The sequence below is a fragment of the Oryza brachyantha genome, chromosome 5, assembly GCF_000231095.2.
Source record: "Oryza brachyantha chromosome 5, ObraRS2, whole genome shotgun sequence".
NCBI lineage: Eukaryota > Viridiplantae > Streptophyta > Magnoliopsida > Poales > Poaceae > Oryza > Oryza brachyantha.
In genome coordinates this window covers 12660587-12804088 of record NC_023167.2, presented here as the reverse complement: position 1 = coordinate 12804088, position 143502 = coordinate 12660587, and the positions used below count along the sequence as shown (strand labels likewise).

At 40.3% G+C, this 143502-nt stretch overlaps 10 protein-coding genes and 1 long non-coding RNA gene across 14 annotated transcripts in view; 5 read left to right on the top strand and 6 right to left on the bottom strand.

The window, feature by feature from the left end:
• The window catches only part of LOC102702561 (lipase-like), a 3522-nt gene extending 3274 nt beyond the window's left edge, over positions 1–248 (top strand). Inside the window, exon 8 of the mRNA XM_040524183.1 lies at positions 1–248. This exon is cut by the window's left edge and continues 138 nt beyond it. Within this exon, the coding sequence (XP_040380117.1) occupies positions 1–22 (22 nt within the window). The 3' untranslated portion in view covers positions 23–248.
• A 3828-nt stretch (positions 249–4076) lies between these two features.
• Positions 4077–12834, bottom strand: LOC102702285 (squamosa promoter-binding-like protein 9). Its single transcript, XM_015837735.2, has 10 exons — positions 12002–12834; positions 10810–10982; positions 9048–9301; positions 8871–8945; positions 8672–8779; positions 8225–8342; positions 7782–7917; positions 6650–6824; positions 5392–5922; positions 4077–4638 (listed from the first exon to the last, which is right to left on the bottom strand). The coding sequence occupies exons 1-10, from the start codon at positions 12625–12627 to the stop codon at positions 4327–4329; spliced, it is 2508 nt and encodes an 835-aa protein (XP_015693221.2). The 5' UTR covers positions 12628–12834; the 3' UTR covers positions 4077–4326.
• Positions 12835–20203: 7369 nt separating this feature from the next.
• On the top strand, positions 20204–26455 carry LOC102702007 (pentatricopeptide repeat-containing protein At2g30780-like). 3 transcript variants are annotated; one of them, XR_005811956.1, is made up of 3 exons: positions 20204–21791; positions 22101–22190; positions 25348–26455. XR_005811956.1 is itself a non-coding variant. In XM_006654329.3 (2 exons), the coding sequence occupies exon 1, from the start codon at positions 20271–20273 to the stop codon at positions 21786–21788; it is 1518 nt and encodes a 505-aa protein (XP_006654392.1). In that variant the 5' UTR covers positions 20204–20270; the 3' UTR covers positions 21789–21791; positions 25348–26455. The 3 variants fall into 3 exon arrangements, 1 of the variants encoding a protein (XP_006654392.1); XR_005811955.1 differs by having other exon boundaries at positions 22094–22190; XM_006654329.3 differs by lacking the exon at positions 22101–22190.
• A 14813-nt stretch (positions 26456–41268) lies between these two features.
• LOC102713088 (gibberellin receptor GID1) lies at positions 41269–44032 on the bottom strand. Its single transcript, XM_040524178.1, has 2 exons — positions 43410–44032; positions 41269–42813 (listed from the first exon to the last, which is right to left on the bottom strand). Exons 1-2 carry the CDS (start codon positions 43446–43448, stop codon positions 41800–41802), a joined length of 1053 nt encoding a protein of 350 aa, XP_040380112.1. The 5' UTR covers positions 43449–44032; the 3' UTR covers positions 41269–41799.
• Positions 44033–54819: 10787 nt separating this feature from the next.
• On the top strand, positions 54820–63278 carry LOC102701356 (LEC14B protein-like). Its single transcript, XM_006654326.3, has 10 exons — positions 54820–54945; positions 55900–56324; positions 56420–56539; positions 58272–58349; positions 58701–58877; positions 59002–59079; positions 60372–60544; positions 60615–60770; positions 60881–60941; positions 62154–63278. The coding sequence occupies exons 2-10, from the start codon at positions 55950–55952 to the stop codon at positions 62316–62318; spliced, it is 1383 nt and encodes a 460-aa protein (XP_006654389.1). The 5' UTR covers positions 54820–54945; positions 55900–55949; the 3' UTR covers positions 62319–63278.
• A 3451-nt stretch (positions 63279–66729) lies between these two features.
• Positions 66730–69100, bottom strand: LOC102701080 (LRR receptor-like serine/threonine-protein kinase ERL2). The gene is made up of 2 exons (XM_006654325.3): positions 68864–69100; positions 66730–68340 (listed from the first exon to the last, which is right to left on the bottom strand). Exon 2 carries the CDS (start codon positions 68280–68282, stop codon positions 67089–67091), a length of 1194 nt encoding a protein of 397 aa, XP_006654388.2. The 5' UTR covers positions 68283–68340; positions 68864–69100; the 3' UTR covers positions 66730–67088.
• A 14570-nt stretch (positions 69101–83670) lies between these two features.
• Positions 83671–96819, top strand: LOC102700802. Of its 2 annotated transcripts, none has more exons than XM_040523888.1 (12): positions 83671–83976; positions 90768–90947; positions 91065–91175; positions 92026–92361; positions 92757–92933; positions 93045–93332; positions 93622–93744; positions 94533–94730; positions 94864–95099; positions 95184–95388; positions 95471–95773; positions 96170–96819. In XM_040523888.1, the coding sequence occupies exons 1-12, from the start codon at positions 83791–83793 to the stop codon at positions 96467–96469; spliced, it is 2643 nt and encodes an 880-aa protein (XP_040379822.1). In that variant the 5' UTR covers positions 83671–83790; the 3' UTR covers positions 96470–96819. The 2 variants fall into 2 exon arrangements, with proteins under 2 accessions (XP_040379822.1, XP_006654387.1); XM_006654324.3 differs by lacking the exon at positions 83671–83976 and adding an exon at positions 90113–90482.
• LOC107304303 lies at positions 92077–104216 on the bottom strand. Its single transcript, XR_005811821.1, has 3 exons — positions 104140–104216; positions 93013–93295; positions 92077–92163 (listed from the first exon to the last, which is right to left on the bottom strand). It is a non-coding gene; the product is annotated as an uncharacterized LOC107304303 (long non-coding RNA).
• A 13860-nt stretch (positions 104217–118076) lies between these two features.
• LOC102712817 lies at positions 118077–124504 on the top strand. The gene is made up of 11 exons (XM_040524638.1): positions 118077–118328; positions 119151–119330; positions 119426–119809; positions 121256–121432; positions 121574–121858; positions 122135–122257; positions 122396–122593; positions 122750–122985; positions 123134–123311; positions 123405–123710; positions 123817–124504. Exons 1-11 carry the CDS (start codon positions 118077–118079, stop codon positions 124138–124140), a joined length of 2643 nt encoding a protein of 880 aa, XP_040380572.1. The 3' UTR covers positions 124141–124504.
• Positions 124505–124660: 156 nt separating this feature from the next.
• On the bottom strand, positions 124661–132410 carry LOC102712540 (uncharacterized protein At4g15545). The gene is made up of 10 exons (XM_015837110.2): positions 132407–132410; positions 128237–128532; positions 127842–127910; positions 127678–127734; positions 127466–127529; positions 127264–127356; positions 126952–127170; positions 125883–125925; positions 125070–125148; positions 124661–124969 (listed from the first exon to the last, which is right to left on the bottom strand). The coding sequence occupies exons 1-10, from the start codon at positions 132408–132410 to the stop codon at positions 124877–124879; spliced, it is 1017 nt and encodes a 338-aa protein (XP_015692596.2). The 3' UTR covers positions 124661–124876.
• Positions 132411–134547: 2137 nt separating this feature from the next.
• On the bottom strand, positions 134548–140651 carry LOC102700525 (autophagy-related protein 18h-like). Its single transcript, XM_006654323.3, has 9 exons — positions 140116–140651; positions 138685–139152; positions 138156–138590; positions 137797–138042; positions 136897–137712; positions 136647–136819; positions 135851–135954; positions 135153–135776; positions 134548–135068 (listed from the first exon to the last, which is right to left on the bottom strand). Exons 1-9 carry the CDS (start codon positions 140287–140289, stop codon positions 135064–135066), a joined length of 3045 nt encoding a protein of 1014 aa, XP_006654386.1. The 5' UTR covers positions 140290–140651; the 3' UTR covers positions 134548–135063.
• Positions 140652–143502: the final 2851 nt, after the last annotated feature.

Below are 143502 nucleotides of genomic sequence, written 5' to 3'. Positions count from 1 at the left end.
ACCAAATGAAACGAGTCAATAGCAGACTTCACTCAAATGGAAATCTATCTAGGTAGTAGAAAGGAAGGAAAAAAGGAATCGCTATGTTTTTTTTTGCTTCTCTTTCGCCCCCGACCACCATGTAGATGTAACGACATTGTAAATGTAAATTACATTTTTCACGTGAGGAAGAATTCATACTTATAACTCCCTGGTTCTTGGAACTGAAGTTCAAGGTGACGGTTGGTAAAATCTTTCACACTTATCTGTTTACTATTACCTGATGGGTAACAGGCCCATCATTGTGACGTCTTTGGCAACCATGACGATCACTTTGGCAACAATGACACGATCGCTGTGGAGCCAAATCTACCGTGTTGCTAGAAGGTAAGCTTGGCAATGATGACATGAGTTTTTGCAAAGTTAACCATGGCGATGCTTTTATGACAAGCTCAACAATAAGGGCATGTTTAATGGTAAAGTCTATTATGAACTCTATCATAAGCAATGTCAGCAACAAGAGTCTATTTTATAATTATACATAAAGATAGAATCAGATGTGGTTTCTTCATTAATATAATAAAATATTTTTTATTACGCTAATTTTTTTATACATCCTCATGCAAGAAAGTTTCATGTGATAAATCCTAAGAGTCGACTTTAAGTCGTTGCCATGATAAATCCTAAGAGTCGACTTCAAGTCGTTGCCATGCATAACAATGTTTTTTCTCTCTCCTTCCCTCTTTCCTGTACGTCACCAAATTTGCTTACGTGGTGATTGAGAGAATCAGCTAATAAATACCTTTGTACGTACCCTAATACCTTGTGTTGGACTCTTATGGTTCTTAGTAGTTAGTTGGAGTTGCTCCAGGCCATGTTTTTTCTTTCCCTATAACCCTAACATATCTAGGGTTTTCACTCTTGCTTATATTATTGAAAGGTCTATTACCAATTTAGTTTGGAAAATATGGTACATATCGGTTTTCAAAAAAAAAATGGTACATATGTTTAGGTTTGTATGTCCAGTACAAGGGAAATTGCACAAATTTAGCCTGCCAACGTTGATTCTCCACAGGATTAGAGAGATTGTAGGTCAACCACTTGTCTGTGGCTTAATTGTTAGATATTCGTATTAATTCTGAGTCATCAGCAGCAGTAGTCTAAATATAACAGGTTGCGTTAATGAGATGTTTTGTCCCTTTTTAATTTCTTTTGGTGAAAAGAAGCGATTGATGGTTGCATCTCTTAGGGTATTCTCAACCCATAATATTAGATATGGGCATTCCCAACTCAATGACTAGGATGGTGCCTATAACATTAAATAAGTTGCCATCTAGGATAAAAGATGATGTGGCAAGTGAATAAATGAGAAAAGAGAATAAAACCATATCTTGCATAAGACATGGTTTCTACCCAACATTCAAGATATCATGTGAGATAAGTAGCATTAAATTGAAGTATGGAATAGTGATGTTTGCATTGGAAGAGTAGTGTCTAGTACTAGTTTCTTGATGATGTGGAGTTTATGGAAACTACATCTAGTGGAGTTTATGGAAACTTCTCATCATCAAGAAACTAGTACTAGACACTACTCTTCCAATACAAACATCACTATTCCACATTTAAATTTAATGCTACTTATCTCACATGATATCTTGGATGTTACGTAGAAATCATGTCTCATGCAAAACATAGTTTTATTCTTTTTTTCTCATTTATTCACTTGCCACATCATTTTTCATCCTATGTGACAACTTATTTAATGCTATAGATATCATCCTAGTCATTGGTTTGGGAATGTCCTTATTGCTGTCAAAATCAGGTTTTGGATGTGTTTGTTTATTTGGCCCGGAATCTCCTCGCTTGCCTAGGAAAGAACGTGGGTCGGTCGGTGTGTAATTCAAAGTTAAACATTTCTAAGTTGTTTAGCAGTAATTAAGATTGGGAAGAAAAAATATATAATGGCATCTAATAGTGAGGAATAAATGAGGGTATGAGAGGGATAAAATTGAATCTTGAAATAATTGATGTGAAATGTAGGGTTAGAAATGCTTATATTTAGAAATAATATGCAAGTGCTAGATATGCTTATATTTTGGCATAGATGGAGTAAATGAATTAGATTGTATTTTGAAGTGGAACTTACTTGCTCCGTTTCACTACGTTAGATTTTTTACTTTTACATAATTTATATATATATATATATATATATATATTGATGCATCTAGACATATATAATAACATATGTACTGATCAATAAAAAAATTTAAAAAATCTTATAATATAAAAATAAATGTTTGTTTTATTAAAGTAGAGTCGATCATAAATTACCCAGGTCGACCCAAGTCTATCCCCTGTCAGCTAGATCTAATATCATATCATAGCCGGGTGTTATCCTATTATAACAATCAAGTATGATTACACCAGTACACCACCAATTACACCGGTACACCACCATGCCTTTATTGTCGTTGTGTTCCAGCAATGTTAATCAACACTTCTGAGTCCATCTTTTTTTAATATACTTATAAACTAAAATTTAAATTTTAACCTTAAATTTAGAATAGATTTTAGGAGGCTTTTCATCGTACTTTATTTTTTAGCCTTGGCTTTTAAATCGTTAAGAACAGTTTTATTCGCAAAATATTTTTTATTTGCTCATTTGTCTTTTTCTTAGAAAAAAGTAAACAACCACTCCCTTCATTGAGTTCAAAGTTGCTGTGATTGTCTACTACGAGCAGTGTGTATCATCGGTTTCTCTCACCCCTGTAGGTGTTTCAAGTGCATATCCACACTTCCATAGTGTGTCATGCATAATCGCTGTCTCAAGCAATCAGCCTGCAGCGGGGTTTCAAGCAAAGGGAGTTAGATGCAAGTGTAACTTGGATGAGGTGTTTCGTTATTTCATCAGGGTGAGGAAAAGCAGAAATGGAATTGGCATTCAGGTGTCTTTTATGATAATCTCAATTTGAGAACTTACATTTAAGTGTATTGGCAAACTGTTTTTTCTTCTCATCTGATTTGCAAACTATATTTAAAGATGGAACCACTGTGACAACATGAAAGTCAGATTTTTTTTTTTGGTACAACAAACAACGATAACAAAATTTTCCTCATAATATAACATATTTACATTTCTACATTAACTTTAAATTAAGAAGCATACTATGCAAAGAATACAGCAACCACAAACGAACCTTTATGCCTACCCTAATTGTTTGGGTTTGGGTCAGCTGCATCCAGGCATCGACAATTTATTAGCACCTTTCTTCGTGAAAAATGCATCAATTTGCAAGCAAGGGAGTTATGACCAGTGCTCGCTGGAGCAGCATGGCATCATGACATTGTTACAAAATACTCCCTCCGTTCCATATTATATAGGATTTTGATTTTTTGTTTGTAATGTTGGACCACTCGTCTTATTCAAAAAAATTGAAAATATTATTTATTTTGTTTATTATTAAAAGTAGTTTAAGTATTACTTATAAATTTTTATATTTACACTAAATTTTTGAATAAGACGAATGGTTAAAAACTATAAGAGAATAGTCAAAATCCTATATAATCTGGGACTGAGAGAGTATGAGATATTAGCGCGCTCAGCTGCAATAGAAGGAAGCAATAGCATATCCGATATGCCTTAGGTGGTGTTTAGATTAAGAAAATTTTTAGAAGAAATGTCACGTCAAATGTTTAACCGGATGTCAGAAGGGGTTTTCGGACACGAATGAAAAAACGAATTTCACAGATAGCCTAGAAACCACGAGACGAATCTTTTAAGCCTAATTAATCCATCGTTAGCACATGTTGGTTACTGTAACACTTATGACTAATCATGGGTTAATTAGGCTCAAAAGATTCGTCTCAAGATTTCTTTCATAACTGTGCAATTAGTTTTTTTGGTTCATTTATGTTTAATGCTTTATTTAGGTGTCCAAAAATTCGATGTGAAGTTTTTGAAAAAGAATTTTGGGAACTAAACAAGGCCTTAGCTTGACTGCTGCAGAACTTAAGGTGGTCAATGTTTGTCAGGTACTGATAATGAATATTACTACATATTCGGTCCCAGTTCAGTCGTATGGAGTGACATTGGATAATTCTATGCAAATCATGACTTCAATCCCTGTCTCAAGCACTAAACAGCTTTTACATTTTCGGTATGCACCTGGTAGTGTCTTCAGGCAACAATGCTCTCACTTTTTTGCCAAAAAAGATGCAAAATTTGCATTTATGCCTGTGAATCCTCTTCCAAACATCAGATGCACAACAAGCTAAGCCTCAAATTAGGAGATACATATGATACAGAGGAAAGCAGCAGGAAGAAGGTTAATCTAATCTACCTTCGAACTATGATGAGTAGTTCCTAGATATGTACCTCTTTACTGGCGCAGCAAGCACCCCTACTCTGTGTGGGTGGAAAAGGACAACACAAGCCGTAAAACACAGCACCGCAGTAATTACCACAGTGGTGACAAGACGCATTCTCATGGCACCACCTGGAAGAATACCAATGGAGGCAGGGCTAAGCCATCTAGCATTGATATCAGGGTGGCAGCATTGTCTGTGTGGGAGAGATTTAGGCATTAGAGGCATATTTTCTTCCTCTCCAGAAGCTACATTAGTTGAGCGCAAATCATGTTCTCCACTGGATCCAGTACCCTGCAAAAAGGTTCCAAACACTTCAGTCTGCCAGATGTAAAAAACCAACAAAAAACATGCGATTAAAAAAGGAAAATAAATATAAATATAACACCAATGTTGTTATGTTGTTTCAACACTTGATAAGGTCAGGGTTCTCCCATGCATTTCCCATGATTCAATCAAAAGTTAAAAAAAAAAAAAGATGACCCAAACTCAATAGGTAATCAGGACCAAGATCTTGGATCCAATGGGAGATGCAACAATATGGTTGAATTGTGGATTTATCTAACTACATATGATTATAACAAAGAGCAGTGCCATCCATACTAATAAATCTTACTAACAACGTTCTGAAGAGTTTAATTTAATTAGTTGGAAACTAGAGAAAATCAAGATTCAATAATAATGTGCCACAAGTGTTTGTAAAAACCATTTGTACTATAACTTTTTTAAGGTAACCAAATTTTTTTTGTGAGATCCTCTATCAAATATGAACCAGTAAAAGGAGAAACTTCACAATGGAAACTGCATATAATAACTATTTACTCTAGCAAACTAAACTCTGACATGCATATTTTGTTACACAGACCTGCACGTGTGGGATGCCAATTTCAAGCCAAATACCAGTCTGATAAAATCTTTTGGCCTACAGCATGAAACTATGTTTTCTAGTTTTATTAATTTTTGTATGTCGATTAGAAAATGCTCAGTGTTATGAAGAATGGTGTCACTTCATTGTCATTGATATTAGCTTGTAAAACGATCACTTACTACTTCAGCAAGTGGCACAGAAGTGCCCAACATTGGCGGGTTCGGAGCATTATCACTTGCCCATCTTGTATCATTCTGTGTCTGCTTGTCATATTTAGGTCTGTTATCAACAATATTTCGAGCTTCGCTTACATATCCAAGAAATTCTGTTACATGATTTTCCAGTCTACCCTTTTCCAAGTTGGAAAGAACCTCTGACCCTATGATGTTATCCAAAGAGTTCACTATTATTTCCAGAACATTGATAAAATCGTTCTGTATAAGGAATTTCATCATGCATATCCATCTCTGAATATTTGCTAAACTCAGTAGGTTTTGAAATTCATCTGGAGATGGTTTCCTTATTAGCCATCCAATGTCGATGAGGAATCCCGACATTGCAGTCTGTCGAAGTCCTCGAAGCTCACAAGGATCAGAACTTTTGTCCAGAGAACCACACAGAGCATCATGTATCCGCTCTAGTTCAGAACATAAATGCTTGCTACCAACAAGAATAGGAACAAAATTTGATAGTCCAAAAACATTTTCCACCTGCAAAAGAAAATCATAGAACTGCGGTCATCACATAGAACCACAGAAGTGTCAAAAGGTGATAGCTTAATCTGGAACACCATGATGAAAACAAGCAAACTGTCAATTAATTGGTCATATTAGAAATAAGTTTGTTGTGGTTGTCTATTTACTTTTTTGCAAATTGCATATCAATCATACGTTCACAGAACAGTTGCCAAAAAAAACGTTTATGCAAACTAGCTGAATGCATGTGCTTTGCAAAGGATAAAAACATATTATGTTATTTCTAGAATAAATAGAAAAATATTTTTCATGAAATATGTGACCATCTTTTTTATATAGGAAATATCCATATCAATTTGATTTGGATATTCATCTATATTTGATTGATTTTAATATTACGAGGTTAAGGGGATAAATTGTAAAAATGCAATGGGAGTAGGTGGTGGTGGCACTGTCACCACCACTAGAGGCTTTTAGTAGTAAAGAAAAAGGACAACCAGAATAAACTTTAAGCCCCCTAAACAAGATTTCAACAATTTCATGCAGTGCCCAAGAATCAAGAAAGTACAAAGCATACACAAACTTGAGAACACCAATCAGTATGCATCATAGCCAATACGAAGCCAAATGTGTAAAGCATATACTGGTGTGGTGCCAATAAAGAAAAAGGGTGTAGATTAATATGCACAAGACCATGAAGGAGAAAATTTTGCCATTTTAATCATAGGCAGCAGATACTTACTTCTACAAATGCGGGTCCATGGTTATCCAGCTTTGAAGGGGTAATATTTATCCGGAATATTTCATGTTGAGAATCAAGTACAGTTTCTCCACCTTCAACATAATCAAAGGTCTCATGCGACAATATACGGCAACAATCATGCTTCAGGTATAGTCCATCAAATGACACAAGCGACCTGCATGATTACACAAATTCAATGGAACTAAAAAAACACCTGTGGATCATTGAAAACACCTAGCAAGAGCATAGACAGCTGTTGGCTAAGAACATGTCCATAATAATTTGTTACTGTATGGATTCGATTTATGCATACTTACACAACCCATAGACCATCAATGACATGATGCAAAACAATTAAGGTTATAAATGGGGAAAAAATCCATTAAATAGAAGCTAACACATAAAGTATGACCATAATAAAATATTGCCGATCCACTGACTAATGCAATTTCATGTTATCATTGGCTAGCAACTTCTGCCATTTCATGCAGGAATTACTGATGCCTAGAAAGTTCGTGCATGAACATGATCAAATAAATAAGCTGCATACTGGAATACTTTGCACTCATATTGATTTTGTTGCTTCTCCAAGCTGAGGGAATAGATCACAAAAAGAGCGATGGTAGCCCATCGCTCAAAAATTTAGGAAACTAGGTAACTGAGAACTCTCACACACACAGAGTGACAGAGGTTACAGTGCAACCAAGGAATCTAGAGAATGCTTTTAATCATCCTTTCTCCACCCGCTAGCTTATTGTTGAAAACATTAAATACAAACATGCACAGATAAACATATAATTATAAAAGAACGCCACCTCCTGAATCAATGTCTTTCCGAAATGTCACCACTTCCCTCTATAGTAAGAAAATAGTGTCACCATGGGCAACCTTTACATATATAGTAGCTTCTATAAATTAACAGTCATTTAACATTTTAGCTTTACAATAGCTAAATTAAAATTTAATAGTTAAACTTTATTTCATGGACTATGGAAAGTCGACATCAAGAAAGATTATAGTATTTCTCAGGTAGTGGATATATCAACATAGTTAAGCTAACATAATGCATCCTAACAGAAAAATAACCAGCAGGAATGGACAGAAGGTACAACTGCAAGGGAACTTGTCTTACCTGAATTTAGGCTGATCTAGAGAACTTCCACAAAGAATAAGATCAATGGGTTTTCCTGCTTCAAACCATGATGGATGAACGTAGTGGATTCTAGGGGACTGTACTTCTAATCTGGTACTCGTCAATGTTGCTCCATCTGAGATACATCAGTTACTATTCTCAATCAAGGTAATTTTCTTACAAAAACAAAAGATACAATAAGCTAGAAATTAAATGGTGTGAACTAAAAATTATGCATCATGTTGTAACATATGCAACTAATGTTTTTTTTTCAAACACAGTTGTAAATGCAGATAGTAATTGTTGTTGTCAGTATAATATAAATATACTGCATAGATCTATTATGTCAGAACAACATAGTTTAAATATGAATATTTGATGTATAAACAAGAAAGCTTGTGTTGTTATCGTATCATGGAAAAACAGGGTCATGTGGTACATACCTTTCAATACTTGAAATATCATATTATTGACATGGATAAAGAAGGCCCCTTTACCCAGCAGGAGACTATTTGGAGCATTTACCAAGCTTTTGACAAGATTCACTGTGTCTTCTGATAACTGCCCAAAAAATGCAGATATAAATTCAGTGCACTCCAATGTTATCTTGGCAAAGGAAAGAAAGTTAGCATTGTTGATTATTATACAACAAGTCCATCCACTTCACTTTCAAGTAAGCATTCTAACTACACTCATCTATGCAAATGACCATAAGTTGTAAAAGTATGTATACATACCATGGAAATCTATTTTTAACTGGAGGTGGTATAATAATTAGCAGCTCAAAATTTTTGAATTGTAAAACATGGACATGGTATTCAAAGACCAATATTTGGTAGAAAGCCTTCACGTGGATCAATATAAAAAGCTTTTAGTACAAACACACATACCTTGTCCCACATATGTTGCGGCATTGCAACATATACAGTTAAGATTGTACAACCAGGACGAATGTAACCCTCCAGTTCAACAGGCATGCTAGAAAGCCATTCAAATATCTGCATATTTTAGGTACGGCATTGACTTTAGAACAATCTTTTGGATATGAAAACAGCATGCTATTCAGAAACTTAGAGCCTGGTTATATACTTGGTGACGTAAGCGTCGTGGAAATTCAGCAGGATTCCAGTCATACAGCTTGAACGATACACGTCCTGTGGGACACTAGAATGGATGACACAGCATTACTAACAGTCATTCAAGAGAGCAAGAAACTGAAAATAGTATTTATAAAAGAATAACATGTATGCAGGGGAAAGAGCTTACCGAGGATGCGTAAGTACTCTTTGTGTCATGCACTGGAGAATTGGTAAGTTTGGTGTTTTCCTGTTTAGCACCAAGGCAGGCTTCAATGGAAGCCGCGAAAGTCACTAAGCTTTTACTTTGGTCAATTTGCAAACTGGGTTGTGCACATGTCGGAGAACTAAGCACATCTTCTGAACCCACAGGTGTTTCTCTGTCCAAAACCTTATTGCTCAGAACAGTCTCAAGCATCTCACTGGTAGTGGCATCTATGTTCTCTGTTAAAGAAATATTAAGTTAACAAATCTATTCCAGATTAGAAAACAGAAAACTTCCAGTGTGTCTGAAGAAAAGGAATACAGAATTACAGAAACAGAAGCACTGGATCACATAAAGGGTTTGTTCAGTTGCGTAGGTATCACAATTCACAAATAGATAAGACAAATATTAACATTTTCTCAGAACGTCATGCTCAACGATTTCTCAACATATGGCAACAAATAGTATATATATTTTTGGATTGTCTGGCACAACAATGGGGGATTTCGTAGCACTGGAAGGTCCCAGGTTTAGATTTGTGCCACCAAAATTTACACGCTACCAGAGGATCTAATAATATGAAAAAAAAGATATGATAATCAACTATCTGATCACATATATGATGCTTGAATCCTCTTGACCATGTTTACTTCTTGAGGGGGTGAAAGAATAGTGTGCTTGGAGTGGGGATGGATGAGCAATTTGTTTGGAAGAATGGTCCAGTCCTTCTGTTTTGGCTTTGAAGGGACAGATGTGTGGAGCGACCCAGCGCTGGATGGAATGATCTCATGGCGCAAAACAAATACCAGAATAGGGATCGGATGGTCCGACAACAGCCCCACAACACCTACCAAGCACACTGGAAGTTGGTCTGCTGGTTTTTTTTCTAGTGATGGGCTTTATCAAGAGCTAAACTCTATAGTTTATGAACTTTCATGCTTTAGTTATCTGTAGTTTCCTTTAACATGTGTTTGCTTCCTCATTCGTGTTCAGAAAACTAATATCCCAGCTGTATATTTCAGAACACTATAATTTTAATGAAAATGGGTTGGACCTTTGGAGTGAGGTGGATAACAGGTATTTGTAACATTGGATGATAATGATATACTATAGCGACAAAAGTAAGCAATACTTGGAATCCTGCACAACCCTATGTTCTGAACATATTTCAATATTATTCTAGAACAATGATATTAATATCTTTAAAAGAATTGCTTTAAACAAAACAAACTATGAAAGAATGCATGTTATCCATCACATGCATCCTAAATAAGTTTGCTTTTACTGAGTTAGACTGGATTTAGGAAGAGCTCACGATCCCAAATTTCATGATCCCTTGCCAATGAAGTTATATCTACACATTGACTGCCATATTTGCTAGGCAAATAATATGTTGAGCACCTCTATCCTAAAATGCTTTTGAAACAGCTAATCAAATTTATCACTCATATTTGGTCTAGATACATCACAAACCTTTTGTGTTCAACTTCAAATATAAAAGATTCTATCAGAGCAACCCGATAAAAAATAGTTTGGATTCATGTGTTATCTTGAAGGAATATTACATGCTCCTTTTTTCCCACAGACAAGCGTTGTCGCATTAACAATATTGAGTTGTGAGTTACATCATATCCATTATGATTAACATAACAAATAAAAGAAGATTCAAGTAGGCTAGAAAACAGGAGGAAAATAAGCAATATTGCCTGACCAAGATCAAATAGGCTGATTGTTTTGAAATATCTACCTTCTCTTAATTCACCATCACCACTACCATCTGCTGACAAATCCAACTGGTCATCTGCATCTTTCTCCAATATGCCTTTGGAATCAGGTTTTCTTCGTCTTCTTTTGTTGTGTCGCTCCAATTTTCTTCTACAACTCCTCTTATCTTCATCAAAATCTAGTAATATATGAAACCTGAAGCACAAATATAATGAGAGAGGGAATGGAAAAATTTAGCACACCAAAGTAAACTACTAGTAGAAAAACAATATATACAACCAGGACAATTCTTAGGTCACCACAGCTATAGTCAACACCAAAAAGCTTAGGTTAGAACTTCAAGTTTGGCAAATTTAACAATTTCTACCAACAAGTCATAGGCAAAGATTTTTGAACAATTACTAGAGTTATGCTCCAAAAATTTCTCGAGTGGTCAACAGTTTGTGGAGAGATGCATAGGGGCAGCGGTACTTCCATGCTTGCAGTTCTTTTGACAGGTGACCAACATAATTACATCATGTCAAAACCATATACAGGAAACATTTATTAATCAAAGCATGATGTGCCTTTATTTATGAGATTAGTTAAACTTTAAAATTTTAATTTAGAAATGAAACTGGACTTGAATTAGCCTTCTTGAAAATGAGATTGGCATGCGATTTTTTAATGAAGTTCTGTGACCATGCATCAGTGACATAACGATTCAGCGGTTCTGCCTGGAAATGGAACTATTAAAAATTACTTTAATTATATGTTAGCTCCAGTCAATCGTCGCTAGGTTCCACGCCTCCCCCCCCCCCCCCCCCGAAGGTGCCCTCTCAACCCGAACACACAAAAAAAAAATTAAACATCCCATAATTGGCACCTCAGGCAGCGAACTCATTTTCTGACTTTGATAAAATCATATCAATACAGGCATGCAGCAAATTATATGCACCACAGGAAAAGTATGCCTACCAGCTTTAAGCAAACAATCCACTAACACTCATGAGTGTGTAAATGTCTTTGAGACTTTGATGAAATGCCCAAGCCCAGATATCATATCCAGCAACCACGATATTCTAACAGAAGTATATTGCATTAAACACCAAAACATATGGCAACAATTATTCTATAAGCGTTAAAGCATTTAATTATCTCTCCTACTGCTACCGATCTCCATGGGCCTTCCACAAGTTCATAAGACAGCTAGGAGTGAGGAAACTAAGCCTTACTTGCCGCACTGCTGGCAATAGCGCTTCTGGACGCCATCGAGCATAACAGCTGCAGCGTGCGCGCAGCGCAGACACACCCTGTGCCGGCGGTGGTACCCCTTCAGCTCACGTATGTCCGCCTCACAACCAGGCACCTGGCACCTCATCTCGGCAGGAGTCCCACGGCTAGTCCCTCCACCACTTCCTCCGGCCGCCGCACCACTACCACGGCCTGCAGTCTTCGTCTTCTTCCGCGAGCCGGCCAGCAACTCTGTAGCCACGTCCTCGACCTCCAGGGCGGCAGCCATCTCGTCTATCTCGGGGCACGCGCACGGTACCCTCCCCGCGAGGTAGTTCGGGCACACCAGCCGCGGGTCGCGCTTCCTCACGCGACGCTTGCTTCCCTCCGGCTGCATAGACGGCAGCGGCGCTGGCTCCGGGGCCTCCGTCTCCTCCGCCGGCTGCGGCGGCGGGGCAGGGGGCAGCGTCGCCTCGGTGGGATCGGCCTCGATCCCAATCGAACCGTCCCATGGAAGCACCAGCGAGTCGTCTTCGTGGACGGCGAAGTCGAGAAGGTTTCCCCAGTCCCAGACGGGCTCCCCACCCGCCCCCGCCGCGCCACCGCCGTCGGCACCGGGGGCATCCATTCCCACTGGGCCCCTCCCAAAACCCTAACCCTAAACCTGATCCCGGCGGCGGCGCCGATCGGGCGCTCCGGCGATGCGGGATTTCCTCACGAATTCTCGGAGCTCAGCTCGACTTGGCGAGCGGGTAGGCAGCGAGCGAATGAATCGGTCGTCTCGTGTGGTGGGGGGAGGGGAGCTCGGGTAGGTGGGCGGCGTCCGATGACTAGGTGCTGGTGTAGTGGCCGCGGTGGTTATCCTACCCAACCTCACTGACGGAGGGGCCCGCGGCAGGTGCGAACGGTTGGTGGTGCGGGCGTCGGGTGAAAATGCGCAAACGCGAAGGCTGGCGGAGCCGGGGGTGGGGGACAGGGTTCACCTTACCGAAAATCTCTCCCGCCGCGGTAATCTTAGATATCATAAAAACTGAGATGAATTTAAAAATTAAAAAATTGAATTCAAACCTTGCCGGTAAATTCGGTAACCGCGCGGTTTCTCGTGGTAACCGCGGTTTTCGCAGCCAAAACCGCGCGGTTTCACACGGTAACCGTGGCTAATGCGTGCCAAAACAATTCATGAGAACGGCGGAAACCGTGCAAAACCGCGTGGTTTCGGCTGCGAAAATCACGGTTACCGCGAGAAACCGCGAAGTGAAGAATATTTAAAACCAAGAAAATTTGTGAGATATCAAAATGCAAAAAAACTTTAAAAAATCTGAAAAAGTATAGAAAAATAAGAAAAATATTTTGTGACTATATTTGTTACATTTAGGATATGTTATAGTAAAACAAGAAAATTTTAAAATGATATTTTCTAAATTTTTGACATTGCGCCACAAATTTATTTTAACGAGTAACAACAAATTCATTTTAATTATTGTGTCACAAATATACCTACTGCCCATTATTACGATTTACGAACAAAACTATTATGTATGTACTAACATGCACATATAATTTTCCTCTATGCATATTTTTCCTATATCCATCATTGTATATTTGTATTTCATTATGTACAATGTATGTCTAGTATAAATTAATAATGGCTCAACAACAAGATACTATTAACCATCTTCTTACGAAATATTATTTGCAATAGGCTATTTTTTTATTTTTTTTCCTCCGAAATTTTTTGTTATGATTTTTAATTGCGCCGAAAATACGCATTTTTCATGAATTTATTTGACAAAATTATATTATATATCAACCTATACAACATATATTTTTTCCATTCTCAAAAATTTTACATTCTCCTTAAATTCAAACAACTACGGTACCGAGCGAGACACGCGGTTACCGCGGCAAGGAGAACCCTGGTGGGGGAATCTTGAGGCCAAAGCGACCGCGGGCGCTGGGCCCCGCCATGTCAGCGACAGGCTCGGGCGCCCAGTTGCCGCGGTGGGTGGGCCCCGCTCGCGCTGATCTGGCGGCGCATCCGGGCCGTCGGACGGAGATCGGGCGGCGGTGGATGGATTGGGACGCGGGCGGACGGGAGGGGCAGATTGCGCGGGGCCACCACGCGCCGGCGCGTGCCTCATCATGTCGACACTCTCTGTGGCGCACGGTAGACTCCTGCGGCTGCTGCGGTGGGTGGTCGACGTCGTCGACGATTGCGTGCTGCTCGCCCAGCCAAGGTGAGCGTGGGGAGCGGATACGATTCTTCCCCGTTTTCTTTTTTCTGCTCACTACTCCTATTCCTCTCGGGAGTTGACCCTGACAGAGGGTGGGTTGGTGACGCCATGTCGCAGTTGCAACAGATGGATAGCGCCCGCACTTGGCGCACCTACGAGGCCAGGTTCATTCCATCCTCGCTAAATCGTCTCCGCTAATTTAAAAATTATGGCCGTGTCCAACCTCAACGAAACTCACATGCATTTCGCCGGGTTATCTTTGGAGCATCTAACATATTATCTAAATTTGATTATACATACTTTATTTAGATGATCATCTAAAATAGTTTTATCATCTGTACTCCAATAATCATCCATATACGACATCATTTATATTTCTTTGAAGGATGGAGAGAAAACATTTAAATATAGATTTTTTTTCTTTCCAAATATAAATAACATCTACAAATAGAGGATGAGATGGATGTTCTGTTAGAGCTACCTTTTATCTTTTACTTTTAGGATAAAAGATTAGATAGATGAATTGTGGATGCTCTTATATATCAATTTTTAAAAAACTTATTCACAAATAGATTCCTAGGATGGTATATTTAAATGATATAAGTGAGCTAAAAAATCATCACATCACATTTATAATCAACAAGGGAGTGGAGATAGAAGAAAGTGGACTAAGGTCCTGCTTGTTTCTACTCAAGATTATTATAATTTAAATTATTTAGAATAATTTAAAACAAACAGATGGATTATTGTGATAACTTATTATAATCTATAAGCTATATTACTATAATCTGATAAGTACCTCCATATGTGCTTTTTCGGATGGTTGGCTAAATACACATTGCCCTTTGGCATTTCGAAGTAATTACGTCACCGCTTACCCAAAATAGCTGAGAACATTCTAGACTTTAGTCATATAAAACCGGTAATATATTCTATCCAATAATCTAATAAACAAACATAATACAGCTTATTGTAATCTGGTTTATAGTAATCTAGCTTAATAATTCAGCTTACAATAATCCTAAGTGGAAATAAACAGGACCTAAGCAGTCAGTTGGAGCACATACTTAACACGGTGTATGTGATATGGACCATGTTCTAATAATGTAATATACATTCGTATGTAACAATTATACAAGCTAGCTGTATATTTGTTTTTAATGGCAAAAAAAGATTTTTGAGCTAACAACTAGCTCTCTTGACCTTGCTTGTAGAAAAACTTGTTTATGAAAAGATCATGTTCCTAATGCCAGGGTAATTGGTGTCGAGACCCAATATCTCCATGCCAATAGCGGTCATTGGTGTCAATCTCTTTGGCACCGACCTCCTTTGTGTTAGCAGTCATGTGCATGGTGTCGGCACCTGTGTACTTACTGCTGAGATATTTGAGTAAGCGTCTATAACACCAACACCGAGAAAATGGTACATTCTTAAAATAATTTTTTTTCAAGGCTTTGTTTGGAACATAAGTTTTTTTAAAAAAAAAAAGCCTAAAATGTACAAACATGTATGGTTTTTATTTTATGTTACTGGTTCAGAATCAGTTCGTTGGGCAAAGCTGTGGTCACGGATAATTTACGAATAAGATTTCGATACAAAGGAACTAAGAGAGAAAATATGGATTAATGTTTGGCGGGTTGAAGAATCAAATCTTGGCGTTGACAGCATTGCACGGGTGCCCATAAATCCATTCCATTGATAATTCAATGGTGGGTAAGATGGAGTGCTGCATCTATGGTCATGGAGTAGATTTTTTTCTTTGCCCTTTGGATGTGGACATGATCTTTCTTGTAAATAATCCATGTGATTGTTTCTTTTTTCCATTTTGGTGGCTGCAATCCTTATACATGGCACATCAACTGACTTTGGATTGATTACGTCACCTAATACGTTTATTTTGTCGATCGCGACCTAAATTTCACATAATTTTCATAAAGCGGTAATTAGGGCAATTGTTTGGGTTTTTATGAAAAAAGTCAAATAACATATTTGCAAACGAAAAATAAGTTGTGAAAAAACTTTTATATATGTATTTTTGATGATCTAAAAGTCAAAGATGAAAAATAAACTTTGGTGAAAAAACATAAGATCAACTTCAAATTTAAGGTTAAAATTTTAAATTTTGACTCGTAAGCACAAGTATAAACGAAAAGATTAGGGTGCACTTTTCTGAAGAAGACAGTAATTTATTTTGCTTGGCAAGGGGCATTTTCTTTTATCAAACCGTGCTGGATGTAGTTGACAGTTTGACATGACCAATCTTGTTTAAAAAAAGGTAATCCTGCGTAAAAAAAATTGTTTGATGTCATTAACCTGTAACGCTATCTAATTAGAAAAGTATGTAATTTTGATATAATTTATTATTAAAGAAACTTTAAGTGTGAATTATATTTTTGCATGCTTGTAAAAAGTTAAATAAAACAAATAGATAAACATAAGTGTAAAAGTTCACGGCGTAAAACATAAACTAGAGGGGTGGCATGTGTGAAGTTATCCATTTTTGTCTTTGTTTGATAGCGTTGAATTTTTGTTCACCGTACATATCAAGTTACCTAAAACTTTTTCAAAAACATATCTTTGGACACCTAAATAAAACATTAAATATACATGAACATTAAAACTAATTATATAGTTATGGGAGAAATCGTGAGACGAATCTTTTGAGCCTAATTAGAACATGATTAGTCATAAGTGTTACAGTAACCACCATGTACTAATGACGGATTAATTAGACTTAAAAGATTCGTCTCGCAATTTTCAGGCGGAATCTGAAATTTATTTTTTCATTCGTGTCCCAAAACCCCCTTCCGATATCCGATCAAAATGTTCAACGCGATCCTTTTGCCAAAAATTTTTGGCAACTAAACAAGGCCTTATTTTACTTTCAAGAGTTCTTATAAAGTAGTTCTATCTAATTAAGACATAATAGTACCTTGTAATAATATTACAAACCGAGTGGACAACTGGTAGTTTATCTTCAAATAACATGTCATCGTAATGCATGTGGGTTAAACAATCACGTATAGTGAGATGATATCGATCGATTAGATGAAACATGGGTTCTTACCCATGTCTTGGATTAAAGAAAGGACGCTTCTGATACATCAGTTGAGTCAAACAATACCTATGAAGATGGTACGTGTTGGTGCGGGGTAACCTATTTTTGCTCTTTGCTCGGCCGAAGATGTGCAAGAAGGCTAGGACAGTGTCCATCTTCTGTATCGGTAAGAAATTTAGGTACAATCATCTTTTCCCATGCTATCCAATTGGTTTTCCTTAATCACTCTTTATTTCCCCACCAAAACGTTTGGATGAATGAATTCCTTCCTTCTATAAAGTTTATGTCCATTAATTATAGTTAATACTAATTATCTTATCTCTAGTGAAGTTACATCACATCAATTGTTTTTAGACTTACGATGATATATCAAAGGTATAAATTGCATCTCTTCACATCACATCAATTTTCTTTCTATAAAGTTCATATCCACTGCGTATAGTTATTGCTAATTCTCTCTTCTCCCGTAAAGCCACATCATCTCAATTATTTTTAGCCTAAGGATGATACATCAAAGATGTAGATTATATCTCTTCACATCTCAATCGTTTTTAGCCTTTGGATGATTTATCGGGAGTGTAAGTCCCCAAAATATACATCATACAACCCAGTCATTTATAACTTATGAATAATTGATAAAGGCAAAAAAATATATAAATACATGAAAAAATTGTATAGTAGGTAAGAAAAATTAAAACTCATATCTACTATATTATCACACAGTTCTCTCGTACCAACGTACGGCATATCCATATAGATTATATGATTGTACGGGCCACAGGTAGGTGAAAACAACTAATGGAATAAGTTGGGAGGGCTTGAGCTACTAATTTAATAATAACTCATTTCCCTCCAACCAAAAGTGTTTCTTCCATCCACCTCTATACTATTTTTCACACTCTAGCTGCATTCTTTTTTTTTTAGTTTTTTCTCGGATTTTCCATAGCTTTTCTACCCATGCTTTTCGAACCGTTAAACGATATATTTTTTAAAAGTTTATATATAGAACTTCATCTCACCTTTGTAAAAACAGAATTTTAACTTCTTAGTAGTTGATTTTATAGTTTATAGCATTAAACATCTATGAAAAAACAAATAATCTTTAATCTTCAAAGAACATAACCTTTTGTCCCTCGAGTATTTGAATTTTTCTTCATTGGCTCTACCCACATCCTCATAAAATAAATGTTTGGTGATCTCCTTCCGCTTAGAGCAAGTATAATAGCAGGCTATAAGCTAGCTAAATGCTTATGTAGAGAGGAGAGGGGAAGATAGAGTTGAGAAGTGAATTATAATCTTATAGCCAACTTAAGCACAAGAATCAAAAAACTATGTAAGTCCTATATTAATGATAAAGAGCTAACTACTATATAGATAAGTTAAGAGAAAACTATAAATAGACTTATAGTCAGTTTATTGGTATATTATTAGCCTTGCTCTTAAGAGCGGGTACAATAATAAGTTATAAGCCAGCTATAAGCATATTATAAAGAGATACGAGGGGATAGAGAAGAGAGTGGACTACTAATTTGTAGCTAGCTACAACACGGCTCCAAGACGCCATGCGTGTATGACATTTGAGACCATGTATTAATGTTTTGTAGGCAACTATTGTATAAATTGACTATTAGATTGACTATAGATGAATTAGAGCTAGTAGTTGGCTATACTATTGAACTTGCTCTAAGGCCACCTTCAATGGGTATCTATAAGCTATCTATAAGTTATACTATACAATTTTTTAATAGAAGAGAGATAAAAACTATCTCTATCTCTTAATCAAGAGATAGTCTCTTGCACATATTTTAATATCAAGTGAGAATGAATTATATGGTCATTTGTACTATAAGCTATTTGCTAAGAGCTAGACCATTTGAGAAATTGTCTTTTAGAATGCTTAGAGATAGTATGCTATTTTTATTGTTGGAGGTAGCCTAAGAGCATGTACACTAACATGCTATAAGCTAGCTATAAACATATTTTAAAGAGTTAAGAGATGAGAGAGAATAATAGTGAGTTACTAATTTGTAGCAAGTTGCAACACGGGCTCTAAGATATAGTGTGTATATGATATGTGGGACCATGTATTAATGTTTTGTAAATAACTATTATATAAATTAGTTATTAATTTAACTATAGATAAATAGAGTTAATAGTTGACTATACTATTGAACTTGCTATAAATGCCATATTAAACTCAACTCGATCCCTAGTTGAGTGATCTAAGAGCATCTCCAACAAAGGGCTAATATGACCCCCAAAATTTAAATTTTGGTATTATAGGATAAAAAGCACAGTCCAACAGCTGGCTAAAAAAGCTCCTAAACTTTTAGCATCTCCAAACAATTATATTTTTTGCCCAAAATTTTGGTCTGCTTCAGGCATTCCCAATCCCACGTACGCGCCATTTTTTTTTCATTGCCGCATTTTCTCACTCTCAGTTGTCATACAAAAAGAGCTGTGAATCACAGCAGCCACAGCTTCGCTGCGTGGCTTTGGCTCTTCAATCATCTCGATGCATCTTACTAGAATTGTGAACCAGCATCATTTAGTTAATCACAGACCTATTGATTCAGCTTGAGACTAGAGAAATCTTTCACATGACTGTGCACCGTTATTTTGATGAATGTGTGGCCAACTAACAAATTTTTAGGAATCAGTTTTAGGGGAATTGTTGAAGATGGAATATGTTTTTGGGACCAATTTTTTTTATGGCCCAATCCAAAGTTATTGGGGGCTAACTTTTAGGCATCTCTTGGAGATGCTCTAAACTGGACCCTTTTTTTAAGCTTTTGAAGACCTCGCAACTGGCCGGGCTGACATCGCTAGGCCCAACACTATCGCGCAGGCTCACAGGTGATGATGAGAAGAGCCCACGCGAAACGCTTTGGCCCCCGTGCTCTCCTCCCCTCCTCGCACAGGTCGCTCCCGTAAACCCCTCGCGCCGCCGCCGATCCCCTCCTCGTCGGGGCTCCTCCCATGTCCCACCGCCACGGTCGCCCGCTCCTCCCCCTTCTCCGCCGCCACCTCCACCGCTCCGCCACCTTATGCCACGCGTCTGTGCCAGTCCCGCCCGACGGGATCCCCTCCAACTCCTTCCCGTCGTCGTCGTCGCTGTCGTCGTCCCCATACCCGCCGCCGGATCCCACCGCGGCGCGCTGGTCGCCTTCTGCGCCGCCGCTTTATACGTCCGCGGCCTCCCACCTCCGCGAGGCCGTGTCCTCCCTCGCGGCCGCAATCCTCGCGCTCCCCGGCGCGGACCCCGACCCATTGCCCGCCCTCTCGGAGCACTCCTTCCCGATCCTCCTCGCCGTCTCGCCGCTCGCGTCGCTCGATCTGCTCTCCCTTCTGCGGCACAAGCCCCAGCTCGGCCTTGCGGTCTTCTCGTTCCGCCGGACGCTCTCCCCGCCTCCGACCCTCCCCGAGTTTGTCCTCGCCATCTCGCTGGCAAGCCGCGCCCGCGACACCGCCGCCGCGGCCGCGCTCTTCGCTGACGCCTCCACCGCCTACTGCCCCGACCAGGCGCTCTACAATGCCCTCATGTCCGCGTACATGCACAGCGGTCTCGCGGACCGCTGCGTCGAGGCCTTCCGCACGCTGGAGCGCGACCCGCGGTGTGGACCGCCCAATGCGGACTCCTACAACATCCTCATCGCCCTCTTTGGCCGCTACCTCCTCGTTGACCACATGGAAGCCACGCTCCGGTCGCTGGATGCATCTGGCCACCCTCGCACAATTGGGACATACAATGCAATCATCGCCGGGTACCTCACTGCCTGGAGGTGGGAGAAAATGGAGTCAGTCTTCAATGAAATGGCCTCAAGTCATGTTGCTCCTGACAACACTACTCATTTGCTGATGCTAAGAGGATATGCACATGCCGGGATGATCTACAAGATGGAGCTGGCTTATGAGAGAGCACGCCAGGATGTTGGTGAGGTTGATATAGTCCATATACGTGCAATGCTATGCGCATACTGCAAGTTCAAACACGTTGATAGGATTGAAAAAATCGATGAGTTGTTGCAGAAGATGGGTCCTGATGATTATAGACCATGGCTAGCTGTACTGCTAATCCAGGCGTACGCCCAGGAAGGATTGCTTGAGAGGATGGAGCAGTGGATTGCGGAGGCACTGAAGCGCAATACCATAGTCACCTCAGTGCAGGTGTTGCGGTCCATCATAACAAGCTATTTTCGGTGTGATGCAGTAGATAAACTCGCGCATTTTGTCCGGCAGACTGAGGAGGCAGGGTGGAAGCTTTGCCGGAGCTTGTACCACTGCAAGATGGTGATGTATGGGAAGCAACACCGGTTGCCAGAGATGCATGGGGTTTTGGATGATATGGCGGCCTTTCAGTTTGACCGAACAAAGAAGACCTTTTGGATCATGTACAAGGCATATGCCAGTTGTGGGAGATGGGCCGAGGCCAACACAATACTTGGCATGATGGGGAAGCATGGTTTTGGATTCCCCCATGACGGGTTTATTCAATAACACGTGAGTAGATTCCCCTGTTCCTATATCCTAATGGATTTTCTCATAGATTGATCTACCTGGTTAACATAGTAAATTGAACCGCGGTTTTGTCTTGGGTCACTATTGGTTGTGAACTACTCTTTAGGCTTGTATGACTTCATTCACTTCTGATTTTGTTAGCAATATAGACCATTTATCAAAACCAAACTGAAGACTGGACACCAGAGTAGATCAGGTAGTGCCGCCTTATATTGGTGTGTCATGAACTACTTAAGAGTTGGTGATATACTTGGCATGTATCAAAACTTGATTATGACTGTTAGTATACAGATGGATCATGGTGGTGGTGAAGGTACTACCAGACTATAATAACCTCACATAGACTAGTTTTGGATGCTGAAGACTTGAAGAGCCCAAATGGTAAAGAAACAATACATAGTCATTGTTTTTAAACATGAATTGTGCATTTTGTTCTGTGATAAGCCACTTAAGCAACAATTATATATATGTATATGGATGTGGGGGGTGGGGGTGGGGGGAAGGCAAACATAAAGTGTTGCCTGCTTGATGATATGTTTCTCCCTTTGCATCGGAGTTACAGATCAACTTTTGTGTCATATATTCAGGATCCGCACCTGGTGTAACCATTATGTTCTGAGAAAATCTAAAAAATGCCATTGACAAACTTCTAAGTCTAAAAAATGCCATTGACGAATACGAGTTCTAAGAAATACCATCATACAAACGAATTTGTCTAAGAAATGCCATCGCCGTTAGGGTTCCATCCATTTCCGCCGTTAAAAATATTGTTCATACTATAGCACTTAACGGAAAAAAGTTGACGGAACCCTAACGACGATGGCATTTCTTAGACAAATTCGTTTGTACGATGGTATTTCTTAGAACTCACACTCGTCGATGGCATTCCTTAGAATTAAGTGTTTGTCAATGACATTTGTTAGATTTTATCTTATGTTTTAACTACTAGTAGGAAAGATATAAAGAAAATCATTGTTCTTTTCTGTAGATTATGTATTTTGTTTTGCTGTGTTTATCATGCTTAGGCCTTTTTCTTTAATAAAAGTTAGTACACCATCTTTATAACAAAAAATAGTCATGTTGCTAATGATTTTAAAGAGGCTAGCTGAATACCCATATTTTGTTGCCAATGTTGCACGTTGGACATCAGACCACATTTTGTTACCAATGTTGCATGTTGGACCAGGGATAATCATACATGTCACTTTGGACCAGAGATTTTTACAAATTGTTTCACTTTGGACCATTCTTCCTCCGCTTAGCGCTGGTCAGCATGCCCCTTCCCTGTCCTGCACTCATTGAAGAAAGGCTGCTTCTTCGTGATCCTCATTTTGTTGATCAATTTTGTATTTCTCTCTGCATCTTGATTATCTCAATCTACCTATAATGCATGCTTAAATGCTCCTTAAACTTCTTCACCACAACCAGCTGTCTTTCATTCATTACCAGGAATACTGGCTTGCTGCTTTCCTTTCTTCCACTTGATTCTTGATGCTGATTTGTTTCTTTTTAATATATTTTGAACAAATATGGTATTTTCATTGGCACTGTTGGTTCCAGCTTGGGAACAAGTGGCTCCTCCTTGTGAGCACTTGCCTAGTCGCACTCCTTTGCCATAGAAGCGTGGTGCAGACACGCTCTAGCTTGGGCGTGAGGCCTGTTCAGTAGCGCAGCAATGTTGGCAGTGACGGAGGGAGAGGAGAGCTTGAGGGTGAAGAATTAATCCCAAGTGAAACACTTTGTAAATATATATGGTCTAAAGTAAAAAAAGTGATTTATTCCTGGTCCAAGATGCAATGGTGGCAAAGAAAGGTGGTCCATCATGCAATTTACTCGTAAATGAAATATATTTTCCATAAAATGTGTGACATATTTTCTTTAGGGCATATTCATCTTAATTTGATTTTATATATGGCTATCCATTTAGATATGATTTTTTCTTAATATTAAGTTCAAGGGGAAATTTGCAAAAAATACAATGGGTGTGGGGTTGTTCACTTTGATTCCGAAATCAACTCTACCAAAATTTGTTAGTGCCAAACTTTTGCATTGCCAATATTTGATAAGGACATAAGGTTGAGATGGACAAGTAGTATTTGACAAAGATTGTTGCTTCCTCTAATTTTTTGTCTAAGGAAGATTCTAGAATAGTAGTGGAGGCAATGTTTCGATTATTACCCTTGCCTAAATTTTGGTATCACCAAAATTGGGTAGGTTTGTTTTTGCAACAAAGTGAACAACCCCATAGATTCACTGCTACCACCACTACCTCCTTTGCAAGAAGTACTCCCTCCGTCCCTAAAAAAGACAAACTTTCGGTTTTCGTGCTGAGTGTTTGACCATCCGCTTTATTTGAAAGTTTTTCAAGAAATTTTTTAGAAAATAGTCACACATAAAGCACTATTCATGTTTTATCATCTAATAAAAACAAAAAATATTAATCACAAATTTTTTTAAATAAGACGAAAAGTCAAACATATATCTAAAAACTGAAAAATTGATTTGTTTTGGGACAGAGGGAGTATAGATTAACAAAACTGATAGCGCGATGTGCTTCAAAAACTTGAGGGTAAGCTTCGCGGAATAATGCTTATGCACCTCTTTACTTTACTGCCTGTCTTTTAAGTTTTATGTGTTTGTTTTCACATAATGTAATAGTGTAAGATAGAATATTCAAATGATGGGGAACTCGCAAGGTTTTTCCTTTTAAAAATGTTCCTTTTGATACACCACTTTTCTAGCATCTAACAAATGTTCTAAAAGTTGGTGCTAGGTGCTCAGTGTTCTAAAAGCCAGCACTAGGTGCCGGGTAGCTGTTGCTATTAGGCATTAGATGGTGCATTAGTCTTCTGAACTACCATGGGTGGTGTTCTCTTGCTATTTTCATGCTATATAGTCTAGTTTTTGATGTCATATGCTTGCTAATTTCTTAGATTTTATTAGTTGGTCTGACTTGGGCACCGCCTAGGCTGGCCTAGTTCCTAGGCATCACCTAGCTGCCCGACTAGCACATATCGCCTTCTCGAGCCATGTAGCAAAAAAAAAAAGAACAACAATATTGCTGCAAAATAAATGGGATGGGCAGAGGGGTAGGAGGAAATTGATCATATGCACACTAAAATTGATTGTTTTTCATCCATATATCTATTAATCTATGACATGTGGTCCCAGGGCCAGTCTGTCATAAACCTACATTTGTAAGTGACTTGGTAACATTAACCCTGGTATGATAGCATATCCCAAGGTTGCTTAACTGCTTGCAGTCATACATGTTATTATGTCACTGTGTTATCGTGTTGTACTTCATAGTTACTTCCTAGCTGCCAGTTCAGAACTACTTGAACACTTTTGAGTGCTTAAGGCTCAGTTTTAACTCTTAACTGAAAGTCATTCATTGTGTGTTTTTTCTATGATGGTTATACCTTTTTAGCTTTCTTCACAATATACTTGATTGTTCTAATTCTTGTGCCGACACTAAGTTTATGGATTATGCTAAGTCCTTGAAACTGATAACATAGTGACCATAATACAATTTCAGGAGTTATATGGATGCAACATGACGCCGCTAACACCATATGGGCTTTTTATGCCTTTGATGCTTAAGACAGCAAAAAGTCATACATGGATCCCTAGAGCTCTGAAGTGTCCCAAAGCATGGTTGAGAGTTTTAAGCTCTACATGATTTAGAAGCTTAAGGACTGTTGAAGTTGATCTAAGCAAATGCGCTTTGGATTCTTGAGAAACTGCTGCTGCTTTCTTCCCATTCTTGTTCAGTATAAAGTGATAAACTGTAACTGGGGAGAAGTGCCTATCGACAAGATACACCACCCTCACAATCAATTATGCAGATAAATTGTAAGATGAGGCTTCCCTGCTCATTGGTCAAAACCTGTCACAGATGGAAAATGCAATCTGAGGTGCCTGCTTGTTTCATGTTGCACTTTCAGCCTTACCAAAGGTTCTTCCAGGAAATCATGGCCAACATTTACATGTTTGTGTTTGCATATCAACCTCAGCCTAGGAGCCAGACTATTGAATTGTTTTGAAGAATTCAGAATATTGGCAGCTTGCTTGGAAGTAAAACTTTGATGGTCGAGCGTTGGCAAGCAAACTAGGGAGTGTGCTTTGAAGTCTCTATACATGAACTCTCTAATTCTCTATCTTGAAGCAGATACAAGATCCTGCAAGGCACTAGTGAAGAAGAATGCACTTGGATGGTTTACTAGCAGCTCAAGTTGTTGTACGAAAGACTGGATGATATCTATCGTCTGAATAGAATGAACAGAAAAGTTGGGGATACCACTGCCGATTTCGTATTTGTTGAAAATATCGTTGCGGTGCCATGGCACTTCATGTTATTTCATTTTCAGGCCAGGAAGCACGCATACCTTTCATTTTCCCACCAATTAACTTTGCACCAGTTTTAAACATAGGTGCGACGATTCTTTTGGTAATCATACAACTTGTAACCAGCAGAAAATGTAGTTGTCAAGCATGCCCTATTATTGTCATGTATATTGTCGCTTTGTTCCATGCATCAATGTCTCCCCTTTTTCAGCTGCAAATAATTGCAGGTTATCATATAAAGCATTGCTTTCAGATTGGAATTACATGTGTTATAATTTGTTTGGTCATAGTAACTCTTTGCTGTCTGGTTGTGATCTGGAAATGCGTTGACAGATACTATATGGCAGTGTCCCCTTTTTTTGGAACATCACTCTTTTCCCTGTAGGGCAGCCTCGTGTATTTCTTTTTGATAAATCTCATGCCCATCAATAACAAATGGCCTATCAATGTGATGATAGTGCCATCATGCTGCTTGCCGAGTCAATGCTACAGGGAATTACCATGTGATGAATCAGATCCGGTTCAATACAGTTCGTTAATTATTACGAATCTCTTCGGGTGCATTAGGATCGATCGAAAATTAGGTAGACTGAAAAGTTCACAACCAACGAAAGCACAAGTTTATACTAGGTTATTGCCAGTTGTTAGTTTGTTACCTGGTCACGTACGCCAGAGGTCTCAGAGTTCAGGGCTCGTGCAGAGGAACGGATAAGAACGCACATACACTTCTCCAGATTCTCTCCAGGCTGACTAGGAGAATCACAAGTGCTTAGCTTCCCAGGTTAGAATGGTCACACGCTTTAACGTACTAGTAAGTACATAGACTGTAGTGTACTATCCACGGCTCCGGTGTCTCGGCCAGGCCCCGGAGGCCTGAGGAATCTGCACCAACGATCAAAACTTGCCATGTTGTTTTGGATAGTCAATGTTTAAAAAAGCTTTGGGCTTCAATGTCTTTTTGAATATTTAGATTAGACCTATGAATGAAAATGGACATGGTAGGCATAGACCTATGAATGAAAAGGGCCTATTTAGTTTGGCAAAAAAATACGGTAAGTTTGAAAATCCTAAACTGCTCCTTATGAAATCCTAGTCGCGGAAACTAGCGATGGAAGTTGTAATCGAATGATTCGTCATATGGAAAACTACAAGTTTTTTTTAAAAAAATATGATTCTAATCCCTCAAGGAAGGATAAATTTTACATGTCATTCAATAGTAATAAAAAATGATAAGATGATTAATACGTGGTAGTATATCACCCTACACATATGCATGTTTAAATTTGGCATATCAAAAGGAATAAACTCTAATCACTGTACTTATATTTGGAGTCATATCTATTATTTTTTAACCTGTGTAAAGTCAAAATTGATCTTGTATTTTTGATTTATCACCTACTGACATATCATTTTTTTTTAATTTTTTTCAAAGTTATTTAGATTATGTGCAAGATACGAGTGGATATATCATCAAGGTTTTAGAATAGTTCTCCTATTTTCTCACGATAGGTAATACTAGTAGCTTAGAAAGGATTGGCCGCGTATAAAAACATAGAGCAGACACCATGCTCTACGGAAACAAAGCAAAAACACAAAGCACGCTTGCTAACCACGGTGACCCCGTGGAAACTCGTCGTCTTCGTGTGCACTTGGTAGATATAGGACGTTAAAGCTATTTGAAAAATTTTATGATAAAGATTAACAGAAATAAGGTCTAAAACTTTATCAAACTTATCGAGATCCCTTAAATCTCGTTGATTAGATCCGGCATCGGTGTGCAGCCGAGCCAAGGCGCGACGCGTACGCGAGTACGTACGGGCAGCAACCCACCCAACCTTGAGGTGGGCACCCAAACCTTAAACCCGGGGCGAGCCCAGGACACGTATCCCGCACTGTAAACAGTGGCTCTCTCCCTCTCTGTCTGCGCGCTCGAGGGGAGCGCTTGTCGCGAGGCCGCGGTTTCTTTGGCACGGCGCGGGGCGGCGTGTCTCGTCGCTTTGCTCCCCGCTATCAATAACTCTGCCTCGCCTCTGGTGGTGGTCCGGTCGATCGATCGGGCCACCGTTCGGCCCGCGCGCGCGCGGTCCTCCTCCTCTCCGCTGCGTACGGGCTCGAGCATTTTTCCTCTCTTTGCTGCCTCCCTTTGCTTGTGTACCAGTGTACCACCCGCTCTCTCTCTCGCAGCACATGCTCCAATTCCTTTTTACGTACGTACCTGCATGATTAGCTGGTCTGCAATGCGACAACCAGGCGTGCCGAATTCTCCTCCACGGCAATCCTGATCACCTCGGCTTCGGGTGGCGATTTTCTCACCGATCAATTACACGTACGTCTACACGCGTGCACTCGCACTCCCGCCGCCAACATCTAGCTGCGAATTACTTAGCGCGCACATGCACACATGACCCTCCCAAAAAAAAAAATCCCAGTCATGCACACATATATATCCATATCGTGGAGAATTCTAAACCCTTTCTTTAATCTCTCCCAAGACATGGATCACAACAGGTCGTCTGCTACTGCCGATAGCGACGCCGCCCGCCCCGTACGTTGGTCCAAAGCGCGATTAAAACCGGCACAGCCCAGACGCTGTCACGTAGCGATTAGCGCATAAATGCTACTACCTCCATCCCATAATAACGTCATTTTTTGTTTTTTTCGTGTTCAACGTTAAACTATTCGTCTTATTTAAAAAATTTGTACAAAAACTTAAAAAAATTAGTCACATATAAAGTACTATTTATATTTTATCATCTAGTAACAATAAAAATATTAATCGCAAAAAAATTTCAAATAAGATAAATGATCAAACGTTAGATACGGAAAAACGAAAAATAGTCTATTATGGTACGGAGGTAATACTACATGTTTCGCCAACAAATCGAAAGGGAAAAACCATTTAGAAGCCTCTTAATGATCAGATCAAATCGCCGTACAGCGCTCGCTACTACTACTAGTACTACTGTTAGGGAGCTGGACCTGAGCATCTTGTCGCGGAACGCCGGTTTGTCGTCACCCGCGCGGCGAGCTCCCGGGCGGGGCCGCCCGTACGTACCACACACACACGCGGCCTAATGTCGCCATCGCCAACAGCTAATCGGGGTGGCAAGTGGTCCGGCTAGACGCCAAGGGCAAAGTCACCGCATCGCGATTAGCGACGACTAATTATGCCCCCCACCTCTGGCTTAGTTTAGTTTATTGGCTAATTGATGGTGCGTGTGGCTATCTGCCGGCCGACCTGATTCGAGATCGATCGATCGATGGAGCTAGCATTCGATCGAGCTGTACAGAAGAAAAGAGAGCCTGACATGATGTTCCTCGTGCCACATTTACTCGTTTTTTATTTTATGTCATTAACTTTTGTTAATTTGATTTATTACTATAGAAACGTTAAGCATGGTTTACAGCTTTGCATATTTAGATAAAACTTTTGAATAAGACGAACAATCAAATATATATGTCCAAAATTCAACAGCATCAAATAAAAAACCGAAGAAGTATGTTTTATGACAAATTATCTGTTTTTTGTGAGGTTTTGATGCGCAACTTGATTGTTCAATAACATAATATATAACTTAAATATATACTCCCGTTATGCCAAAATGTAGTTATCTAGTAACTGATTTAATTGTATTAGACTGTCAGATCTAATATTTATATTTTAAAATGGACGAATTAGTCGTATGTAATTATAAGACCACTAGATAAGTTCCAATTTGATTCAATAGTCGGTTGCAAAAATATATCGCTCCGGAAATCTTTGTTGCGGGATACTCGGATAGGATTTTATATGACAGCTCTTACTTTTACTTCTACATAAATATAATCATATTTTATATATAACTATATCAAATCTACACGCCGTTATTTCGCCATCCTGAAATTTTAAAAAAAATAGTGTTGTTTTCGCTTTCTCGCGAACTGTAAAAGTGTTTTTTTGAGCCACTGAATGCATTGTCCGCTTTGATGTGAACGGAGGCGGGGGGAGAGAATAAACCCGGAAAGAATTGCCTCTCATTTGCTGCGCATCAATCCCCAGCAAAGCTACCAGCACGCTGCTTAGGCAAACACATTTGTCGTGACCCTGGTGTCACCTTGTCACCGCCTTGGAATATCCATTTGCCGGCGTGATTAATCTGTTAGATGGTCCTAATCAGTTGGCTTAGAAGCATGGCTAAGATACCGGCGTTTTGTAGACGCAATCCCGTGGGCGACCAACAACGTGCCAAACCCAACGTAATTATATTATCAAATTAGTTTTGGTCTCGCGAAGTATCACTCTCAAGTAAAATAAAAAATAAAAAAATCAAAGCATGGCACCAGCAGGCAGAATATGATTGATTGATTGATTACGTGGAACACGTCCTTTTTTTCTTCTTTCAGATCGTTGCGAGGTGGTGTTTACATTAAGAAAATTTTTGGGACAAGTGTCACGTTAAATGTTTGATCGAATATCGTAAAGGGTTTTCGGACACAAATGAAAAATCGAATTTCACGGCCAGCCTAGAAACCGCGAGACGAATCTTTTGAGCCTAATTAATCCGTCATTAGCACGTATTTGTTACTGTAGCACTTATGGCTAATCGTGGGCTAATTAGGCTCAAAAGATTCATCTTAAGATTTCTTTCATAATTGTGCAATTAGTTTTTTGTTTATCTATGTTTAATGCTTTATTTAGGTGTCCAAAAATTTGACGTGATGTTTTTGGAAAAAATAAGAAACTGCGAGACGAATTTTTTGAGCCTAATTAATCCGTCATTAGCATGGGTTGGTTACTGTAGCACTTATGGCTAATCATCACCTAATTAGTCTCAAAAGATTCGTCTCACGATTTATCACATAACTGTGTAATTAGTTTTTTATTTATATTTAATGCTTCATTCATGTGTCTAAAGATTCGATGTGATGTTTTTGGAAAAAAAATTAGGAACTAAACAAGGCATTGGTTTGTTCCATTTGAAAAGGAGCAACACATCCATAATAAAACCCCCTTCGGACGAGAGTGCTGGAGGGTAATGGTAACGAAGTAAACTTTCGTGTGCTATAAAATGGCGCAAACTTTTTTTTGGATATGAAAAGGACTGTTTTGTCTAGAAGCTATAAACTTAGTTTTCTCGCATTTACTATATGTAGGAGCATTGAAAAGTCGTGCATTTGATGATAGGTAGTAAAGTCCATCTCATTGCGATATGGATGTTGAAGGAGAAATATGGTTTCTTTGCTTTAGGACAACACATCCATTATTAGGTACCATCCGTACCGTCCCATTTTCCACAAATAATGAGTGAAAATGTTTGCAAAATATCCATATCAATCGCTGTTTGATTTCTACTGTCCTTAAGTGAGTAGCAACAAAGCAGTCACATTTGACAAAGATGTTAATTACTAGAGCATTAAAGAGCATTTTCTTATCCTTGAGGAGGTAACCTAACATACTACTGTTTTCTATGTAAAATTTGGTATCTTAGATACTAGAAGGTACTAAATTTTATATAGAAAACAATTGTACCTCCTATTACCTTCTTAGGCATGGTAAAATTGCTCTTAGTGAACTGTTACACAACTTAAGGCCTGATGTTGCTGACACATTGAAAAAAAGTGCATGTAGTTCGTGAAAATAAATTTATTGGCTGTCATGTCGGACATTTGATCGGATGTTGGAATAGATTTTTGGGCATAAATGAAAAAAAGACGGATTTCATAGTTTGCCTAGAAACCGTGAGACGAATCTTTTAAGCATAGTTAATTCGTCATTAGCACACGTGTGTTACTGTAGCACTTATGACTAATCATACATACATTAATTAGGGTCAAAAGATTCGTCTCACGATTTTCCACCTAACCGTGCAGTTAGTTTTTTAATCTATGTTTAATGCTTCATTTAGGTGTCTAAAAATTTGATGTGATGTTTTAGGAAAAATCTTTTTGAGAACTAAGGAGTTGTTTAGATGGGGCTAAACTTTTTAGACCCATGTTATATCAGATGTTTGCATACTAATTTGAAATATTAAATATAGACTATTAATAAAACTCATCCATAATATTGGACTAATTTGTGAGACGAATCTAATGAGTCTAATTAATCCATGATTAGCCTATGTGATTACAGTAAATATTTGCTAATTATGAATTAATTAGGCTTTAAAAATTCGTTTCTCGGATTAGCTCTTATTTATAAAATTAGTTTTTTATTAGTCTATATTTAATACTTCAAATTAATATCCAAACATCCGATATCCGATATGACAGACTAAAAATAAAAATAAGTATATAGAAACAAACACCCCTAGACTAGCCTAAAGTCATCGGATAGTACGAGCACGACGAATGTCTGATTTAGATTTAATTAACCAATCTTTGATTTTTCAGATACTTTCTCTGAGTAGCCACCAATGACAAAATAAAAATGGAGCCTGTTTTGTCTCAAGCAGGAGACTGGTTCAAAGGACAAAGGAGACAAAGCGCCACCGTCGCTTTGATGTATCCCTCGCCATTATCACCAAGAACAACTACATATACTCCTCTTTTTTTTTTTCTTTTGTAAACGTCCAACACAAATGATGCCAAGCACCCAACCGACGGTGCATAAACTACAAGGGAAGGAGGCGCAAACGCACGCCACCCGGCCATTGGTACCACTTTTTGTCACATGCCAATTCCTGCTCGGAATGGAGTGCATCTGTGTGCATCTGTAGCTGAAATATCTTTGACTTTATGGAGTATTCTAGTATTTTAAATTAATCGGCTCAATACTAACAATACTGTTCTTAAAACCCTTCTGCAACTGCGCAATTTGATCCTGAAACTAGTAGCTATACCGCACAGTATCAAATCATCCGAGCTAGCCGTCCATATGCAATCCGTTTGATAGTAGCAGTAGCATGTTTGGGGCATGTGAAATGGCCTTCCTCGTTTTGGCTCCATCTCGGCCAGACAAAATGCCGCTTGGAAAGACTTTTCTTGGTTTTCTTTTTTCTCATTAGCACCATGAAAGGATAGCCCAGTTTATGAGCAGCGTGTCACATTCATCGTTGTTGTATTGCCACTTTTTACACGGGAGCGATTTTAACTGCAGCCCGTGACGAGGGGATCCCTCATCGCAGCCGCACGCCTCAGCATGTGACCGTGAAAGAAAAAAAAAAGAATACTGCTACTACGTGTCTACGACTACAGCTGCTCTAGGAAGGAACAAACAAAGCTCCAACCTGTGTCTGCGATTCTGTGGAGGAAGGAAAGGATCGGTTCCCCTATACAATCTCTCCTTTTCTCTTCGGGGCCCTTTTGAGTCGAAAAACAGATAAATAAAAAATATAGTATTTTGATAGGAATATAAATGTAAAACAGAAAATTGTAAAACACATAAAAACATAGAAATAACCGTTTGATTAGACCATAGAAAAAACACAAGAATTTAAGGAGAGATAAACACTCGTATGATTTTTTTCATGAGATTCTACCTCTTGTTATAATTCCTCCAAAGTTTACATGGCAATCCATACAAATTTTATAGAATTTCATAAGGTTCATTTCTTTGATTTAAAAGATTTTGTAGGAAAAATTTTATGGAAAGAAAATCCTTTAAAATTCCTATAAAATTTCTTAGAGGGGCCTTAGTGTTTAACTTTCCCAGCGTGTGTACATGTACTGTAGGAGGAGTAAACAATACAAGTAGAGGACGTGGGCGTGCAGGCTCCCATTGGTGGACAGGAGAGCGCCAGAGCAGCAGCCGGGGCGGGAGCCGCGGGACGGGGGGCAAGTCAAAGCAGGATGAATGTGAGGAGGGGGGGAAGGAACGAGGTGGGTGTGTGTGGGGGTGGCGCCCATTAATTGCCATGTAAAGGCAGTGCCGACTTTGTTTGTCCCGCTGCCGCATCCGTCCACGAGGGAGAGGATAAAAACGGACGCCATGCGATGCGCGAGAGGGGGGATAGATAGCCGAAAGAAAGAAAAAGAACACGAGGACGGAGAGGGAGAGGGAGAGGGAGAGGGAGAGAGAAAGGCGAGGGAGGAAACACGTAGCAGCGACCAGGCGCAACGCGCCAAGGGCTGAGGGGGGGCCCTGGCCCTGGGCCGCTCAGCTCGGCTGGCCTGGAGTGGATTCCCCCACCACCACTAGCGAACAAAACCAAAAACAAAACGCGAGCCACGCCACGCCAAGCCAAACAACAACGCGACCCCATCCCCGAGTTCGTACGTGTACGACGTACGTGTGCAGAGTGCAGAGAGATGCAGCAGGTGGCCAGCCCAACCCAACCCAACCCCCCGCGCAGGAGCCAGCCAGCCAACGTGCCCGCCGCGGTTTCCACCACGCGCCTGGTTAGCGATCCAACGCCACGAGGAGGAGGAGGAGGAGGAGGAGTCCCCGACCCGCGCGTCCGTCCGTCGCGTCGGCCTCTTTTCTCTCGCGTCGTTCGTTGCAACTCGCATCGTCGGGGTCACGCACGCGGGCGCGGCCGGGGATGATTGGGCGCACTAGCCCCGAATCATTCTGGCGGTGCGTGGTGAGGTGAGGTGGTTTCTAGTTTTTCCTCTTTTTTTGCCCACACGGCGCCGTGATTACGGCTCGATGGGGGGTGATGCAACGATCGAGTCGCTGTGACGACACGGAGCACGCACGCACGCGGTCGCCCGTCCTGTCGACCTCCACCCCGCGCAACGTGTCGTTAACACGTTGGTTTTACACGGTGGGTAATCACCATTTGCGTTAGCTAGCTTCTCCCCTAGATTTTTTTGCACGCGCTCCGGCCAAAATCGCACTGGCAACAAAGTCAAATAAAAGGACATGTAGTGTATAGTGCCGTCATATAGTACAGAAATGAGGTTAACGGCAAAGTTACTACCCCGGTGACCCAGTGGTAGATGGACTGTTTGGCTCTCTAGCTAGCCACCAAAAAAATGGGAATCGATTTCTCCACGGGCGATTTAATTTAGGCTCCGTTAAGTTCCCAAATTTTCATCAAAAACATCACATCAAATCTTTAGAATCTAAATAGAACATTAACCATGTATGAAACGAAAAACTATTGTATAGTTATGTGAGTAATCGTGAAACGAATCTTTTAAGCCTAATTAGCTCATGATTAGCCATAAGTACTACAATAACCAACATGCACTAATAACATATTAGTTAGGCTCGAAAGATCCGTCTCGCGGTTTCTAGACGAACCGTGAAATTCGTTTTTTTCATTCATGTCCAAAAATCCCTTTCGATATCTGGTCAAGATGTGATACCAAAATATTCTCTTTACCCCAGCTAAATACCTTCCTAGCCGGAGCGTACATTACGAAATTAAATGAGCCGGCCGGGCAGGATGTTAGGTTTGGAAATATGGGACATCGTTTTACACATGCGGACATGCCCAACCAAAAAGCATGAGCACACCAACAGGCCAGCCGAGAATTTAGTGGCGGTTAGGATTCAGAGATTTTTTTTTCCTTATCGCATCGAATGTTGAACATTAATTAGGAGTATTAAATATAGACTGATAATAAAATTAATTACGTAAATAAAGACTATTTTATTAGACAAATTTTTAAGCCACGATTACCAAATGTTATTGTAGCATAACATTTCTAATCATGGATTAATTAGGCTCAATAGATTCATCTCGCGAAATAGTCCAGAGTATGAGATGGATTTTATTAATAGTATATATTTAATACTTCTAATTAATGTCTAAACATTCGATGTGGCAGAGACTAAAAAAAGTTTGTGGGAAACAAACAGGCCCTAGCATTTGCCTCATTTTATTTCTCCCAAAGATTTCGATTCGGTACTACCTCCATCTCATAATAACTTTATTTTTCGTTTTTTCGTGTCCAACATTTACCATTCATCTTATTTAAAAATTTATATAAACCCTTAAAAAAATTAGTCATGCATAAAGTACTACTCATATTTTATTATCTAGTAACAATAAAAATATTAATTTAAAAAAATTTAAATAAGACAAAACGTTAAAATATTATATAAAAAATTGAAAAATAAAGTTATTATGTGACGAAGGTAAAGGGTACACTTGCAATACTGTTTAGGTACAGTTTGGTGGTCTGAACTTCTGGTACGAATACCCTCAGAAAATTTTGGTTTTGCATCAACGCCCCTACTGCCGTTGCAGCTGTACTTTGATACTAGCTGCACGCCATAAAAAGTCGCGAATAAAGAGGATAAACATGGCTCAGTTCGGACTTCAGACCTGCGTGGATGGTGAAACGCTGGATTAAACCTAAAAAAAAAGAACCTTTACGTCATAAATGACGCCTTAAACCTACTGTGACAGTGACGCATCGGTCGTCTTTATACAGCCACGTCACATTAAGTATCATGCACAACATTATTAAGGCACGGTTTAGTTACCAAAGTTTTGTGGCAAAAAATCATGTCCAGCGTTTGACCGGACGTCGGAAACAGTTTTCGGATATAAATAAAAAACAAATTTTAGATTTCGCCAAGAAACTGCGAGACGAATCTTTTAAGCCTAATTAATCCGTCATAGCACATGTTGGTTACTGTTGCACTAATGTCTAATCATGTTTTAATTAGGCTCAAAAGATTCGTCTCACGATTTTCCCCATAATTGATAATTAGTTTTACTGTTTATGTATATTTAATGCTTTATTAAAGTATCTAAAGATTCGATGTGATGTGTTTAGGAAAAGTTTTTGAAAACTAAACATAGCCTAACTCAAGAAGAACGAAGAACTTGGTTGTCTTTTAGTTCATCTACTGCTCGTGCAGATGCTCCGAAGCAGCATGCAACCTGTCCTATAGAAAAAATTTATACATTATTTGCATGAACAAATACAAAACAAAATAATGATGTATTAAATATGATACAGAAAATCAAAAAGACAACTTATTATTTAACTTGTCTGATTAGCTGTCTGTGTGGGTCAAATAAACAACAGTTATTTAGACTATTGTACATGTCCTAAGTTGTTTAGCACATATTACGATTACGAAGAAAAGACTATATGTATTTTAATAGATAAGTAATGTATGTGATAAGAAAGTAGATAGTGATAAAATGGGGAAAATGAAAAGTAACAGATGGGATAAGTAATATCATAAATCGTATAAAAATACTTACATTTATATAAGTGTGTTTAAAATTGGGTCTGGATCACCAAACTGGCCGACCATCACCGGGTCAGGCCCATGCATAGAGATTGAAACATGAAAGGCCGAAATTTATTTTAAAAATACCAACAAAGCCTGGAAAAACATATCCCTGTAAAGCTCGGGGTCGCGCATGCCCGAACTTTGTTTTTCTCATAACTGTGAGGCAAGGCTAAGTTTTTTTTTATCAGGATTTTCTAAACCCGACCCAACCCAAGGTTTGAATCGTGCTAAAGAACCTTCTTCAAAATCATTAATCTCTTCTTATTCAAAATCATTTCCAAATTACACCCACCTTCCCTTCCACACAGTACTACTCCTCATTAATTAAGGGGCAATGTAGTTGTTTCATCTCAACCATTAATCGAGCTAAAGAACCTAGAAATACATATATATTAGGGATAAGGTAGTACACCATTTGCTTTATAATCGCTATAGACACATGTGTAAAAGTTTTAGCCATAAATTATTTTTGTCAGTAAATAAGTCGGTTAACTTCATCTATTCTAAAATAACTTCATCTTTCTAATTTAACATCATATACTTTAAGGTGATTGTCTTGCCAGGCCGGCGACCACCGGCGTGGCAAGCCTGTCGCGCCAAATACTTTGCGTGACAATATTGTCTTGCCACGTCGCTATTGGTGGCCTGGCCAAAAGGTTCATACGGTGAAAATATTTTTCTTTGAGGTTTAGTAATAAAATTATTTATTAAAATGTTTAAAAAATTCAGGCATAATCTCATACGGACCAAAATAATGAAATGATAGCTTTTGGTTGCCTCTTTTGGCAACTGAAGTCTGCACATATGGCTAAAGCTTTATATGCACAAACTCACCAAGTTGAAATTCTCCATCTTTTGATGAGCATTATGAAGTCGTTGTTTCAGAAGTTGAGACATGATCTTTCTTTCCTCAATTGCAGTGTTGATAACACATATATAAAATATATGGATTAATAAATCAATTAAAATAGATATGACTAGAAAGTCTTGTACTGTTTCACATAGAGAGTATAATTCTTTGTTCTACTTCTGTCCCCAAAAGAAAATCTTTGTTCTAAACGTGAAAATTAGGGGGTGTTCTTGGTGAAATGAAAATTTTTACGTGTCACGTTAGACGTTTGACCGGATGTCGGAAGGGGTTTTCGGATACGAATGAAAAAAACGAATTTCACGGCTGGCGTGAAAACCGCGAGACAAATATTTTGAGCCTAATTAATCCGTCATTAGCGCATGTTGGTTACTGTAGCACTTATGGCTAATCATGTACTAATTAGGCTCGTCACATGATTTCTCATATAACTGTGTAATTAGTTTTTCGATTTATCTATGTTTTATACTCTATTTAGATATCTAAATCAATGATGTGATGTTTTTGGGTGAAAATTTTTAGGAACTAAACTGGGCCTTACAAACATACGAAGCTGAAGCATTTCGCTTCCATATTGACAGTTTAGCACCTCTTGTGCTAATCAACCAGACGTACACAATATCAAATGAAATAGTACTACATAAACTGAAAACTTGTCATTGTATGGAGGCGATATTTTCTCTACCATGCATGGACGGCAGCCGGAAGCCAGAGGGGCATGCCGTCGCCTCCGCGGCAAGATTGCTGTCCGGACTCCGGAGGAAAAACACCACTGGTTTTTGAGGGGCCCGTTGCGTCCAATTTCACGATCTTATCTTTTCATTTTCTTTTTATTTCTTATACTTATATGATAAAATTTATTTTTTTAATCTTATTTAGAGTTTATTTTTAAACTATTTTTTATTGTGGTTTTTTTAACTAGTTTTAGATTATTAGGAACATTTATGTAAATGTTTTATCGTCTCGTTTTTAAAACGGCGAGGGTTGCGGGGAAGTTACTCACCGTGTGACACCGACCGGCGCGAGCGCAACAAAACTGGTGAGAAAAAAAAAATCGAGGCGAGAAAGAAAAGGTGAGCTCCAAGCAGTATACTAGTCGGCGAGAGGAGGAGAAACACCGAGAAAAGATTAATAAACGCCACAAATGGTTAGGCTTTGCACGCATAATTAAAAATCGAGGGGCATGGCATGGCGTCTCTATGGTCCGTGTGATGCCACCACGCAAGCTCAGCTCAGCCTCAGCCTTCAGCTCGAGCCAGCAGCCCGGACAGTGCACGTAATAATAGCCGAAAGCGAGGGTAGCTGCAGAGGGGCAGGCGTCGTTTGTCTTTTTTCGGGAGACTTCTGCCACCTTTCCAAGCGTCAATATTTTCAACTGCTGCAATAGCCTGCACTACTTCCGTGACTTCAAGTGCACGAGAAAGTCTCGGTCTTTTGATGATACCTGACCATGCTATTAGCTTTCTCTTCCTGCTTTACAACCGTGCGAGCTGCGTGCTATAGGAACAACATATCTATACGGGCACTTCTCGAATGGCTTAAATATCTGTAGCTAGGGTAAGTACGTTGCAAAGCTACCGTTTAGGGTCATGAATTCCTGATCAGCTGTGAATTATATATACCCAGCACAACGGGAGATGACTCATCTTGGACGTTGATACGATCTCATGTGACTTATCACTTCTGTGTTCCTTTCAGCTGGGAGAAAATGGGGGGCGTTTCACTTCACGGACCGGTGGATGAGTGGACTACGGGTCTAATTACGACGACGTGCCCCGTTGCGATTCAACGGATCTCGCCCCGCTCTGGTGCGACGTCCCGTTACACGCCCGCAGTCACCCAAAAGAGAATATAAACTTGTTAAAACTTGAATGATACGGATGATACACTGGTAGCAAAGCGTGGCCCGGTACGGTGCAAGGGTGACATGCATGCACGGAGCGGAATAATGTCACATCCACACCAGCCAGCCGCGGGCGAGGCAGCTCACGACAACGAGGATCGATGGAAAGGAAGCTGAACCTCCCAAATCCCCCTCCATTTGCTTGCTAGTACTACTACAATATAATTGGGGACACGTATTGCCAAACACGCTACAAACATTGTTGACCATAGGTTACGACAAGGTTTAGCCTGCGTGTGTGACGGAATCAGTAGACCACTAATGTGTACTCTCCTGTCCTAAAAAGATTAATTTTATGTTTCTGTGCATAGAGCTTGATCCTGTTTTATTTAAAAATTTTAAAAAGAAATTTAAAAAATTAGTCACACGTAAATTATTATTAATGTTTACCATATAATAACAATAAAAATATTAATCGTAAAAAATTAAATAAAACAAAGAAACAAACATTGTAATTAGAAACTGAAAAATAGGCATATTTTGGAATTGATGGAGTAGATTGTCATAGTTACAGCTAACACAACCTGACACGACTAACGTTCAAGAATGGTTATCCGTGTGGCTGCCAGCAGCCAGCCAAACATGAAGCATGGCCGTACCAGAAACGGAAATGGGATCAAGAGGCAGAAGCACAAAGACGAGACGACGACGTCATTTCCACGGCGGGGAACTGGTTTTCGCATTAGCTGTGGGCTTAAGATCGCATCAAATCGTCATCTCTCTCTTTTTTTTCTCTCTTTTTTTCCCTCCTTTTTGCGCTTTTTACCACCGACAGACACCGCCTTAATACTGACAGGATCCAAGTACGTCCGTCACAGAATTGGCCGTCCAAATTTTCGCATACAGAAAGAATGAGAAATGGCATGGGTCGAGAAAGGACAAACAGTTATCACCTCAAAGCGCTACAAATCTCACATATGCATGCTCCCTTCTCCTCTTCCTTTACACTCACCGACACCCATGTGGAGAGAAGCAGACGGCATTCATAGTACACGCATTACAACCACAATGGCAGCTCAATATACAGAAAAAAAAGATCAGAGGGCATCAGGAGGGAGACGACGACGACGACGACGACCCAGAATGCAAATGCTTTCTACCCTAAAAAAGACTTGTACTAGTACCAGTAGTAGATTGTGAGTATCCAGAGAGTAGTGGTAGTAGTATTTCACAAGCATAGATCCTGCTACAGAAAGAAGATGAAACTAGTACATCAACAGAAACAAAAGGGCGGCCTCCTCAATCTCCTTGTTGATCGATCACTGTACACATAACGTTAGATGGGAACTTTTTTTCTCTTTGGAGTACATGGAGGAGGAGATGATGGGAGTGCGAGATAAAAACAACAGGCTTCTCTCCATCAAAACCAAAATCACACGGCGGTAGTACTAATGGAGGCTTGCATGACATGAAACTACCCTCACCTGTCTCGACCCCAAGGCAAAACATGAACACGGATCAAAGATCGATCCAAAGCTTACAGCGGATGAACAAGATTAGTGGAACAAGGACAACGACGACGACTTCTTTCTTCTTCTTCCTCCTCGACGCAACCGAGTCACCATTTTGATTAGAGCTGATCAGACAACATGGAGCTTCTCCTTCGCCACAGACGACGACATTGCGATCCCAAGCAGCAGCAGCAGTATAAGAGGTGGAGTAGGTACTATAAGAAAGTCAAGCTGAATTACCATCTTCCTATAAGGAGTATTGTGTCGGAGACGACGATGATCAGCGGGCTGTATATGTACTAGAGGTTAGCGTTGAGGAAGTCGGAGATCTCCTCCATGACCTCGTGGAAGTGGTCGTTGTTGGGCAAGAGGTAGAACCCGACGGTGGCCTTCTCGCACTGTACGACCTTGACGTCGTGGCCGTCCTCCCGGAGGGCCTCGGCGTAGGCGAGCTGCCGGTCGCAGGTGAGGTCCAGCCCGGACACGATGATGAGGCTCTTGGTGAAGGGGAGACCCTTGAGCCGCCGGCCGTTCGGGCCGAACGGGTTGCACGCCGGATGGTCCCGGTCGGCGTCCTCCGGCAGGTACGCCTTCCAGTACCAGTCCCTGTCCTGGAGCGTAACGAAGTACTTGCCGTCGAGCCGCCGCTCCGACTCGGTGCGCTCGGTGCCGCCGAACATGGCGTTGAGAAGGATGTTGCCGCATATCTTGACGCCCTCGTCGGCGGCGCGGACGGCGACGTGGTGGGCGATGTTGCCGCCGGAGCTGTCGCCGGAGAGGAACACGCGGGCCTGCGCGTCCTCGCCGCTGCGCATGAACGGCTGCGCCATGACCCACTGCAGGGCGGTCCACCCGTCGTCGTAGGCGCACGGGTAGCGGTGCTCCGGCGCGCGCCGGTAGTTGACGGACACCACGACGCCCTTGCTCAGCTTCACGAACCGGCGGCACAGGCTGTCGTAGATGGTCGAGCTGGCGGACGAGTGCACGAAGCTGCCGCCGTGGAAGAATATGATGACCGGGAACGGCTCCGACGCCGGCGCGTCGGTCAGGAACTCCAGGATGGGCAGGGTGACAGCCGCCGCCCCCTCATCCCCGGCCGCCGCCGCCCTGTAGATTCGCACCTCCAGCCCCACCGCCTGGTCAATGACGTGGTCGAACGACGACACGCCCTCCAGCGGCCGCGCGTTCGCCGCCACCCTCCGGTCCAGGTACTCGCCGAGGTCCCGCTCGAACGTCCCGTCCGCCCGCCGCAGAATGTTGTACGACAGCTTGTAGTTGGAGATGAGCACCCATGTGTGGAGCGGCACCACCCTCTGCTAACACACACAACACGCCAACAAACACGGTGAGTGAAGAAGTGAGCAACAACCCTCCCTCGCAAAATCGCAAACGAAACCAGCAATCGATCAATCTGTATATGCATATGTGCTTCTTTGCTGTTCCCTGCTCGGACAAAACCCTTGCCAGAAAAGATGCAAGCTTTCGCGCGCGGCTCGGCTTCACACCCCCCCCCCCCCAAACCAACACGGCCGCGGTGAATGGTTTCTTCCTCTTTGTTGGGTAGCTGCCGCTGCGGCGGTATTACCATGCCGCCGCCACCACCCTCCCTAAAACGACCGAGGCAAGCACGAGGGAGGATAAAATTGGGGCTGAGCCCAAAGGGGAAAGAAAAGGCAGCGATTGACCGGCAAATCGCAGGCCAGGCCGGCCCCAATCGATCCTTCCCCCCGCAAAACCATAAAGCCGAGCGGGGCGCGCGCGCGCGGGCGCGGCGGCGCAAGCCATGAAGAACCCCAACCGCGGCCGAACCGAGTCGAGGCCCAATCCGGGGAGTGGGTGACGGGCAAGAAACACGGACGCACGCCACCACACGAGAGAGGGCGAGGGGGAGGGGGGGGGGAGCACGGACCTTGCACTCGTTGTGGTTGACCTCGTCGCTGCCGGCCATGGCGGGGGCGGGGGCGGTCTTCGGCGCCGCCGCGGGAGTCGAGAGAGGGAGACGTCCCCCTCGGCCCGCTCGGCTACCGAACGGCCTTCAGCTAGCAGCAAACAGCAGCAGCCGCAAGATCTCCGGGGAGGGCAACCAAAGCCAGGCCCTTTCCTCACGCCATGGGCGGGTCCCCTCGTATTACCGCCGGACCGACGCAAGAACCTCCCCCCGAGGATCACCCCCGCTACCTCCTCCGGCGGCCGATCTCCCACCTCCCCTCCCCCCGAATCCACGCCACCAATCCCTCGCTCCTCCTCAGACCAAACCCAACCAAGCGGGGAACAGTGGGAGGGAGAGCGAGTGTGCGAGGCAGGAGGCGGCGTGCCGAGAGCAGAGCGAGAGCACCACACCCCCCCGCGCACGCTAGCTGTGGTGTTCGGCAGAGGAGGGAACAGGGAGGAGGCGGAGAGGGGAGGGGAGGGGAGGGGAGGGGGGTAATAGGGGAGGTCCGGAGGAGGAGAGGACGGAGGAGACGACAAAACCGGGCGGCTGAAAAAGTAAAACTTGTGGAGGTGGGGCCCACGTCCCCCGGCGCCCAGCCCCCACTTCCCCAATATTCATGTTTTTTCTTTTCCCCCCTCCCCTCCCTCCCCTCCCGTCCCGTCCCGTCCCCTCCCCTCCCCTCCTTTTCCTCTTCGCGTCTATCTCCAGCTCCAAGCTTCTCTCCCCCTCTCTCTCTCTTCCCTTCCCTGTGGTTTTTTTGTTTGTTTTATACGTACTCTATCTTGGAGGCTCTCGCGATGGGTTTGGATGGATCTGCACCGCACCGCACCGCACCGCACCGCACTGCGTCGCACCGCTCGCACGGCGCCCAGCTTGTGAGGGTTCCTTTCCCCCCTCTCTCTCTGTCTCTCTTTCTCTTGCCTTTTCTTTTGTTTTCTTCTCGGGGAGTCTTTTCTCCTCGTCCTCCCCTATCGGAGAGAGCTGATTAGGTACACCAAATGATAAGAGTAGATGTACGTGGACGCTGGGCATGCCGCTGCATTGGTCGAGAACGCTGCCGATGATTACCGCTGCTGTGGATTGCATGCGCTGCTGCTGAATAATGCCCGTCACTAGTTTAATTTAATTTAGTTAACCGGTGGGGGGGAGAACAGATAAGTGCTGTCAAGTTGATTGGCGCATCTGGCGGGCAGCGGAGGACGACGTGGTACAGGAGGTGATGATGAACATGGATGGATCGAAGATTAATCTATGCCCGTTTTGGTTGATAATTTTGGCTGGCAGGGGATGAGATGAGAGCTACGTAGGCCACGCTCTTTGCCCATAGAATCTAGCGTCCATCTCCTCCGATGCATTTTACTAGTAGTATTACACCACTAGTAGAATTAATCTTATTATTTAAAAGGGTATTTTGGTATTTTGTTAGTTAATTGATTAGTAGTTTTTATAATTTCGTTTTTGGCAATAAAAATCACAATAAAAAGAACGATATTACCCTTCGAATTTCTCCTACACCTAATATTGTCGGTAGTATAATTTAATCACAGACGTCCAATAAAAATAGATCAACGATGTATATTAAATTCTACTAACGGTAGAATGCATCGGAGTCGGTCCATCTATGGCCCTATTTAGTTTCTAAAACATCATCATATCTAATATTTGGACATATGTATGAGGTATTAAATATAAACGAAAAAATCAATTACCCAGATATTCATGTAAATTACGATACGAATTTTTAAGCCTAATTACGTCATGATTTGATAATATGATGCTACATTAAATATTTGTTAATGACGTATTAAATGAGTCTTAGTAAATTCATCTCGCGGTTTTTTTTGGCGGAATATGTAATTTGTTTTGTTATTCGACTACGTTTAATACTTTAAATGTGTGTCCGTATATCTGATGCGACAAACAAACCTAAAAGTTTTCACCGACTAAAAACACGCCCTATATTCTTCTGAGCAATCACGTTTCCCGAAGTGGTAAATTATGTATTTTTTAAAAAATATAAAAACTTGTTTTAAAAATAACTATTTTTAAATATTTTACAATAACTATCTAAAAAACATATACTACTATGTTTGACCTGTCATACACATATTCCTTCATGGAGTCCATATTGCAACTGGTTATAAATCTATAGCTCACTTCTCTTCTTTCTCCTCTTTTATCTTTTTAAAATATGTTTATAGCTGGCCAGTATGCTATTATACCTTCTCCTAAGTCAACAAAAGAACACTGCGGTAGAGGAGTTGGTTCAGTGCCCTGTTGCATCCGAAAAATGAAAAAAAAAAAAAAACTGTTTGCTCTCGCTCTTTTTTGGCTGTGATAGGAAACGATCGTTCATGATTGATGGTTTACAACCGTTTTGGTTTACTGATTAATGGAATACGACCTTTTGGTTTAAAAGATATATTAAATTTTTGATAGTGCTAAATCTTGTTAGTTTTGGTAGTATCTAATATTTAGCAGGGTGGTGTATTTTAACCCCGTAGTTCGGTAAAAAACTCCAATCCAAATGGGTACTGAGGTTGCATTCGAATCTAATGGGGGATTTTGGATATTTGCGGGTGCACTTCCGAAGTTTTTAACGATGTATTTTGTGCAAAAAAAATTTCTATAAAAGTTTTTCGTCAAATATTTCTAAAGTAAGATTTTCACTTTATATTATTAAATAGCTTAAAAATTAGATGATTCTTCAATATTAACGATCTCAGACATACTTTTTCAAACCACAAATTAATTGGTAGGCAACAATTGTTATCAAACTAAATTAGCCCTTAGTACCTTTGACTTGGGGGCAGACTTATGCTTGTTCCAACTTTAGTTAAGCTCCTAATGATCACAAGTGAACTACAACAACCTGGTATATTGAAAACGTCTGCATGGAGCCCCTACTATGATTAAATGATTAACCAATGCAGCTCTAAAAAGGACTTTGCCAAGTTTAAAAGACTTTAAAATAGCACTACGAGTTAGGAGTAGTTGAATTGACCTTAGGTTTGCAGCTACAGCAAACCAAGATTTTCCTAGTCCCAGTGGTGGTATTCTAAACATGGGCCAGCACCGAGAAAACATCTCATCTTAACTGGCACATTAGGCTTGTCCTGAATCTATGAGCCTGACTTGTCCTTGATGCAACCAGTTAGGCTTTTCAGTGACTCATCTCCCCATTTGCCCCTGCCCAAAGTGAACATAAAACGTGTGGAAATTACACCAGCTCGCTCAGCTGATGAAAAAGTCTCGCTTTGACATTTCGCCAAAGTACAAATTAAGTATCTAATCACCAGCATTTGCTCAGAGAAAGGCTTATATATGATATATTCACATGACCTGGGCCACTGCTTGTTGTCTGTGTATGTGTGTTTTTTTTTTGTTCCATCAAAGCATCTATCGAAGCACCACTACCATCATCATCATCATCATCATATAGCACTAAATTTCAGCGCATCCCTAAGCAGAGAAGAGTGTAGAATTTTCGCTTAAACTAACTAATCTACAAATTAATCAGCCTCTGTTCATTTCACATGGCTGCAGCCGGCCTAATCCAATATTCTCGCTGTGATTGCCGGCCGGCAGCGGCAACCTCCTGTCCGGCCGGCGCCCTCACAACGGCCTAACCTGCTGCTGCTTCTGATTTGAGTTCTTACTATCTGAGAAATGATTGGCTAGCTAGCTTGGCAGGATAGCATCAAGCTGATGAAAAAAAAAAAGAAATATCTTGTCTACTTGTCTTGGATACAACTCCTGGGAGGCATACAAATTGTTTGTGCACTGGTATTTTTCCCTGTTTTAAAAATCGTACCGTGGCTTGGCGAGAACTCGAAATGAAACAAAAATACTGCAATTATTGTGCTACAGGCACGTGCATGCATGGATGACGCTTGAAACTGAACCAACCTGCACAATTTTTTTTCTGATACAACTGTCTGTTCATTGTTCATTGTTTGGATTGGGAACACAGCAGCTGTTTTTAGATGAAGCATACGCCGTTGGGATTTTCTATCATTAGCCTTTTTTGACTTCTCTGTGAGTATCAATGTACAGTTTTTGGTTAGTTAATGTTCCCATGTAAAATAAAAGAGTCATTATATAATATAGTTCCTGTAGTCATAAATATTTAACGTTACTAGCAATAATCGATCGAACTAACATCGATTTTATATTACACAAAATTATAGGACTTAATAAGTTTATGATGTTATGAGATTATATTTGAAGACAAATCTATACATACATTTTTAACTAAGCATTTGAGATATTATTGATGATCAAACTTTCAATTTTTAACACAATTCTATCGTAAACATTAAATATTTATTGAACGGAGTAACTTGTTCAATCAAACCAAACAAAAAAAAAATTCAAACAATGACTATTGAGCAAATTCTACATTGTAATACATATACTCTTTTTGCATTATAAGTTCGGAACTTCTTATGTACTCCCTCCATCCCAAACCAAATCAATTTTTCAGTTTTTAGATATAATGTTTGACTCTTTGTCTTATTTAAAAAAATTTACGATTAATATTTTTGTTTTTATTATATGATAAAACATGAACAGTACTTTATATGTAACTAATTTTTTAAAAATTTTCTAAAAAAATTTCAAATAAGACGGACGGTCAAGCATTCGACACAGACACCGAAAGGTTGTCTTTTTTAGAGACGGAGGGAGTACTTGGCCGTTGATTTGTTTCATACTATATTATCAACAACTATAAAATTAATGACATGTGAAGAATATCCAAATATTTTTTTCATGTGATGCAAATATCCCAGTAGTACATACATTACACTACAAACATATATTTAGTTCAATTATTAGTCTAAAATTTTGAATATTAATTTTTGTAATAACAAGGGTGACTCATATATTTTTTTTAGAATGGAGTGAGTACATGACAATAGCCTCCAGTGGTCAAATTTGTGTTTTGTTGACTTTATAAGAAGTCAAAGAAACATCACTTTGTGGTGACCAAAGGAAGCAACGACCAAAAGGCTATTTTAGCCTAGTAGGTTGATCTAGGTTTGAAGTCCAAGCCCAACCCAAGTTATATAGAGTGGGCCTGAAGTTTGAAGCCCATCCACTGGCCCTAACCCGGGATTATTCATAGAAGCAAGGTCATGATCAAGTGGGGCACTAGCATCCGATGGGCAGTCAAAAAAATCGCATGGAGTGATAATTTTAAGCCACATATTTGGTGGCTCTGCCACCTATATAAATGGACCTGGAAAAATTGCTACTCGCAGTAGTATGATCAAGTGCAATTAATTCTACGTTGTAACATGTCAGTAACAAACGAAAAGAAGACAATCAACTTTTGAGGAGAAACATCATGCCGTCATGCATACTGTTGTTCAGTATGTTGTTTCTTAACGGGCCTTGGTTAGTGCCATAATTTTCTGGTAAAAGGGTTATGTCGAACCTTTGACCGGATGTCGAAAAGGGTTTTCGGAATTTCACAGCTCACCTGAAAACCGCGAGACGAATCTTTTGAGCCTAATTAATCTATCATTAGCACATATTAGTTACTGTAGCATTTATGACTAATCATGTACTAGTTAGACTTAAAAGATTCGTCTCACGATCCCCATAACTATATAATTAGTTTTTATTTTCGTCGGTAGCGTTTATACTACTATCAATTTGTGTGGGTTTCGGATGCATGCATCTATATGCATTATTAAGGCGTCAAATCAATCGACCCCGTTTTTATTGGTTACCTGCCCTTAAACGCGTGGGGCCCGGTTTGGATTAGATTACCACTACAGACAACCATTTATTTGATTAGTGACACTCTCAATAGAATTAAAAAGACATGTAACATAATCCACTTTAGAGGCCATTTCGGAGTGTGAGGGGTTGAGTGACCGCGGAATCTCCAACTGCCGCAATTGGTCGGAACAAAGCCTAAATGGCAATCGCCATTGGTGTCCGAAATGGAAAAAGAAGAGTTTGATTCCATTCGGGGTCTATGGTTCTACGTACGCTAACAAATAGTTTAATTAGTTGTTAGTGGTGTCATGCATCTGTAAAATTAAGCTATGTATATGCGGGTGCAGAGTGATCTGTTCCTATTTAGTGAAATTACCAAACCACCCAAAATATCACCTTGAGATTAAGATTCCCCTGCAGGATAGTTTGTTGCAAATGTAGTTTCATGATTTACTTTGGTTAATTGGTTCGAGATTCACCTATTATGGTAGGCATCGAAACCACATTGTTCAGAAGGTACGTTAGGTTATATTACCACATACGAAAAATATCCCGAGGAACACGCGTGAGCAGAGTGACAATAGGAGGAATTTGAAACCAAGTTTAGTTGGAAGGATATGTGCAACAAATCATCTTACGATGAAAATCTCTTACTCGAGGTGACATCTAGAATAGTTTTTTATAACTTTATTTTTCCATCTAGGACCATAACTGAGGATTGATCTTTTTTTAAGGCTCATGCAAGTTATTAAAAACAGTCTCAGAAGCACAACACAAACCATGAGTGATACTTTACATTACATCTCTATCAAGAAGAGTGGACGGAGCTTGCTTAGTAGAGCAGGGCACATAGTCCTGTGACGTTATATGTGTAAGATTAGGATATGGATCTATTCTTGGCCTCCGTATCTAACATCAATATGTGTTAGGGGACGACCTAATGAGTTTCTATACGTGTATATGCATCTTCCATATGATGGAAAAAAAGATATAAATATGACATGTAAGTTTGTAAATATTGCAAGAATCAATTATGATGCGTTATTTAAAAACTTAAGAGGATATTTATTTCAGCATTGCTATACGTACGATTTTCGTACGATGAAACGGCGCCATCGATGTCGTGTATCGAAGCTACAATGATGGGTGTTTGTTTGAAACAGCGGGAGACGTTACGTTTGAAGCCACCGCTTGGCATCGTACTATCATCGTACGTTTTCATCGTGTGTATAGCTATTTCCTAGATGAATACAAATAATGCTGCAAGCAAAGAAGAATTAAAGAATCCTATTGGGATGCTAACGTCATCGATCGCGACTTTTGTTAGGCCTAGAGCTAGCACGTATACCTGCACCGCAGGACCCGTCTGGGAAGACGAATTTTGCATACCCTTTTGATATGCGTTCCAAAGGAGACCTGGATTCTCATGACAGCATGTAGTGCATCGATCACTTTCTCATGTCGGGTAGGATCTAATAGTCCACGTGCAAATATGGGTTTTTTCGTCATGCCTCATACAATAATATACTCCAAGCATAACAGTACATTAGTGATTAGTCCACTAATAAAGCAAGGAAAAATGTTCGCAAATACCACGATGGCTTGTCACATTCTTGAATGCTCAGCGAAGAGAGAATCATTTTTCAGTTGTATCATGCATGCATAATTGTGCACACACATCTATCCTTCAATCTTAGCGGTGATATCACCTAGAGAAGTGATTGGGAATTATATACCTTACTGCTGCCATGATATACAGCGTAGCCAAAATTAAGCAGTGGTTGTACAGTGGAGAGTCGTGGATTTATGACTCCATCCACTAGGATTTTACGAATATATTTCTAGCGAGACTATAGGAATGTGTTGCCGATCAGGAAATAATCCCACGAGTATGGTTATGAACCAAACAATTACATTAGTTAAACTTGGCTAATATGCGACAATCTTAAAAGAAGGTATGAAATATATCAAATAACTTCTCTTCTTAACCTTAATCTTTACTCCCTTCGTTTTATATTGTAAGAATTTTTTACCTATGCTTACATTAATCTTTTAATTAATATATATTATTTATATATGTGTATAGATTTATCAGATATTTATATAAATCTAGATAATACTGCATAGTCTTATACTGTGTGCAACCGAGACAATAGCAAGTGCTCCCTCCGTCCCACTTCCATCCTAAAAGAACGAATTTTTCACTGTTTATGTTTAACATTTGATTATCATCTTATTTGAAAAAGTTTTATGATTAGTCTTTTTATTGTTACTAAATGATAAAATATGAATAATATTTTATTTACGAGTATCTTTAAAGAAAAATACATGAAATTTTTATATAAAACGAATAATCAAAGACACAGAAATTTATAAATGTAGTTAAATTGTGACCGGAGGAGTAAATTATGAATAATTAGAATGAGAGCTTCAAAACCGACCGAGTAGCCAGCTACCAACAACAGACGGGCGGCGGCTTTGCAGGGAGAGGGACGCACGCGCCACCGGCACTGGCAGCTCGAAACGTGTCACCTGTTCCCCCCGAAAAACTACTCCACCTCTCCACCCACACGACACGACGCCTTTTTTTTTCCTTCCAGCATCTCATCCTGTCTCCTCCCACCCACGCATACGCATAGAGTACTCCACTCCACAGCAAGACCTGCAGTACTTTCTCCGTAGCCTCTAGTCTACCCCTCCTTTTCAAAATAAACCAATTTTTCACTTTTTAAATATAATTTTTGACTCTTTATTTTATTTAAATTTTTTAATTGATATTTTTATTTTTATTATATGATAAATTATAAATAGTACTTTATGTGTGATTAATTTTTTTCTAATTTTCAAAAAAATTTTCAAATAAAAAAGATAGTTAAACGGTGGACACGGAAATCGGAGAATTGATTTTTTTACAGAGTGAGGTGGTGTTTAGATTGAGAAAATTTTTAGGAGAAATGATACGTCAAATGTTTGACCGGATGTCGAAAGAGATTTTCGGACACGAATGAAAAAACGAATTTCACGGCTAGCTTAGAAACCGCGAGACGAATCTTTTGAGCCTAATTAATCCATCATTAGCATATGTTGGTACTGTAGCACTTATGGCTAATCATATACTAATTAGGCTTAAAAGATTCGTCTTAAGATTTCTTCCATAACTGTACAATTAATTTTTGGTTCGTCTATGTTTAATACTTTATTTATGTGTCTAAAAATTTTATGTGATGTTTTTAGAATAAAATTTTGCGAACTAAACAGGGCCTGAGTACGCTGAACCTGCTGTTTTGCTGCTGCTGCTGCCGCCAGCTGCTTCTGATGAAGGAGAAGTCAATTCTAGGCTCGTGCTGCACCGCATCCGATCATATCCGACATGACAGAGTACTACCTCCGTGATAATAACTTTTTTTTGAGTGTCTAACGTTTAATTATTCGTCTTATTTAAAATTATTATGTGATTTATATTTTTATTATTAGTCAATGATAAGATATGAATAGTACTATATACATGACTAATTTTTTAATTTTTACACAAATTTTTCAAATAAGACGAATGATCAAACGTTAAACACGAAAAAATAAAAATAAGATTATTATGGGACGGAGGCAGTAGTTGTAAAGAAAAACCTTGACAGAGTAGTACAGATTTTGAAGCTCTCGCACGAGAAGAAAATACTCCCTCCTGTCCTAAAATATGACAAATAGTAGGTTTACGTGTCTAGTATTCGACAATCCGTCTTATTTGAAAATTTTTCTAAAAATTTAGAAAAAATTAGTCATACGTAAAATACTATTTATAATTTATCATCTAATAAAAAATTTTAATCATAAAAAATTTTAAATAAGACGAAGAGTTAAACATTATAGGTAAAAAAATGAAAGATTAGCTTATTTTGGGACGGTGTGAGTACGGAGCAGGAGCAGTACTATCTCCTTGTAAGACTTTTTAGTATTGTCTAAATATATCAATCGATTGATGAATATATATAATTTATATATATATATATATCTAGATTTATTAGAATTTATATAAATAGAAAATCTTAGTGGAGCTGGATGTCCCGACTCCGGACAGAACTCGAGATTTTATCTTCATAAGAAAAGGTTATTCGGTAGTACTCCTATAGGGGTATACGTAAGGAAAGAAATACGGTAGAAAAACTGTGAGCCTGCTCCCTCAACGTATAAAACGCCGGTTTTTCTAAAAGAATTGCAGAAATTTTGCTTAAAAACTACTCATATTAATATATTTTAAGATTAAAATAATTATACTTAATAAATTATGCGCTAATGACTCATGTATGGATAGTGCAATTTTGCCACACTTTTTATGAGCAAATGGCATACGGGACATTTATACGGTGACGAAGGAATATAGTTACAAGTTTACCACAAACGAAACGAACATTCACCCCAGTCAACATATTTAGCTTAAATGCTGTATAGTTAGGAAAATTGTTATCATGAATCAAACAACCTCTCATTCTCACATGTTTGTTAGGGGTCGGAACCTTTCGTCAGCACGCAAAATAGAGCATGGATTAGCGCATAATTAATTAAGTATTTTTTTTCTATAAAAAACCTCATATAATGATACGAGACTCATACATCATTGACTAGTGCTTCTATTATAGAAAGTGTACTCTAGAGGATCCTGGTCCTTGGCCGCGTTCTTTTGCCTCCGATAAGTTAACTTACCCCCTCATTTTCCACGAGCACGCTTCTCGAATGGCTAAACGGTGTATTTTTTGTAAAAGGTTTTTATAGGAAAGTTATTTAAAAAAATCATATTAATCTATTTTATATTTTTTTAATAATTAATAATTAATTAATCATGTACTAAACTATTACTACATGTTCCGGATTCCATGTTAGGGTAAGTTAACATATCCTCCCTCAAAACGAACATGGCCGTAGTTGGAGCGGTGAAGCATGTTTAGCAGGCCGAGTCATATTGTTTAGCAGTAATCGAGTTTCGCCTAACTAAACAACACACTAGTGCTCTTTTCTCTTGCGGCCACGTCTTTTCGCCATGTTTATAAGTTAAAATTTAAATTTTTAACTTTAATTTTGAATTTGATTTTAGGGTTTATCATTGTTGTTTATTTTTCAGTCTCGCCTTTTAGATCACCAAGAACATGTATATAAAAGTTTTATTTATAAATATACCATTTAACTTTTACTTGAGAAAACAAACAATCACCCCCGTTGTTTTTTATTTCACTTGGTTGGTAGGAATTACATGACATCTCCACTAGCTAGATGCTACATCTGAGCATTAAAGCTTTTTTTTCAATATAAGAAATGAATCACTTACCTATCAAATTCCTGTAGTTTTTTTCACTGTAAAATTCCCATCATCCTATGCTGTGACTTATGAGTTAGCTGCCTCTCACAGCCACGAGAGACACAGGGACCACCGAAAAAAAAAAGGAAAAAGAGTGCCTGAAGGCCCAGTCGGTAGCTTTACAAAGTCCATAGCTTGGATGGGCCTCTCTACCTGTGAGAATCTATGGGCCGTAAAGCCCAGCTCGTCTCTGGTGGGTCCAACTCCGCCGCTCTCGAACCAAGACGGTTGGCGTTCGGCCGCCGGCGGTTGTCACTGCGGGACCCACCTGCAAGTCGAACGAGTAAAGAAGGAAAAAAAACAAAAAGGAAAATCTCATATCCGAGCCTCCGGTGGGAGAGAGAGTGAGAACTCTAGCTCTTCTCCGGTTCTCCCCTTGTCTACGTGGACCGGCTCCGCCCGCTCCGGCGCGCGCGCGACGAGAGGATCGCCGATGAGGTTGGTGCCCGCTCTGATTCCTCCCTGGATTCCGCGCCCTCTCCCTACTTAGATCGGTCGGTCCGTTGGGGTCCCCCGCTTGACTGCGCGGTGGGAAATGGTAGGGGGTTTGGGGTGCGGGGTTAGTTGTCCCAGGGCTTAGGAGAGATGCGAGGATGCTGCGGCTGTTGAATCCGTTCCGGCTTCCTGCGTTTTTTGAGTTCGTAGCAGCGGAAGCTGGAGTCGATGTGGTAGCCCTGCGAGTTGCGAGCGATCGACAGCACGTCAGCGTTATTCTGTGCTGGCTGGGGATAAACGCAGGATGGTCTTCATTCGAGTGACGGATTCGAGGCTTTTTTGGGGTTATGGGAATCAATATTGTCACCACTTTGTAGAATCTATGCCGAGTCTTTTGCTTTTGGAAGAATTATATATGATGTCATTGAGTGATTTTGCACTGAGGTGACTTGTTGGATCAGGAAAGGTTTGAGCTGCCTGCTATAAGGTACGCAAGGCTGCATGTATGATGAATCAGATAATTCTTGCTGGCTTTTTGGTCCTAAATTTAACCATTTAGAGAACTGTCTTAACAATGACTCCATGTACAATCTATTTGCCATAGTAACAGGAAACTAACTAATAACTTTAGCTGCAACTTTGGAGTTTAACGGTAACACTGCCAAACTGATCCTTGATGTCATGCAATATAAGCTGAACTTTTAGTGCACATCTCTCGGTTTATGCTATATTAAATTTGGCACTCCTTCACAGCTCACTGTTTTGGCATACAGAGGGGAAAGTGGAGGAACTTTGATTGCGAATTTATTACTTTCAGTTACTTGTGGTGCCTTTCATAATCATGGCAAACAATATTCCACATTTGACAGGCATCGATGCCCCTCTCTTATCCAGCATATGTTTGTTGTATGCTCACATATTGCTAATATGCTAATTTTGCTTTTGAAATCTTTTCAGTGCCCAGGACTAAGATTTGGAGTTTTTGATATTGATTTCCATCCCAAGGGATGGGCTATGGCATGAGTAGGCTGGAGGAGGAATACAGCGAACACGAAGAGAATAATAATGATGGATCTAGTTCACAAGTGAATAATGATTTCTTAAACACACATAATGATATTTTCCATATGACTCGAATAAGATCAGGACCTAGCGTCCGCAAGTCCATTGGTACCCGCAAAGATATGATATCAACAACCAGGTTATTGTCTGGAAGGGAAATTAATTCTTCAGGAAATGGGAAGTTCTCTTCAGTTGATCGTGCATTTGTTCTGGGTCGTTATCTTCCAGTGGATGGCCCTGAAAAAGTGGACAGGATGGATTCCCGAGCTTATGTTTCACAGTTTTCTGCTGATGGTTCTCTTTTTGTTGCTGGTTTTCAGGTATGCTGTCCTTCAACCAACACAAGTGAAGGTTTTATGAGAGAGTGTTAAATAGTTTTGGTCACTTCTAATCTTTCTTTTATTTCCATTGTCAGGGAAGCCACATAAGAATATATGATGTTGATAAAGGTTGGAAAGTGCATAGGGACATTCATGCTAGAAGTTTGAGATGGACCATTAGTGATGCATCACTTTCCCCTGATCAACAGTTTCTTGTAAGTTTCTGGGACTTAAACAATAAGCTCTTCCTTTCGTTTTTTAGTTTCTCTATAGATTGTCCTAACTTAGTTCAGTTTTTGGACACGTGTTACTCTATGATGCAGTTCCTTTTCAGCTGTTGATGTCAATCTCTTCCATTGTTTTTCCTGATTGACATGAAATTGTTTTGGATAGTCAAGACTAAACTAAAGTAGATCGAGTATCAGATATATGGATTAAGATGTTGTCATAGGTAGGGGCTGAGGGATCGAGGCCCATGGGCCCCAACCACCTGGCGGATGAACAATACACGCGGTACTGTAGCAGCCGGCGACGTGTACTGTTCATCCGCCAGGGGGTTGGGGCCCATGGGCCTCGATCCCTCGGCCCCTACCTATGACATATGTGTTTACCCATTTACAACAGGACTAATGTGGATGATCATTAACTTCTGGGTATTGTTAATGGAAACATGATATTACTGGGGGCTGTTATTGTCAAAGGAAATTTTGGCATTTACAGGACTCCAAAGTTGTGGTTTGGCTGGAAGGATTATAAAATTGTGGGTATTTGCCACAGCCTATTTTGGCGTACTTACCAAGTAGGAAAGAAGGTGTGCACCAAGTTTATTTTCTCTTGGCACAATATTGTTGAGAGAAAATTTTCATATGCCTCCTCTGTCCTTTCCCTTGTAACATGCCCAAAATTGCCATTTTTGGATATAATATATTCAATTTTTTGTTTCTGAAATTTTAAGAATATTCTTCTCCTGTGGATTTTTAAAACAGTTTCAATTTCACTTATTTAAAAGGTAATTAATGTGATAAATAAATCTTATCACACTCTAATAGATCCATTTAGATTCAAAAGGTGTTGGTTGGAATATGTATTTTTCTTCATTTTTTAGTTAAATTCATATCTTTAACGACTAAAAGACAGATGGGACATTTTGAGCATACGTGGGATCTGAGATATTCAGGTTGAAACATAAGAAAATGTTCTTTTTATAGGCAACGTGTATTTTGACCACTGGCCATCCTTTTGGTGTGTCCCAAGCAAATGTTTGATGTTAACACTTTCTTTTAACCTATTTTGACATCTAGGATTAGTAAAATTTGGCTACTGTCTTGTAATGTATCTTGACATCAAAGGATTAGTGAAATCCAATTGATAAGGAAATTTGTGGCATTTCCTATGACTGGAAGGCACTGCAAAGAAGTGCTGGTGTTTGTGGTACTTGTTGCTATTTGCTGTATCCTGTAGAAAATCACAATCACAGTATCACATCTATTAAAATAATCCTTATATAGAGATACAACAGGGAAGACTTCTTGTCTTTTAGGGTCTTGAATAATGTCTATTGCAAAATTTTCCAGCTGTGAATGCGCATTTTATATGAATTTAAGCTTAGTTTATTGGTAGCTGAGCTGTGCCTAAAAAATTGTTATGGTATTTTTATTTGCCTTTGCTTGTTTTGAGACCTTGTCTTTTCCTTGATTATAATCCAGTGGGTACTGTGAAGGGTGAACTAGCTAGGGAAATTGTTATAGTTTTCGTTCAATCCTTGGTCCTTCCAGGACATTAGAACACATGGTTTGTATGATGGTTCCAGCATCTCTTGCAGATCTATAGAAAATATATGCTAATTAGTTCTTTCTGCTGTATATCTAGTTCCTTCCGTTTATCACTCTGTTTAAACGTAGATGTGTAAGGTTGTTGTTTTTGACCTATCATTCTTTCTAACTGCAGGTCTACTCCAGTCTGGCACCAATTATCCATATTGTCAATGTTGGGACTGCTGCAAAAGAATCATATGCTAATGTCAATGTGAGTGCTCATCGGATTTGCACTTTTTCACCAAATGCATCCATTCATACATGCATAGATGCATTGTGGCCTTCAAAAGAAAAAGGAAGATGCAGTTTTGTCTCTTTTGTACTTTCATATACCTAATTTTATGTTACATATGGCCATCCTGTGGAAATGAGATGGTGTGTCAGTATTACCACTAAGGCCATCTTAAACCCACTCACCAATTTAAGAGATCGATAATTGATTACTTTCATACATCTTACTTAGGGGCATTCCTGATGGATTATATATGTTGCAGCATAAACAAATCCAATACATTTGAATTAGTTTCTTATAAATTTTTTGTTGTTCTTTCATTTTCTGTAGGACATCCATGATGGATTAGATTTTTCGCAGCATGAAGATGTTCGATATACATTTGGAATATTTTCTGTTAAATTCTCTTCTGATGGTCGAGAGCTTGTTGCTGGTAGTAACGATGATTCAATATATGTCTATGACCTTGTGGCAAACAAACTAACGTTGCGTTTGCCTGCTCATCATGTAAGATAATTTGGTTGTTTTCTTGGCTTTTATCTTCCTTTAATCTTCTCAATCCATTTCTTAAATTGGTTATGGGTTCTTTCTGTACTTGGTTTATAATATGCTTAACCCCCCTTTTTTGCAGTCTGATGTCAACACAGTAGCATTTGCTGACGAAACTGGCCATCTCATATATTCTGGAAGTGATGATAATTTATGCAAGGTAGCTTGTTGTAAACTATGTAAAACTTTATATGATAACATATTCATTGAACTGTTTTTCTCATATTTCTACAGCATATCTGAGCACGTGCCTTTTGTATGTTGTCTTCGATTGCAACTTGCAACCTCCATATATCCGAAAGACCGAAACTTCTTGTTATAGATGATTTTTGTTTCATCTAGTGTAGCAAAGTATATGCCATAGTACTAGTTAGTTTTGGTATTTGTACTACATTTTTTGAATTATTGCCCCCCCCCCCCCCCAACACACACACTCACAAACAAAAGCTCGATATTACTGTGCTGCCGCTGTGTAAACAAAATGGCGTTTAACTGATTGGTGAGGTTAGATGTCTCAAAGACAAAAGAAAAAGGAAATACTACATTTGGTTATTTTCTATGCAATTCCTTTCATTCAGTTTTATTGTTAATAAAAACATCTTTTCATATTGCTTATATTCCGACTTATGACCGAATCCCAAAGTGTTTCCAGATTGCATGTGATTAGATAAAGCTCAGGATCTATTGATTGCAAGGTTCAATAATAGCATTAAATCAAATCTTTGAAATATCTCCCTTTTCCTGGCGATCCTCATACTACCCTTCAGGATTAATAGTAATCCTGAATAATTACTGGTAGTACACTGATGCAAATGCATATCATTCTCCTGTTGTTAGTTACCAAAATTGTACCTGCAAAATGGTTTTACTACCTGGCACAAAAAAAAATGTTGCAAATATTGGCATACGACATACCAAGAATAATATGTTTGCTATGCAGGTTGTATGGCAAGCATAATAGAAGGGAGAGTATATGTAGAAAATTTTCCAAATTTGTAACCGTGGACACAACAAAAAGAGGCCCTGATGATCAGATGATTCAAATGGAGCTTTAATAATCAGCTCCTGTTGTCTCATCTTTCGTTGGGTAAACTTATATAGTCAGCCATAAATCCATGATAGCTCTACATCCTCATTACTGTCAGAAATAGAATATATCCTTAAGTCAATCGACGGTAGTTAATACACATGCCTTCTATCCTCAGTGTCAATAACAGTTACCAACGGATGTTCTTTTTATTGTGTCAAATACTAGACAAACAGTTACGAAATGTATCTCAGGGATGACGTGAGGATACATTAGTAATTAATACATGGTTTACATTGCACGCTATCTTGTTCATGTAGCTGGATAATTTTGAGACAGTACTTTTTTAAAAAGAAACATTTAAAAGTACTGTGTTCATGATCTTTTTTATCGGGTACTGTGTTAATGATCTTGGTTTTCTGCAGGTCTGGGATAGGCGATGCTTATCCACAGAAGAACCTGCTGGTGTTTTGTCTGGGCATTTGCATGGCATTACTCATATTGATAGCCGTGGAGATGGTCGGTGTTTCATATCAAATGGAAAAGACCAAGCTATTAAAATGTGGGACATCAGAAAAATGACGTCCAATGCTGATAGGTATGTGTTGTGTAATGTAAAGAAAATTTCACTTATGAAGGAATTTTAGTGATCTTATTGTTTCATGCAGTTATGAAGACAGAACCTCAAATTGGGACTATAGGTATTCAAGATACCCACAACAGTATAAGCAACTAAAGCATCCCCATGATCAGTCAATAGCTACATACCGGGGCCATTCAGTTCTTCGTACATTGATCCGTTGTTATTTTTCACCTGTTTATAGGTAATGTCATGATTCTCGGTTCTGATATGTCATATCAAGGAGTTTGTTTTAGTCAAATTATTATGTAACATAAGTGCTAATGTCCCTTTTTGTTGTTCTTGTTTCTACAGCACAGGACAGAAGTACATATATACAGGATCCTATGATTCTAGTGTTTGTATCTACGATGTGGTATGTCTGTTTTCAACTTGCATGACAGCAATCTAGAGATTGCACTGTGCTTGCTATACTCGAGTACATTTCTTGGATGAATTTTCCTGTTGAGTTATTTTTCTTATCTATTGTTATAGCAACAGAGTCTAGATTGGATTAGGTAGGTTGTTGGCATGTTGTTAGCAGCCTGTTAGTAGAATTTGTTAGGTGGGCTGGCTCTTTATATGAGGGAAGATGGCATTTCCTCGGGAACCAATCAAGCAAGAAGTGGTAACCAATCTCTAGTCTTCCCCCTTACTCTGTTCATCGCCACCCAGGCTCTTGGGAGGGCAACACCAACGAATCCACGCACATAAAATTTATTTCTAGGAAGTTTCGTTCTACTTTTTAATGTTAGTGTAGTTGCATACTTGCATTTGTGGTGATATGCGATCTTTCTACATTCAAATTGGGGGAAAAAATAGAAATGGCACTAGTCAAACACTATTATCTGAATATGTAAATAAAACATCAATCAGATTCTGCACCGTGCCAAATTTTTTCCCTAAAAACGTCACTCCAACAAGGTCTAAATTTTTTTTACCAAAGCCAAATTGAGTCTTTTGTCTTCCCCAGAACCTTTCGACTGCATTCAAATATGTAGGTTCGCTGCCAGTTTGGCCGATTACAGGCTTGTAATAGTGTGACTACTCTCTTGTGGTGGTACTGGTATACTTGGATTACCAAAATAGATTAATCCTATTATGCAAAAAAAAAAAAGAATGACGATATCTTTAGTGTTGGTATGGTTTACAAATCAAGCATGTTACAAAATGCCTCCCCGTTGTTTTGCGTTTTGCTTAAACAGCCCAAGTTTTTGGTAGGCAGCAGCTTTGGAGTGGGGAAGATTGGTAGGCTAGGTCCCTGATGACTAGCATACTTCAGGATTAGAGTAGGGAAGGAAAAGATATTAGGAATTAAGTCAGTATAGGTTATTTACATATGTAATATTTTAAAGAGTAGTTGGATCTGTGACAGTACAATTTTTTTAAATTCATTTCGTGCTATGGAACAATAACTTGTCTGATACCTCCAGTTGTGAAACACTGAAAACCTATTATACATTAGGCGACAAAAAGTGCAGATTTTTCCTCCATTCACCATAAGGAATTCTTCAGACAATTTCTTTCTCCATTTTGTTGCTTCAGTTATTTCAAAATGCTTATATTGCACTATCCTGCTCATGTTCAGGTAAGTGGATCACAAGTTGCAAAACTCAAAGGATATCATCAACTGACAATTCGAGACTGCAGCTGGCATCCCTTCGATCCTATGCTTGTCAGCTCATCCTGGGACGGCCGGGTTGCCAAGTGGTCCAGGTCCTCTAATCCGCGAGAGACTTCTGATCTCGATTGATTCGGTGCTCGCACGTGTTCTCGGTGTTTGCGGTCTTCGAGCATATATCCAGATAATGGCACTACAAAAATGTGGTTTTAAACAGGCCACGGAGTTTGGTACAGTTTGGCTAGAAACTGTAAAGGGACACTGTAAATACGAAATAGCAAGTCTTTGGTTGTCTGTACATGTCACTGAACTGGGAGCTAGTTTTGATTTTCGCAAGAAGCAAATTTGTTTTGACGGGAAATTCGCATTGCTATTTCCACAGATCCACGAAATAGTAGTACAAATCTGCCGAAATGGGCTGAATCAGGAGCAGATGACGATCGAAGGAATGGCGGTGTCACGTCTGTCAGCAACCAGACGTGGGTGACAGATGAAAAATGACGGCATGCCGCTGCCTACTTCTTGCCGGCGCTCTTGCCCTTGGCGCCGGCGCCGCCGTTGCCGACGCCGCCCTGCGCCGCCTTCCTGGCCGCCTTCTCCTGCAGCGCCTTGGCGTCCCTCTCCCGGCGCTGCTCCGGCGTGAGCCCGTCGTCGCGGCCCTTCACCACCGGCTTCCGCGCCTGCGCCCGCTGCCTGTCCCGCTCCCTCTGGTCGCCGCGTGCGCCCTCCTCAGGTCAAGGACAACCAGCCAACATAGCACGGGATAGCACAATCCATATCCAAAATTTGTCACACGAACACACGCGGTGAAAAACGAAACATAAACGAAGAAGAAAATAAATTCCTTGAAATTCTACCGATCGAGGAAGGAAGTAGAATACTGAGAAAAAGCATTTTGTTTGCAGAGGAAGGATATGAGTCATCGCGGCGAGAGATTAACAACTCGGAAGACTGAGACGGTGGCAAGCGAGAGGGAGAAGGAGATGGAGGAGGAAGTATCTCGAAGCAGCGTGAGGCCGAGACGGGGGGCGCCCTCGATTTATGCAGGGCGTGACCCGCCGTCCGCGTCTGCTTCTGGAAGCCTCCACCCGTTCCCGAACCTTCCCAACACCGCATCAAAATAGAGAAAGAAAAAAAAAAGAGAGAGAGAAGACGACGCGGAAACGGGACCGGCACCGTTCGTCGCAGCGTGCACGCGACGCGGTCTCGCAGTCGCGTCGCCGGTCGGACGGCGGATGGTGGGCTGGGCCGCTGGGCTATTCGGTCCGTCGGCAGCTACGCGGGCCGTGCGCGATTCGACTGGACCGCGGGGTGGATTCCGGTTGGGAATGCCCCTTCCTCTCTGCATTCTCTGGGCCGCTGCGCCAGAGAGAGAGAGAGAGACTGGATTATGGGCCTAGGCCTTCGGGCTTGGGCAGGCCACGGCCCATCGAGATTTGGGCACTACTGCTAGAACTCCTCTACAAAGCAAAATCGTCGAGCTAAAAATCAAAATTTGCCACTCTCTTTGTTCACATGACATGAGCAGCCACGTCCTCTTCTCCGGCGACAAAACCTGCTTTTCAGCTTCTCATGGCACAGAGCAGACCACTCCGCATCCTTCTGAAATTCTCACGTCGTCGATCAGTCCGTAGCGTGGACGAAGTCACTCCAAAGACAAGCCGAACGAACAGTCAAAAGAGCCAGGAATGGAAAGACCGGTCGGCGTCACGCTTTCGGAACAACCAGCCCCCATCACAGGCGAAAAAGAGGAAAGCCGAGGTAAGGTCGCTCGCCGGGGCGGCGTGATCTCCTCCTCTGCTAATTGCTGACAGCAGTCACCAACTTACCACCTTTTGGCCGTGCCGCGTCACTGTCATGTGGGGACAAACCGGCAATGCTGCTGCCCAAACATGTACAATTATCCGCTTTGCCTGTCCATGGCCCACATGGCAGTGAAAAAAAGGGCTTCATTGCTGCTCGCCTCCTACTGCTGGAAGAGTGGAAGAGGGAGTAAACCCAGGAGCTCGGATCATGTTGAGCTGTTGTTGTTATCACCTCCTCTTTACAGTCTACTAGAGACTAGCCGAGAAGTCATTCGGTACATGACATGCGTGTTGGGGTGGCAAGGTAAAGCAGCAGAGCACAGCACAGCAGTAACATGAAACATGACGACAATATGAAAAGAAGAGATAGGGGAAAGAAAAAAAAAAGAAAGGTAAAACCCCCCAAAGGAGAGATAAATGGCCATAGCCCAGTCACGCTCGCCGCACCACCGCTAATGAAGAGAGAGAGAGAGAGAGGAGAGAGAGAGAGAGAACATACAGATCCTTCTACCACCTCGCACGTGTCACGACGTGCCCTTTTTATTACTCCTACGTACCAGTAGCACGACGTACTCTACCCATGCATTGAAGCCTTCAGGGCGATACGTTATCGCGTACTACGCACCGGCCCCGGTACATCTACAGCTTCGAGCGTACTCCGCATAACTGCACGAGTCACCCACCGTCCGCCGCCGGCCGCGCGCCTCATCCTCCAGCGTCGCGAACTTCTTTCTGATCTCCTTCTGCTCCGCTCTTGCGTGTGTTGCAGGCTTGCGGCTCCCATTAAGGTGATATCTAGATTGAGAAAATTTTTGAAAGAAGTGTCACGTTAAATATTTGATCGGACGTTAGAAAAGGTTTTTGACACGAATGAAAAAATGAATTTCACGGCTAGCCTAGAAACCGCGAGACGAATCTTTTTAGCCTAATTAATTCGTCATTAACACATGTTGGTCACGGTAACACTTATGACTAATCATAGACTAATTAGGCTTAAAAGATTCGTCTCAAGATTTCTTACATAACTGCGTAATTAGTTTTTTGATTCATTTATGTTTAATACTTTATTTAGATGTCAAAAATTCAATATTTTTGAAGAAAAATTAGGAAGTAATCAAGTCCTAATAAAAATCAGCGTACGCGAAAAGGACGCACGCACACGAATCGTTCGTACGTATCGATCGAGAGCACGCGTACCGAGCGACAAATTAAAGGCGAGACGTGAGTAAAGTTTCGCTGTGCAATACGAGTACTGTACGACGCCGAGTGGTTTTAAGCCTGTCGATACAGCGCAATTCGTAGCTAGCCCACCAGGGTTAGGACGGGATGAACAGGGGACGAGAAGGGTGGAGGAGAATGTAAAGGACACGGAAGGATCAGCTCCATGCAGATCATCGTATCACGTACCACGTAGTTAGGGGTGGATAACGAGTCAGCTCGGCTTGGCTCGGCTCGATCTGGCTCGTTAAGATAACGAGTTGGCTTGGCTTGGCTTTTTAGCTCGGCTCAGCTCGTTACAAAACTCGAGCTGATTCGTTAGGCTCGCGAGCTATGCATGAAAAGTTAATTTAAACAATTTTTAATAGATTATATAAGCAAATTTTTAGTTCAAACATACAAATCATATGAAATTGTATCTAAATATTAAAGTTTGAACCAATAAATCACATGGTGAACCTATAAAGTATTGAACACATGCTTTCCGGGGTGGAATCAATGAATGCCGATGAATCGCGTATCTTTGGTCTAGCTCGTTAGGCTCGCGAGCAGCTCACGAGCCAGCTCGAGGTGGCTCGTTATCTCTAACGAGCTAAAATGCTAGCTCAGCTCGTTAGAAAAATGAAACGAGCCGAGCCGAGCCAAACCGAGTTTGTCACGAGTCAAGCGAGCTAACGAGCCACGAGCTTTCTGTCCACCCCTACACGTAGTTGTCAATCACAAATTAACGCCTGTTCCAAAAAATTTTCCTAAAAACATTACATTAAATTTTTGGACATCTAAATAGAGCATTAAATATACATGAACATTAAAACTAATTATATAGTTATGAGAGAAATCGTGAGATAAATCTTTTGAGCCTAATTAGTACGTGACTAGCTACGAGTGTTACAGTAACCTATATGTGCTAGTGATAAATTAATTAGGCTTAAAAGAACCATCTCTCGGTATCTCGGTGAATCTATAATTTATTTTATAATTAAACTATGTTTAATACTTCAAATATTTTATATATTTTGATGTGATGTTTTTGAAAAAGGTTTTAACAAGGCCTAAGAAAAACGTGGCGCAATGATGGATAGGTTATAAATTGTGACCTGTCCTGTCAGTCTTGCAAATGCAGATAGGATGATTGTTTAGGAAGGCCACCAGATTGATGGATTAGTTAGTTAGTTAGGAGTAGTTCTCTGCTTTATGTAATGATTGTTCAGTGTGGGGGGAGCTGCATGGTTCATTCTTGGCTTTGCTTCTGTTATGTGATTGCGCCCCTGAGCAATCATTCTACAAGCATGTTAATATCATCTTGCCGTTATGTTTTTGTCACGAAATAATCAGAGAGCGTTATTATATCATCTACCGTTATGTTTTTTTTGCCAGCCATTGTTTTCCTGAAAAGAAGGAACTATGAACTGATGATCAGTTCATTGCGAAGGAGCCCAGAAAGAAAATCAAGCACTGCGAATGCTTGTCGTTATGCATGCCAAATGGCAATGCCATAAATAATATCACTGATTTGCAGTACACCACCGTCATGATCATCATCCGGTACATCGATCGATCGTCGCCTCCTCACATAACATCAAGAGCCAATGTTTACTACTCACGCAACTATACAGCAGCAGGATATAAGAACATACTCTAAACCAAAAAAGAAATTACACCTATAACCCCAAGATTATTAAGGCGCTTACTTGTCTGTGACTATCTCCTCCCCAACCAAAAAGAATTAATCCACAGTGGAACACTGGTAACTGAACAAATTAATCAAAGAATCGGAGACCGCCATTTGCAATCTCCTCCATTCTTTTTCCGGTTTTCTTGAGCTTGGACGATCCGAGGCGATCCGGCAATGGCGTCGGCAGGCCGGCGGCGGCTTTGATTAGCCCCTCCACTCCGGGCACTGGTCGGCCGGCCGGGTGTTCTGCGAGCCGGCCTTGAGCGGGCACGGCGCGTAAACCGGCGGAACCATGCAGTTGTACATCAGGCAGAGAGAGACGCTGGAGGGGAGCGACGACGCCGGCGATATCTCGATGCCGGTGAGGAAGTTGTGCTGCAGGTACAGTACCTGCAGCCCGCCGGAGCCCACCAGCTCCTGCACCAGCCGCGCCGGCACCTCGCCGGTGAACCGGTTGTTGTTCAGGTACAGCTGCCCCACGCCGGCGAGGAGCGGCGACACGGGGCCCCAGAACCGGTTGTAGCTCAGGTCCACCACCTGGATCGTCACGTCGTTCGCCGGCTGGAGGAGGCCGGAGAAGAAGTTGCGCTGCAGCTGAAGCACGGACAGCGGCAATGTGAAGACGGACGCAGGGATCGGGCCGTCGAGCTGGTTCATGCTGAGGTCGAGGAAGTTGAGCCGAGTGAGCCGCGGCAGCACGGAGTCGACGGTGCCGGTGAGCCGGTTCGCCGAGAGCGAGAGGTACTGGAGTGTGCTCGGCAGGCTGGGCACGCCGCCGGAGAGGTCATTGTGCTTGAGGTCAAGCCGGATGAGCGGTGACGAGTCCGGGAACGACGGGATGCTACCGGCGAGATGGTTGTGGCAGAGGATGAGGTTGGTGATCGACGGCAGCGTGGCAATGGACGGCGGGATGGTGCCGGAGATCTGGTTGAAGCTGACGTCGAGCGTTCGGAGGTTGGACAACCCGCCGAGGCCGTCCGGTATCTGGCCGGAGATGAGGTTCTTGCTGACGGCCAAGAAGCGGAGGTTCCGGCACGAAGTGAGGGACTCCGGGAGCTCGCCCTCGACGCGCCCAGGCACGAGCGAGAGCTCGGTGAGTGCGGACAGCCGTCCCAGCGCCGGGTCGAGCCGCCCGGACAGCCCCGGCGACCCCGCCCTCGGGTCGCCGAGCGCGAGCGCCGACACCTTGTTGCCGTCGCAGTACACACCGGGGAACCCGCACGGGTCGGCCGTGAAGTCCCACCCTTCGAAGAACGACGAGCCTGGCAGATCGTCGAGAGACCTCCGCACCGCCTGCAGCGCCAGGAAGTCGACGGGGTCAAGAATCCCCTCCGCCACCATGGCCGCCGCCGCCGCCAAGAGCACCACGACGGCGCCCAGCCGCGCGAGCAACGCCATCCCCGCTCTCCCTCGTCCTCCTCCTCGGTTCGCGCGCGCGCACAAAGCTCGCTGTCGTCTGCAGCAAGGAAGAACAATCAAAAGCACCGATCAACGCTCGTGGCGCGAGACGACGGGGTGGTGCGGTGGTGTGCGAATCTTTAAGCTTAATGCTAAGGTGGCGCGCCTTCTTTAAAGCGCGCGCGCGGCGTGGGTGGTGGTGGCGGTAGTGGCGCTGGGCGTTGGCTGCTGCTGCTGCTGCTCCCGTGAGGGGAGGAAGTGTTGCTCACACTGACTCACTCGCACTCTCTCTCTCCCTCCCTCCCTCAGCTCGCTTTCTCGTGGAGGAAGAAGCTGGAGGGCGGTGCGTGAGCGCCTTTAATGGAGGGGGTGGAGGAGGTGGTGGGTGCGGCACCGTACCGCCGCCTCGCTCACACTCTTCCTGTACCGAACAACCGCAACAAGCCTTTGCCGCGAAGCCAGCCAGCCAGCCAGCCGCCGCGCGCGCGGGAAGAAAAGAAGCTTCTCCTACGGGCTCCCAGCTAGCGTCGTGCGCCCGTGCGGGAGAGAGAGAAGATAGAAGAGAGAGGAGAGAGCTTCACAGATCTTGCGGCGGTGGCGCAATGATGGTGGATTGGCGAGGACGGAGGTGGAGAAGAAGTGGCGACACTAATCAATTCGCTCCCTCTCCCCACCCTCTTCTCGCAAGCTTTTGCTTCTGCTTCCTCTCGCGCGGCGAGAACAACTCTGCACGCCGCACTCCCCCGCTCGTCCACTACTAACACGACGGCACAGGCAGCACGAGCACGACGCGGCCACCCTCCCCTCTCCTCATTGGCGGCTCCCCCATCCTTCCCGTTGAACCCGATGGGTCTCCGAATTTTTTAGTGGCCCGGGCGAGGGCGAGCAAACGGCTAGTCGGCTCGGCGTGGGCCCGCGCCTCGTCGGACCGAGCATGACATGTGGGTCCACGGTCTCACGTGGCAGTTGGGCGCCATCAATTGCAGCGACCTCGGGTTCCGAGCCACCGGCTTCCCCCCAAGTGAAAAACCCACTACAGAGCCTCATGGCTAGGCTGACAGTGGGGTCCGTGCGCCGACTGGGGCCCGGTTAGCAGTGACCGTGGTCTCGTGGATCTACCGGTGGCGGAACACGACGCGGGCGTAACGGGCTAGTGACCTGGTGGCGCGTGTTCTCTTCTTGGCTCTAGCTGCAGGCCGCAAATCGCCAGCGCTGGTGGCCAGCGTGGTGCTTCGTCGCTCGGTCGCCTATCCTATTCGGTTCGACACGTTGGCGACAACGTAAAAAAGAAAAAAAAAGATACGGTATGGAACCAACGTAACCTTGGAGTTTACCTGCTGTTAATTAGTCTTCTTGCCCACACACAAGCGTACGTACAGTGGCAGTAGTACAACGGATAGGGATAAGTAAAATGGCTAGGAGGAGTACTGTACCAATCATCAAGGCTACGAGGAGGCGAACAACTGAGGTGGTGTCTGGATCTATAAAATTTTTGGAATAAGTGTCACGTTAAATATTTGACCGGATGTCGAAAGGGATTTTCGGACACGAACGAAAAAACGAATTTCACGGCTAGCCTGGAAACCGCGAGGCGAATCTTTTGATCCTAATTAATCCGTCATTAACATATGTTGGTTACTGTAGCACTTATGGCTAATAATGGGCTAATTAGGCTCAAAAGATTCGTATCAAGATTTCTTTCATAACTATGTAATTAGTTTTTTTGGTTCATCTACATTTAATGCTTTATTTAGGTGTCCAAAAATTCGATATGATGTTTTTGGAAAAAAATTTAAGAACTAAACAAGGCCTGAATCTATCTGCACCGGTTTATTGCGAAGAAACTACTCAGTCGCTTTGGGCAAAACAAAAATTTTCGCTAGTCATATCGAACGTTTGATCAGATGTTGAAAAGTGTTTTCGCGAATAAAAAAAGAATCTCGCAGCTTGCCTAAAAATCGCGAGACGAATCTGTTGAGCCTAATTAATCCATCAATAACGCAGGTTGGTTACTGTAGTACTTATGGCTAATCATGAACTAATTAGACTTAAAAGATTCGTCTCACGATTTTTCACATATCTGTGTAACTAGATTTTTATTTTATATATGTTTAATGCTTTATTTAAATGTCCAAAAATTTGATGGGATGATTTTAGAGGAATTTTTTTAAACTAAATAGTGCCTTGGTGTTCATTCTTCGCGGTCTCGTCGAGTGATAAAAACTGGCCAGTTTATCCGGAGACAGTGATCACAGTATGGACGTGTGAGCGTCGCTAACTCGCTATCGACTGGCTGACAAAGATCCTGAATAATTCGCGAAGCACATGCGAAAAGGTCACGGTCCGTATCGTCGGCTTCTGTATCTGTTTAGCGTTAATGTTTCCAGTTTCCTTCGAGCTCACCCAAAGGCCCACCACCACGCAGGCAAAAAGTGACCAAGATGGCCGAGGAGACTGTCACCAACTCACCAGGTCCACATGTCAGAGACATGCCGGCAGTGAATCAGAGGAAAGTGGCTTTTGATGTTACACAGTCACAGTAATTTATAGACTCTAGAGCCTGAAGCAGTTTTGGACTTTGGTTGGTGTTACAGTGATATCTTTCTTCATCCTTTATTATTCTCTTTTTTTTATGCATTTGATAAATGTTATCAGGGGGAATTCTTTTGGGTAAAGCTATGAATCAATTTACTCACACAAAATAATTATGTTTACTCAAACATTTTATACAGGGGTGATTGTTTGAAATAAAGCCAAACAACAATTTGTAAATAAAAATGATTTCTAAATAAACCTTTGTATATGTATTCTTAGTGATTTAAAAGTAGAAAAATAAACTTTGGTGAAAAAATTCCAAAATCAACACCAAATTTAATGTGAAACATTTAAATTTTGGCATATAAGCATAAGTAAAAAACGAACCGATAAAAATGATAGTCAGGTTGGTTTAACAAATAAACCTTTTTCCAAGTTTAAAATAATTAGTACATAATTAATTATACGATACCAGTAATAATTTATCTGGGCCTATTTTGATTAAAAAACCGTACGTTGGGCCGATTGGACCTGGCCAGAATAAGGAGGACCCGTCAGACAGTGGGGCCTCGAAGCCAACGGTAAAAAACAAGTGTGCGTGCTGGGCGCTTGGGGTTTGCCGGCTTGTGAGTTGTGACGCTGCGTCGCGACTCGCGACTCGTGACGCGCACATGCGGGCACGGGAGCGAGGCGGGCGGCGGCGGCGAGCACGACGGCGCGTCCGGCCTTCTTGCTGCCGCCGCCGCCTCCTCGTGCGACGAGTTGGGGAGGCTCGTTTGTTTTTCCGGCCACTACGAGGCCGATCGCCGTGCACACGCCAGCACGAACTCGATCTCCAGCTTTAATGTCACAAACGTTAAACAAAGTTACAGAGGATCATTGTAATTAATCATAATCCTTGAGATTTACGTTCGTGCTGCCTGCGTGCATGGAGGGTGGACATCACTGTACTACGTGCGCTTTGATTTTGTTGGCACGTACAGTGCAGAGATCGAGTGATCAGGCCCAGCGAAAAATAAGAAATTAGCAGCTCGTTAATTAATCCCAGTGCTTGGGAGCACTGATTACTTTGCACGGCTGTGGTTGCACGATGTCTGAACTTAGTTAGCTATAACAAGGCACTGCTGTCTAACTTAAGAAGGTCACATAGGAAATTAGGTATGTTGTAGGATCGTAAATGACCCTTCCTATCTCAAAAGCTAGCTAATGAGGTGAAGGACTCCCCCACTTATATCCTATCCTAGGTTTATTGCCTCTTCACAACTAATGTGGGACTATTCAACAATCTCCCCCTTTATACATTGGTGTCTCTTAGCCCTTCACCGCCCCTTCGCCGTATCTGGGTTATCACCAGCCCACGGTCCATCAGGTATACGGGCCCCGTATCTCCACAGGCACCCTACGGTCCATCAGGCCTTCACACACTGTGTTCATCGGGCCAGAGATGTTAAACTAGCCAGACTCTAATACCACTTGTAGGATCCTAAAGGGTTTTTCCAACCTCAAATGCTAGCCAATGAGGTGACGGGCTCCTCCACTTATATCCTAGGCCCATTGCCCCTCCACAACCAACATGGAACTATTCAACATATATCAATTTCAATTCTAATTCCATAATGATCAGCCGAACCAGCGGGGGTTAAGGGAGACACAATAATGGTGCCTAAACCTTAGAAGGCACGAAATGACTACTAAAATTGACGTTCGGTTAGTCTAACCAAAAGGCAGGTTCTCAAGCGTGTCGCCACAGGCCAGGTTGGCAACTGAGTGCACATAAATGGTTTGTAATAGTCATGCATTAGCCATTTAGCCTTTTGAATTGTAGTGCTATGATCTAGTACGATCCCCTTTCATCAGAAAGTTCTACTCCAGTTCCTACATACTTGATCGTACCATATGCGTTTTCCGTAGCCTTTTTCACCTGTAGAAGTGGATCACTTGTTGGAGTTTAATATGATTTGATCAATTTAACATGATTATCTCTGCTAATGCCAAATTGATTGATTTCTGATCTGATCTGTGAAGCAACTGAAACTATGATCCTATTGTTGCTTGTTGTTCTTTGTTCTTCTTCTGGTTTCGGTGTAGAGGGAGCAGGGCACTGGGTAATTCAAAATGTGAAGCAAGTCTCCGTATCTTATTTGTAAACTGAATACTTGAAATTCAATATAACCCCAGTTTTCTTTTTTTCTTCTTTAACCATAAATTCAAAAAATTTTCTACCTCCTTTCTTTTTCATGTATTTTTTCTAATCAGGAAAAATAAAAAATTATGTTCTACATAGAGTTTAGATAGAAGATAGCACCAGTGCACCACGAACCACCAATAACCGTAATGTTTTATCTCTTTCGTGTTCAAGCTACCTCTTTTTGTTTTGAGAAGGATATTTTTTTACCCGGCCTCTGTATCCAACCGGATATATGCGGGTATATTTTTTAAATCCGGGAAATTAGCCTAAATAGTGAATTTAGCATCTCAAGTTATATGCGGCCATATTTTTTGTTGTTCTTCTGGTTTCGGTGTAGAGGAGCAGGGCACTGGGTTGATCAGATTTTGATCGCTGGTGTTCTCTGTTGAAGTGATGAAATAGTTTCTACATGGAGTTTAGATAGAGGATAGCACCAGTGCACCACTAACCACCAATAACCGTAATGTTTTATCTCTTTCGTGTTCAAGCTACTTTTTCTTTGAGAAGCGTATTTTTTTTACCCGATCCCTATATACAACTGGATGGGGCCGACTCCGGTGTATTTTACTGGCAGTAGAATTTAATCCACGCCGTTGTTCTATTTTTATCAGACGGTTATGATTAAATTATACTACCAACAAGATTAGTACATAGAAATTTGAAGGGTTAGTATCGCCCTTTTATTATGATCTTTATTGTAAAAAAATTACAAAATGCCGCTAATCAAGTAATTAACAAAATAAAAAATAGCCTTTTTCTACTACTAGTATACTAAATGCACTGGAGAGTTGCCCTGAACAGGATATATGCAGCCATATTTTTAAAATCCGGGGACTTAGCCCAAATAGAGAATTTAGCCTCTCAAATTATCCAATCTGACAATCATGCTCCTATGAAAATTTGAATTCAGCACCTTAGATGCTATTCAGGTCACTGCAACCACTAGGGCCGCGTTCGGCTGGCGAGGTAAGTTTAACTCACCTTTCTCATTTTTCGCGCACACGCTTCCCGAACTGTTAAACGTTATATTTTTTAAAAAAATTATAGGAAATTTGTTTTAAAAAATCATATTAATCTATTTTATATTTTTTAAATAATTAATTAATTATGTACTAATCTATTACTACGTTTTCCGTGCCATGTTATATACATGGGAGGTACCAGGCGTGGGGCAGCTTAGGCCGGAGCCCCACGCCTGGCAAAAAAAATTACTATTTTTTAGTTAAAATTTAATTAAAAGATTTATATTTAATTTTTAAGCTCTAGGCTTAGAAAATTTCTGATTCCACCTGGTTATATACTCTTTCACGTGCAGTCACTACTTAAAACTGTATCACATTAGCAACCGTATAGTCGCTAGCTAGTTAGTGATTTGAAGGCAATACAGCGAACCATGCATACATTGGTAAAGAGTTAAAGACACAACACGTTGGACCACTCGTAGGTAGATCAAGCCGTACGCCCATTCCGTTTTGCATAGCTCGTCTTGATTACCAGCTTACTCGGCCCTCGCGGGAGCCATTGCCACATCACCGCTCCGGGCGCGCGCAAATGACACGGATAAGGTGGTCTCTCGATCCTATCCTCCACCGGCCGGATCGTCCCTTGGGGCATGCATGGCCACGGCGCTCTGTCGGTGCACATGGCGACACACGGCGGCCGGCGCCGGTAGCCTCTCGACCACCCCGGTGCGGTGACCTGGCCGGACAAGCGCGGCACACGTGCAAGCTCGCGACTCGCCAGGCGAATTGGTTCAAATCCACGCCGATTCGACGACGAGAAATCATCCGGGGACCCAAGGTGGGTGGTTGATCGGGCTCGTGAAGTCGTGACCGGAGGGTGGATTTTAGCCGGTTGCTAGCGAGCGGCGGGTTTGCGCGTGCCGATCATGGAGGTGGCGTCTTCTCTGGTCTGATGCGCGGCCTCCCGAATCTGATGGGTGGGCTGCACGAGATCGTGTTGTCTGGGTGGACGTGGACCGGCATCGCGGAGGAGGGGGGTTTCCATCCAGCCCGAACGCGGTTGCTTTGCTGTGGCGGGGGTTTGGGTGGGCCGTCACCACCATTCAAGGCCTTATCACGAGGAGGAGTAAGAGTGTTCGTATGTGCGTGCGTGCGTTCTGGTAGGCTGGCACAATGATGGGCCAGCCAGTGGCACCGACCATTTTTGCCGCGTGGTTGGCAGGCTTAATGTGGCAATCAATGCTCACGTCGCGTACGTGTACGTAGTACTACGTCCATTGGTATGGCCTCGGCCCATGTTGGAGCCTGCTATAATGCGGATTTACCACTCTGGTGGGTTAGAGCCTTCTCGCGAATTGCCACTGTTCGCATTAAAGGCACGAGAAAGAGGCAGTGAACTAGTGGAACCTATTACATTCATTCAGAAAAAAAATCGCCTTTTAATTTCTGTGTCCAACATTTGATTATTTTTCTTATTAAAATTTATTTTAAAAAATAGTCATGCATAAAATATTATTCATGTTTTATCATCTAATAATAAAAAACTAGTATGGTGGCCCGCGCATATTGCGCGGCTAGCATCGTTATAAATTGTAACTATATAGGTATCTTATCTTCGTAATAATTAGGTTTTAATTCTTAATTCGATCTTAAATTTTTTAAATTATATTTTTACATAGAGTCCCATTTATATGTGTTCTAAACTGTACTTTTACATAAACTCTTTTCTATATAATATTTAATTTATAATTCAAATTTTAGATATTTCTAAATTATATTTATATATTGACCTTTTCTTATTTTTTCTAATTTTTAACCACATTTTTAGATCTTTCCAAATTATATTTATAGATGGACTCTTCCCTCAATATCAATTATTTTAAAATTTTCAATCCAGATTTGAATTTTTCTAAACTGTATTTACACATGGACTCTTTTCATTCTCCTTTATTTTTAATTCCTAAATTGTATTTATAGATGGACTATTCCGTCAATATCAATTATTTTAAAATTTTAATATAAGATTTATTTGTGCATGGACTCTTTTTTATTATTCTTCTTAATTCTAAAATTTTATTTCTAATCTGATTCTTTTTAACCGGAATTTTAGATGTTTCCAATTATATTTATAGATGGCCTCTTCCCTCAATATCAATCATTTTTAAAATATTTAATCTGAGGTTTAGATTTTTCTAAACTTTATTACGCAAGGACATTTTTTTGTTATTTTTTTATTTTTAGTTTTAATAATATGAGATTTTCTAGCCCATAAAAATAAAGACTTATTTTTCTATTACTTTATATATATTCCGTGGACTGATCATTATAATGCACATAAACATCTTCTTGTGTCTTTGTTTCATATGGGCTTCACATAGTTGGGTTTTTGTTTGATTATTATGTGCGCTAATTCGTGGGCTTAACAGATACTCAACCGGCCGGGAGATGAATTTGGGATTGTTTAACGGGGATTTTCCTTGTCCGATTAAAGAAAAAGCCATTCTTTTCTCTTTTAGTTGTCCGATTAAAAAAAAATATTTTCCCTTTTTCTTATATGATCTATCCTATTGGTTTCTCTTTTTTCTTATTGCTATTGTTCAAGCCTTTTTTCTGTTATATCTGTCCGATTAAAAAAATCTTCTCTTTTTTTTTCTTATATGGTCTGTCCGATCTGTTTCTTTGTCCGATTGGTTTCTCTTTTTTATTGCTATTGCTATTTTTACTTCAGCCCGATGGATCTTTTTTTTTTCTCTTACGTGGAGGCTCTTTTTCTATTACTTTGTATATATAATAGATATTAATTGCAAAATAATTTAAATAAGACGATGAGTCAAACATTATATCTAAAAATTGAAAAATAAAATTATTTTAGGATGAAGGAAGTAGTAAAGGCTTGGTACACCATACACGAACTTGTGGAGTACTCCCTCCATTCCATATTAGAAGATTTTTTGGATTTAGCTTGATTTCATTATATATTTTGTATATGAGTCTAAATTCATTATTACATGTATAAATCTAAGAAAGCATAGAAAGTTTTATAATATAAAATAGAGTAACAGTCTTTACAAATATTCAGGGGCGCAACATATGAAATGAGCCAAACATTATTAGTTAGCTGTCCGAGCTGACATGGAGGTAATAAGTTCATGGTATCTAGGGTTGGACAAGTCAGGTGACAATTCATATGTGCCAGGTAAAGGCACGTACAGTTCTACTTTTGCAAATATTAGTTCTATTTCTTCTCGTTTCTTCGCCAACTTATCTCAATTCCAATCACCTTTTTTAGAATCCCCATTTGATGTTCAGCAGCTTACCCTGTCGCAAAATTTGCATTTTTGACAGCAAGGGACGAAGACTACAATGTTGAGGGGAAGACTTGAAGTTATTAATCCTGAAGACATGCATGCAACAAACTCGAGTTATTTGAGAGAGAAAAAAAACATTAATCTGCACTGACTTGCAAACAGTGTGCCCTATCCAGTTTCGCTGTATGAAAACGCCATTTCCTGCCGAATTTCTTTCCAAAATCTCTCTCCCCAAATTTTGAATTTTGTTCAACATTAAAAGATATCTTGCACTGATATGTAGTTTTTGAAAACTTCACTGACATGTATCACATCAATCATCTCTCAATCAAATCTTTATCGATTTTATCTCAAACCACCCTCCACTCTCTATTAAGTACTATATTTTTTTTCTCTATCCTTACTTTCTCCGAAACAACTATCATATCTTACTCCCTCAATCCCAATTAATCTTATTTTTCACTCATCCCATATATTCCAATAGAATAGTAAAAAAACTAGAATACATTTCACTTTACCAAAGCCTAATAAGATTGTTTTCTACTTTATCCAGTCCCAGTACATTTGTTCTTGCTTTCACAAACTTCAAATCAAAAAATAAATTTATTTCTAGAAAATTCAAATTTTGGTGTATAAGCATAAGTGAAAAGATAAGGATTAGTACAACTCTGATTGTATTTATCTCATTAGATGGCGGCAAAAACACGCTAATAGACGGTTGACTGATGAACATGAACAGTCTTTTCTTTTTCTTTTTTAAAAAATATCAGCCTATGAGAAATGATTTTTATCGAGTGAACGTTAAAAGGGTGGGAAATAATTAAACTAACAATCTCCTTAAAAGGATGAAAATAATTAAACTGCGATGAAATTTCAATATTAACTTTTTATTTAAGTTTTGAGATTTAAAATATTTTTATAATCATAAGCATAAGCGAAAAAGATGACAACGATGTATACGTGTAAACCAATAAAATCTCAAGTACACGATTTATTATAATAGGTCGTGATAGCGGTGATATAGATAGCACTCCGTCCCCGCTCTCGTTAGACTTGTCTACCTAGATTATGGGAGTACATTTAAATAGAAGCCAAAAACGGCCCTTATCGCTTCGTTTCATTTCATCTATCCCCACTTTGTTATCTTCCTATACAGGGACTTTGGCAGCTAGCTAGGTCCCCCCGTGCTCACGCTCCACAGCCGGCCAGCTCCAAACGCCACGCAGCCCAATCGTGAAGGAACATGACACCGATCAACTGTAGCATACGGGCAAGAAGGTATCACGTGTTAAACGACGAGCATCCCCTACCACGCAAGCAGACGAGGGTGCGAATTCGCCCAGGATATTTTAGGGGAAAATAAAAAATGGGCCAGGGGCCAATGATCTACAGGGAAGAAGATTGATTAATTCTGGACTCTCCGTACACAGTACTGCAGAGAGCCAGAGACTGTGCGCAATGGATCTTATGTTTATTTCTAGGTTTGCAATAAATACTTACTTATTTCAATAAATGATACCATTAATTTTTGGTACACGTTTGATTCGTCTTGTTTCAAAATTTATGCAAATACATGAAAAATGTAAGTTATAATCAAAATACATTTAGTAATAGATTCAATTACAACAAATAAATGACAATTGCATAAGTTTTTAATAAGACAAATAATCAAATATATGCTAAAAACAATGACATTATCTATTGAAATACAAAGGAGTACATGATTATTGTATCATCAATGGGTCAATCGCTAATAATATATCAAAAGGGTATATTAATGATAAAATTAATTTATAGTAAAAAAATATATATGTGTGCTTTTAACCATTTAAAATAATAAAAATATGATAAAAACTAAAATCAGTTCTAAAATTAAGATTGGAAACTTTGACCACGACATGTATGTGTCAAAACAGAACAACCTAACTTTGATCATGGCATATATGTTATATGTCAAACCATAACGCCCTAACTTTTTCTTCCATAATCAAGTGACTTTATGCACGATTTTTATTAATTAAAACAAGTTTGTATAGTTTGTGAGATTATGGATATTTTTAAGAGAAATCTACCATACCAATTTTTACATTCAAACTAATTATTTTAAATTTATTGATGAATAAATTTTTGAAAGTTTAACTAAAAATATGATGAGAATGTACCTCACTTATTTGGATAAACACGATACTTCTCAAGTTATTATGCAAAGTTTAATCATTAGAATTCGTACGTGATAATTGAATTTACAAGTGAGCTCGTTTCTAAGTACTTTTTATATGATTTTCAAAATAGAATGATGCCTAATTATCATCATTCTCGATATAGGATACCCATAGATATGCATTTACCTTAGTATGAGTACTACATACTAAATCCTATACGAAAAAGAAGTTTCATACATATATATATGGTCTCGAAGCAAATAAGAAGCGATATGGTAGAGGAAGAAATTAATACTAGTAAGGAAGGATTTTGTAGTATGACCATCTTGTCTAACGACTTCTTAGACTTCTTAGAGTTCTACTCATCTCTCACCAGAAATGTATGGATAGTTTCCATACTTACCTCCCTAGTTTTACATGGACAACAGGGTAAAAGTGTGTATAAATTTAAGACCTCTGGGAGAGGGTAGGGGACAATCTAACAAGCATTGAGAAGCCAATAGATCTTGAGGGGCAATTAGAAACAAGACAGGACAAGACAAGACAGTTCCATTGATTCGATATTGAAAAGGCTTGACAATGCCTAGCCACCGATAACTATGCTCATGGTAGTATGTTGATATAGAGTTGGAAACTAGACTATGATTTCCCCCGTTATATGTTGTACTAATGTGAGATTGATATAATAGCAAAACTGGCTACAACCGATATGAGTAGACCTATTACCCGTTATCAGGAGCCTGAACCTATATAAAAATTCTTTTGTCTTTCTCTTTGATACCATCTCGTAAATATCTTGACATCAGTCGAATCCTACATCCTTAAATACCGTAGTCGAATCTCTATTCAATGACACTAATGATTTACACTATGATTTAATTATGATTGGAAAAAAATGAAAAGGTCAAGGAAGTACTTACAACAAAACAAAAAAAAAAGTTAAGATAGGGGGGGGGGTTCAGGAGTTAGGAGCCAATAATTTCATATGTTGTCTATATGTGATTGACTAATATTTAGTAAACCCTTTCATCCTGTACAAAAGGAAGGTGAAGTTCTTTTTGAATAAAATCTTCCAACTATCAAATGATGGTGCCACTCTCTTAGAGATATACTCGTTACTTTGTTTCCACGGATTCTATGATGCCACAACTACCATCTCCATAAATAAAGGTTTGTTAAACTTGTTTTGTTCGACTGAAATCATGGTCATGAACTCTAGATGTGTTTGCCAATCTATTTTCAAGAATCGCCAACATGTTTTAGTAAACAAACATTTGAAGTATAAATGTATTCCGTCTTCCACTTGTGAAGTTCAGCAAATAACATAATTTGTCCCTGAATTGACAAGAAAATTGATAAGCATAAGAGATAGATCAGAACTTCCTTCCTACCCTTGTTATTAGAACTTCCGATCCTGGAGTCAGTCCCTCAAGAGGAATGCAACCGAGGGAACTGTCACAAATAAAGAATGATCTAGGGCAAGTAAACAATAGGGTACAAGAAGGAACACAGATTAAGCAATGTGTTGACAAACATAACGCAAAAGAGAGCGAGACACATGGTTTTTCACCGAAGTTTGGACCACAAAGATCATACTATCCGTTGAGGGACTCCAAGGAGCTAGATCCCACTCGAAAACAAGCACCACTAAACAAGCCTAGGCCTTTAAGAAAGAACCAAGTGAAAACTCTGTTCCTGAGGGACCACCTAGGTCCACGCAATGGCAACAAGCTACTACCTTCGATGAATCTTTCTCTTCTTAGCAACCTCTAAGACCGAGCTTAGTTTCTACTTAAGTTACCAATTTTTCTTGTGGAGTTTAGGTTTCCAAATTTAAAATTTGACTGTAGCTAATAAGCCAAACAATGGACAGTAAGAGGCTAACTTTCCATGATTATGAAGTGATATAGTGATTATTTAGAATATTATTTGAACATGCCCTAGAATATTATTTGAACATGCCCACGGTGTAGGACTATTGAGAATGGTTTGTGTTTCCTCTGTTGCAAATACGTATATTAAATAAACTCCCAATATTTGTAAAGTGACATATATTGTTTACATCTGTCATCAAACAATGATCCAAATACTGTATTTGAGGATTAAAGATCAGGTCAATGCCAATGGATACACAAGATCATATCAACAAGAGATAAGAATTTTTATATAGGTTCAACCCCCCTAGTGAACGAGTAATAGCTGGCCGAAGCCAGTGTTGTCTTTATATCAATCTCAGATTAGTATATGCATGGTTTTCGGTGGCTAGGCTTTGTCGGACCTCTCTACTGTTAATTCAATGAGATTTTATTGTGTGGCTTCTAGTTGCCCCTCAGTGTATATTGGCTTGTCAAGGCTTATTGGATTGTTCCCTCCTCCTAGGAGTCTTACATTTATATCTTTAGATGCCTCCTTGTTCAAGTAGAAATAGGGAGACAACCATAGATACTATACAGACAACTTAATATTATCCAAGTAGAACTATGTATTTAATGCCTTATCTGGGACTCATTTCCTTGTCTACCCAAGACTCTATCCATATGTATAGAGTTTCATTATGTATAAGATTTGGTATGTGTAATACTCCTCTTGAGGTAAGCACATGTCTATGGGTTATCTCGTATCCATAACACCAACACCATTTTTCATTTTTAAAGAAAAAAATATAAATCCTTAAATAACACTATCTCCATCCTAAAAAATATAAATACTTAAATAACACTATGATAATTTATTCACCTACTCCCTTATCTCTTACTCATCACACTATGATAACCAATCACAACCATTGTTATCTAATTTCAACTAGTTTTTACTAGCTTTGCCATTCTTTAAAAGTTGCTATGTTTAGGACGAACGATGAAAACACCCTATGCTGTAAAAGGCATTTCATTTGTAATGTGTAAAAAGCTTTGCATTAGTAGAGTACTACATCTATTATAGGATTCCCTCTGTCACAAAAGGCCAATTTCTACAACTTCTACCTCCTAAAGGCCAAATCATAAGACAATTACTAATAAAGAAATGGGTGATTGTTCGGCTTTTTCATGGAAAAACTAAACGACATATTTACAAATGAAAATTAATTTGTGAATAAAAATTTTATATACGTATTCCTAGCGATCTAAAAGTCAAGACTAGAAAACAAACTTCACTAAAAAACCCTAAAATCAACTCCAAAAATATACGGTTAAAAGTTTAAATTTTGGCTTATAATTATAAGCATATGAAAAAATATGGGGTGAAATACATTTCATATGTATTAGGTTCACACCATAAAGTATTTTCTTATGATGCTATATTATAGTTATTGATTATATATTGTGAATGAAATTAGTGATTATAGTTTTACTTTGGAGATAGTGTAAATAACTTAGGGGTAGTTGGATCCAAGAACTTTTTTTAAGCTCTTGTCACATCGGATGTTTGGACGTTAATTAGGAGTATTAAATATAGACCAGTTACAAAACTAATTGCATAAATAAATGCTATTTCATTAGACAAATTTTTTAAGCCTAATTAATCCACGATTAGCAAATGTTTACTGTAGCATCATATTCGCTAATCATGGACTAATTAGGCTCAATATATTCGTCTCGCGAAATAGTCCAGAGTATGGGGTGAATTTTATTAATAGTCTATATTTAATACTTCTAATCAATATCCAAACATTCGATGTGACAGAGACTAAAAAAATCCTGAAAACAAACATGGTCTACTCCATCCATTTTCAAATGTAAGAAGTATTAAAGCTACATATATGAATGAGATATTGTGGTTAGTTGAGAGAGGAAAATAGATAGAAAACTTTAGTGACAGAAAGTCTATAATTAAATAAAGAAATAAAAATATAGAAGTTACTGTATTTTACAATAAATTTTAAACAATATATATTGTTATATTTTAGGACAAATAGAGCACATTTTGGAGTCACGAAGGCAGTATAAGAGTGTGCCAATGCCAACTGCCTCCCTGGTCCCTACCCCGCCATACCGGACATTTAACTTTTCGTCACTCTAACAAATGTTTATAACAGATTTATTATTGGACCCATATATTATATACTCGTGAGGGTTCACATGTCATAGTCGTAGTAAATTTAAGAGCTAAAAAAAATTAAATTTCCGCTGTCATAACCACATCGTCTCCGTCCCATTAATAGCTTATTGTGGTGGTAGGGTAGGTAGCTCGACTTCATAAGCCTGCGTTAACTGCTCGCTGCACGCTAGGATAGCAGGGGCGCGCGTGCGACGTCTCAGCGACGAAGACTACCACCACACCCCCGGTGTCCCTGCAGCTCGAACGGATCGAGGCCGTCGGCGAAGCGTACGTAGACGAAGGAGTGGACGACGGACGATGACGCCGCTGCGGAGGACGGCGACGGCGGTGCTGCTGCTGCTGGTGGCTGTGGCGGCGACGGTCCTTGCCGTCGCAACGGCGGCGGCGCCGCGGCGGATCCTGGTGGACACGGACATGGACACCGACGACCTCTTCGCGCTGCTGTACCTCCTCAAGCAGAACCGGTCCGAGTTCGAGCTCAAGGTTAGTGGTGCTACTGCTGCTGCAGCTGCACGTGGCGTGTAGCTCTCTCTCTTCGCGTGCATGGTTGTAGCAGCAGCAGTAATGGCTTTGCTTACCTTTAATCTGCATTCCTGCCTAACAAGGATTACGATGGGGATATCAAGCAAGGAGTAATACAGAGCAGAGCCGTACCGCAGTACCGCTCTCCTAGTTATGCGTTCAGTTCCCAAAAGTTTTTGGGAGAGGTTATATCGACACCTACTATCAGTTATATATTTAAAGTATTAAATATAGTCTAATTATAAAATAGATTTCAGCTTCTCTTTGGAAACTACGAGACTAATCTTTTGAGTCTAATTAATCCATCATTAGCACATGTTGGTTACTGTAGCACTTATGACTAATCATATACTAACTAGGCTCAAAAGATTCGTCTCACGATTTCCACCGTAACTGTGTAATTAGTTTTAATGTTCATACATATTTAATATTTTATTTAGATGTCTAAAGATTCGATGTGATATTTTTAAAAAAAGTTTTTGGAACTAAACAAGGTCTAAGGATAATTGTTCCTGCCAGAGACGACTAACTGTTGCTTTTAATTGGAGTTCCATATATACTTCCATGCCTAGAAATGGTCGCATTCATGTTTTTGCTTTTGCTTTTTTTATAAGCTAAAATTAAATTTTAAATTTTAAATTTAGAGTTGATTTTGATATTTTTTTCAAAATTTATTTTTCCGTCAATTTTTTTAGATTGCTAAGAATACATATATAAAAGTTTTATTTATAAATTATTTTTTTACAAATATGTCGTTTAATTTTTTCATAAAAAACAAAAATCCCCCTTGCTGTTTTCATGATTGAAACCATGCCGCTAGCAAGAGGACTATGGCCACGTTTGTCAACCCGCTTAGTTAACTTATCCTCTCGTTTTTCACGCACACGCTTTCTGAACTGCTAAACGATGTGTTTTTTTAAAAAAATTCTATAGAAAATTTGTTTTAAAAATTTATATTAATCTATTTTATATTTTTTAATAATTAATAATTAATTAATCATATACTAATCTATTATTACGTTTTTCAGAATAAGTTAACTTATTACCTCAAAAGAACACGGCCTATATGCAGTTTGAGGCAAACCTCATAATTGTTCTTCATTTCTAGTGTTATTGCTCGTTTTTCTTGTCAAATGCGTATAGTAGCCATACATGGATCGATCGACACAGTAACTTCGTCGGTCCTATCATAGCCGCATGTTCCCTTGACGTCTATGGGCGACCTTCATGACAAAACATGTCCAAACAAAACGGTGCACCGTGCATGTCACGACTAACCATGTACTGCAGTAGGATAGTAGATCGAGCTGACAGTTGGACCTGACAAGGAAAAGGATCCGTGCATGGATACCAAACCCTAGTCTTTTTATTTCCTTTTCCGCTTATAAACCAAAATTTAAATTTTTAATTTTAATTTTGAAGTTGATTTTGGGTTTTTCATTCAATATTTTCTAACCTTAACTTTTTAGATAGTTAAGAATACATATATAAATAACTTATTAATATAATTTTTTTATTTGTAAATATATTGTTCGACTTTTTTAAATAATCACCCGACCAAGTACTACGTATCCTCTTGCTTCCTGTACATTCCTGAATTTTGAGTAACTCGTACGGGCGATACGTATGCTGGAAGCCTAGAACCTGGAAATTAGAGCCCCATCTCTGGCTGGCTTCGGGCCATGCACAGTGCAGGATCCTCCTGCGAGTAGCCCTAGAGTGCCACATCATCTGAGACCACAAGTTTAAAAATCAAGTGAATTGCATCATCGGTCTCTAAAATTATGTGCATATGTCATCTAGGTCCCTAAACTCTTAAAATGTATTTTTGGTCTCTGAACTTGTCCGAAGATGTCATATAGGTCCAAACGGGTTCGGACTCGCTCCATCTGCTGACGTGGCATGCCACGGTGGCGCCTATGAGAATGGAGAGAAAAAAATAAAGAGGAGAGAGATATTGACATGTGAGACCAACATGGCCTCAACAACACGTAAGCGCCACCGTGCCATGCCACGTTAGCGGATGGAGCGGGTCAGAGCCCGATTGGACCTATATGACACCTTCGGACAAGTTCGAGGACCTAAAAATACATTTTGAGAGTTCAGGGACCTAAATGATACATGCACACAAGTTTAGGGACCGCTGGTACACTTCACTCTTAAAAATCCATTTGCTTACAGTGCAAGTAGCTCTAGGAGGGGCTTAAAAATTGCATGTCAGCCCCTAACATATTACACTTAAGTCCTTATTTTAAAAAAATTACGAAGCAGCATGATATTTTGCAACCACACCCTACAAAACAGAAAAAAATAAAACCCACCCCTTCTCTTCGCTCTTGTCGTCGCCTCTCTCCTCTCCATCTCTCTCTTCAGACCACGGCGCAGGTCGTGAGCAGGGCAGCGGAGGCGGCGGGCGCAGCAGGGCGGAGGAGGAGGCCGCCGACGGAGCGTCACGCGTGGCGGGCGGGCGCCGGCCAGCGGCGTGGCGGGGCGGAGGAGGAGGCCGGCGACGGAGCAGCGCGCATGGCGGTGGGCGCCGGCCGAGCGGTGCGGCGGCGCGGCGGCGCGGAGGAGGAGGCCGCCGACGCAGTGGCGCGCGTGGCGTGGTGGATCTCAAACCTCGACGCGCGTGCTGCTCCCACTCCCACTCCCCTCCACCGGCGGATGGAAGGCGGAGCTCGGCGCTGGCGCGGCAGCAGGCAAAGCATGGCGCGGCGGCTACTGGGGCTTACGGCGGCGACACGAACGGAGGTCGGGATGGTGACGGGGCGGATCTCGGCGCGGCGGACACCGTATCCCTCCTCCGGTCGCCGCCTGACCGAGCTTCTTCAACCATGGTACTACTCTGCAAGCAAACATCTTGGGTGGGCCACATGCATTTGCCATTTTCAGCCTGAGGCAACCGTCCCTTGCAGAGGATACACGAACCTTGCAGAAATCACAGCTTTTCTTCCTTCTCACCTCAACTCAGATCGAAGCCGATGTGGACGCTTGAGGCTACTCGCCAGAGTTTAGCATTGTGCATGGCCTTATCTGCACAACAATATAGATGTTATTGGTAAAACTTTTTAGCCTCATGTCATATTAGATGTTTGGACACAAATTTAAAGTATTAAATACAGACTAATAAAAAAACTAATTTCATAAATGAGTGGTAATCCGCGAGATGAATTTTTTAAGCCTAATTAATCCATAATTAGAGCATGTTTACTGTTTTAGTCTTTCAGAATAGTTTTTTTAATCGTAATTTCTGTTTTAGCATGGACTTTTAAGTTAAGTTATTAAGAAAACAAATATGAAAGTTCTAATTATAAATTATGTTTTTACCAGTATTGTTTGACGGCATTATTGGCAATTTATCAACCGGGACCCTTAGTGGAGCTTTTTTGCCGTCTTTAAAAAAGTATCTCAAGGTACCTAAAAAGGGTGATACTTTGAGGTACTAAAAATTTACACTAAAAATCTTGATAACTTGAGATACTTTTAAGGATGATAAAAAAGCCTATAGTAATGGCTTAACACAGATATAAATAAGAGTATGAATATCGGCTTAGATGACTGTTATGCCTAAGTGATTTTATCCATCCCATCGAATATCCACGTAGCATCATCTCTCTCATGGATGGCACCAATATTGTTCATGTCTTTTAACTGTGTATATAAATATCATAATAAACCCTAAACATCTAAAACATTGCTTTCTTTGTGTGTACTAACAACACTCCAAACTGCCCATGAAGTCAAACCAAATCTTATCGTACAGATCCCGAGAAATGGCTGATCGTATCTTGGACTTCTAGTTTTAATTAATGAATGAGAAATCGCCTATATATAACTCCCATGCAGTGACCTTGCCGACCTCGCGTGTGTACTCAACCTGATCCTGACTCTCATATTCAAATCACCCAATTTTGTTTTAGAATACAAGAAAATTGGTCATAAACTTATTATGACACTATTAACTTTTAAATATAACATTTGATCATTCCTATTATTTAAAATATCAGTGCAAATACAAAATATAAATTATGCTTAAAGTATTTTTAATGACAATAAACCATAACAAAATAAAAGATATCTATGTAGTTTTTCTAATAAAATAAATAATTAAATGCTATTTTCAAAAGCCAACCGCGTCTCATGTTAAAAAATAGAGCAGTACTTCTCCAATCAATCGAATCTACTCGCGTTGATCGATGGTTCCAAAAACGAGCTAGCTAGTTTTCATGGCAATGACATTATATATAATTAAAGTACATGCATTAGCTATAGGTAAGACAGTGATGGAGCATCTTCCTTTGACTATATGCTGTAATTCACCACCACAATCATAACTTAACCATGGAAAAAACCGAGTGACATATTTACAAACGATTAAAGTTTTTTAATAAACTTTTATGTACATATTCTTAGTGATTAAATATTAATACTAAAAATAAACTACGATAAAAAATTTCGAAAGTAATTCTAAATTTAAGTTTGTCAATCTAAATTTTGGATTATAAGGATAAGTAGAAGGGGAAAGACATGTATGCATATATGTCTCCCAGAAGTGAACTGAGAGATGAGCTAACTCATTTTCATAGAGTTTTTCTTGCGGTTGGTCGTTTGGGGATTTGATGACGTGTATTTCTATACTAACATTTTTGTTGATTCCCTTCCTTGTGCTAATAATTAAGAGGATGGGCACCATCGAAACTTGAATTATTCTCTCTCTTTATTTTTATCTCAAATGATAGACTATTTCCAGAACAATACCAATATGATATTTGTTTTGATACGTCTATTCGCTTACATATATATATATATTCTAGCTACGGTGAGTTGCAACTCACAGGTTCCTCCGTGAGTCGGGGTCCAAAAACATATCAAATCATCTCTAAATTTTGATTTATATGGCTCACTAGATTCTTCATATCAAAATCTGGTATCACGCAAAAAAATTTATTTTTAGAGTTTTTTAAGTATTTTTTTGAGATTTTTAAAAGTGATACATAACACATTGATTATTTTATTAATATAGTACAATCACTTTTAAAAATCTCAAAAAATACTTAAAAAACTCTAAAAATAAAAACTTTTTGTATGCCACCAGATTTTGATATGAAGAATCTAGTGAGCCATATAAATCGAAATTTAGAGGTGATTTGATATATTTTTGGACCCCGACTCACGGAGGAGCCCGTGAGTTGCAACTCACCGTAGCTTTTATATATATATATATATATATATATATATATATATATATATATATATATATATACACACACACACACACGCACATCATGAAGAGAATTGCTTTATATATACTTCCTTTTAAAATAATTGTGTTACATATATACTACCTCCGTTTTATAGTGTAAGATGTTTGACTTTTTTAGTTGTAACGTTTGACCATCCGTCTTATTCAAAAATTTAGTACAAACATAAAAAATGACAAGTCATGCTTAAAGTTCTTTTGATAATAAAGTAAGTCATAAGCAAAATAAATGATATTTTCATAATTTTTTGAACAAGACAAATGATTAAACATTGCAGGTAAAAAAGTTAAATATCTTATATTATGAAACGGAGGGACTACTTGTTTTTTTAATGAGCATGTAAAATGTCGTGTACGTCATTAGATATCATTCTTCACAAGAAAATTCATCATAAAGCTCCGCCGCACAATTTGGTCGCAATGCACCAACCAGAAGAATATTCGACTACTCCTCCGATCGTGGTGTTTCACAAATTTTCCACTGTACCCATATTTGATAGATACAGATAGACCCACATATTATATACTCTGAGTGTCAAATTTACAAACACCATATGTTTGAAGGCCTATTTTTGCAAATCTATCTTTCTAAGGTACCTCACTTAGATGAAAAAAAATCATTAACAAAATCTGCTCAAACATTTTTTAATTTTCTTTTGCAACCTTTGAACTCATATACTCCTAATTTTTTTTCGGAAAATTGCACAGTAGCTGACACTATTATTAATGGGCCTCAATTGTCGAGCCCATTAGCAAAAAACCATAGGCCCGGCCCATGAACGATTCTTCCGGAATCCGGATAGCTCCAGGCTTTGGGCCGTCGATCCATTAAATTTGCGAAAGAGGTTGCTGCTGGCGAGGTCGGCGAGGATGGGGCCGCCGCCGCGCCGGCGCCACCGCGACGGCCACAACAACGGCACCGACGAGCGCGCGCCCCTGGACGGCGGGTGGCTTGGGAGAACGGCGCCGCGTCCACGCGGGAGGGATACGTGGTGGTGATGAGGGCAGCGGCGGCGGCCGCTGGAGCAAGCGCGGCGGCGGCCGGACGAATCCGAACTAGGCGGCGATGGTGCCCTCCACCCTTCACCTCGGATTCGGAGGAGGCCCCCTGTGTGTGGGGAAGCTGCGGGAGCGGCTGGGACACTCTACGCTACTGGATGAGTTCTCCGCGCTCCCGAGGGTCATTGGGGAATGAGTGAGCAGAATGGTGAGAAATCGAAGCGGTTTCTTTCTTTTCGCTGTCACATTAGCCACCCATGGATAACCGAGGAGCAATTAGAATCTATTGGTTGGAACCAATCAACAATCATGATGTAGTCGTCTGTGGAGAATATGTTCCAAGCTAAGGATTGATGTAGCTGCTCAGTTAAATAGTGATTATATACTTATTGATTATGCAAATTTCTTCTGACATGATCTATACGGTAGTATTAGACAAGTTCTTTTGGCAACAAATCCATGGTACATTTACTCTTCGTGTAAACATGAGCAGGCAGTTACCATTGATGTGAACGCATGGAGCGACGCTGGTCATGCTGTGAATCAACTTTACGATATGCTATACATGATGGGCCGTGATGACATCTTAGTTGGCGTTGGTGGTGATGGTGGTATATCAGTTCATGGCACCATACACCCAAATGTTGGTGGTTATTTGCCTCTGATCGATCAGGTACAATTTGGAACTCATAATTTTGCTATCTAGATCAAACTATATTTAGTAGAATTGCCAAGTTATGGGACTTATATATGCTCTTAGCATTACTAATATAAACTGGTCAAAATTTAGGGCATGGCAACCTTTGGGCCATGCCGATATAGGCAGGCTATTCCACTTGAAGGCGGTGGGCGCTTGGACGTTGATACAAACTTTGGCATAAGAAAAGGCTTCCTTCCACAGGTGCATCATATCTGTTCCTTTCTGCTGAAATGCTGAAATTTTGGTGTTTAGATAAGTGTGCACTATATCTCTCGCAAAAAAAGAAGCACAAGGTGGTTTTTTACCATTCCTAAAACCGGTCAATTTACTCACCATCAGGAACTCTATAAAAATCATAATTTCGTGGCCTTATAACAATTTAAATATAAGTACGTAAAGCTGAGTGCAGCTATCTAGTTCTAAAATCCTTTAGACGGAACAAATGTTAAACAAGACAAGAAATATTGGTCCTACAATTTCTCCTCATTTCCTTTGTTAACTTAGCGGTTGTCTTGCTAACACAAAGTAGTTGGAACCTCAGCAGGAACTCTGTATATTGATAATGTGCTCCTAGGACCGCTATATGTTTCATTTCATCTATATTTTAAAGAGCTGCACTGAATATTTGGATGGATTTTTTCTATTAATCTTTAAGAATTCCAACAAAGTCATGTTGTAAACACTTAAGGCAGAAGGGCAGAAAGCAAAGGACTAATTGGTTTGCCATTTGTGGAAAGCTAACTAGTAGAAATTTATAATCGATGCTCTGCGGCTCTGCCTGCTCAAAAGTTATTGCAATACCTGGAGGTACCAAGTTTTTACACTAAAAAAATTTGGTACCTCCAGGTATCTTCTCAAGGATGAAAAGCTGTATCTCAATACTTGTATTTGAATTATCAGTGAACTGGGCTTGGGGACTTCGAGGATGCCCATTTGCTATATCAGTCAATCACTTAAGTGCCCATTTCTTTCTGCAAGAATATTACTGTCTAATCTGGCTATTTTCGTTTTTCTTACCAGCTCCAATGTGCTATTTTAATATGTAAAACAGGGGAACAGAAGATACAGACCACTTCAGCAGTCTACAGCACAGCAAGTGTTGATCGATACAATATCAGCAGGCCCTACAACCATCATGCTAATAGGATCACATACAAACTTCGCCATTTTCCTTATGACACATCCACACCTGAAAAGAAACGTGGAGCACATATACATTATGGGTGGTGGAGTGAGATCAAAAAATCCTACAGGTTGCTGCCCCAAAAATTCTAGCACATCTTGCACGCCGGAGCAATGTGGTGACCATGGTAACTTGTTTACTAGCTACAAAACCAATCCAAATGCAGAATTCAACATGTTTGCAGACCCTTTTGCTGCATATCAGGTATATTTCCCAGATTTACAAGTTAGGCTGCACCACCATTTTCTTCTGTTGAAATTCAAAAGTAGATTTCTGCAATGCCTTTGCTGATCTCTATGTTTAAATTTAAGGTCTATACATTCTTCTATTGGTTTTAATTTTATTTGTAGTCATACATGCTGACATACTCGTTGACATTGTACTTCTTTTGTATCTAAGAGACTTGAACTCTTTTATTACCCTATCATATCACAGCTATAGATGACTTGATTTCTAAAATAAAAATTTCCATCCATGATTCTTTTGTTGAAAAAAGAATTATCTATGTTTCATTTATTTATATCTAAATTGTATATTTATTCCATCATCATTCTTAATCTTTATTTAGCAGGTTATATAATATAATCTGTTTATTTCAGGTGTTCCATTCTGGCATTCCCATCACCCTTATCCCTCTTGATGCAACTAATACAATTCCTATCAGCGAGGAGTTCTTTCATGTATTCCAACAACAGCAAAGTACATATGAAGCACAATATTGTTTCAAGTCTTTAAAAATGGCTCGAGACACATGGTTCAATGATGAATTCTATACGGTAAGTTATATATATGCTTATATCCTTAGTCCTTATGTTCAGTACAATATGGGGACCCTTTTCACTTTGGGGCATTTACCTTATGTTTTTTCTCCTGCCGCCCTAATGCAGAGCTACTTTATGTGGGATTCCTTTACTTCTGGTGTAGCTATATCCAGCATGCGCAACAACAATGATTGCGAATCTGTAAATGATTTTGCTGAGCTTAAATATATGAACATAACAGTAATAACATCAAATAGACCATACGGAATACATGATGGTTCAAACCCATCGTTCGATGATCATGCCATTCCCAAGTTTGGTCTTCAAAAGGGTGGAGTTCATAGTGGTCATGTTCAGACTGGAATTACAGATAGCTTCTGCCTTGCAAAGGAGAGTAAGAAAGGAATATGTGAGGTATGATGTAAACAAATTGATCTTTATAGGAAAAATTTCACTTCATTAGCTTTCCTCGTATGCATACATTAATTAGTTATACCATGGAGTTGCATAGAAAAACTATAACAAACAAATGTGAACTTAAGTTACTATCTGGATACATGTATAGATATATTAACAAATGGATACATTATAAGAATTACACTTTTATACTCCATATTTCCATGACGTAAGTGAAATAGATCTTTGGATATAATTTGTTGTTCATGAATTTTTCCATTTTGTGACAAATTTCATTTTATCATAGGACGGATATACTAAGGAAGTCTCTGGTCCAGAGGCAGTCCATGTTTGTGTTGCGACAATGGCTAAACAAAACGTGGATAAAAATAGCGTGTTAAATAGGGAATTTTTTAAGAGCTTCCTCGGGGTAAGCTGTTCACTGCTTGGTTCATCATCTGCATACTACTTGCAGCTCTCAAGGTTAACTATGAACATTTTTGGTATGACATCCAATTTTCTGTGGGAAAAAATAATGTCTAACTGGTGCAAATCCAATCATCTGGCTAGTTTCCAGCTAGTTGTATTCTTCATGCATAACATGTAAACTGCAGTCATTATTGTTCTTTCTGTATTTGCTGATAGTTGTAAATGCTTGCAGAATTTCGGAAATTTTCATATTGAGTCGGTTTTTTGTTTGGTATTCAAACCATCACCCAGACGCTTTAGAATTTCTGTTATTTCAATACATACGAATAATCCATAAATCTTAAATTTCTTGCTTCCTCAATGACACATTCAATTTCAATACTAATTAATTTCAAACCAGCACTTGGCACTGCACTATTACTATTATTTTGTCCTATATAAATAAATCATAAATTGCTTCGTCAATTGCTCATTCAATATGAAATCCATGATGATAGCTTCTATAATGCTGAACATTTCTATGTGTGTGTGCAATAAACTACTGAACTTCGATCTCTGTTAAAATGGGATCTTATTCTAAATGTTGTTTTCTCTTTGCATGCTCACTAATATTTCATAGCTGAACAGATATTTTAGTTATGAATGTTTTGTCACAAAAAATTACACATGGCACTGTTGCACTAATATGTAATGTTAAATATGAAACAAATTGTGCCTCTTAGCATTATGTAATACTTTCCCTATTCTTAAAAGATATTGACAACTGGACTTGTGCTTGGCTGCCTGCAGACCCTAAATCTCCCTGAGAACACTGGTCTCTTCAACATAACGACCCAGTTTCCATTTTACAGAGAGGTTTTATACAGTCCAGACTTCACAAACAAAAGTAGGGGGAAACCAGTCATTTTTGACATGGACATGAGTCCTGGCGATTTTATTTCCCTCATATACCTTTTGAAGACACCTACAGAATTAATAGATTTAAAGGTACATCTTTACTTTTTGATGAGAAGGATGTGAAGGTGCAAATTATTAAAATGATTCTGCAAAGTGCTCCTATCTAGAAGAAACGTTTTACCTCTGTTTGTCTCTACATGACGTTGTGATATAATGGTTGTAGGGGATTTTAGTCAGTGGCAATGGTTGGGCCAATGTCGCAAGTATTGATATCGTTTACGACATTCTACATATGATGGGACGTGATGACATTCCTGTTGGTCGTGGTAATACTTCTGCATTAGGTGCTCCAAGTCTTGGCTGCAAGTATGTCAGTGCTATTCCCCAAGGTAGCAGTGGACTTCTTGATTCTGACACACTCTATGGACTAGCTCGTTTGCTGCCAAGAAGTCCTAGAAGGTATCCTTCCAGTCACCAAATGACCAATATGCAAATCAATGTGCAGGATGTAAATATTTTACAGCTTTCTGCTTTTATAACCAGGTACACTGCTGAAAATTCAGTAAAATATGGTGCTCCTAGAGATACTGACCATCCAGAATTCCGACAGCCATTGGCTTTTGAAGTTTGGCAGTTTGTTAAACAGCAACTTGATCCGAATGAGAAGATCACCATTCTTACCAATGGACCTCTTACAAATTTGGCCAACATTCTGCTATCTGACAGGAATGCAAGTACTGTAATTAAGGTCTGCTCATGTTTGATATCTTTTGATTCTCATGGTAACTTCTATTTTATGCATGCTAACTACAAAATTTATCACTCTGCAGAGTGTTTATGTTGTTGGAGGTCATATCAGAGATGACAGTAATACGAAGGGAAATGTGTTCTCTGTTCCATCGAATACTTATGCAGAGTTTAATATATTTCTTGATCCCCTAGCTGCCAAAACAGTACTAGATTCAACTTTGGATATCACACTAATTCCTCTTAGAGCTCAAAGAAAAGCTGCTTCCTTTCCTGCGCTTCTTGAAGCTCTGAAGCATGCTAAGACTCCAGAATCACGTTTTGTCCATCACTTGTTAACGGTGCTGCATGACCTTCAACGAAAGCACCAGCTGTATCACCATATGGTAATCATTTGGAACATCTGTGTTTCTTTACATTTATTTGCTACCACAAAAAAAAATCCAAAAGAAAATCCTGAGGTGCAGCACCTCATATTTTTTCTTGTCATAACTGTTCAGACTGTATGCTAAGGCCTCTAGAGCTTCCTACTGAGCATCCATAGTCCAAATCAGAGCAAGCGATTCTCATCATTGCTCATGAGGAAGTGCAATAAATTTGCTTTCTTCTTACACCTTACATTAATCCTTCCGATTCCTGACCATCCCATTTCCAATTGGATGGCAACTTGACCAATGACTGAGGATACAGACCTAGAATTATTACTCAAACTAATAGACTATTGTTAAGTACTTGACATAGTGCATAACTTCTTTTTCATGGGTAAATTGTGATTATCTTAGGATATATTTCTGGGAGAACTCCTTGGTGCTGTTTGTTTGGTGGAAGGATCTAATATCGAACAGTCAATACAACTGAAACCAGTAAGTATTGTTGCAAACAGTACTACAGGAGTTGATGGACAGACTGTAGTTGACTATCAGAAGGCAAATTTGGTAAAGGTATTACTCAATTTCAATAGTGAAGAATATTACAATCGGGTGGCCAATTCTTTGGGCAACAAGGAACGGTCTGCCGTTATTAGTGGTTTTGCAGAACAGAGGGCAATCTGGAGCAACCCACCTGAGAATGTGGGAGTATGAAGATAATGATTACCTTTGTATGGTAGTACTGTTTGAAACAAAATGGCAGTTCACTTTTCTTGCTAGGTTAGATTCCTAGCTTATCAGAAGAGCATACCATATTATGTTTCTTCGTTCTTAGCATAACAATAAAAATCCAGAGTTTGCACATGTAAACATGCTTGTGCAATAGAATTATCTTCACATGATGTGTCTCATTTTATTTGGTAGCACAGAGCACTTGTAAGAACCTTTGATTCTTTTTTTGTTTGACAACCATCATGTCCTCAGCAGAATCATATTAGGTTTATTTGATGGTGAATACATTATACATGTCCATTCCACTTGCCCATCAGGTTCCTATGCTACTGCATTTTACTTGACTAAGCTTCAAAACTTTGACAAGAACTATGGTTGACGTCCATGGTTTACAAAAGGCAGCGTGTCAAGATCATGGGGAAGCCAAGATAAAAACACTGGGACTCAATGGGCCACTCATCTCAAGCCTAGTAGAGACATTGAACTGTTGTTACTGGGGGAGAGTGTATATGTAATATTTGTTTGTGCTACATATGGTGCTTTTCGGTGTATCTTTCCACAAACGTTCTCATTCTCAGTGGAAAGGAGAGAACTGAAAACAGTAGGTAAAGTCATCACTTGTCGGAGTTCTTGACGGCTGAAATGTGATGAGGAATCCATAGGTCAAGCAGTTACTGCAGAATATGAGACAATGCAAGATATCATGGTACTATGGAAGTTATCAGATCGCTGTGTTGTCACAAGGTTCTGATTGTGCAATGAATGCTTCATGGACAGGCACAACCGAGATTAACCACTTTTGACTAGTTGGCCGCCACGACTGGTCAAAATGAACCTAGCGTTAACTTCAGATGATCCAACCTTGGTGACTGTTTTACTCCTGTGCCCAGTGTTCACTAATCTAAAACTAAGTATTGCAAAAATTGCTTGGGACTTTGGTTGATTTTTCGTAGAAGGCTAATCTAGAAGTGATACCGTGATGTTTCAATATGTAATATTAAATTCGGGGAACCATAACTGGTGTGATGATGATACTGGATGCATGACTCCAACTGGGAACGAGATACTCTGCAGTAGGTGCTACAGTAACATGCATTTGGTATATTTTGTGACCGTTGGATCGAAATGGATGGATAAGATTTAACGACACAATATTTGCTACAGTAGTGAACAGTATTTCAGGCGCACTGTTGCTATGATTTACTGTTTCTCTCAGATGAATAGTATCCCTGTGTATTGCTGCTATCCGGACCCCTCCAACCGCGGTTTAAAATCTAGTGTTATGAATATTACACATACGTGCATATGCTTTCTATAAGAATTTAGTGGGGGTTAGGATTTACCATTGATCTCCATCTCTTTGATCATGTGTAGTGCAAGTATGTGTCGTGCTTATAAAAATAATCCACGTCTCATCTTTTTTCTTCTGCTTATGATTATAAACCAAAATTTAAATTTTTAACATTCAATCGGAGTTAATCTTGATGTTTTTTCATCGTAATTTATTTTTTAACATTAGCTTTAGATAGCTGAATATACATATATAAAAGTTCTATTCACAAATTATTTTTTATTTGTAAATATACTGTTTGGTTTTTCCTTCAAAAAGGTCAAAAATTCACCTCTCTAATTTTCTGGCAATCCCTTTTTCGGATATGCGCGTTGCAGTACTTTCTCCATAACTATGTTGTATTTTTCAAATAAACACATATAATTTTTTTGTGAGAATTGCTAATTTCTAAGAAATTATATATAGAATTTATGTGTTCTAAAGATGCCCTAAACACGTTGACTTCCAACCACATCTTTTTGCTTCTAATTATGCTTATAGCCAAATTTTGTTTTTTTAATCTTAAATTTAGAGTGGATTTTGGAGTTTTTTCATCATAGTTTATTTTTGTGTTTTGGTGTTGATGTCAAAAGCTGAGTCTCTTCTTAGAACGCTCCAGTGCAGGACCAAAATTCTTCGAATGCGCGGGTGTGCCAGTCAGTTTGATCCTGTAACTGACAAGATGAATAAAACAAGCTGATCGACATTCGAGCAAGTGCTGAGCGGATGTAGATGCTGCAACAATTAGCCGATAGGCTGAGCAATCGGCTGTAAATAGCTTGGATCGACTAGAAACTCAAATAGAAATAGACTTGGGTAATTAAATAAACAATGAATCATGTGTTATGATCGGCTAAAACCAACTTGAATGTGATATTCATAAGCCGATGCAATAGAATAACTATTGATCTAAATAAAGCCGATTGGTGTAAACATAATGCAATAAGTTAATCAGCTACTCTATTGATGTAAAAAAATAAACATGCAGGCCAGAAATGAATCATCAACTATAATCAACTGACAATCAACCAAGATCTATAAAATATATAGCCTAATTTACTAGGAATAATCATAGAAGATCAAACCAAACCGAGATAGTTCTAGATCACGCCTTGCAATGTCAGGCTAGATACTAAACAGATCTAGACTGCTATCAAGCCGATGAGCCGATGACTGATAATTTATCGACTGGTACTCTGATAAAACAATGAGTAAGATACATCAACCTAATATAAACTATTTGATAAATACAATCAAACAGATCAGACTGAACCGAGACAGTATTAGATTGAAGATGTCAAACCGTAAATATCAAGCCAACGTAGATCACCCAAAGCGGTCGATCAGATCAACCCAAGATACAAGAGTAACCTAAACTAAAACTGATACGTTAACTAGCAACCGCACAACCGGATTAGAAGATCGGACTAAATTGAGACAGTTCTAATCTAGCCGATACGATTACCTTGGCCGGTAGAACGTAGGACTTACGCCTCCGCCGGAGATTGAGACGATGCAGCCACACGTCAGGTGCCAAGTTTCACCGGTGATGAAACCTCGGTGAAGAGGGCGGCGATGCGCCGAAAGTAATTAATTTATATTATGATAAGTAGATGATTTACAATGACCCCGGACATACATACTTATACCCATGGGTTGATACGAGTCTATATCGGACACTACACATAATTCTTAATAGATAAAAGAAAATAATAATCCTATTTGGACTCTATCTCTAATTTCTATTGAATACGACATCGTTTTCTAATAGATAGATAAAAAGAAATAACAAGTCGTGTAGAACTCTAACTCTCTTAGAGATAAAGGAAAAAATCCTAAACTAAATAAATTATGCCGCCATGACTTGGTCTTCACGATTTCCTGTTGGATTCGAACTCTTCTGGATAAAATTTTTATCTGTGATTGCACCTTTCCTTGTCCGAATCCAATAAAAAATTTTACCAAATTTTAGTGCTAACAGTTGTCCTTTAGGTTGCAAGAACACTTATATACAAATTTTATTCATAAATTATTTTTTATTTAAGAAAAATGTGGCGTTTGACTGTTTCTCTGAATAAGCCAAAGAATCATCCCTTAGTCAATTTACCATTGTAGGACATTGAGCTAGGTCTACCGTCATGTTTTCACATAGCACCAGATTTCTTTGTATTGCTTTACATATTGGACTAGGATTCATGCACAATCAGTTACCTAGGCTTTGGCTCACCCATAGGTGTAGGCAGCTAGCAACAGGGACCTTCAACCCTGCTTCCTAGCTCATTCCACACTGCTGCTACCGAGATTTTTGCTATTTTACCATTCTCAAAAGTGGGTTTCGTCTATTATGCCACTTTGGATTTGTGTTTCGCTAAAATGCTACTATCAAACAACCCCTCTCATTTTTTGTGCCATTTCTTTATTTGTTGTAATTTTTGGTTGGATTTTTCTCTTCTTAATTCCACCTCGGATGTTTTTGCCCCTGTCGCTGCCCCCTCCCTCACTCGCCATCGCACAAAATTCTTCTAAAAACACCAAACACAACTATTACATAAAATCTCGTACCGTGCTTTTATGTTTACGAGGTAAAGTTCCTGCGCATAAAAGTCAAAGTATATACTTTAGTCGATACAAAGTCTTCTTTTTTGAAGATTCGTTGTGATAATGAAAAAGATTTCTACATATTCGATTAAACCGATTAAGAATATCCTAATCTGATAATTGGTTCAAATTGGTTTACTAATATGATGCCCCGATCCAGTATAAAATTGGGCTTTTGCTAAAGATCCAATAACTGCTAGCAACAGGGGCAAAATGGGCACAAATAAAATTTAAAAGGAGAAAACCATTTCAGATTTAGAGCAAAAGGAGGAAATGTCAAAAAAAAAGGAGTGTCATCATTTGATAATGGCATTTTAGAGAAACCAAAATCCGAAGTGGCATAAGAGACGAAACACACCTTTGACAGTGACAAAATAGCAAACTTCTCGCTGCTACCCTGCTTGATCTGCAAGACGGGGAGCGATCCCTAGTCTTGATCTCAATCTGCTTCTATCTGCTTTGCTCTAGCCATCCCACACTTGATCCGATGATTAACACTAACTAGAGTTGTGAGGAAATACACGATAAGCATATGGATGGTCTAGCAAGCTACTGGCCAGCAATAGCGGTGGCACTCCGGCTGAGTCCATGAGAAGAATGACAGCCGGATGCAATTGTTTAGTTTTCTCTAGAAAGTAGAAAAACCGAACTGCTAGTATCTGGAACACACGTTCATATCATCTTCATAACCTATGGTGCTTTCGGGTGTTCATGATCATCATCAAGCACTTGTTGGAGCCAACAAAGATGAGCTCGTTCTGACCGATTTAGTGGCTAAGCAAGAGGGGAAGTTAAGGGAAAACGAAGGAGGAAATCCTAACCACATATTCCACAGAATTAACTTAGCTTCCAAAAAAAAAAAAAGAAAACGGGGGAAGATTAAACAATGAGATCAGCATAGCCTGCAAGGAAGCTCATCTAAAACAGTGAACCTGGTCCAATGTGCAAACTATGGCAAAGAAATTTGGTTTTAATATGTGAAATGATGGCCATACCGTCATAGCCCTGGTTCTAGGGGTGGGCATTCGGTTTATTTGGTAGATACAGTTCGGTTTGTTCAGCTTTTCAATCGTTCGGTTTTCAACAATCCCAAACCGAAGTTTCTATGGGAAAACTATAAACCGACCCGAATAAACCGATCTACATCGGTTTTACTGAGCAACCCGATAAAAAAAATTTGCGCATGCCGCATGCGCTCAGCCTGCCCACATGAGCTGCGAGGCGTCGTTCAAGGAACGGGGGTGGTTGGAACTAGGATGGATTAGTAGTGGGCCTCTAGGAGTTAGTGAAAGGTAGTGGTATTAATGGGCTTTTGTATGGCTTAAATGGACTGTACACGTAAAGAATCCATGTTGGATATTGTATCATACACATTGATCGGTTTTCCGGTTTCATCGGTCTCCATAGATTAAAAACCGTGCATCAATCCGAACACCAAATAAAAGAAAAACAGAAACCGAAGAGGAGACCGATCACCGAAAAACCGACAGTTCGGTTTGATTTCGGCGCGGTTCGGTTCGGCTTTCAGTTGTCGGTCTTTTTATGCCCACCCCTACCTGGTTCAATGTGCAACTATGGTCAATTTCCCTAGGCTAGTGTGAAATTTACTCTTATATTTATTGATCAAACCTAGTGACCTTTTTTCTTCACAAACCATACAGCTTGTCAACCATAGGCATTACCTGTAATTATGTCGCGTTGTCTTAACCTGATGACAGATTAGAAACCAACCAAGTCTGCTCGAGTGGGTTTTTAATGTGAGTGGTTATGTACCATAAATTATTATAAAAGTCGTTCTTACCATAGAACATTGGTAATCTGAAATTAACTATATTTTAGAAAGAAATAGTCCTGGGCATGTTTAAATAAATCATTTGGATGGGATGATTTGCTGATCTTCTAAGGAGTGTTTTGAAGCATGTTAATCATGCATGTATTGAACATGTTGCTGCATATTCGCAAAAATGTATAAGCTTGCACAACGATTGGTTGTGTAATGTAATTGTCGAGTTGAAGATATACTTGGCTACGCATCTCCACATAGGGCACAAGATCATGTTTTCATATGCGGCAAGTGTAGGCAACTAATACATCACCATACATACAGGGGCATTTAACTCTTTGCCACTCTTACGAGTGGTCCTAATATTAGTCTATATTAGAAACTTATGACGTGTGAGTATTAGATATCTATGATAACGACATCAGAGTATATAGACTAATATAGCCAATTGGTTCCTATATATCATCCTAATATAGACCTGTAAACTTGCTAAGTGTACCAACACCTTTGCTGGTGTTCCCTAAGGCTAGAAAAAAGCTTGGGCTCGCGAGCTTGGCTCGGCTCGGGAGCTAAACGAGCCGAGCTCGAGCCGCCTCCATGGCTCGGTTCCAAATCGAGCCGAGCCCGAGCCGGCTCGCTAAGCCGCTCGTTCGGCTTGTCAAGCCGTGTAAAATATGGTTTGGGACATCTAGCCCATTAATTGGCCCATGTAAAATAGTAGACCCTAACTCCTTGTTGCTTGGCTGCTGGCCGACTCCCGTCCTGGCTCGCACGCACAGTTGCACGCACCACGGGTCCATGACACTGAGGACGAGGCCGAGGCCGCGACCTGCGAGGAGGTGAGGTGATGACGACCTGCACTGCCGCCGCGGGACACCTCCCTAGTCCCTCCCCTTTGCCATCAGGCCGGTTTCCTCCCCTGTACCGCCAACGCACCCGCCAGCCGCCGCCCCCGGTGCCTCCCTGCCCTCACCCCTCAATCCCTTGCACCGCCAGGACTAGCCGGCAGGGCGCCACCCCCTGCGCAGCCGGTAGGCCTAGCATTCCTGCCTCAACCCCTATGTCGCCGGCAACCGGCCGGCCCAGCGCCTCCTCCCTGTGCTACCTCCCTCCCCTGTGCCGGCTCTAGGCTTCCTCCCCGCGCCGCTGGCGTCCCTGACGAATACTTGCTGAAAATTGTTTGCTCTATTGATGAAGAATTTATTTGTTGCTAGCAGAACAAGCCAGCTCGAGCTGGCTCGAGCTTTTAAACGAGCTGAACCAAGCTAATATGTTTTGCTCGTTTCTGCAACCGAGCCGAGCCCTCTCGTGACCGAGCTTTCACGAGCCGAGCCGAGCTTGTTTCTAGCCTTAGGGCATTCCCAACCCATAACACTAGATGTAGTTTTCATAAACTCCACATCATTAAGAAACTAGTACTAGACACTACTCTTTCAATGCAAACACCACTATTCCATACTTTAATTTAATGCTACTTATCTCACATGATATTTTGAATGTTGTGTAGAAACCATATCTCATGCAAGACATGGTTTTATTCTCTTTTCTCATTTATTCACTTGCCACAACTTATTTAATATTATGAACACCATTTTAGTCATTGGGTTGAAAATACTCTTAGTGTTCCCGATGCCTTGATGAAGCTCAAGGACCAATAGTCTAGGGGTGTGTGGACAGCTCAGCACCGCCGTACCAACGATGACCAGATGGTAGCACGCGGCGATGCACAGAACAATTGGATGACCATGGGATGAGGATGACTTCCAAATGGCGGTGCCGCAACGAGGATAAATTGGACGATGAAAACAATGAGGATGGTGAACGATCAAATATAAATTTAAAAGCCAACGACGTCAAATAAAAAACTATAAGAAATAATATACCTACGGTAAAATAACTTTTCTAACAATTAAGTCATACGTACGATGGATGACTATTTACCTTTTTCTTCTCCCTTCAGCCCTCTCCCCCTCTCCTCCCATCTCCCATGTTTTCCATGGGATCCAGCGTAAGGGGGGGGGGGGGGTTAGAGCCCCCCGCAGCCTCACTCTGAATTCGTCCCTTTTGTGAGTACATACGAATTCGATCCGTTCCCCCTTAACAGCAAGTCTCCGAACCAAAAAGCAAAAGGGTCCATGCTGGTGACACAGACACAACGGTAGATACGTGCTCGTCCCTGTGTGCGTTAGCTAGCTCGCAACACACATGGACGCGGGCACCGAAAGGTAGTTTTTAGGTCCTTAGCTATCACAAGAAGTCACAATTCCCTCCCGTCCCGGCTAAGTTTCACCAATTCGTTCGCTCGTTCGAACGAACGATGGAGATCGATCGGTGGTGTCACTTCCACCCCCCGACCGTACGTGCCTGTTGCTGTAGCAGCTCCAACGACGGGGGTGGTGGTGGTGGACGCGCCGGAGAGGAGGCCGCCACGCCACGGAAGTTGGAAAACGACCACGCGGTCCCGGACTCGGCGCCGGCCCAGGCCAGCCAAGACATGTGCAGCACGCCGAGGTGAAGAACTCTGAGAAAATCACCTCCGTTCCATAAAAAAAAACCACCGACTCTGTTGATAGAAATTTGTACGTTTATTTTTATCATAAAACCAAGCTTGCAGATATATATTTTATCACTGGACTCTATTCTACTGAGTTCGCAAATGATTTTTTAATGTACTACCTCTGTCCCTAAATGTTTAACACCGTTGATTTTTTAATGCATGTTTGACTATTTGTCTTATTTAAATAATCTATATAATTACTAATTATTTTTTATATTATTTTATTTATTGTTAAGTATACTTATATATATATACATATTTAAAAAAATTAAATAAGACGAATAATCAAATATGTATAAAAAAATCAAACGGCGTCGAACATTTAAGGACGGAGGGAGTAGTAGCAAAGCTTGCTAGCTGAATCAAACGGTGCCTTACGTGTTGTTCGATCGTGTATAGCCGCCTGGAAGACAAGTCACCTGGCTTAAGGATTGAAATCTTGTATTATAATTTCATGCTTATACAACAGAAATAACGGAGTTGCTATTTATCGTTGACATGTGTATCTGGAAGCTATATAATTTTTTGTGGGTAGCAGCTTTATTTAGTGCTATGCAATTTAATTTCAGCCAGTGAATATAATTTTTAAAATTTTAGTACTGCAAGTGCATATAAATGGTTGTTCTTTTAACAATAATATTACTTATTCATTTTCTTATTACCTTACATGCATATCATTAGTAAGCTATGGTATTGTCGAGAATTTATTATGATACCAATGACCTAAAATCCAAGATCACCCCTGACAAGTAAAGAGTAGAAACATATAGGTGAGTTGGTAAGAGAGGTCGTATCAATAGGGTGGTCTTAACAGCATTCCCAACATCTTATCCATTCTTAATTTGAACCACATCAGTCATGTTGAAACATAATTATGGTACATCTCTGATGACTCATAAGTGAGAATTGGTTTATCTCATTAAAGTTTTTTTAAAAAATTGACTTTTTATATATGCTCACAACATTGAAGTTTGTATGTAAGTTTTTTTTGCTTTGTTTTTTAAATATATTTTTCTTTTATTATTTTTTGAGTCTTCTAGCAGAGTAAATTAATTTAATATGTTGTATATAATGGTATTTTGTGTATTTTTGAGAAAATATGTCTCTCTGTGGACTAATGTCATAGAAACAATTGATAAACTCACTATCATATTATAGAAAGGGGTAAAGTTGATGACGCATCGTTAAACTAGGACAAACAAAGTGACATACAGATACAATATATATATTCTCTCTAGTTTATAAAACCATTGGTAACTGAATACAACTCTCAAGTGGTTTCCTCGGTACTCGGTAGCCGTGATTACTACTGCTGATACCGATAAAAAGGGAAAAGTTCGAATAATTAAATTTTATCAAGACTGGATTTTTTTTCAGAATTTGTTTAGCTAGTCTGATTCATCAAATGATGTCTAGATTCATATGTGCTTAATTATACCGATAATCGAGCAGCTATCGTCGCATTTAATTAAACTCCAAGTGAATATTTTAGAATCCCTTGCAACAAAGTGTGTATGACTCTACTCAAATATGATTCAAATCCTAGTCCCACCGTATTATTCACGTGCCGGTGTGTTTTATCATGTTTTTTTAGTGAGGTCTGTGATTTTATCGACGGCCTTATTTATTAGCATATATTAAAAGTATGTTCTTGCGGTTAGCTCAATTTTAGAGCAATCTAATGCAATATATCCTTCGTGTAAAAAAAAACTACTACTAGACACCACTCTTATAATACAAACACTACTGATTTAATATTCATCTCTCATCATGTCTTGGGTATTGTATAAAAACATGTTTTATGCAAGATATGTTTTTTTCTCTTTTTTCGTTAAGTCACTTGTCACATCATCTTTTATTCTATATGACAACTCATTTAATTCTATAGAAATCATCCTATTCATTCCATTGTCAATGCTCTTATCAGGAGAACTAGTCATAGTGCAGTGTGGAGGATGAATGCTCCCACTTGCATTCATTATCCTTTAATCATTGTATGTATCAATTCTAGCTAATTAATATGGAGATGGATTTTTATCTCTTGGTTGGACATCCACTGCTTTCTTGAACATTATCTAAATAGTTATTATTTTTTAAAAATAACAAAATAGATTAATATAAGATATATCACTCAACAAACATGCAAATTTAAATTTGACATTTATAATTTGCAACAAAAAACAAAATAAATTGAAACTATATACCTATAGTAATAGTTAAATGTATTATTTTTGTTACAACTTGAATGGGTCGAATTTAGACTTGTATGTTGTGGAGTGATATATCTCGATTAATCTATTTATTTTTTAAAAATAGTTATAGTGCCTATTTAGATAATAGGTAAGAAAGGAATATATATCCAACCGACCAACCAAAATACTTTGCTAATTAATATAGCAATCTCTTTCCTCGTATAAAAGAGACGTTTTAGTATATACACAACATTTAAACGTACTGCCTCGGTTTGTTTCATAGTATAAGACTTTCCAATATATATATATATATATATATTATATATATATATATATATATATATGAAAATTAGAATCTATCAGGTGTAGCTACTCCCTGCACGTTCATGATGAAAAACATTTTCATAATTGTTTCTGCTCTCACCCAATAGAAAGTGTGGACACTATTAAATCTTATGTGAATGATATAACTACATGTATGGTTTGTACTTTCTATTAGAAGAGAGAAAAAATATGTATAGAGTGTTTCCACACCTTAGACATAAAGAAAGTGTAGTAGACAGAGGCTTCATATATATATATATATATATATATATATATATATATATATATATATATATATATATATATATATATATATATATATATATATATATATATATATATATATATATATATATATACACACACCATGAGTACTTACTCCCCTTCGTTAATGGGTTTGGGTTTTTGTTTGTAACATTATTTGATCCAATATCGTTAACAGAAAAGATAGCTGCCGCTACTTCTTCGGATCGAGAAACAGAAAAAAATCGTTGTTGGCTGATTCTTCGCGTTGCATCAGAAAAAACGGTGTTGCTCTTTTTTTCGATCTGTTTTTTTGTCCTCCCCGACCTCCACCGTTGCTCGGCTGCACTTCCCCTCCCCCTGCTCCGTCGCTGCCAGCACGAACCCGCGCTCGACGCTCACGCGCGGGCTTCACGCCGGCGACCCGCTCCACCCACGGTCGACGCTCCTGCACGGGCTTCACGCCGGCGTCCCTCTCCGCCCGAACGGCTGCTTCGCCACCCCCATGCCAGTTAGGTTTTTGATTGTCTAATCTGATACATATTCACTACATTTTCTTATGATCTTGCATAGTTTCAGGTAAAAAAAAAGTTTGTCTAGTCGTACTTTTTTATGTTTTTAATTGTTGTGTTTGTGGCTCTTTTGTAGTCCAGGAGGACATGGGAACGTATCAGACGTCGCTGGCAGCTATGACGGCAGAGATACAAGAGGTGGTGGTTCTTGTTCTGTTTTCACTAGAGTCCTTCATGCTGCTAGAGCTAAGAAGATTTATTAGAGCAAGCCTCATGTTACTGGATTTTCAAACACCATAAAAACCAGCAGAATCAAGGGTAAAAAATCAGACCAAGATAAAATTTACACCAGATGTTCTCCTGTCATTGCATCTGATTTGTTTGTAGATCTTGGAGAACAGCAGAAGAAACTTGTGAAGGAGATGGGTTTTAATGGTTTATTGAGCGTGAAGGATCATTCCTTATTAGAAAATGCAGAAAAAATATTGAAATGCAGATTCTGGTATTGTAAACAATCATATGTTCTTCTATCCCAAACAGAAACATCCGAAAATTTAATTTTGCTCCATGCAATTAGCAGAAACAAACATCATTTGTCAAAAATTATTTCTGCTCCATGTATAGCAATATTTAGTCGCACACCAACTACCCTTGTGCAATAAGCATAAGCACCGGTGGTGATTCAATTGGAATGGTGGTGTCCTAATACGTTGCATTTCTTTTCTTTTCTTTTCTGACACATTTTTTGTATTACTGATGGGTCAATTAGGATGAATTCCAACTGCCCAAAATCTTTCTTACCTGGAGCCAGGCTGTGATACCAAAATGATGACTTGGTTCTGAATATTTTCACAGTAAAATGGATGCAGAATTCTAAAATTCAGAACATATGGACAATGTTAAATTCTAAATTTAAAACAATGCAGAAAATTTTTTTAAACTGTACATTGAAACTGACAGAAGAATACAAACATATATTGCGCGGGTAAGAATTGCTGATGGTGTATTCCCATGCATTGCCTCTATAAAAGTTTGGAAAAGTCATTTGAACGCTTCAATTGTTTCTTCCCTCAACAAGGCACATCCAAAAACTGACGTCTGGAAATGGTTATTCACTCCAACAAATATTCCAAATGGCATGTTGTCATGCCCTGAGTTTTTCCCAAGCCAAGAAATAATTAAATAATATATTAAAAATAATTTGTTAATTAAAGTTCAAGAGAAAACCCTGTGTATAAATTAATTAATTTAATTCGAAGCTTTTTGGATATTCTAAAATATCTCGAAAGCATTTTAAACTATTATCAGGATTTATATCTAAATTTCAGAGAATAAAATTTGCTCTAATAAACTTAATAAAAATCGGCAAAATTAAACGCAATTTCTTTGTTTTCCTCCTTCCTTTTTCCTTTTTTTTTTCCTTCTTCCTTCCTCCCTTTTTCCCTTTTCTTTTTTCTCTTTTCCTTTTTTTTCCCTCCTGGCCGAACTCCCCTCTGCCTCTTTCCCCTTTGCACGATCTCCCTTCCCCCTCCTTTTGGTCGCACAGCACCCACCTCCCCCTCTCCAAGCCGTGACCAACTACCTCTCCACCTAGAAAATCAATTCCAATTAATTATGACTCTATTTTTTATCCCTTTAAAACCTTATCTACTCTTGTTTAATAGGAGAAGGATAACTAGATTTATCTCTAGCTCTCCGCTATAAATACCCCCTAGAGCCTCACCTCTTTTCCCCGTCTCCCTCTCCCGTCCTCCTCGAGCCACCTCCTGTCCAGCAGTGAGCAGCAGTGCAGCCGTCTGCCGGTTTCTTTTCACCAAATCTCAGGTTTGCATCTATTTTATTCTTGCGAATCAATCTAAATTCATCTACCATTTAATTGTTTAGGTTTTCTAGCCGAACAACGAGGAACGGCAGCAATTCGTCGCTGATCTCTCCACCAAATCTCAGGTTCGCATATATTTTACTCTTGCGAATCAATCTATTTTTGATCTACCGTGTAATTGCTTAGATTTTCTAATCTAATTAGCTAACGTGAGATTGATCTACAGTGTGGAGTTTAATTTCGTACGTAGATTGGTTTAACGTTAAAGTCGTTTAGTTTCCAGTTTAGCGAGTCGTTAAATCTCGATTTCACGGGTCGTTAACTCATGTCGTTGTTCCGCTAACCATTCACGGTTTTGCGTTTTGGATCCGATTCGTTGTGCGAATCTCTGATTCGTGCACGTCTTAGTCCCGTTATGCGGATACGTTATCTGTTCGCGATTTCCCGAGCCGCGGCCCCACGTGCGTTCGAAGTCTCCAACACCTCCTTCAGCCCACTCTCCTTCGGCCCATCTCACATTCTCCTCTCTCTCGGCCTGGCCTGCTTACCTCCTTTCTCTTTCCCTCTCTCCCGCTGGGCCGACCCAGAGGCCACGGCCCGCTCCGCTCGCCTCTCTCTCTTTTCCCTCCTCACGCCCGAAGTCCACTTCGGCCCCCTCTCCCTCGCTCGGACACCGACAGGTGGACCCCACTTGTTGGGCCCGTCCCCTTCCTCCAGCCGGTGCCCACGCCCGTGCACGCATGCACGTCGCCGCTCGCCTCGCGCTCGCCCGGCCCTCGCTCGCGCGTGCGCCGCTTCGTCACGTCATGCTTGCCACCACCTCCGGCTGTCGCTCACCGCGCCCAGGTGTCGAGCTCCGTCGTCGCCGAGCCCTCCCACGCCGTGCGCCACCGCTGGCCATCACCACCGCCTCTCGCCGTCCCGCCACCCCGGTGAGCATCTCCTCCCTCCTCTCTCCCTTCCTCTGTTTTCGTCGCGCGTCACCCAGGGCGTCCGTGTGCCGTGCATCGCTGTTGCCGTCTGGCCGCGCCACCGCCGCTCTCGATCTCGCCGTCGCCGAGCCCACGAGATCACCCGAGCCGCTCGGCCGACGCCATCGCCTCTTTCTCCTTCCCCGTCCTCTCTTCCTCCCGGCTCATGCTCACGTGTCGACGTCGTTGGTCCTCCTCGCCACTGGTCGCCGCCTCGCCCGCGCTAGCACCGCTGTGCCCACACCTCGCCATCACGTTGCTCGTCGCCGCGCCGAGCTGCGTTGCCCCTCGCCGTGCCGGTTGTGCCCGCCCATGTCATCGCGTCGTCGGTCGAGCCGCCGCTCCGCCCTCGCCGGCCCAACGGCTGCGCCGCAACCGCCGACCCCAATCCTTGCCCGCCGCCAACAACCTCCCCCGCCTCCTCTACGTCGCCTCGCCTTTGGCTGCGCGCGTCGTGCCCGCCTCGCCGTCGCGCTGCGATGCCGTTGAGCCGCGCCCTCCACTCGCGTGTACCGCCACATCACCACGCCGACGCCGAGCTACGCCGCGCCCCGGTGCCGAGATGCCTCGCTGCCTCGCCGCCGCGATGCCGGCGCTCCACGCGTCGTCGCCGTGTACGCTTGCACCGCCGCCTCCCTCGCGCCGCGCGCCTCGGCCCGTCTAGAGCCACGTTGCCGCCGCTCGCGGGCTGCTTCCGCGCCGGCCGCACCCGTCGCGCCGCACCGCCCTGCCGTCCCGGCCGTGCCGTGCCTTCGCCGCCTCGCCCCGCACCGCTACTCTCCTTGGCGCCGTTGCGCACTGTTGCCGACGTATCTCGCCTCGGTCTTCCTCGCCCGCGTCCGTGCCGTGCCGCCTCGCCCCGCCCGCGTCCCGCAACGGCCGCGCGCAGCCACTGTGCCGCTTTTCTCACCCGCGTCTCGCGCCGCCGCCAACCACCTCCCGCTTTAGCCGCGTCGCGTCCACCCCAGCCGCGCTAACCGCCCCTCCGTCCTAAGCATGCCGCCGCCACGTCGTGTCCCTATCAAATCCTCCCCTCGGCCGCCGCTCGCTCCCCTTCGGGTCGCGCTCGCGCCGCAGAGCGATCTCTGCCGCCGCCGCCGATCTACCTCGTCGCCGGCCGTCACCACCTGTGCCCGGCCCTAGCCGACTTGCCATCGCCGTCCTCGTCGCCGGTAAGCCGTCGCCGTCCTCCCTCTCTCTCTCTTTTCCTCTCCGCTCGTGGATGCCGAGCTGGTGCTGTCGCCGTGTCCTCGCGCGCTTCGGCCGTCGTCATCGTCCCTCCGCCGGCCGTCTCCGTCGCCTTGTCGTCGCCGCAGCGGGCCCCCTCAGGTCGTTGCCGCCGCGCCGCGCAACGTCGCACCGTCGTCGCACCGACACCGCTGCCACACCCCCGTCGTCGTCTCCACGGATTCCCCTCCCTCCATCCTCCTCTGCCTCCCGCGCTCGTCCCTCGCTGTCGCTCCTCCTCGCCGTTGTCGTCGAGCGTCGTCTCCATCGCCAATCGTCGCCGCCGGACGCCGGACGCTGTCCCCTCTCCTCTTCCCTTCCTTCCCTGCCATCACGCCGGTTGCTTGTCGTCGTGCCGCTCGGCCGACGCCGCCGCCACCCGATCATGCCGCTCGCCGTGTGCCGTCGCGCCGCCTCTGCCGGTCATTGGCCGTCGCCGGGCGTCCGCCGCCGCTGGCCACCGGACCCCGCAACCGCCGCAGGTTGCCGCACCGCCGCCCGGCCGCTCGCTCCCCGCCGTCGTTCGGCCGGACCAGAACTCCCCCTCCCCTCTCTGTTTCCACTCTTTGCCATGTGGGCCCACGGCCAACCTCTTTCTCTCCCCGTGGGTCCCGTTCGTCAGCTTTTTGCCCCCTCTCTCTCATTGAGCCTATGACCAGTGGGCCCTGCTCAGTAGCTCCCCTCTCCTCTCTCACACCTAGCCCGTGGGCCCGCTTCTGATCTGTCGGCCCCACTTGTCATACTCCGACCTCTCTGCCGTGCCACTGCCAAGTGGGCCTGGCCTGTCAGCCGTCAGCCTCCCTCTCTCCTTGCGGAAGGCCATCCCTCCAATTAATTGCGCAATAAATCAATAAGGTTTTTTGTTTAGTTTAAAAACACAGATAATATTTTAAAATCCATAGCTAATTCATCTAGTCTCCGTTTAGGTCCATTCAAGTTGCATTAAATCCAGAAAAATGCCAAGAATCCAAAAAAATAGTTTCTTTCTCTGTTTCAGTAGTTTTATAGCCTGTTTTGTTTGTTTTGCCTTGTTTGTCGTAGGTTTTGACCCCGTTGCAGCGCCGTTTGTTCTCGATGTCGTCGCAGAAGTTCCTCGTGGGTTTAAGCAAGCCAAGTGGCACCCTTCTTTGATCATATTGATCCCATGATTATAAAATCTCTGCTTTACATTCAAACATGCATTGTTTTATGCAAATCTATTTATTTTATTTATCTATTGGGCAATTACCTTTATGTCCGTTGATTCCCACTCATTATTATTGTCATCGCAGAGTTAATTGGACTAGAATTAGGATTAGTCAATGCTTAGCCATGCTTAGTTCAACTAGCTCACCAATTATCATCTAATTACTATTAGACTTAACAGACATTTAATGGTTGTGATGATTAATCTCCTGATGTGGATTAATAATAACTAAAATATTGCTTATGGTGGGCTATGGGTGCATGGTTTTGAGTGTCGTGCCCATGGCAATTAAGGACCGGTTCTCAGGAAACCCTGAAAGTCTTACACGTACTAACCACAAGCCAGAATGGGCAACGGTGAGACTCGTAATCTAGCTTGTCCCTATTCGACGTACCAAGGCAAGGGTGAGCGTGATGGAGTATGGACGGGTAATCGTGGTATAACGAAAGCCTCTGCTGCTTCCAGATTCACCAAGGCCCAAGAGGGGACTGCCGGACTTAGTGTAAAGGAGGGGGTGAAACCTGAAGTGCGGTACGATTGTCTAGGGAGGGTTAGGTGAAAGGTCTTATCATAGTTTCCGTACTGAGGTATCGTGGTGATACGTTGGGGCATGGTAACATGCTTGGGAGCCATGTCTTGTGGGTAAAAGTTGTACACCTCTGCAGAGTAAAACTATTCGAATAGCCATGCCCGCGGTTAATGGACGAACTAACAGATTCACTGGGATTAGTTGAACCTTTTATAATTTGATTAATCTTGGAACTGGTTTGACCCTGCGCAACGTGGTGTAACGTTGGCAGTGGTTTCGGTCTGTCGCAACGTGGTGTAACGTTGGACAGAGGGTTGACCCTGTCGCTACGTGGTGTAACGTTCGACAGCGGTCTGGGCCTGTTGCATCGTGATGTAATGTTGAATTGTGAATGGTTATTTTCGAATTTTACTTTACTTTTATTTCAGTCTATTTTATCTACTGTTTTGCTAAATTACTGTAGCTTTTGTGCAATTTAACCTTAGCCTGTTCCTTAACGCCCTATTGCATTCATTATTCCCCCTCTCTTGGGTGTTACTTGTTGAGTACGGTGGTTTGTACTAAGCCTTACTTATTTTTCCCCACCAGAGAAAGTGCCAGAGTTCCAGTCAGAAGGTTGTTCCCAAGGTTGAAGTGAGGTTCAGTTCGCCGTTAAGAATGCCTGTGGTGTGAAGCCGTCATCGTCAACTGAAGCTGATGATTGGATGGTTTAGTTTGTTTTTCTTTTCCACTGCATTTCGATAGATAATTGTTTTTACTTGTTTCTAAGTCGTTGAACTATGTATTAATTTGTCATAGTGTGTACTCGGGCTGATTCCTGGACAGAGATTTAATACATACTATTGTTCAGAAATTTAGTGTAAATTTCTAGACGTGACACATGTTGTATCTATTAGTCCGGTAGGCAGTATCAAAAGTGATAGCATGAGGATGGCTTTCTGCTGCATCATTCTCCACTACCGCCCACCAAATGATTTTGCTTGACGACGCAGTCGATTCATTGCTGCCGCAATCCTCTTCCACCGCCGTTGAAAACTAATTGCTGCAAACTAACCTACTGGTCTTACGGGTTTGCATGCATGCATGTAGTTCAAAATGATTGGTTTGTTTTTTCTGCAACATTCGTTGTTGCTTCTCCGAATTTGAAAAGCAGAAAGGATCGCTCCTGGCTGCTTCTCCAGAATGAAAAGCAGAAAAAAAACCTCTGCTGGCTCTAAAATCCGATACCCGTTATATGATAAACTCCGGGCGACATGTGTCAGATGCTTAGTATAGGAGTAGTTACTCATGATAGTAGGACAGAGGTCATATATATATATATATATATATGGCAACTCACGGGCTGCTCCTTGAGTCAGGATCCAAAAACATATCAAATCATCTCTAAATTTTGATTTATATGGCTCACTAGATTCTTCATATCAAAATCTTGTAGCACGCAAAAATTTTTATTTTTGGAATTTTTTAAGTATTTTTTTGAGATTTTTAAAAGTGATCGTACTATATTAATAAAAGAGAAAAATCTAACAAATATCATTGACAAACACTTAATTCTAAGAAATTCCATCGACGAGTGTGAGTTCTAAGAAATGCCATTGAACAAACGAATTTGTCTAAAAAATACCATCGCCGTTAGGGTTCCGTCAACTTTTTTAATTTATGTGGCTCAGATTAATTCTTCATGTCGAAATCTTGTAGCACACAAAAGTTTTCTATTTTTGAAGTTTTTTAAGTATTTGTTTGAGATTTTTCAAAGTGATACATAACATATTGATTATTTTATTAATATTGTATAGTCACTTTTAAAAATCTTAAACAAATACTTAAAAATCTCAAAAATGAAAAAAAAATTGTGTGCTATAAGATTTTTATATGAGGAATGTATTGAGCTATATAAATCGAAATTTAGAGGTGATTTAGTATGTTTTTGACCTCGACTCACGGAACAGCCCATGAGTCGCGACTCAATTTAGCAAAACTATATATATATACACACACACACAATACATATTAATATATAGAGAAATAAAGACATAGCAAAACATTTTACGTGATGAAACCAAGGGTGTTCAAGTTTTTCGCGTAACAAAAACAAATTTTAGATATCAAATTAGATAAATATATAAATGTTCACAGATGTAGATTATTTTAAGGGATATTCATCCAATAATTTACTTACCACACCAACTGAATTTACTCCTCCTTTATAGATCATTATATAAATCTGACGGTTAAAATCATCTTTATAAGATCGGACATCTATTAGGGACTCCACCTCTACTTACACATATTACATATTAGATACTAACTAAATTAGAAGTTATTTTTTACCAATTATAGAGATTTTATATGTCAGAAATTATTTTTCCAATCAAAATTGAGACAAATAATTTCTATATATCAGAGATTTTATAAATTAGATGTTATCTTATTAATTACATAGTTTCCATATATTAGAAATTACCTTTCTAGTTAGAAACAAGGTACACTTTATATATATGAGAAACTTTATATAAATATAAAGATATAAACTTTCTAATTATAAAGTTTGTATGAATATGCACTATATCTATCTTGTAGTGCATGAATTGATTTCACTCATCCTTCATTCACCATTTTTTAAATCTAATAGCTAAAATCATCTCAAAGTTATCTTACCCATTATAGAGTTTTCATATGTTAAAAATTATCTTTTCAATTATATAAAAATGCAAACATTTTTTAAAGATTAGAGACTTTATATAAAGATAAAAGGTATAAAATTTCTAATTATAAAGTTTCTATAAATATGCACTATATATCGTTAGAATAAAAGTATAATCACAGCATCGGCACGACTGGCGTTGTAGCATAGGCCGACACAAAAGACCATTACAACAGCGACACCTAGTTGCGCTCATCATCAAATCAATCAAGGCTCTAGATCACTATTGTTGGATATCCAAATGGTCTAATCACTAACAATAACATTAAATAAATCTTTGGTAAATTAGAATGAGTATTTAGGTTTCTAGGAATATTGTGTTGCCATCATGTTTTGATATGAAATAAGTAAATTTCTTGATCTATCAAATGATAGATCACTACAGAATATGTTTTAATCATTAAAGGATATGCATAGCTCTTGATAATAATGAATGGGAAACATGATCAGAGTAAACATCACAGGTAATTTCATTTCGTTAGAAACTATATATGTGGTATATTTTTTAAATAAAAAGAACTCACATGATAAATATTTGCCGTGTATTGTGAGATCAAGTTAATATTTGATTTATGTTATATAAGGAGACACAGTGATATTTATTTTTATACTAAAAAATACTACACTTTAAATTACATGTTATTCAAGAGTTACACAGTTATTTTGTTCATTTGGTATACATAAAACAACAATAATTGTCCATTTAATTAATATAAGGAGACAAGAAGTTCTACGGAATGCAAGTCGTTTTTTTATAAAGTGGCTTTTATTAAATTTAGCTTTATAAAGTTTAAAGTTTCTGCTAATATTATATAATATAAATCAATTATTTAATTAAATTTGTCGTAGCAATGTTTGAACTTACTATGGAACTAGGAATTTACTAAACCTAGGGCTTAACAATAGAATATAAATTTTTTGGATAAATTTTAACTAAAACAAGTAATTTTCTAGTGCAATTTTTGGCTAGACGTAGGGCTTAAACCCAAGTTGCCCCACGCCTAGTATTGCCCTGCTTGTGGTGGTTCTGAAATTAGCATATGAGCTTGGTATCGCAATGTTTCTAAAAGTAGTGTATAAACTTGGTTTTGCAAGTTCTGAAATTTCGTCTAAATTTAAAATGTTGCACTTACAAAATTTGTCAACCTGGAATTAATAATGCAAAGATCAATGGTCATCGCTAACCTGTAGTTTGGTGCTATTTTATCAGAGTTTGTTTAGATAATCAGACTAATAAATACTCGATAGACAGATAACTTTCAATCTTTGATTTAATTATGTGATTCCATTTCAAATTTAGGATATCTCGTTTGTATCGGTAAGCTGAACCGTATCATTAGCACATGTTATTCATAAAATGGTAAGTATTTAGTATGGATTAATGGTGCAGAGTGCAATGTAGATGTCAGCTTGATCAGGAGCCACTGGCTAATTACTGCATGGCTGCTTACCCGATCTGGGAGGACTCCACTCCGCGCCTCGTGCTCTCGCTCGATCGGCTGACGGCTGACGGCTACGGAGACGCCAGCGAGGCCAGCCGCTGCGATCGAGCTGAGATAAAAGGCGCACCGGTGCACAGAGCTAGCTATCTACTAGCTCGCTCCCGCGCATATGTCTCCTGCGGAGAAGGCGAAGAGGAGGGCGAAGATGTGGAGGACGGCGGCGGCGGCGGCCGCCGTGCTGCTCCTCGTCGCGGTAGGCGCCGCGCCTACTGCCTCAGGCGTGGCGGCCGGCGTGGGCCGCGCGGCGGCGGCGGCGGCGGCGAAGCCGAGGAGGATCTTGGTGGACACGGACATGGACACCGACGACCTCTTCGCGCTGCTATACATCCTCAAGCAGAACCGCTCCGAGTTCGACGTCAAGGTGTGTAACAGATTGCATCTAGCCTTTTTTTTCTTATAAGCAAGCAACAGCCGCTAACATCTACTCGGCCAAATTGTCAGTTCATATAGTTGTTTTTTTCTTCTGAAGTTTAATTAAATGATTGACCATAAGACTACTGTCAAGCCGTGTAAGAGCTTGCTTTTTTTTTCTCGAGTAAGAGCTTGCAGACTCTAAACATGCATGTCTCGAATGCCTTCTCATTGCCACCACTCGATAATTCTAGAAACTTCTCCACTTTACTCTCAATATTTTTTTTTTCGTTTAACATCCTTGCCAAATTTTGGTATTACTAAATCTAGCTTGATGTTACAGTCGTTTCTTTTATCTATTTGGACTTAATTTTGATAGCAAACCAACACAGATCTTTCTGAAAAGACCGCCATATTGATCTCGTATCTATCTTTGTCGTTCATCAAGCGGAGTGAATGATCGATCCCCCAGCACTCCATCTCCGGTGAATCTAGCTTGCGCGTGCGCGCGCGATCGAGTGGTTAATTGCATGCACTGTCATTAATTTGCTCATCATAAGCTGGTAATAAAACAATTAATTAATGGTGATGTAGACAGCACACCCAGCGAGCTGCAGTGAGCTCGTTTGACCACGGGGTTAGCTAGCACTTCGCAGTCGTAGCGCATATGCATGTTTCAAAGCCATTTGTCCACAGGATAAGCCACCTTGTCTGCTGCGCTCGATCGAGCGTTTGCTGAGTGATGGACTCACCCGGATCGATGTGACATGGACGCATGCTTGCTTGTCCTGCATGTACGTACGTGCGCGCGCGTGCGGGCGTGCGTGCGCAGGCCATCACCATCAACGCCAACGAGTGGAGCGACGCCGGGCACGCCGTCAACCACCTCTACGACATGCTCCACATGATGGGCCGCGACGACATCCCCGTCGGCGTCGGCGGCGACGGCGGCGTGTCCGGCGCCGGCGCCGTCCGCCCCGACGTCGGCGGGTACCTCCCACTCATCGACCAGGTAATTAACTTAACTTAACGCCTACACTGTCTCCGAGAATGGCGCCACTCATAGACCAGGCTGTTGCATGAGTCTGTGCGCGAGTGTACGTACAGGGCACTTCGACGGCCGGCGGCTGCCGGTACCGGCAGGCGATCCCTCCTGGGAGCCGGCTGGACGTCGACACGAACTCCGGCGTGAGGAGGGGGTTCCTGCCGCAGGGGCGGCGGCGGTACAGGCCGCTGGTGCAGCCGACGGCGCAGCAGGTGATGGCCGACACGGTGTCGGGGGGCGCCACCACCGTGTTCCTCTTCGGGGCGCACACGAACCTGGCGCTCCTGCTCATGGCGCACCCGCGCCTGAGGCGGAACATCGAGCGCATCTACGTCTCCGGCGGCGCCGTCAGGACGGCGGACCCCGCCGGCAACCTGTTCACCGCCTTCGCCACCAACCCGTTCGCGGAGTTCAACATCTTTGGAGACCCCTTCGCTGCTTACCAGGTACATTAAATATAGGAGTATGTGTTGGCATCAACCAAATCACCTTCAAACAATGTATCAACTGTTCTCTTCACAGAACAATAGCCTCTACTAAGTCTATGCTAGAAAGAGTGCATTTTTCACTAATTATGCTTAACGGGAACATTCGTTTTATTTTAAAAAGTTTTACGAATAATATTTTTGTTGTTAATAGATAATAAAATACTTTCTCCATTTCATAATATAAGATGTTTGAATTTTTTGCTTGCAAAGTTTGACCATTTATCTTATTCATAAAATTACGAAAATATCATTTATTTTGCTTGTGACTTACTTTACTATTAAAAGAAATTTAAGCACATCTTGTTATTTTTTATATTTGTACTAAATTTTTAAATGAGACGAATGGTCACACATTGCAACCAAAAAAGCCAAACATCTTACACTATAAAACAGAGGTAGTATGTTTTATGTGTGATTATTTTTTTAATTTTTTCACAATTTTTTCAAATAAGACGAGCCGATCAAACGTTGGATATGCAAATTCATAAATACAATTGAGTTTTTTTACCATTCTTGAAAAGTATCTTGAGATACCAAAATTTTTAGTGTAAAATTTTGGTATACTAAATTTTTACACTAAAAAATAGGATACCTTGAGATATTTTTTAAGTATGCCTTGAGATATTTTTTAAGTATGGTAAAAAAAATCTCAATATAATTAAATTGGGACAGAGGTAATAGACTGACAAATCAGTGACTCAAAGTTAGGTGAAGCCAAACAATCCATGACCTTTCTTCATATGGGTTGCTAATATGATCGAACAATAATATCGTAGTTTGATGTATCTACAAATGCGGTTAAGTATTTGCATTGTTTTGGGGTGTTTGTATCCCTTTCTTCCTCTGTGTAATGAATTGGCAGAGCTCCTGCATCCGTTTTGAAGAAAAGAGAGTTTGCAAATCTTAAAGCATACTCTCTTCGGTCAGAAATATTTAATGTTAAGGTAAGATTTGGTAATTTTTTTAAAAAAATCAACGAATATATAATTTCCCAAATGCTCAACTTAAACAAAAGGAATGGCATACAAACATTTACCTCAAAACGTACTACTTTTTATTAAATTTACAAACTTGCCTTGGCATAAGATTGATAGTCAGAATTTTAAAAGTATGGACGTATTTTGTCCAAAACTTGGAATATTTATAACCGGAGCAATGTTTAGGTACTCTTATTTCTTTTTTTACATAATTTGATTTGATTGAATAATAGCATTCCCCCTATTTCAGGTTATAAGACTTTCTGACCTTACTTAGATTCATTAGCACTTAGATTCATCGGTGTGCTAATGAATCTAGACACATATCCAAAATATATACATGGATGAATTTAAATAAACCCAGAAAGCCTTATAACCTGAAACGGGGAAAGTATTACCTACTCACTGGACGTGTTTATCTTCACAGGTGATCCATTCCGGGATTCCCATCACGATGATCCCTCTTGACGCGACCAACACAATTCCGGTCACCGAAGGATTCGTTTCTGAATTCCAGCAGCGTCGGCGAACATACGAGGCACAGTACTGCTTCCAGTCTCTTGATAAGGTCTTCACGAGGCTGAGGGGAACATCCAACAACACGGCACGTCCAAAGCTCAAATATCTCGTCATCTTTATATATATATTTTTCATACTTGTAAATAAAATCAAAAGTTTTATTTGGCAACGAAAGTTTTGTGTCAAACAAGTCCCAAATTTCTCATGCTGTCATTTCTTTACTCAGAGCTACTACATGTGGGATTCCTTCGCTGCCGGCGTTGCTCTCTCCAGCATGCGAAATGGAGAGATTGATGGTGGAAATGAATTTTCTGAGCTTGAATATATGAACATTACAGTGATAACTTCGAACAAACCGTACGGTAAACGTGACGGCTCGAACTCGTTTTTCGACGGCCGTGCTACTCCCAAATTTGGCCTGAAAGAGGGTGGAGTTCACAGTGGTCATGTTCAGACTGGAATAAGAGATAGCTTCTGCCTGGTTCCGGGAAGCAACAGAGGGAGATGCGAGGTAATGTGCATGTGTTGTTAAATGAAAAATATTGTCATACTTTTCAAGTCGTTTTAACAATGAATATATGGATATTAATCATACTATATCCATTTAGTTTACGGAGAATTTATAAGTGAGAAAGTTAAAATATCCTCTTGTGAACATCTACATCACTAATCTTCCACCTGCTATTAATATGATATGATTACACATTTTTGAAACTCAACATGTAAAATTATGTCTATGCATGAGGCAAGCTACATTTTGACATATATTTTTCTGAATTTGTCTCAGGATGGATACACTAGAGAAGTGTCTGGTCCAGAAGGAGTCCGGGTTCGTGTTGCCACAAGAGCAAAACCTAACATGGATAACAATAGTTCACTAGAAAAGGAATTTTACAAGAGCTTCTTAGAGGTAAGCAGGCATGTAATTCCTTGCTCATCTATGAGAAGATCCAATTCTCATCTTAAGGGGATGAAAATTTTAACACATGTACATTTTCATTCTTTTGTCTAATGAAGTTACTGTTGATGACGAAATTGTTCCCTGCAGGTCTTAAATCGGCCTGAACAAACTGGTCTTTTCAATATCAGCACGCAGTTCCCGTATTATAGAGAAGTTCTTTACAAGCCGGTTTTCAGGAATGTGAGCAGGGGGAAGCCTGTCATTTTTGACATGGACATGAGCCCTGGAGATTTTGTTTCCCTAATATACCTCTTGAAGACGCCTATAGAAGTAATAGATCTAAAGGTGAGCAAACATAAAACCTTTATGACAACTGACAAATGCATTAAATGAACAAAATAAGTGTTCTCAATTCTCTTACACCAAATGGATTTGCATTTGTTATGCAACTTCCATTGTTGACAACATCACGCTAAACTCAGTGTGCCAAAATGGTTTTAGGCAGTTTTGGTCAATGGCAATGGCTGGGCAAATATTGCGAGCATCGATATCGTCTATGACATTGTACACATGATGGGCCGCGACGACATTCCAGTTGGCCTAGGCAATACCACTGCATTGGGCATGCCAACCCTTGGCTGCAACAATTCTTATGCTATCCCCCATGGCAGTGGCGGTTTTATTGATTCAGACACATTGTATGGACTAGCCCGGTCACTGCCAAGAAGTCCTAGAAGGTAAACCATCTGCAGCATCTTCTGAATACACAGTCCACACTAATTTGTTGCAGTGAAAAACAGCTCTCTCTCTCTCTCTCTCTCTCTCATGAATTTTTATTCAAGATTGACCTAAAACATTTTTGCGTTACTATATTTGCACCATCAGATATGCTCCTGGAACTTTAGATCATCCAGAAGTTCGGCAGCCTTTGGCTCTTGAAGTTTGGCAATCTGTCAGGAAGCAGCTTGATCCAGGTGAACAGATCACTGTTCTTACTAATGGACCTCTCACCAATATAGCCAACATTTCACTCTCTGATAGGTATGCAAGTTCTGTGATAGAGGTCAGTTGATCCATATCTTCCAAATTTTGTTTTAGTATGTGATGAGTTTACCAGTAAAGGTCAATCTCCATTAACACGTTTTTCCTTCTGCAGAGAATCTATGTTGTTGGTGGAGTCATCAAAGATAGAGGTGATGACAACGGAAATGTGTTCACAGTTCCATCAAACAAGCATGCAGAGTTCAACATGTTTCTTGATCCACTAGCTGCAAAAACAGTCCTAGAATCCGATCTGGAAATCACGCTCATTCCTCTTACGGCGCAACGAAAAGCTGCATCATTTCAGGCTGTGCTTGAGGCTTTGCAAGACACCCAGCATACTCCTGAATCAAAATTTGTCCACGAGTTGCTGTCATTGCTGCAAGAACTTCAGAGGAAACAGAAGCTGTATCATCACTTGGTAACTAACTAGTGGCTGCAAGCCAGCCAATCTCTCTCTTCTTTTCCCCCACTTTGATACTGTTAGAATATTAAGTAAATTTAGTGTAAACTTTTCATGCTATCAGGATATATTTTTGGGAGAAATTCTTGGAGCAGTTTACATGGTTGAAGGATCAGGGTTGAAACCTTCAGTGGAACTCAAGCCAGTAAGTGTTGTTGCCAACACAAACAAAAGCACAGATGGGCAGATTGTCGTCAGCAAGAGTAGTACAAAACCAGTGAGAGTATTGAGCGATTTCGACGGTGAAATATATAGCAAAAAATTGACGAATTCTTTAGCAAACAAGAGACAGTCTGCCGTTATTGGGAGTTTTGAAGAACAAAAGGTAATTTGGAGCAGGCCGCCAAATAATTCAGGGAATGGAAGAAACAAAGGTAACCTTTTGTAGTAGCAATAGTGTGCTAAAAAAGAGATCAAAGATAGATAGCACAGGCCATAACGAAAGCTGACATCATAATGCTTGCATTGGATGAAGAATCGCTCCATGGCGCAAAGTAACCTGAAGAATTGGTCATTTTTCTGTTTCTTTTGATTGCTTAAAAAAAAGATAAATATGTTTCTTTCTGAATTTTGTGTCGTAGTTGAGGATAATGTGGCTAGCTAATCTGGCACACGTTTTCAGTTTGTTCAGTTGGGTTTCAAGTGTACACCCTCCAAGCAGTATAAATAATTACAATCTGAATGATAGTACCTTTGCGGCAATTCAAGCCGTCTTTACCAAACGAATATTCAATAGAGCTACACTTGGATGGAAGGGCACTGATGAAACTTAATTTATCCTCTTCAAAGTGGTTTCGTCGATCCTGGCATATGCGAAAAAATGTTTGTTTTGCTCTCGTTTTAACTGCAAGTTTTTCTGCCTGTACGAGAAGCATATCTTGACTTCAAGAAAAGAATAACACATTCTCTTATTCCAAACTTTTCATCTGTGTTACATATATAACCGCACCTTACAAATTCTATATTAACATCAAGAACATGTTTTTAACTATACACCAGGAATCTGAATTGAGTATCAACTGAAATACAACCCAAAAAAATAAAGACCAAACGTATTAATACCATAATTCCTGAAAAAACTTGGATCACTTTTAGCCACGAAAAAAGTTTCGTTTTTGAGGATTCTAATGAATATTGCGAGTAATTAGGCCCTCAAATAAGGAGTATAGGTCTTTGTTATCTGGACCAAATATTTCGTCAGCCTTTCTTAATGTATCCTGTAAGCATCACAGAAGCTTCAATGAGCACCAAGAGTAAGAAATAGAGCTTCACATATAGAAGAGCATACAGTAAGTTCAGTTTGTATTAGTTTTATACCTCTCTGGTCTGTTTGTGTGCATTCAGCTCCTTTACATTGGCTAGGAATGCGCTGAACTGCTCATAAGTCAAGCGGTTTCTGCATGCATGCAAAGTTTTAAATAAGTTAAAAGAAATACGGAGGTAAATGGGTGATCGTTTGGCTTATGTAAGTAAAAACCAAATGGTATATTTACAAATAAAAAATAATTTGTGAATACAACTTTTATATACATGTTCTTAGTAACTTAAAAGCTAAGATGGAAAATAAACTACGATGAACAAACTCAAAATCTATTTCAAATTTAAGGTTAAATTTCAAACTTTGGCTTATAAACATAAGCAGAAGCGAAAAGATGGGGCTGAAACTATACACAACTATTCCAGAAGAAGGCTACTCGTCTGGTAGTCTAGCACAACGATAGTCGTAATTTTATTTTTGCTTCAAAAAAAATAGTCGTAATTTTGTTTTCAGAATTATGGAAAAGGATATTCAGGGTTGATACAATTCCTAGAGTGCAATATCGTGTTAAGTCGTGTGCACCCTTGTTGGTGCAGAAGCTGGGATTTCCCATTATCTGAAAAAAAAATTGAGTGCAATATCGTGTGGTATCAAGTACATTGGAATGTCAAGTTTTTTCATAAAAAATGCATAACAGGAGAGACCCCCAGCAATTTTATAAATTGGACTTGGAGAAGGTAGGTAATACAGCAATAACTGTTAAGCAAATGTTCCATCCTTTTTTAAAAGATAGGTGCACCCATTTTACGCAACTTAACAGACGGCTAGAGATATTCAATGTTCTAAAGTCATGTTCATCTTCAAACATATACCTGACTTGACGGAAGAACTCTTTTCCATCAACTCGTGTTCGTCCTGAAACAAATGCAGAATTAATAAACAAAACAATTTAGTGTAATTGATGGAAATATAAGTATGCTAATGCAGAAATCAAACCCTAGGCTACCCTGAAGACTAGTATCAGAACCAATTATTCCTTTTCATTTGTCCTAAAAACTGAGGCTTCAAGCAGATTATCTATTTAAAGTTTCTACTATCAGTCTACCAGAATGGACTGTTAATGGAACTTGCCAGTACTTCACAAAGGTTGACTTGACTGTTTATTTTCCCCAAACATGCAGGAGATCCGGGCATCATTTCATTAAGCAAGAAGAAAAAACAAATGGTTGAGAATTTAGTTAAACCCCCACACTAACAAGTCTTACATCAAAAAGGAAAAAACAACCACTGACTGTTAGAAATCTATATTGCATTTTTGACATTCATAAAAAATCTCTTATCGATATCTTTTATTTCATGGAAATGCTCAAAGAGACTTAGTAGAATAAAATATTCCATGCCTTTATCACATATGGATGGCTATTGAATCATATGATTTATTAGGTTTTTTCCCTATATACTCCCTTTACTTTTTTAACGTCATTGACTTTTGGGTCTACGTTTGACCATTTATTTTATTCAAAAAAAATTTACATAATTATTATTATTTTGTTGTGACTAATTCATTACTAAAGACACTCTAAGCATGACTTATAATTTTTCATATTTGTACAAAAATCTGAATAAGACAAACAATAAAACATAGATTCGAAAGTCAACTGCATAAAATAAAAAACAAACGGAGAGAGCATATTTAAGTTCTAACATCACAACAACACGCCTTGCCAACATAAAAAAGGCAACACTGAACTCTACTATCAGATACTAGCCAATTTTCAGTGATATATTTTGATGAATCAGTTTATTTGTCCTTGAAGAATCTCAACCTCCTTAATTTACTCACAAAATTTACCTTAATACATTCTAAATATGAAGGTTTCCCTATTTCAAAAAAAAAAGTAAATAAGAACATACGCACGTTCAAAAGCTAGCACAGCTAACCTGTATGACTTGCGGCATCAAATGGAGATGTCACTGAACTATGATGACCAGGATAGACTGAGGACCTGTCATCAAAGAGATTCCTTGATGTAACTGAAATCGAATGTCGCCTTGGAGGTGACATTGATGTGAAACTCCTTGGAGGTGAGTCTGGGGGAGTAATCCTTGGTGTACTGTTGTATGATGGCAAAAATACATGTGGACGGGGTGGCCTAGGTACTGTAAAGTGTAAAATAGAAAGGTGCATCATGTAATTTATGACTAGATGGATTTGTACACTGGACAACATGAATCAACTGACATGGAATGTACCATCTGGCTCGACATAACTACTCTCCTCTGAGATAGAACTCGCAGTTTCCGATAACTGCGACGATTTGGAAGCTGGAAATGCAGAATCTTCATCTGATAGAAACAAACGGTCAAGGTTACATCAGTCGTTACATATAGCACAATGCAAGTGGATGCAATTAGCACAGCAACCACCAAATTCCCCACAAAAGATTTGGAGTACCTCCAGCAGATGTTGCCGAGGAGAAATTTGAAGCTTCGCTGACCCTTGCCTTGGGAGTAGTGTTCTACAGCAAAAGTAATTTAACAAGAAAAAAAACACTTCAAATCTAAAAGAGTTACGAATAAAATTAGGACATCCAGATTCCGATGCTCTAGTCGCTGTTGGGTTCTTGAAGTAAATACAATACAAAGATGCAAACGCAGACAACTTACAGCAGGGTCTTCATCTTCCTGAAGTGACTGCATAAGCGTCTTCTTGAACACTTCCAACTGGACAGCAAAACGGAAAGCAGGTGGTAAAGGCACACCTTTGTGGAGTTTGGATGTTTGAAGAAGCGACGGGCAAAATTCAAACAAGCAATAATACGTCATGTCACCTTGGCAACATCTCTGTTCAATCTCCTGACGGTGTTTGACAGCAACGAGTTATCCCTCTGCAGTGCCTCCTGCATATCCACCATCCAGAATGGGGACACATAGTAACATCAAAATGTTAACTTGCACTGAAAATGCAACTCAACACAACATGGATGCAACTACTTGAGAGAGCAAAGTGTCATACAAGTACATATTTTTGAAGTAGTTGTCCTCAATTATCATAAGAGATCAATCAAATCGCCTGAAACTATCTCCACATTTACAAAAAAAGAGAGCCTTAAACTAGTTCAGCTGATACAAGTGTACTACGTTGTGCGTCAACAATTCCGGACGCGTGACAGTTTGGCCGGTGAAACGAGCAGCTCAGGCCACTCACTAGTGATTATGGTTTTACCTTCTCCTCCTCGATGCGGCGGAGGCGTCCGGTGGCTACCGCGAGCGACGCGTCGAGCTGCTCGACGCGCTCGCGGAGGTCCTCCGCCAGGGCGTCGCGCTCGGCGAGCTGCGCGCGGAGCCGCGCGGCCTCCGCCTCGAGCCGCCCGACGCGGGACGCCAGCGCGATGGAGGTGATCTTGCGCGCCACGTCCAGCTGCTCGAACGGGTCCTCCGGCAGCACCGCCACCACCTCCGCGGGCAGCCTGAACTCCGCCGCCACCGCAGCGGGCGCGGGCGCGGGCGCCGCCATCACCTCCTCCCCTTCCCCTTCCTCCTCCATCGCGGCCGCGGCGCGCTCTCCTCTCCTCTCCTCTCCTCTAGTCCCTCGTCTCGTCTTCTTGTTATCCGCCACGGGGCGGGGGGAGATTAGTTAGGGCGCGCGCGCGCGGGGTTTTTGTGGTGGTGGTGGAGGCTTCCTCCCTCCCCCCGGTCTCCCTCCTCGTCGCTCTCGACGACGCGGTGGGTTCCCGGATGAGGCCTCGCGTCGCGTTGGAGTCGGCGTGTGGCTAAGCTTGATCGCGCCTCGCAAGGCAGGCAGGCATGTGTGCGGCGGATCTGGGCGGCGCCATCGCCCGTCCCACCGGGCCGGGAACAGGCGACAAATTTGGGATTGTGCAACGCATCGTCGCCCTTGCTGCGTAGCTCTGGGCTTCTGGCTTTTTTGGGATTTGGATTACTTGTCACTACTCACTACTAGTGGCAGCCGTTGCTTATCTTAGGCGGCCGTTTGATCCCACGTTCCGAACATGCCTAACTCTCTTAGTTAGAAGAGTATTACCTGTATTATTGGAACTCTAAACTGAACATGTTACATGCATAACCCTCTTTACACTCGTCAATTAGGCAAATCTCAATAATCAGTTTCACTGTACAGTTTTTAAAACAGCTAACTCGATAAAACGATGCATGAAATAGCTACTCACAATACAACGTTTCATTGTATCATTTTTAAAACTAAATAAAGCATTTAATTACTGCTGAAAGTTTGATTGCAGTGTTTGATTGCATGAAACACCTCAAGCCGGTGCTCAAAGATTTGATGGCTATGAAACTAATTCCCTTTCTCTCCTCGTAGTTTCATATAAATATTCTCTTTTGTGCTGATGTGTTACCTAATTAATGTGCATGACATCTTTATGAAACCAAATTGAGATTGACCTTATCAATAGAAAAGGGTAAAGCACGAGTTGAGTGTCTTCGTTCAGGTGTCTGTTGCTCAAATTAAAATCTGGTGATACCCTGAAATGCTCCATGCCACTAGGTACCTCTCTTCGCTGGCACCAGTAGTCATGCATGTCTCTAAGAGCATCCCAGCAGCTTATCTAAATTTAGTCATCCATATCTCCATTTAGATGATCATCTAAAATAGTTTCATTCTTTATATCTCTTTATACTCCAGCAGATCATCTATATATGACATCTTTCATATATCTTTGGAGGAATGAAGAGAGAACATCCAAATATAGAGTTTCTCTCTCCTAATATGGATGACATCGAAAAGTAGATAATGGGATAGATGTTTTGCTGAAGGTCAACTTTTACTCCTTACCCTCTATTTCTAGGGTGGATGATGAGATGAATATGCTGTTGGGGATGCTCTAAGATCAAGTACTATATGAAAGTGCATCTAGGCCCTAATTTGTTTTGGTGATTAATGACAATCAAATGATGAGGACTAATGATGTGTGTGAGAATGTAAAGGTATAAATAGTCCTCATGAAAAGTTATTGTTGCGTCGTCCACGTGAAAAGAGAAGTAAAGTCGGTATATTCGTGTTGGCGTGTGTATTTACTTTGAATTTGAGTCAACTAGGAATACCGTACTATAAAGAGGGGTGTGCAAATGAAATCTAGGAATGAATCCGGTGCTCGGAAATATTTTTGAAGTGGATCTTTTGCTATCTTTTTGAAGTTGTGCTGGAATTTACGGAAGTTCTGAAGGTACTGTCGGAACTTCCGAAGGGGCCAGAATCGGTTTTGTAAGATTCACGGAAGTTACGAAGGAGCCAGAATCGGTTCTGTAAGATTCACGGAAGTTCCAAGGTCTTGACCGAAACTTCCGTTGACTTGACTTTTCATAGTTGACTTTGAATTTTCTAAGTGTTGGGGGCTGTTATTTTGAACTGACCGGAAGTTCCGAAAGAGACCTCCGGAAGTTCCCAAGAAGGAACCTTTTGCCCCCAACGGGCAGAAATTGAGAGGGAGGTATAAATACCCGCAACCCCTCAAGTTAGGGTTGCTGTTTCACATATTCATCTCTATGTCCTTGGCTTGCTTTTCTTAAGATTCACTTTGAGCCATACTTTCTCACTTCCTACTCTCCACGGATCTAAGTGATTTGGATTTTGTGTGTGTGAGAGTTGGTTGTTTTGAGTTGGTTTGAGTGCTTGGTGTTGACTTCGTGAGAAATTTCGTGAGCACTAGATTCATCCCAAGATCTACTTGCTAGCTTGTTACTCTTGGTGGTTGAGGATACCTAGACGGCTAAGCATCGTTTCTCGAGCCACCGAAGCTCTTGTGGTGCGTCGGAAAAAGGTTTGTGAAGGTTGGGTCTCACCTCCGAAAGGGAAGAGATACCTCGAGTGAGAGGGAGTGCACGAGTGCAACCTCGAGGAAAGGGTTGTGGAACCCGGCTCAAGTTTGAGCTCCTCAACGGAAAGTACAATCCCCTCAAGTATTAGAACTTCGGTAAGTCTCCGTCTACACTTGTGGTGAAATCTCTCTAACTTGTTATTTAAGCTTTGCTTTTAGTTGCCGCGCATACTCTAGTTGCTATTTGTGTAAAGCTTGGAGGTGGTTTACTTATTTGAGGTTTTGTTGACTAGATCTACTCCTTTCTCGTTCTAGATCTAGTGCTGTCGGAAGTTCCGAAGACCAACGGAACTTTCAAAGGCCGGAAGTTCCGAGGCACTAACCGGAACTTCCGAAAGTCTCAGCTTCCGCTTTTTAGGTTTAATTTTTTAAATCGCCTATGCACCCTCCCCTTTAGGCCTTGATATATTCTTTCACTATAGAGCTTTAATCAAGCTTCAAAATGTCACATAGAATTAGCTCTCTTTAGTAATGTAGGCTTCTTAAACACAATAATAAAAAATATAGGAATTAGAAGAGAGAGATTTTTTTTTTCAAAAGGTTGGACCTCGTATTAAAAGTCTTTCAAAATTTCTATGTTTTGAGGCATTCCTAAAATTTTTCAAAAGAATTTGGAAGAGAAGGGCCATATAGGAATTTTTTTTGGTGGAAATCTAATCATTCAACCTCCAAAATTACCTTAGAGGGGGATGAAAGAGAGAAGTAAGGAAAAAAAATAGACTCATTATGCAAGGGACTAAATCTACATAAACGTCGAGAAATATTAAAATTTAATAAAGTAGTAGATTGGATGCTAATGGATAAAATAAATAGTATACCGTCTTGGAGCTGCTGTATTAGGGGGGTAGTGTATTATGTATTCTAACTTTTAATTAGAGAAGGTAAAATAGCAATTGCCTCTTCTATAAAACTTGCCAACCTTCTCTTCCTCTGTCAGACAGCTATGGCTAAACCACCCCTATAGGCATGCACCATGTAAACTGCAAGTGAGATTCAACCATTTTTTCACCTAAAATAACTATAAAAGTTTACAATATAATTATACTATCGTAATCATTATAATTAAATTTTATAACATGATCCCACGTAATTATATCTTGATAAAAGGAAAGAGTAAACCACACCCACAATACACAAACTTGTGACGTGGGTGTAATCTAGTGCAACAACTTATAAAATGCTCATTTCAACATAATAACTTATATGGTGTGTATAAACCATAATTAAATGTGTATGTGTACTGTCGTTGTAACGATTAATCTAGAACTGTATTATCATCAAGATGAGAGTTTCTTGCAGTTTGGAATTGGTGTTCACCAACGCAACATGATTACTAATTTCTTAAACGATTGTGCAAGAATTAATTGGTGATGATGATAGGGATCAAGGACAGATGGTGCTAAACTATTCCTGAGATCATAAATGTTCATGCATTATGTACTTATCATGGTTACTAAAAGCTTGAATTTTACTCTTTTTTTTCCAATTTTAACATAATAATGCTGTAAATTTTATTAAGAGTGCTACCTATAGCTTACCCATTACATGCAGAAATATATTTATTTAGGTACAATTTGCTTAATTTCTTAGTTGTATGGGCTGTTTTTGCCTTTGTATGCACGCATCATACAAATTATTGTATCAAAATGTTTATTTTTCAAGTTGTTATACTAATTTACACCCACCTTATAAGTTCATGTACCGTTGATGCAATTTACTCTAAAAGAAAAGTATATGTTTTACGTACCTATTAAAATTCTATGTTTTATACAATACAGAGATGTTTCAACTGACATTTTATTGTGTTTCAAAAAAAACTTCATATGTTTTGTCAAATATTATTTTTTTTTGGTTTCACCATGTATAACTTGGTGTTTCAATAAATGTGTTCTAATGTTTCATGACCATTTGAGAATGTTTTATGTGGTATTCTTTAGGAATAGTTATAACTCAGTGTTTCATATGTGATACTCCTATTAAAGTTTTAATTTATGAGTGTTTGCATATATTTATATATATTTAATTAAAAAACATAACCATGGCATCTTGTTGTAAAGTTTTAGTCACAACAAATAGAATGGTGCAATCAGATTGCAGATCGAATAAGTAATTTAAAAGAAAAATTGGTTTAAAGCTTTGCTAAAAGATTATACTCCGGATTACACAATGGCGTAACAGCATGTGCCCCACACCACTGCGTATAGGACCCTCGGACTGCATGCGCTGCTGAGCTTATCTGTATGTGTGCAGCTTGAGGTAAGACACCTGATTTTTAGTATAAATTTAAAACAAAAATCACAAATATAGTTAAGATGATGTTACACAACCATGTAAAAAAAGGGTAAAATCCTTATGAGAATAACAAATTTCTTGGACAAGATTCTTACTCTCTCCGCGTCTCACTGTGTATTCCTCCATTTCACTTTGTATTACTTTTCTGTTTTGAACAAACAGATTATATGGCATATGGTATCTATATGTGTGATTGTTTTTTAATTTAGATTATGTTTTTATTAAGGTTTACACGAGTTTTCACCTTAAAAATCATCTAAGACAAGATTTCCACCATAGTATATTCACACTCGATTACGGAGCAAGTTTTAGCATTTCAAAAAAAAAGTATATCTGTACTTCTGTAGCAGTAGCATCAAAAATCAGCAAATGTGTACTTCTATAGAAGTACTAGTAGCATTTATACAGTACACGTTGGTAGTAGTACCATCGCTTAGCATTGAATCAGCGGGATGTTTAGTCAAAATTTTTACGTGTCACATCAGATTTTACTAGACGTTTTACTGGATGTTAAAAGAGGTTTTTGGACAAGAATGAAAAAACGAATCTCACGGCTGGCATGAAAACTGTGAGACGAATCTTTTGAGCCTAATTAATTCGTCAGTAGCGCATGTAGATTACTGTAGCACTTATGGCTAATCATGTACTAATTAGGCTCAAAAGATTCATCTCACGATTTCTCACGAACTGTGTAATTAGTTTTTCAATTTATCTATGTTTAATACTCTATCTAGATGTCTAAAGATTTGATGTGACGTTTGGACGAAAATTTTTGGAAACTAAACGGGGCCTCAGTGTAGTACTACCAAGTACCAACAGTTTTACTACCTCCGTTCCATAATAACCTTAATTTTCGTTTTTCCGTGTCCAACGTTTAATAATTTATACGTGACAAACTTTTTTAGGTTTTTGCACAGATTTTCAAATAAGACGAATGATCAAACATTGGACACGAAGAGAAGGTAGTACTTATGTGGTGTGTAGTTTGCATAATTTTTTTGTAGAAACATTACATTGTCTAATTACAAAACAAAACAACTTTCAGGTTGCGGTTGAAAACCGCGAGACGAATTTTTTAAGCCCATGTTGGTTACTGTGGCACTTATGACTGATCACTTTCTAATTAGGCTCAAAAGATTCGTCTCAAGATTTCTTCCGTAAATGTGCAATTAGTTTTTTGGTTTATCTATATTTAATACTTTATTTATGTGTCCAAAAATTTAATGTGATGTTTTTAGAAAAAAAAAATTTGAGAACTAAACAAAGCCTTAAAAAAATACCAGCAGTTTCCAGATGTTGGTAAACCATCCAATCGATGAAATGCACTTTAATACCATCAGACCTTCGGTCAATACCACATAGAACTAGTAAAATGTTCCACATAACATTTCTTCGTAAATGGAAATTTTTTACTGAATGTTTATACAGTTAACGTCACATTAATCCTTGCTAGATTTCCTTTTCTTAATGAAACAGAGAAGACTGTACAAATAAACAAGGAACATTAACAGGCCTTGGCAGGGAGCAGTCAACAAATATGGCTGCCAAGGTCTTTGGACCGTCCAAATGTTCCGGAGGTATTTCACAAAACAAATGGTCTTACAGTATGTACAGAGTAACAGAAAAGGGGGCAGTGTCGCGGCAGGCAGCAGCAACTTCTCGACAACACCAAGCTCCCTTAACGTGGACCCGTGGATTAGTAAATTGCCCGGAAGGATCTTGATCTCAATTCCTGAGTAAAACTTCTCACAAATGGGCATTGAGCACAAGCTTTACCTTTCTAATATGTACCAAATTGTAGATTATCATCATCTCAGCACCAATTTATTCCACGAAAGCCTACTAGAAATCATATCGTGGGCACTGTTTTCCATTCTCTATGTAAAAGCAGAGTATATTAGGTTCAACCTGCAACCACAAAATATAAGAGATAGGTCACAAAAAATGCAAAAATATGAAATGCCCTCATAGAATTTGCATCATGAATAGTACCTTCTTCACTGAAGGCAAAAACAGCTCCAAGCATGTCGTCGTTATCCCCATCTTCCTCAGGCTTCTCTCTCTCGCAGTGGCTGCTGCTGCTGTCAGCATCAGTAACAGCTTCAGTTAACTCACGGCAGTCATCGAGTTCTGATATTTTACAATAGCCCTCTTGGAAATACTGGGTAAACTCCACTGAGTTGTGAGAGTCAGATGCTTCATTCTGTCCAGAATTGATGCTCGTGAGGCACCCATTTGATATGTCAGTGGTTGCACCATTGCTTACTGAAGAATTGTTGGTTAACTGAGGCCCGCTCGATACATTAGTTGCAGGCGACGGTAGTCCATCATCAAGAGGTCCATCCAAGAGGGAATAGCTGCTCAAAGGTCTGATGTTTGAGTGTACACGGTCCACTCTCTCTCTACCGTGTAGAGTTAGGGATGATGCATTTCCTCCAGGTGCTGTTGAAACAAGATTCATGCTCGTGTCATCTACATTGTGAAGGGCAGTCAAATTTGCCACTTTAGGAGATTCAACAGGATTGCATTTTTCCATTGGATGTAAATCATGGGTAGTGATAGGTCCAGACAATAACTGCCCTCCTAAACCATTCATGCTCTGCATTTTCCTTGTATCTACAAAACAAAAGTTTCTCAATTAATGATGATACATAAAGGTGATGGAAGTATTATGATTGACATAAGCTTACCATTGTAAAATCCAGATATAGGGAGCCCTGGCTTGGATCCATGAGCACCATTATCCTTGTCAATGTCAATCAATGCATTCTGAAACCGTCCCATTGCATGAGTCCTGCATATTTGAATTGTGTTAACTCAGCATTTGTAATGCAGTCACATTTAAAGATAATAATAAACTTACATTTGAATAAAATGAAAACTATAAAAATATTGGCCACTTGAATTCCAAATCATGCAAGTAGGCACTAATATCTACTATGAAGAAAATAGATGTAATAACACCCAAGTATTATGTTACCTAACCACTTGCAGTTCTTAAATATGTAATACTACACAAAATTAAATGATCAGCTAGCATCATACCTCCATTCTCTTTTACATGTACACACAAAATGAAATTTGATTGTTATATTAAACCTATATGATACTGAAATTTTCTTATTTTCACAAATCTGATACATTCACATCCAGCAAGCATTTTTAATCTTTTCCTACCAGATAAATTATTACGATATATGCAATCTCCTGATAAGTCCACTCTTACTTTCTGTAATTTGGCATCTGGAGAATCAAGACACGCACACCAATACAGCATACATCTGAGACAGTGACGGTTACTGCCAGTTTTTGCTTAAACCAGTTCAGAATGGGAAATGCCATATAATTTAGTTTTAAAGATGACTTAACCAGCTTCTGTTTTGGGGAAAAATAGTATCTAAGACCAATGACACATATTGAAAAACATGTCTTTACAGCACAGAAGAAACAAAAATTCACCAGCCAAAATTTGTTGGCATTACCTACCTGTCATTAAAATTTTGCTCAGAATGGTGGAACTGCTTAAATACAGGGAGTAATTCCCTCCTCCTGAGTTCAACCTCATGCAGAGGCAACTTCTCAATCTCAATCTCTCCCCCACTAAAGCTATGATATTCCTCTAATTCTGCAGGCGGTTGATCTATCACATAGAAGAAAATCTGCACAAACATGAGAAAAAAAGTTAAATGTTCATTCTGCATGTTTGAGCACATGTTTTGAGACAGCGAGGTACAACCTTTGATTTCTGCCAGATGGGAATCCTCCATGAACTTATCTGTACCTCTGCATTTGAGAGGTACCAACTTGATCTTTCACGAGATCTCATACTCTCTTTCCCAGAAATACCGTCTGATGGAACGGAATCAGAATGCTCACTATCACAGTCAGAAGAATCCATTGCCATCATACTGTTCCGTTGGTTATGGAAGACTATGTTTGCCATGTTTTCATCTCTTTCTGGCCAGTTTGTCCTACGGCACACATCCCACCACTGAGTCGGTTCAGCGGTAACATGCAACTCATCATCTTGAATCTGCAAGGAACCAGTCCCAACTATTGGACTGCTATCAGAGGATTCCGAACCTGAGATAGGCAGAAGTTCATGTTGAATAACATGACCAGATGGTGAATACACCAATAGATGCTCTAAAGCATTAGCCTTTGATGGAACTGGCAATGAACCTTCATAGTTGGAATTGTGGAAAACAGCAGTAACTGCACCAGATGGTGCAGATGATTTTCCACTTGCAGAGGCAGCCACATTACTGACAGTATTTAGCCAACCAGAAGAACTGTTCTTTATCCTACTGACTACAGAATTAGTTACAGTTGAGGGAGCTGGATGAAGCTGATGATCCATAAGGAATGACGGCTTTGACCACCATGGCCTTGACTGACATGGGGCAAGGGGTGGCCCATCACTGTGAGAATTCTGTGGCAGCAGACTCGCATCACCTCCAAAAGGGGACAATGTAAAAATATGGCAAGTACCTCGTGATGAAACAATAGATATCCACTGGCTAAAATGGCTAAAAGAAATATCCTGGATGACCTGCAAGCAGATTCAAGACAATTAGAAACAAATCCCACGATTGAGCGAGTTTAAATTGAACTTTTATTTGTTTTTGAACCATACAGCTGCTGTCATGCCACGATACAGTTTGTAAAGGTGCACATGGGACGCTGTCCAATCATAGCGTATTGAGCTTGAGCTGTTAACTATTAAGGTTGGCATGATCCTGAAAACATTTATGTTATGGCCATGAACAGAGGCTGTGACCAACAGAGTTCCACTAGGGTCAAAACAAAGAGCAGATATGGGACTTGTGTGAGCCCTAAACTGAGATATGATTTCTTTGGAGATGAAATCCTTGATGACTACCTGCAAGTATATTTAACAGGATTACACTGTTAGGAAATAGAACTTTGACAAAGTATTAATTTTTCCTATGCACTCATCTTTACCCAAAAAAAAATAAAAAATCCTCAACTAACCATTCCAGCATTGTCAGCTTCCAGTGGATGCACACTGGAGGGAAGTTTGCCAGATCTTCGGCCAGGACTTGATGACAAGGGGGAGCCAGAACCATCCGGCAGAAGTTCTTGGCAGTACTTAGACAGTGTTTTGTATCCCATATCACCAAGATTAATAATACCAGCAGCTATCTGCTTACTGGATTCCATTGCATATCGAGCAACTAAACTTCCACTACTAGGGGAGGTAGATGGGCTGACCCCTGGAGATGGTATAAGGTTCTGTGGACTTAGACGACCTGTGCTTGATAATAAAGGACTACTGGAAGCATAAGCTAACCACCTTGGGCCAACAGCCATTGGGCCATACCCAATATTTACCCCAGGTGCCCCTTGCAAAGGATATGTCAAGACACTTAACTTGTTCTCAAGAGTCACAGCATCAAAGCAGTACACCTGGAATGTAGCAAAAGCATATAAGTACATCAAAGCGTTAAGCATACCCTTCTATGCCATTTAAAAATTAATAAGAACTCCAGGAGAAACTTACTTGTGCTGCAAGAGCTACAGCAACAATCCGGGGGCTGCAGCGAACTATATATACAGCAGACCGAAATCTGAGAACATGTACATATGTGTGAGACTTCAAAGAGTAGAAGCGGACGACCGTTGGAGTAGAAATGCAATTTCCATTTGGAGGTTGAGGTTCACTGCTGTTATCTCTGATAAGCGCACTTAAGCGACCACCTTGAACCATACCCAACCCATTTGTCTCATCACCAGCAACAACCAGAAGCATGGGATGTGATGCTCTGAATCCTTCAGTACCATCAGAGTAAAGTGGTGTGGGTTGCATTTGTAAAAATGTAACTGGGCCATCGCGTTTTGAGACCAATTCACAGACATTTGCAGCATCCTCAACATCAAGCACTTGGAACCCATTTGAATAACCAACTAGCAAAACATGCTTGAAAGATGACGGATGAAGCTCTAACTTATCAAATCCAGCCCACAATACCTATGTATAATAATGAAGTATTAGACTACAGTTATGTTTCGATTTGCACAATATACAGCAGCCACATGCCCACATTAGATTAAAGAACTGCGGTAACTGATTGGTAAAAATGAAATTGATTGAACAGACCATACCGCTAAGCACAAGGACAGCAGAAAAAAAAAACACTATCTCCGTTCCATATTATAAGACTTTCTGGGTTTACCTAGATTTATCCATGTATCAATGTATATGTTTTATATATGTGTATAGATTCGGTCAATGCATTAACATATATATGAATCTAAGCAAGGCCAGAAAGTTTTATAATGTGGAACATAGGGAATAGTAATTAATCATTCGGTCAATGCATTCCAAAATGGAAGCACAGCACGGGGAAGTGAAATTAAATGTAGTATGACATACAAATGAGAATCAAATCAAAATAACATAAGAACACAAGTGGTCTTGCAAGCATGCATCAGAAAGGTAATTCAGCTTCCTGGGTTCCCAACAAAGTGGACACAGATATAATAGTGTTATTGTGGCAAAGATTGACGCTTGTGAGTTATGCAACAGCCCAGTTGTTCAGAAGTTCTTGCGTTACTTGAAAATACTGTTTTACCGACCATGTAGATAACTAGAATTACTTCCATTGTTGAATTAGAAATGAGCACCCATTCAAATCTCACAACTGTACTATATTTACCAACTCTGTATATCCACTCTAGCTTTATGGCAGTCAACTGACTTCCAACTTTACTACTCACGCACAGAATTTTGAATCTACAAGAACATAAGATCTACCACACTGGACAAATCACAACATCCTACCGCAGAATGCCATGATTTTAAGTCCACGGTTGCAACCATAAGACATCTGAACTAAAATTAGCAACTCCGGCAGCTACCTTGAACAGTGCAAAAAAAAAACCTACATATATTTGAATAGTTGGGGGCGGGTCAGCAGCGTGTAGAACCGACCTGGTCCTTCTCGTCCTCGGCCTGGGGGCCGATGGAGGCGGCGACGGAGGCGCCAGCCGAGCGCACCGTGGACGCGACGGAGCCGGCGTTGGACGACACCGTCTTGAGGCACGACGATATGATCCGCAGCGAGCTCGGCAGCAGCCCGTTCCTCCCGCCCTTCCCACGCCTCATCCCTCTCCCCAACTCCTCCCCCACCACGAGCACCGCCGCCGACGCCTCCCCCAACTCCGGAACCGCCCCTCCTCCACCTACAACCCCCGGCCCCCGCCCCGCCCGCCGCCCATCCGCGATCGCCGCCTCCGGCGCCGGCGAAGTCCAATACCATCCGAGTGGCCCTACTCCCCCTCCGATCCCCCCCTCCACCGCCGCCGCCGCGATCCGCCAAGTCAGCTCGCGACCACCATCATCCTCCTCCCCCCCTCCCCTCCCCACCCTTCCTCCTCAAACCTTCCGACCAGAACCAACAACTCCTCGGCTTCTCCCTTTTCCTCTCCCTCTCCTCTCTCCTCCTCGCTGTTGCTTTCGTGTGCCTATCTCCCTCTCCCCCCCCCCCCCCCCCCCCCCCCCCTGGCTCCCCTTCTCCTTTAAATAATCCCAAGAAATCTCCCCGTCGTTTGCCTCTCCTCCGCCTCCCCCGCAACGCGGCCCCCATCATCCAACCCGCGTCGCCCACTTCCACCCGGACCCCACCCCCGCCACCTCAGTAACCTACCCACTCCTCGTGTACGCGCGCCCGGGTGCGCGTGGCGAAGGGCGCAGGAGGGGAGCTTGCACGCAAGGGGGAATATGAGGGGATAGATCCCTTTGCCAAGCTGCCGCTGCGGTTGCTGCTCTCTCTATCTCATCCCGTGCGAAAAATCATTTTTTCCTCGCGCGACGGGTTGGGTTTTCTCGCTTTGCTTGCACACATCGTGTGCCCGTAAGGCTTGGAAGACACGGGTGCGACCCGGGGGAAAAACCCGGTGGGGTGGTGGGATGGGCCGGGCTAACATGGTGTTGGGTGGCGGCGTCGCTTGCTTCTTGCCCGTGCCATGGGGGACTTGCCTGACAAGCTCTGTAGATTCAGATCCGTTGCTTCGGCAGGGGTTCGGCTCAAAGCTTCAGATAAGACAAAGCCATTGCGAGTGTGTGTGTTCATCTTTGGTATGGGCGCGTTTTTTTTTTTTTTGAAGATGACGACGGATGAAAATTACTCCCTCCATGCACAAATGTAAGACGTAGACTAACCAACGTCTTAAAAAAAATTAGGAGGGAGTATTTGATTATTGCGATAGTTATTTCATGGTATACAAGCAATGAAATTAACTACAATGTTAAAATTTTTCTTTAGAAACATAAGATGAGCAACTTTTATATAGAAATTTTGTTGCAAAAATATATTGTTTAATAATTCAATAAGTGTGTGTGCAAAAGCCAAGAAATAATGTAGATAAAGATAATACAACCAGGGATGATTGTTTGGTTTTTTCACGGTATATTTATAAATAAAAAATAATTTATAAATAAAGTTTCTATTATGTATTCTTAGCGATCTAAAAATTAAGGCTAGAAAATAAGCTTTAGTGGAAAAGCTTCAAAATTAACTCTGAATTTAAAGTTAAAAATTTAAATTTTGGTTTATAAATATAAGCGGAAGTGAAAAGATGGAGTCATAATTGGGTATTTTTAGAAGAACATTGAAAGTGATGTCTCTTTATAGATGATGACTAGCGTTTTTACGGTTATGCTTTGTTGAATTGTTGCCTCATTTGGTTGTGCTCAACGGGACAGGTTGGAGCGAAAGAAAGGAATGCGGGTGGTATAAATCCTAGTGTTTAAGGCAATAGGATGGGACCATGTGTGCAGCACCTTCGGTTTGAGGCCTGTATTTAGTTTTAAAAATACGTTAATAAAATAATAAATTTTAGTTAAAATTTATTCAAAATATTTATACTCTTATCATTGAGCCGTAGGTTTGAAAAATTCCTGGTTCCACCCTGATAGTATTTTTCTAGGTTATCATGATCCAAACTCCAACGCTCTTTCCATATTTTAATATATGTTTAACTATTTGTATTATTTGAAAAAATTATTTTATTTTATTTATTTTATTGTCATTGTGTTTATTACTAAATTTATTTTTAGTATACTTAATCTTTTTAAAATTTGCATAAAATTTTTGAATAAGACTAATGGGTCAGAACATGTGTTAAAAATTAATGATGTCGTCTATTAAAATATGGATAGAGAAATACATAATTACTTGTGAAGCCATGCATTCACATGGGTTAATTATTATATGACATATTTATTTACCTGCTTTGTGTTAAAAGATTATTGAAAATCATACCTAAAGAGAATAAGAGGGTTTAAATTTTATAAATACTGTCAAACTTAGAAGACAGTGATTATACCCTATTAATTTTCCATTATATTCTTTTTTGACCATTTTTTATTGTTTAATTGATAACATAAAATTTAATATGTTGTGGAGTTTGCATTTTAGTTTTTATTTATTATAAGTACTACCTTTGTTTCCTGTCTTAAAAAAGGTATTTTTGCATTTTTTTTTGAGTATCCATGGTCTCTAATACATATGTTTTATTGTTACATTCTTAACTATGTATTGGTAAAAAAAGTTTTAAAATATAACTATATAAAAACTTTTCATGACAAATTTACTTGTAGTATAATTTGCACATTTTTTACCCTTCTTATCATCTATTAATAATTAAGATTTTGAGTTTTTGAATGTATAGAAATATATTTTTAGGGTGCCATCCTTTAAGAGAACAGAGATAGTAAATACAAAGTTGTATATAAGACGAATTCTTGATCGTGTTGTCCATGATTTAATAAATACAAATTTTGGAATTATAAAATTTAAGTTTGTAATCGAATGATTGGTTACAACACAGAGGAGGTGAATAGGTGAATTTAAAACCTTAACTCGATGTGATAAGTAGAAGTAGATCAGATATTCATATCGATCCACTAGCCTATATCTTCGATATGACTATTATGAACAAGAAACTAGATCTAGGCCGCGTTCGTTGAGGAGGAGATAAGATAACTTATCCTGGCGCGGAAAACGTAGTAATAGATTAATATGTGATTAATTAATTATTAATTATTAAAAAATATAAAATAGATTAATATGATTTTTTAAAACAACTTTGCTATAAAAATTTTTTGCAAAAAATACACCGTTTATTTCGGAAAACGTGCACGCGAAAAACGAGAGAGATAAGTTAACTTGTGGGGTGGGAAAAACGCGGCCCTAATAAGTAGTTGGTGAGAAGCCAATTTCTAGCTTCTATTCTATTTTCTAAATTCTACCACCTCGTATTCTTAGAAGTCGACTAATGTTGTTTGATACATCTTTCCACTTCTACGTAAGACGTC

What these genes read in the sequence shown, in the direction of transcription:
- LOC102702007 (XM_006654329.3), top strand. Translation starts at nt 20,271, where the DNA reads ATGTCCCACCGCCACGGTCGCCCGCTCCTCCCCCTTCTCCGCCGCCAC.
- LOC102712817 (XM_040524638.1), top strand. Translation starts at nt 118,077, where the DNA reads ATGTCTCCTGCGGAGAAGGCGAAGAGGAGGGCGAAGATGTGGAGGACG. An exon ending in GCAACAGAGGGAGATGCGAG is followed by an intron (nt 121,859 to 122,134) that starts GTAATGTGCATG and finishes AATTTGTCTCAG; the next exon opens with GATGGATACACTAGAGAAGT. An exon ending in AGAAGCTGTATCATCACTTG is followed by an intron (nt 123,711 to 123,816) that starts GTAACTAACTAG and finishes TCATGCTATCAG; the next exon opens with GATATATTTTTGGGAGAAAT.
- LOC102712540 (XM_015837110.2), bottom strand. An exon ending in TAGTTATGTCGAGCCAGATG is followed by an intron (nt 127,171 to 127,263) that starts GTACATTCCATG and finishes TACACTTTACAG; the next exon opens with TACCTAGGCCACCCCGTCCA. An exon ending in GAGTTCTTCCGTCAAGTCAG is followed by an intron (nt 125,149 to 125,882) that starts GTATATGTTTGA and finishes GCATGCATGCAG; the next exon opens with AAACCGCTTGACTTATGAGC.
- LOC102701080 (XM_006654325.3), bottom strand. Translation starts at nt 68,282, where the DNA reads ATGGCGTTGCTCGCGCGGCTGGGCGCCGTCGTGGTGCTCTTGGCGGCG.
- LOC102700802 (XM_040523888.1), top strand. Translation starts at nt 83,791, where the DNA reads ATGACGCCGCTGCGGAGGACGGCGACGGCGGTGCTGCTGCTGCTGGTG. An exon ending in TCAATGATGAATTCTATACG is followed by an intron (nt 92,934 to 93,044) that starts GTAAGTTATATA and finishes GCCCTAATGCAG; the next exon opens with AGCTACTTTATGTGGGATTC. An exon ending in CAGAATTAATAGATTTAAAG is followed by an intron (nt 94,731 to 94,863) that starts GTACATCTTTAC and finishes TAATGGTTGTAG; the next exon opens with GGGATTTTAGTCAGTGGCAA.
- LOC102713088 (XM_040524178.1), bottom strand. Translation starts at nt 43,448, where the DNA reads ATGGCCGGCAGCGACGAGGTCAACCACAACGAGTGCAAG. An exon ending in TCAACCACAACGAGTGCAAG is followed by an intron (nt 42,814 to 43,409) that starts GTCCGTGCTCCC and finishes GTGTGTTAGCAG; the next exon opens with AGGGTGGTGCCGCTCCACAC.
- LOC102701356 (XM_006654326.3), top strand. Translation starts at nt 55,950, where the DNA reads ATGGGCTATGGCATGAGTAGGCTGGAGGAGGAATACAGCGAACACGAA. An exon ending in ATGACGTCCAATGCTGATAG is followed by an intron (nt 60,545 to 60,614) that starts GTATGTGTTGTG and finishes TGTTTCATGCAG; the next exon opens with TTATGAAGACAGAACCTCAA. An exon ending in GTGTTTGTATCTACGATGTG is followed by an intron (nt 60,942 to 62,153) that starts GTATGTCTGTTT and finishes GCTCATGTTCAG; the next exon opens with GTAAGTGGATCACAAGTTGC.
- LOC102702285 (XM_015837735.2), bottom strand. Translation starts at nt 12,627, where the DNA reads ATGGATGCCCCCGGTGCCGACGGCGGTGGCGCGGCGGGGGCGGGTGGG. An exon ending in AGAGTACTTACGCATCCTCG is followed by an intron (nt 8,946 to 9,047) that starts GTAAGCTCTTTC and finishes CATCCATTCTAG; the next exon opens with TGTCCCACAGGACGTGTATC. An exon ending in GATATTTCAAGTATTGAAAG is followed by an intron (nt 7,918 to 8,224) that starts GTATGTACCACA and finishes GATGTATCTCAG; the next exon opens with ATGGAGCAACATTGACGAGT.
- LOC102700525 (XM_006654323.3), bottom strand. Translation starts at nt 140,289, where the DNA reads ATGAGGCGTGGGAAGGGCGGGAGGAACGGGCTGCTGCCGAGCTCGCTG. An exon ending in CTGTAGCTCTTGCAGCACAA is followed by an intron (nt 138,591 to 138,684) that starts GTAAGTTTCTCC and finishes GCTACATTCCAG; the next exon opens with GTGTACTGCTTTGATGCTGT. An exon ending in ATCGTGGCATGACAGCAGCT is followed by an intron (nt 137,713 to 137,796) that starts GTATGGTTCAAA and finishes ATCTGCTTGCAG; the next exon opens with GTCATCCAGGATATTTCTTT.